The sequence below is a fragment of the Oncorhynchus gorbuscha genome, linkage group LG25, assembly GCF_021184085.1.
Source record: "Oncorhynchus gorbuscha isolate QuinsamMale2020 ecotype Even-year linkage group LG25, OgorEven_v1.0, whole genome shotgun sequence".
In the NCBI taxonomy this organism is placed as follows: Eukaryota; Metazoa; Chordata; class Actinopteri; order Salmoniformes; family Salmonidae; genus Oncorhynchus; species Oncorhynchus gorbuscha.
In genome coordinates, this window is record NC_060197.1 from 35,803,675 (window position 1) to 35,927,281 (window position 123,607).

A 123,607-nucleotide genomic window follows, 5' to 3' on the forward strand; every position below is an offset into this window, starting at 1 on the left:
TATTTCACTCACCTCTCTCTCTCTGTCTTTCACTCACCTCTCTCTCTCTGTCTTTCACTCTCTCTCTCTCCCTCTCTCTCTTCACTCACCTCTCTCACTCACTCTTTCACTCACCTCTCTCTCTCTGTCTTTCACTCACCTCTCTCTCTCTGAAGTAAAAATACTTAAGTACTACTTAAGTCGTTTTTGGGGGTGTCTGTACTTTACTTTTTACTCACCTCTCTCTCTTGAGTAAAAATACTTAAGTACTACTTAAGTCGTTATTTTGGGTAGCTGTACTTTACTTTTTACTCCATACATTTTCCCTGACACCCAAAAGTACTCGTTACATTTTGACAGGAAAATGGTCCAATTCATGCGCTTATCAAGAGAACATCCCTGGTCATCCCTATTGCCTCTGATCTGGTGAACTTACGAAACAAAAATGCTTTGTTTGTAAATTATGTCCGAGTGTTGGAGTGTACCGTTGGCTATCTATACATTTAAAAACATCTCAAATAAATGTGCCCTCCATCTGGCTTGCTTGATCGGACCCTTTTTTTCAATTTTCGCATAAAATGACATACCCAAATCTAACTTCCTGTAGCTCAGGACCTGAAGCAAGGATATGCATATTCTTGATTACATTTGAAAGGAAACACTTTGAAGTCTGTGGAAATGTGAAGTGAATGTCGGAGAATATAACACATTAGCTCTGGTAAAATATAATACAAAGAAAAAAACATTTGTTGTTTGGTATTTTTGAAATGCAAGAGAAAGGCCATAATGTATTATTCCAGACCAAGCACTGTTTATATTTTGGCCACTAGATGGCAGCAGTGTATCCGCACAGTTTAAGACTGAACCAATGAACCATTGTATTTCTGTTCAACATTTTGTATCAAGACTGCCCAAAAGTGCCTAATTGGTTTACTAATAACTTTTCAAGTTCATGACTGTGCACTCTCCTCAAACAATAGCATGGTATTAATTCACTGCAACAGCTACAGTAAATTGGACAGTGCAGTTAGATTAACAAGAATTTAAGCTTTCTGCCAATATCATGCTAATCGCATTAGCCTACGTTAGCTCAACCGTCCCGAGGGGGACCCACCAATCCTGTAGTGGTTTTACAGTTTTTCTCAATTGCTAAAACACTAAAACCCATTGGCTGAACAAAGTTCTCAGTTGCCTGGGCCCATTTAGCTAATTATGTAGTCTGTTGTCAATACCTTAAACCATTTCACATGGTAAAACACAATTTGCAGATCTCACTTAGACTTTTCAGCAAAACTCTAAACACATTCTCATTCTCAAAACACATTCTGCACTCTAATGCACATGTCATCCATACTGGTAAAACACAAGTGGCTACAATCAAATACAAATAGAGAAGACATGTCATTGATTGAACACAGCCACTCATAATTGATTTAACCTGTTTCAAATGATGCGACACAACCAATATAAGCCAGTTCAGAGAGCAAACAGGTTGTTGAAGGTGGGAAGGAGAAAGTCTGAGAATGGATACTGTAGTACAGTGCATAGTAGGCTGTATACTGTACAACGGACAAATTGTATGGTCCTGAACATTGTGCTTTCCATTTATTAACAGTACTGACTGCTCAATAGATTTTGACTGGTTGCAGGTTCATATCAACAAAGAACAATAATTACAGTATCACAAGGACAAGTTTGTGAGATGCAGGGTACAGTACTGTAAAAAGGGGTACAAGGAGGAGGAATAACAAAAAGCAAAATTGCAAAGAGCAAAGCAGAGTAGTAATTTCTGATCAATTTTGAGCTACTATGATAGAACCTGTTTTCGTTCATCAAAAGACAATGAAGGAAAAATATGCTTTTTTTTGTTGATTAAAAATGACCTTCTCCCTGAGAATTGTATGTCTTGAACAATGTGTTTTCTATTTATTTGGTGTATTGTTTACTGATTGCTTGAGAGTGTATATCATTTTGATCACTTTGTTTATGATTTGAGAGCAGTGTTTGATTTTGAACACAGGTAACCGTAAAACTGTTTTGAGGCGAATGTTTCATTTTGCAAGAGGAGTCAGAGGTTATGTAAAAACTGCTTGAAGATGAGGTTTTGTGTTTAATGTTTTCAGGAAATGGAGCAAGGTTTCAGAAATTGTGGTTTAGCAATTGAGAAAAACTGTAATATAATGAATTTGAAATTATTTATACTTTTACTTTTGATACTTAAGTATACTTAAAAACAAATGATTTTTTACTCAAGTAGTATTTTACTGGGTGAAACACTTTTAAAGGAGTTACTTTTTCCACCATTGCCCCTTTGCTGATATAACAGCCTCCAATCTTCTGGGAAGGCCTTCCACTAGATGTTGGAACATTGCTGTGGGGACTTGCTTCCATTCAGCCACAAGAGCATTAGTGAGGTTGGGCACTGATGTTGGGCGATTAGGCCTGGCTCTCAGTCGGCGTTCCAATTCATCCCAAAGGTGTTCGATGGGGTTGAGGTCAGGGCTCTGTGCAGGCCACTCAAGTTCTTCACACCGATCTCGACAAACCACTTCTGTATGGACATTGCTTTGTGCACGGGGGGCATTGTCATGCTGAAACAGGAAAGGGCATTCCACAAACTGTTGCCACAAAGTTGGACATAGAAACGTCTAGAATGTCATTTTATGCTGTAATGTTAAGATTTCCCTTCACTGGAACTAAGGGGCCTTGCCCGAACCATGAAAAACAGACCCAGACCATTATTTCTCATCCACCAAACTTTACAGTTGGCACTATGAATTGGGCCAGGAAGCATTCTCCTGGCATCCACCAAACCCAGATTCGTCCGTCGGACTGCCAGATGGTGAAGCGTGATTCATCATCTCCAGAGAACGCGTTTCCACTGCTCCAGAGTCCAATAGCGGCGAGCTTTACACCACTCAACACTTGGCACTGCGCATGGTGATCTTAGGGTTTTGTGCGGCTCCTCGGCCATGGAAACCCATATCATGAAGCTCCTGACGAGCAGTTATTGTGCTGACGTTGCTTCCAGAGGCAGTTTTATGCGTTACGCGCTTCAGCACTCGGTGGTCCTGTTCTATGACCTTGTGTGGCCTATCACTTCGCGCCTGAGCCATTGTTGCTACTAGAAGTTTCCACTTCACAGTAACAGCACTTACAGTTGACCGGGGCAGATCTAGCGGGGCAGAAATTCGCTTTGACTTGTTGGATAGGTGGCATCCTATGACAGTGTGTCGTAGCCCGTAACAAAGAGGGAGACAATGCAGAAATAAAGAAATAATAAACATATTTATTTAATAAAGTAAACTATATTCAAGTAACAATGGTGTGTGTGTAGTCAGTAGTGTAAGTAAGTGGATGCATGCATAGATGGTGATAATGAGGGGTGGTGAGAGGTGCCAAAACAAATTAACACAAAGAACCCCCAAAACACCGCAACCAAAAACAACAGTATGTCTGCATTGAGAGAGTCTCCTCAGACTATGGGGGGGAAAGGTGTATTTATCCCCGGGACACACCTAAATCCAGGTGTGTCCCATTCCGCTGATGACCCTCCCGGCTTCTCTCACTGACATCCTATTAAGGAAAACAAGTGCAAAGAGAAAGAATTCGGCAGACCGAGTGGGAGGGTTGTCACACAGTGCCATGTTGAAAGTCACTGAGCTCTTCAGGAAGGACATTCTATTGACAATGTTTGTCTATGGAGATTGCATGGCTGTGTGCTCGATTTGATATAGCTGTCAGCAACAGGTGTGGCTGAAATATCCAAATCCTCTAATTTGAATGGGTGTCCACATACTTTTGCATATATAGTGTATATTCATCCCCTTTATCCCCCCCCAGGCAGACCCTGCACAGGTAGCTACTGGAAACTGCATATTGGAACCACAGTTATTGAATTTGACTGTTCAACAAAAAAAAACAAGTTCAACTATGTCTCAGCCTCCAGTATTTATGCTGCAGTAGTTTATGTGTCGGGGGGCTAGGGTCAGTTTGTTATATCTGGAGTACTTCTCCTGTCCTATTCGGTGTCCTGTGTGAATCTAAGTGTGCGTTCTCTAATTCTCTCCTTCTCTCTTTCTTTCTCTCTCTCGGAGGACCTGAGCCCTAGGACCATGCCCCAGGACTACCTGACATGATGACTCCTTGCTGTCCCCAGTCCACCTGGCCGTGCTGCTGCTCCAGTTTCAACTGTTCTGCCTTATTATTATTGGACCATGCTGGTCATTTATGAACATTTGAACATCTTGGCCATGTTCTGTTATAATCTACACCCGGCACAGCCAGAAGAGGACTGGCCACCCCACATAGCCTGGTTCCTCTCTAGGTTTCTTCCTAGGTTTTGGCCTTTCTAGGGAGTTTTTCCTAGCCACCGTGTTTCTACACCTGCATTGCTTTCTGTTTGGGGTTTTAGGCTGGGGTTTCTGTACAGCACTTTGAGATATCAGCTGATGTACGAAGGGCTATATAAATAAATTTAATTTGATTTGAACTAGGTTATTGATGCCTGTGGTTCTGCTAGTTAACGGGGGCCAGTAGGTTATTGATACCTGTGGTTCTGCTGGTTAATGGGGGCCAGTAGGTTATTGATGCCTGTAGTTCTGCTAGTTAGGAGGGGAGAAGTAGGTTATTGATACCTGTGGTTCTGCTAGTTAACAGGGCCAGTAGGTTATTGATGCCTGTGGTTCTGCTAGTTAACGGGGGCCAGTAGGTTATTGATGCCTGTAGTTCTGCTAGTTAACGGGAGCCAGTAGGATATTGATGCCTGTAGTTCTGCTAGTTAACAGGGACCAGTAGGTTATTGATGCCTGTGGTTCTGCTAGTTAACGGGAGCCAGTAGGATATTGATGCCTGTAGTTCTGCTAGTTAACAGGGACCAGTAGGTTATTGATGCCTGTGGTTCTGCTAGTTTACAGGGCCAGTAGGTTATTGATGCCTGTGGTTCTGCTAGTTAACGGGGGCCAGTAGGTTATTGATGCCTGTAGTTATGCTAGTTAATGGAGGCCAGTAGGTTATTGGTGCCAGTAGTTCTGCTGGTTAATGGAGGCCAGTAAGTTATTGATGCCTGTTGTTCTGCTAGGTAACAGGGACCAGTAGGTTATTGATACCTTTTATATCCATTGTATTTCCATTTTCATGTAGCAATGTGTGTGTGTGTGTGTGTGTGTGTGTGTGTGTGTGTGTGTGTGTGTGTGTGTGTGTGTGTGTGTGTGTGTGTGTGTGTGTGTGTGTGTGTGTGTGTGTGTGTGTGTGTGTGTGTGTGTGTGTGCGTGTGAGTACAGTATGGTGTGTTTGTGTCATTATAGCCTGTGTTTGTACATGCTGTGTTTTGTTTCCCCATATACAGTTTTTATGGGCAGATTAATTTCTTTTTACACCATTGGCTCGTAGACTGAACACCCCCTGACCCTCTGACCCCCATATCTCTCAGTAACTTTGAGGCTAAATCACGACACCACCATCTCCACTGTGGCTGCTGCAGCGTGCTGAAACCAGGGTGCTGCAAACACAAGATTTTTCAAGCCAGAAACATAAACACACTAGGCTAGTACCTACAGTATTCATGTATTCAAGTCTCAGTCTTGTCACTACAATGCTAACTAGTAGTATCTTTAGGCACTGAAGTGCTACAAGTGAAGGAAGAATCAGATGGTTGATTATTGTGTTGGAGAAAACAGGTGGCCATTACCTCTAAAAGGAGAGAAAATGTCACCCCCCCCTCTCACTGTCCTCTACCCCCCCCCCCCACGATAAGCCATGCAGATGTTTGGGTTGCTAGGCAACAGGGCAAGGTCCAGGCAAACTGGGAGCGATAAGTGCGTTATGCTAATTTAGGCGTAGCAGTGGCAGAGCCGAAGGTTCAGAGAAAGATCCCTTTTCTCCTTCTTCTACCCCTGAAGGAAGGAAATTAGAAAGGCAGGAAGGAACGGAGGAAGGAAGGAAGAAAGGTGAAGAGAAGGAGCAGAGGAGTGCTTTTAACCTCTTTGCTCTGGCACGAACATTCCTGCCTTCATATTATGAATTTGGCACCCTGGCACACTTCCATTGGTGCATTTAAGAGGATTCCCACAAAATATAATTAACTGAAAATAGCTCTTTCACAGAGCACTAGACTTAAGTCCACAGCCTCTAATGCCAACATTCTGGGATGAAACCAGAGTTTTTTTTATTTGGCATTTTTTATGATTCTACAGATAACAGACAGAATAGGTAGAGGGCAGAACACACACTGATTCCCTACCAAATCAAATCAAATCAAACCCATCCCAACCCCCCCCCCATGCTCTAACAGAACAGGCATGATATACAGTGAGTAATATAATCAAATAGTTAACATTTTTACAAAGATACTATAAAACAAAATGTTAAAGGAGTAAAAATAATGATCCACATTCTAATTTGGGTTGGTTTATGGAGTTAGCTGGGTCCATGTCTTCTACAAAGGATAGGAAAGGTTCCCAGGTATTATAAAATTGCAGATCCCCTAATGGAGTAGCGTATTTTCTCTAGCTTGAGATGTTGCATAACTTCCTTTATCCAATGGTTAAACGTAGGAGGAAACTGATCCTTCCACTTGAATAGTATAAGACGTCTAGCTAGAAGAATAGTAAATACCGGCATGTTGCCCATGGATCTGTTTAGACGGGCCTCCTGTGGTGCCCCTCTGGATAATGCAATAAAGCCAGAAGGTTCTGTAGGTCTCTCCAGTATCTTAGAAGACGTCTCAAATTGATATCCAGATATCTGTCCATTTCGGGCATGTCCAAAACATGTAATAAAGTATCAGAAGCCTGCTTACATTGGTTAAAAGTGGGATCTATTTATGGTCTAATCTGGGATTATTTTGCCTTTGACCAATGCAGCTAATGAACTACTTTAAATTGAATTACAGCATGTCTTAGACATATAGATGAAGAATGTATTCTCTGAAGCATATTCTGCCACGCTTCGTGATAGAGCCTGGATTCAAACCAGGGACTGTAAGTGACACCTCTTGCTCTGAGATGCAGTACCACTGCGCCACTTAGGAGCCCATTTTTAAAGGGTTCACTTTAAAGATATAATCTAGAAGGGAGGTAGGTGGGCGTGATGGGAAGTGGCTAGAGTATGAAGATACAAAACTACACAATTACAGGTGTCTAAAGAAATGGGATCTAGGAATATTGAACTTTTGTACTAACTGTTCAAAAGATGCAAAATCCATATCAATGCACAAGTCGTTGAGTGAGAAGATCCCTTTTCCACACCAGATATGAAACGCCTGATCTAATAATGATGGAGAGAATGTATGGTTCTTTAATAATGGGGCAGAAGTTGAAAATTCACTGAGACCAAACAATCACCTGAACTGTTTCCAGGTTTTTGGAGAATGTTTTTTGTGCATTTGGAAACAGGCTCAGCTAATGCAAGTTTTGAGCAGAGTAAGGCAGCTAATGAGGTGGGGCCGCAGGATGATATCTCCAAGGTCAACAATTTCGGACCTATAACATCAGGGATTTCTGTCATCCAATATAGAATGGTTCATATATTAGCTGCCCAGTAATAATATTGAAAGTTCAGAAGTGATAGACCACCCTGGGTATGAGATCTCTGCAATATGCTCTTACGTATCCAAGGGTTTTTCTTGTTCCAGACAAAATCAGATATCAGTTTATGGCTTCTGTGGAGATTAAAAAAAAATTGTCAGAAAGATTGGAATGCATTGAAATAAGTATCAAACATTACGTAATACATTCATTTTAACAGTGTTAATTCTTCTGCCCAAGGAAATAGAAAGTAAATCCCAGCATTTAATATCCTGTTTCAGACAAGGGAGGGAAATTGGCTTTATAGAGATCTTTGAAATTGTGTGACCCAAATTCCCAAATATTTCAATTTCTGTGGAGTCATTCTGAAGGGAATATGACAAAAATAAATTGTGTTGATAAGCATCAATTACCTTTTTTTGTAGATTAACCTTATACTGTCATGCAGGTGAAGGAGGACCCAAACGCGACTTAACAGAAACAGAGTTTATTAATGTTCAAAACCGAATAACTGAAATCCTCTAGATTAGTAGAGGGGAAAACAACTGGAGAAGCGGCCACAGACTGCAGGTCGCTTCGGGTAGGCGCAGGCCGTAGTCAACTGAGACACCTGCTCACACGCAGCGTCTGAAGAAGGCACAAAACACGACAGGACAGGGTGATACACAATCACGGCAAAAAACACGACAGGACAGGGCGAAACGCAATCACAGCATCGTGAATACAATGCAAGGAACCGACGGAACAGGAACGGATTACAAAGGAATAAATAGGGAATCTAATCAGGGGAAAGGATCGGGAACAGGTGTGGGAAGACTAAATGATGATTAGGGGAATAGGAACAGCTGGGAGCAGGAACGGAACGACAGAGAGAAGAGAGAGCGAGAGAGTGAGAGAGGGAGGGGAGAGAGAGGGATAGGAGGGAAAGAACCAAATAAGACCAGCAGAGGGAAACGAATAGCATGGGGAGCACAGGGACAAGACATGATAATAAATGACAAACATGACAGTACCCCCACTCACCGAGCGCCTCCTGGCGCTCTCGAGGAGGAACACTGGCAGCAACGGAGGAAATCATAGATCAAACGGTCCAGCACGTCCCGAGAAAGAACCCAACTCCTCTCCTCAGGACCGTAACGAAAAACGATAAAAAGGGAAACTAGGGTACTACTCTAAAAAAAAAATGAGAACTAGGGACAGACTGAGACACAGCAAGGGCAGGGACAAGAACAGGAGAGATGCGATGGCAGGGAACAGACTGAGACCCAGCAAGACCAGGAGCAGAAGCAGAAAAAAAATTACCAGACTTCTTCTGCGCGCAGTCTGAACACGCAGCCACGAAACGGCGCGTGTCACGCTCCTGAGTCGGCCACCAAAAGCGCTGGCGAATAGACGCAAGAGTGCCTCGAACACCGGGATGACCAGCTAACTTGGCAGAGTGAGCCCACTGAAGAACAGCCAGACGAGTGGAAACAGGAACGAAAAGGAGGTTACTAGGACAAGCGCGGCGACGCAGTGTGCGTGAGTGCTTGCTTAACCTGTCTTTCAATTCCCCAGACTGTCAACCCGACAACACGCCCCTAAGGAAGAATCCCCTCGAGATCAGTAGAAGCCACAGAAGAACTAAACAGACGGGATAAGGCATCAGGCTTGGTGTTCTTGCTACCCGGACGGTAAGAAATCACAAACTCGAAACGAGCGAAAAACAACGCCCAACGAGCTTGACGGGCATTAAGTCGTTTGGCAGAACGGATGTACTCAAGGTTCTTATGGTCTGTCCAAACGACAAAAGGAACGGTCGCCCCCTCCAACCACTGTCGCCATTCGCCTAGGGCTAAGCGGATGGCGAGCAGTTCACGGTTACCCACATCATAGTTGCGCTCAGATGGCGACAGGCGATGAGAAAAATAAGCGCAAGGATGAACCTTATCGTCAGACTGGAAGCGCTGGGATAGAATGGCTCCCACGCCTACCTCTGAAGCGTCAACCTCGACAATGAATTGTCTAGTGACGTCAGGAGTAACGAGGATAGGAGCGGACGTAAAACGTTCTTTTAGAAGATCAAAAGCTCCCTGGGCGGAACCGGACCACTTAAAACACGTCTTGACAGAAGTAAGAGCTGTGAGAGGGGCAGCAACTTGACCGAAATTACGAATGAAACGCCGATAGAAATTAGCGAAACCTAAAAGCGCTGCAACTCGACACGTGACCTTGGAACGGGCCAATCACTGACAGCTTGGACCTTAGCGGAATCCATCTGAATGCCTTCAGCGGAAATAACGGAACCGAGAAAAGTAACGGAGGAGACATGAAAAGAGCACTTCTCAGCCTTTACGTAGAGACAATTCTCTAAAAGGCGCTGTAGAACACGTCGAACGTGCTGAACATGAATCTCGAGTGACGGAGAAAAAATCAGGATATCGTCAAGATAGACAAAAACAAAAATGTTCAGCATGTCTCTCAGAACATCATTAACTAATGCCTGAAAAACAGCTGGCGCATTGGCGAGACCGAACGGCAGAACCCGGTACTCAAAATGCCCTAACGGAGTGTTAAACGCCGTTTTCCACTCGTCCCCCTCTCTGATGCGCACGAGATGGTAAGCGTTACGAAGGTCCAACTTAGTAAAGCACCTGGCTCCCTGCAGAATCTCGAAGGCTGATGACATAAGGGGAAGCGGATAACGATTCTTAACCGTTATGTCATTCAGCCCTCGATAATCACGCAGGGGCGCAGAGTACCGTCCTTCTTCTTAACAAAAAAGAACCCCGCCCCGGCCGGAGAAGAAGAAGGCACTATGGTACCGGCGTCAAGAGACACAGACAAATAATCCTCGAGAGCCTTACGTTCGGGAGCCGACAGAGAGTATAGTCTACCTCGAGGAGGCGTGGTCCCTGGAAGGAGATCAATACTACAATCATACGACCGGTGAGGAGGAAGGGAGTTGGCTCGGGACCGACTGAAGACCGTGCGCAGATCATGATATTCCTCCGGCACTCCTGTCAAATCGCCAGGTTCCTCCTGAGAAGTAGGGAGAGAAGAAACGGGAGGGATGGCAGACATTAAACACTTCACATGACAAGAAACGTTCCAGGATAGGATAGAATTACTAGACCAATTAATAGAAGGATTATGACATACTAGCCAGGGATGACCCAAAACAACAGGTGTAAACGGTGAACGGAAAATCAAAAGAAATAGTCTCACTGTGGTTACCAGATACTGTGAGAGTTAAAGGTAGTGTCTCAAATTTGATACTGGGAAGATGACTACCATCTAAGGCAAACATGGGCGTAGGCTTGTCTAATGGTCTGAAAGGAATGTTATGTTTCCGAACCCATGCTTCGTCCATGAAACAACCCTCAGCCCCAGAGTCAATCAAGGCACTGCATGTAGCACCCGAACCGGTCCAGCGTAGATGGACCGACATAGTAGTACAAGATCTAGATGAAGGGACCTGAGTAGTAGCGCTCACCAGTAGCCCTCCGCTTACTGATGGGCTCTGGCCTCTTACTGGACATGAAATAACAAAATGTCCAGCAACTCCGCAATAGAGGCACAGGCGGTTGGTGATCCTCTGTTCCCTCTCCTTATTCGAGATGCGAATCCCTCCCAGCTGCATGGGCTCAGTCTCAAAGCCAGAGGAGGGAGATGGTTGCGATGCGGAGCAGGGAAACACCGTTGATGCGAGCTCTCTTCCACGAGCCCGGTGACGAAGATCTACCCGTCGTTCTATGCGGATGGCGAGAGCAATCAAAGAGTCCACATCTGAAGGAACCTCCCGGGAAAGAATCTCATCCTTAACCGCTGCGTGGAGTCCCTCCAGAAAACGAGCGAGCAGCGCCGGCTCGTTCCACTCACTAGAGGCAGCAAGAGTGCGAAACTCAATGGAATAATCCGTTATGGACCGTTCACCTTGGCATAAGGAAGCCAGGGCCCTAGAAGCCTCCTCACCAAAAACTGAACGGTCAAAAACCCGAATCATCTCCTCTTTAAAGTTCTGGAATCTGTTAGAGCAATCAGCCCTTGCCTCCCAGATAGCTGTGCCCCATTCTCGAGCCCGGCCAGTAAGGAGTGAAATGACGTAAGCAACCCGAGCTCTCTCTCTAGAGTATGTGTGGGGTTGGAGAGAGAACACAATCTCACACTGCGTGAGAAAGGAGCGGCACTCAGTGGGCTGCCCGGAGTAGCAAGGTGGGTTATTAACCCTGGGTTCTGGAGGCTCGGCAGGCCAGGGAGTAACAGGTGGCACGAGACGTAGACTCTGGAACTGTCCAGAGAGGTCGGAAACCTGAGCGGCCAGGTTCTCCACGGCATGGCGAGCAGCAGACAATTCCTGCTCGTGTCTGCCGAGCATGGCTCCTTGGATCTTGACGGCAGTGTAAACAGCGTCTGAAGTCGCTGGGTCCATTCTTTGGTCGGTTCCTTCTGTCATGCAGGTGAAGGAGGACCCAAACGCGACTTAACAGAAACAGAGTTTATTAATGTTCAAAACCGAATAACTGAAATCCTCTAGATTAGTAGAGGGGAAAACAACTGGAGAAGCGGCCACAGACTGCAGGTCGCTTCGGGTAGGCGCAGGCCGTAGTCAACTGAGACACCTGCTCACACGCAGCGTCTGAAGAAGGCACAAAACACGACAGGACAGGGTGATACACAATCACGGCAAAAAACACGACAGGACAGGGCGAAACGCAATCACAGCATCGTGAATACAATGCAAGGAACCGACGGAACAGGAACGGATTACAAAGGAATAAATAGGGAATCTAATCAGGGGGAAAGGATCGGGAACAGGTGTGGGAAGACTAAATGATGATTAGGGGAATAGGAACAGCTGGGAGCAGGAACGGAACGACAGAGAGAAGAGAGAGCGAGAGAGTGAGAGAGGGAGGGGGAGAGAGAGGGATAGGAGGGAAAGAACCAAATAAGACCAGCAGAGGGAAACGAATAGCATGGGGAGCACAGGGACAAGACATGATAATAAATGACAAACATGACATATACCTGGATATTTACCAACTGTCTTTAGTTGAACCTGGATCTCTGGAATTTAAAGGGTCAGACATATATAATAGCATGTGATCCACATAGAGTGAAACGTTCTGCTCTAAGCCCCCTCTTCGAATACCTTTTGATAGTGGTGTAATTACGTATTGAATGGCCAAAGGCTCAATTGCGATGGCCAACAGCTTAGGGGATAGAGGACAACCCTGTCTTGTCCCACGTTGAAGCTGGAAATAGGATGAAAGGTTATTTGTGCGCACTGCAACCGTAGGGGAGGAGTAAAGGACTTTGATCCAGTACATAAAATTGGGACCGAATCCAAATTGTTTGAGAGTATAAATTGGATAATCCCATTCCACCTGATCAAATGCCTTCACAGCATCAAGTAATAACAATATATCTGGATTGTCAGATAAAGAGGGATTATAAAGTATATTATAATATTATAAAGACGTCTGATGTTGAAAAAATAATGATGATATTTTTATTTTATGGCTGCAGGGGCAGTATTGAGTAGCTTGGATGAAAAGGTGCCCATTGTAAACGGCCAGCTCCTCAGTCTCAGTTGCTAATATATGCATATTATTATTAGTACTGGATAGAAAACACTCTAAAGTTTTCAAAACTGTCAAAATATTGTCTGTGAGTATAACAGAACTGATATTGCAGGCGAAACCCTGAGGAAAATCAAAACAGGAAGTGGCTTCTATTTTGAAAACTCCATGTTCCATAGCCTCCCTTTGCTCCATTTAAAGGGATATGAGACATTTGCGGTTGATATATTATCAATTATATATTTTAAAAACAACCTGAGGATTGATTATAAAAAACGTTTGACATGTTTCTGTGGACATTATGGAAACTATTTGGAATTTGTCTGCGTTGTCGTGACCGCTCTTTCCTGTGGATTTCTGAACATAACGCGACAAACATAATCTTAAAAATAATCTAAATGGAACAAAAGGAACATTTGTTGTGTAACTGGGAGTCTTGTGAGTGAAAACATCCGAAGATCATCAAAGGTACAGTGCCGTGTGAAAGTATTCGGCCCCCTTGAACTTTGCAACCTTTTGCCACATTTCAGGCTTCAAACATAAATTCAAACATAAAACTGTATTTTTTGTGAAGAATCAACAACAAGTGGGACACAATCATGAAGTGGAACGACATTTATTGGATATTTCAAACTTTTTTAACAAATCAAAAACTGAAAAATTGGGCGTGCAAAATTATTCAGCCCCCTTAAGTTAATACTTTGTAGCGCCACCTTTTGCTGCGATTACAGCTGTAAGTCGCTTGGGGTATGTCTCTATCAGTTTTGCACATCGAGAGACTGAAATTTTTTCCCATTCCTCCTTGCAAAACAGCTCGAGCTCAGTGAGGTTGGATGGAGAGCATTTGTGAACAGCAGTTTTCAGTTCTTTCCACAGATTCTCGATTGGATTCAGGTCTGGACTTTGACTTGGCCATTCTAACACCTGGATATGTTTATTTTTAAACCATTCCATTGTAGATTTTGCTTTATGTTTTGGATCATTGTCTTGTTGGAAGACAAATCTCCATCCCAGTCTCAGGTCTTTTGCAGACTCCATCAGGTATTCTTCCAGAATGGTCCTGTATTTGGCTCCATCCATCTTCCCATCAATTTTAACCATCTTCCCTGTCCCTGCTGAAGAAAAGCAGGCCCAAACCATGATGCTGCCACCACCATGTTTGACAGTGGGGATGGTGTGTTCAGGGTGATGAGCTGTGTTGCTTTTACGCCAAACATAACGTTTTGCATTGTTGCCAAAAAGTTCAATTTTGGTTTCATCTGACCAGAGCACCTTCTTCCACATGTTTGGTGTGTCTCCCAGGTGGCTTGTGGCAAACTTTAAATGACACTTTTTATGGATATCTTTAAGAAATGGCTTTCTTCTTGCCACTCTTCCATAAAGGCCAGATTTGTGCAATATACGACTGATTGTTGTCCTATGGACAGAGTCTCCCACCTCAGCTGTAGATCTCTGCAGTTCATCCAGAGTGATCATGGGCCTCTTGGCTGCATCTCTGATCAGTCTTCTCCTTGTATGAGCTGAAAGTTTAGACGGACGGCCAGGTCTTGGTAGATTTGCAGTGGTCTGATACTCCTTCCATTTCAATATTATCGCTTGCACAGTGCTCCTTAGGATGTTTAAAGCTTGGGAAATCTTTTTGTATCCAAATCCGGCTTTAAACTTCTTCACAACAGTATCTCGGACCTGCCTGGTGTGTTCCTTGTTCTTCATGATGCTCTCTGCGCTTTTAACGGACCTCTGAGACTATCACAGTGCAGGTGCATTTATACGGAGACTTGATTACACACAGGTGGATTGTATTTATCATCATTAGTCATTTAGGTCAACGTTGGATCATTCAGAGATCCCCACTGAACTTCTGCAGAGAGTTTGCTGCACTGAAAGTAAAGGGCCTGAATAATTTTGAACGCCCGATTTTTCAGTTTTTGATTTGTTAAAAAAGTTTGAAATATCCAATAAATGTCGTTCCACTTCATGATTGTGTCCCACTTGTTGTTGATTCTTCACAAAAAAATACAGTTTTATATTTTTCTTGTTTGAAGCCTGAAATGTGGCAAACGGTCGCAAAGTTCAAGGGGGCCGAATACTTTTGCAAGGCACTGTAAATTATTAATTTGATTGCTTTTCTGATTTTCGTGACCGAGCTACCTGATGCTAAGTGTACTTAATGTTTTATTTTGCGATCGATAAACTTACACAAACGCTTGGATTGCTTTCGCTGTAAAGCATAATTTCAAAATCTGACACGACAGGTGGATTAACTGTCATGCAGGTGAAAGAGGACCCAAAAGCGACTTGGCGAAAACAGAGTCTTTAATCCAGTAAAGTAAATACAATCAAAAAACACAACTATCACTCGAAATGACGAGGACAAACTGGAGACTCGATCTTGAACAGCAGGTGAACAGCAGGTTGCCTCGGGAAGGCACTTGAACCAGACAGACTCAGACACCTGCTCACCACGCAGCATCTGAGGAAAACACGACACGACAGGGCGATACACAAACACAGCACGGTGCATTCTAGACAAGGAACCGACAGGGCAGAAACGAATAACAAGGAGAGAAATAGGGACTCTAATCAGGGAAAAGGATCGGGAACAGGTGTGGGAAGGCTAAATGATGATTAGGGGAATAGGAACAGCTGGGAGCAGGAACGGAACGATAGAGAGAAGAGAGAGCGAGAGAGTGAGAGAGGGAGGGGGAGAGAGAGGGATAGAAAGAGGGAAAGAACCTAATAAGACCAGCAGAGGGAAACGAATAGAATGGGGAGCACAGGGACAAGACATGATAATAAATGACAAAACATGACAGTACCCCCACTCACCGAGCGCCTCCTGGCGCACTCGAGGAGGAATCCTGGCGGCAACGGAGGAAATCATCAATGAGTGAACGGTCCAGCACGTCCCGAGACGGAACCCAACTCCTCTCCTCAGGACCGTAACCCTCCCAATCCACTAAGTATTGGTGACCCCGTCCCCGAGAACGCATGTCCATGATCTTATGTACCTTGTAAATAGGTGCGCTCTCGACAAGGACGGGAGGGGGGGAGGGAAGACGAATGGGAGTGCGAAGAAAGGGCTTGACACAGGAGACATGGAAGACAGGATGGACGCGACGAAGATGTCGCGGAAGAAGCAGTCGCACAGCGACAGGATTGACGACCTGGGATACACGGAACGGACCAATGAACGCGGAGTCAACTTACGAGAAGCTGTCGTAAGAGGAAGGTTGCGAGTGGAAAGCCACACTCTCTGGCCGCAACAATACCTTGGACTCTTAATCCTGCGTTTATTGGCGGCTCTCACAGTCTGTGCCCTGTAACGGCAAAGTGCGGACCTCACCCTCCTCCAGGTGCGCTCACAACGTTGGACAAACGCTTGAGCGGAGGGAACGCTGGACTCGGCAAGCTGGGATGAGAACAGAGGAGGCTGGTAACCCAGACTACTCTGAAACGGAGATAACCCGGTAGCAGACGAAGGAAGCGAATTGTGAGCGTATTCTGCCCAGGGGAGCTGTTCTGCCCAAGACGCAGGGTTTCTGAAAGAAAGGCTGCGTAGTATGCGACCAATCGTCTGATTGGCCCTCTCTGCTTGACCGTTAGACTGGGGATGAAACCCGGAAGAGAGACTGACGGACGCACCAATCAAACGACAGAACTCCCTCCAAAACTGTGACGTGAATTGCGGGCCTCTGTCTGAAACGGCGTCTAACGGAAGGCCATGAATTCTGAATACATTCTCGATAATGATTTGTGCCGTCTCCTTAGCGGAAGGAAGTTTAGCGAGGGGAATGAAATGTGCCGCCTTAGAGAACCTATCGACAACCGTAAGAATCACAGTCTTCCCCGCAGACAAAGGCAGACCGGTAATGAAGTCTAGGGCGATGTGAGACCATGGTCGAGAAGGAATGGGGAGCGGTCTGAGACGACCGGCAGGAGGAGAGTTACCCGACTTAGTCTGCGCGCAGTCCGAACAAGCAGCCACGAAACGGCGCGTGTCACGCTCCTGAGTCGGCCACCAAAAGCGCTGGCGAATAGACGCAAGAGTGCCTCGAACACCGGGATGACCAGCTAACTTGGCAGAGTGAGCCCACTGAAGAACAGCCAGACGAGTGGAAACAGGAACGAAAAGGAGGTTACTAGGACAAGCGCGCGGCGACGCAGTGTGCGTGAGTGCTTGCTTAACCTGTCTTTCAATTCCCAGACTGTTAACCCGACAACACGCCCATAAGGAAGAATCCCCTCGGGATCAGTAGAAGCCACAGAAGAACTAAACAGACGGGATAAGGCATCAGGCTTGGTGTTCTTGCTACCCGGACGGTAAGAAATCACAAACTCGAAACGAGCGAAAAACAACGCCCAACGAGCTTGACGGGCATTAAGTCGTTTGGCAGAACGGATGTACTCAAGGTTCTTATGGTCTGTCCAAACGACAAAAGGAACGGTCGCCCCCTCCAACCACTGTCGCCATTCGCCTAGGGCTAAGCGGATGGCGAGCAGTTCACGGTTACCCACATCATAGTTGCGCTCAGATGGCGACAGGCGATGAGAAAATAAGCGCAAGGATGAACCTTATCGTCAGACTGGAAGCGCTGGGATAGAATGGCTCCCACGCCTACCTCTGAAGCGTCAACCTCGACAATGAATTGTCTAGTGACGTCAGGAGTAACGAGGATAGGAGCGGACGTAAAACGTTCTTTTAGAAGATCAAAAGCTCCCTGGGCGGAACCGGACCACTTAAAACACGTCTTGACAGAAGTAAGAGCTGTGAGAGGAGCAGCAACTTGACCGAAATTACGAATGAAACGCCGATAGAAATTAGCGAAACCTAAAAAGCGCTGCAACTCGACACGTGACCTTGGAACGGGCCAATCACTGACAGCTTGGACCTTAGCGGAATCCATCTGAATGCCTTCAGCGGAAATAACGGAACCGAGAAAAGTAACGGAGGAGACATGAAAAGAGCACTTCTCAGCCTTTACGTAGAGACAATTCTCTAAAAGGCGCTGTAGAACACGTCGAACGTGCTGAACATGAATCTCGAGTGACGGAGAAAAAATCAGGATATCGTCAAGATAGACAAAAACAAAGATGTTCAGCATGTCTCTCAGAACATCATTAACTAATGCCTGAAAAACAGCTGGCGCATTGGCGAGACCGAACGGCAGAACCCGGTACTCAAAATGCCCTAACGGAGTGTTAAACGCCGTTTTCCACTCGTCCCCCTCTCTGATGCGCACGAGATGGTAAGCGTTACGAAGGTCCAACTTAGTAAAGCACCTGGCTCCCTGCAGAATCTCGAAGGCTGATGACATAAGGGGAAGCGGATAACGATTCTTAACCGTTATGTCATTCAGCCCTCGATAATCCACGCAGGGGCGCAGAGTACCGTCCTTCTTCTTAACAAAAAGAACCCCGCCCCGGCCGGAGAGGAAGAAGGCACTATGGTACCGGCGTCAAGAGACACAGACAAATAATCCTCGAGAGCCTTACGTTCGGGAGCCGACAGAGAGTATAGTCTACCCCGAGGAGGAGTGGTCCCCGGAAGGAGATCAATACTACAATCATACGACCGGTGAGGAGGAAGGGAGTTGGCTCGGGACCGACTGAAGACCGTGCGCAGATCATGATATTCCTCCGGCACTCCTGTCAAATCGCCAGGTTCCTCCTGAGAAGTAGGGACAGAAGAAACGGGAGGGATGGCAGACATTAAACACTTCACATGACAAGAAACGTTCCAGGATAGGATAGAATTACTAGACCAATTAATAGAAGGATTATGACATACTAGCCAGGGATGACCCAAAACAACAGGTGTAAACGGTGAACGGAAAATCAAAAAAGAAATAGTCTCACTGTGGTTACCAGATACTGTGAGGGTTAAAGGTAGTGTCTCAAATCTGATACTGGGAAGATGACTACCATCTAAGGCGAACATGGGCGTAAGCTTCTCTAACTCTCTGAAAGGAATGTCATGTTTCCGAACCCATGCTTCGTCCATGAAACAACCCTCAGCCCCAGAGTCTATCAAGGCACTACATGTAGCACCCGAACCGGTCCAGCGTAGATGGACCGACAAAGTAGTACAGGATTTTGATGGAGAGACTTGAGTAGTTGCGCTCACCTGTAGCCCTCCGCTTACAGATGAGCTCTGGCTTTTACTGGACATGAATTAACAAAATGTCCAGCAACTCCGCAATAGAACTCCGTTCCCTCTCCTTAGTCGAGATGCGAATCCCTCCCAGCTGCATGGGCTCAGTCTCTGAGCCAGAGGAGGGAGATGGTTGCGATGCGGAGCAGGGAAACACCGTTGATGCGAGCTCTCTTCCACGAGCCCGGTGACGAAGATCTACCCGTCGTTCTATGCGGATGGCGAGAGCAATCAAAGAGTCCACATCTGAAGGAACCTCCCGGGAGAGAATCTCATCCTTAACCACTGCGTGGAGTCCCTCCAGAAAACGAGCGAGCAGCGCCGGCTCGTTCCACTCACTAGAGGCAGCAAGAGTGCGAAACTCAATAGAATAATCCGTTATGGACCGTTCACCTTGGCATAAGGAAGCCAGGGCCCTAGAAGCCTCCCTACCAAAAACTGAACGGTCAAAAACCCGAATCATCTCCTCTTTAAAGTTCTGGAACTTGTTAGAGCAATCAGCCCTTGCCTCCCAGATAGCTGTGCCCCATTCTCGAGCCCGGCCAGTAAGGAGTGAAATGACGTAAGCAACCCGAGCTCTCTCTCTAGAGTATGTGTTGGGTTGGAGAGAGAACACAATCTCACACTGCGTGAGAAAGGAGCGGCACTCAGTGGGCTGCCCGGAGTAGCAAGGTGGGTTATTAACCCTAGGTTCTGGAGGCTCGGCAGGCCAGGAAGTAACAGGTGGCACGAGACGTAGACTCTGGAACTGTCCAGAGAGGTCGGAAACCTGAGCGGCCAGGTTCTCCACGGCATGGCGAGCAGCAGACAATTCCTGCTCGTGTCTGCCGAGCATGGCTCCTTGGATCTCGACGGCAGTGTAACGAGCGTCTGAAGTCGCTGGGTCCATTCCTTGGTCGGTTCCTTCTGTCATGCAGGTGAAAGAGGACCCAAAAGCGACTTGGCGAAAACAGAGTCTTTAATCCAGTAAAGTAAATACAATCAAAAAACACAACTATCACTCGAAATGACGAGGACAAACTGGAGACTCGATCTTGAACAGCAGGTGAACAGCAGGTTGCCTCGGGAAGGCACTTGAACCAGACAGACTCAGACACCTGCTCACCACGCAGCATCTGAGGAAAACACGACACGACAGGGCGATACACAAACACAGCACGGTGCATTCTAGACAAGGAACCGACAGGGCAGAAACGAATAACAAGGAGAGAAATAGGGACTCTAATCAGGGAAAAGGATCGGGAACAGGTGTGGGAAGGCTAAATGATGATTAGGGGAATAGGAACAGCTGGGAGCAGGAACGGAACGATAGAGAGAAGAGAGAGCGAGAGAGTGAGAGAGGGAGGGGGAGAGAGAGGGATAGAAAGAGGGAAAGAACCTAATAAGACCAGCAGAGGGAAACGAATAGAATGGGGAGCACAGGGACAAGACATGATAATAAATGACAAAACATGACATTAACAAAAGGCAAAGCTGTGTTTTCCTATATTGCACTTGTGATTTCATGAATATAAATATTTATAGTAATATTTATTGTATGTCTATGCTATTCAGCGGTTGTTGATGACACTTATCCCGATATCGGGATTGCAGCCATAACAAGTTAAACAAGTTTGATCTGTAGAGATAATGGAGGGAAGGACTGACTCAAAATGGCAGGCAATCATTTTATAAGTATCATTTACATCGCAATTCAGTAAAGAAATTGGCCTATATGAACCACACTCAATAGTTTTTTTTTCCTTTTTCAGAATAAGTGAAATAGACGCTTGTCTCAATGTTGAGGGTAAAGAGTTTGAGGAGAATGATTCTTCAAATAGAGGGGGGAGAGTTGATCTAAGAATTGTTTTAAGAATTCGCTCTGAAATCTGTTGGGTCCAGGGGATTTACCACACTGCCTAGATTTAATTGCCAACGCAATCTCTTCTACAGAGGATTGTTCTTCTAATTCTGCAGCTTTCTCAGGTTCAACTGTAGGAATATATAAGTTCTTAAAGAAGGCGTCGAGTAAGGTATCATTACCAGCAGATTCGAAATTGTATAATTGTGAGTAAAAGTTATGAAAGAATGAATTGACCTCTAAATGATCAATACATTTGTTACCCAGCTCTTCAGTTATCTCAGGTATGGTCAATTATGAACATGATTTCTCTCCATGTTTATCCTTTTTGTATCAAGATTTACTAATTAGATTTTTAGCTTATCAAGTTGAAAGAAGATCAAACTCTGTTTGAAGTGTCAAACATTGTTTTAGTAAATCTGAGGATGAAGAGTGTGAATATACCATTTCCAAATCCAAGATTTTAGTTGTAAATTCCCCTAGACGTTGAATATTGCACTTCCTTAATCTTGCGTTTGTACAAAATAATTTGCCGACATTCCAGGGGTTTGATTAACCTCAAGAAACAGCTCAATTGGAGATTATGTAAAAACAACAAAGGTTTCTTCTGATGGCAGTCGTGAGTTAAGCCGCCAAGGGCGATAATTAGGATGTGTATTTGGCCTAAGTAGTTTCAAGAGGGGGACAATCAGAAATGACTATAGCTTGGTAATCACACTCCGTGATAAGCGGCAGAAAGCTATTGTCAAGGAAAAAGTAGTCTATACGTGAGGTCTTATGAACTGGTGAGAAAAAAAATACTCCCTAGCTGTGGAATTACGGAAACGCCACGCATCAGATATGCCATATGTCTTAAGACATAGTTTATATTCTGGATACTGTCTTTGATGAAGATGATACTTTAGGAGAGCTACGATCCAGATTGGGTGACAGTACACAATTCATATCACCACCTAATATTAGGTATTAGGCAAATATTAAATATTAGGCAAAAGTGACTGAGCAACCAGCTGTCTAACTCATGATATTGGGTCTAGCCAGGTAAAGTCAGGTGGGAAAAGGATAGAGGCCGTATTACAATAACTGAGCCATTACATAAAAAATATAAAAAATAGCAAATAAATCCCAAAAATTAAGTCTAGTATGAAAAAGAAAACCCATCCTGGTCACCTAATAGAACAAGCTAACAGCTAATCCCCATGCAAAGAAATCCACACATAATGTGCTTGTAGTGGGGAACACTAGACCTATCGAGTAGAGAGCCAGAATGAAATAGGATTTAAAACAAGTGCATAATAAATAAATAAGAAATATTTAGGAGAATTGACTCACCAGAACTAAGGCACTAACATTACTTAATAATAACAATATCAACTGATGACACTGGCAAAGCTATACCGTATTTACAAAAGAGAGACTGAGTCTGCAGTGGTAGACACATTCGCCCATTACCGTAATCGCCAAATAGGTGAACATTTAGCCATTTGCTTCGTCCAACCTCAGTAGAATGTTCGCCTTTACGAAGGTTGCCTTATGGGGGTCTTGGAACTTTTCTTGGAACTTTTCTCGGTGCCATTGTATATTATATGGACGCCGTGCAGGAAAAGCTACACCATACCGAACGTCGGTTCTTCCACAGAGCAGGCTCTTGACATCATTGAAAGCAGCACAGTCACGAGCAACGCTGCGGACATCGTCTGGGAAATAGAGATGGATGCTCCATTGCATCAAAGTGGGCCAAATTCTCTGGCACCACGAAAAACATCAATACAATCTTGATAGCAGTGTAGTTTAGCCACAATGACGCAAGATTTTCTGCCTGGCTTTCTTGCTTGAGAGCCCCGATGTGAGCAGTCTACAAGGAGGTCTTTATTCCAAATTGAGGGCTTCCTTCATTAACTTTGAGACTGATGAAGTGGAACTTGAGCCCGGGTCCTCAGCTACCCCCATGATCCTGATATTGGATCTTCGCATAGGACCTTGAAAATGTATGCATTGTTCCTTAAGGCTAGCCACATCAGTTTCAAGCTTCTTAACCGTGGTATGTAGCGTAGTCGTGTCGTCCGAGCATGCTGACAAGCCTTGTTCCATGTCGGAGACAGTTTTCTTAACCGTATCCAGTTCAGTACGAACTATTGCTGTATGCTGTATTGCAAGTTCATTCTTGACTGCTTGTAACTCCGACTTAATAAAATTAAAGTACTCACTGAGTGCCTCCTTGAGTTCCGACTTGAGCATAGATTAAATGTCCGCTCTGAGGGCAGCAAGAATCTCGGCCTTCAAATCCTCGGTGTTCATCTTTTCACCAAGCCCCGAGGGGAGGAGCCGCTGCTCCCACTTGTTGAAGAACTCGAGCTCTTCGCCTTGGGCCGAGTGCTTCCTCTTTTGTCAGTGACTCCGCTGAATTTAAACTTTTGCAGGTTGTGTGCCATTTAAGCATTAAAACAAAAATAAAAGGTGAACAAAGTAAAGCACGTCATTTAAAGGCTGTGTTTCCTAGTTCTTTTTGGGGTCAAAGTGCAAAGAAAGTTTTAGATAAATGCAATTTCAGCAGGAGCTCGGAAAAATGTGATCTACTCCATGGCTTCCTCACTAGCGCGGATGAAACCAATTTAACAAAAATTCTCCCGAACCAGGGGCCAACAGAGTTAGGTGGAGACATGACATAAAAACATGTATAGTAGTGATGAAAGTGAAGAATGGTAGGCACACTGAGAGTAATGCAGAATACTATCAATCCAATCCATCCCATTTGTGCTAAGTGGTAAGGGCTATTCTTCATCACACCATGGTGTCCATAAGACCATGGTAATTGTCCAAATCATGAACGGTTCAAAAGAAGGAGCCCTGCGATCCATGGGGAGTGGTCAGAGGTTACAGAGGTTAATGGGGGGCACAGGGAGGGGTGAGGGTTACACGTACGTCCCGCAGGACTCAAGGAGTTAATCCTGCACTGTCTCAGTTCAGAGGTTAGAACAGCTGTTGGGGGTAGGAGGGGCTATATGATTTTAGGAGAGAACCACTGAGCAATCCCATTCCAGAGGTTCCACAGTTTCTGTCTGGCCACATTTGACCCTAGGGACTGCTGTTTGGCAGCCCTGCACGTTACTGTATGGCTGTATGTTGGACATGTGTGCATTACCTCATTTGTCCTATTTTATATATAGAGTACCAGTCAATAGTTTGGACACACCTACTCATTCCAGGATTGTTCTACGTTGTACAATAATAGTGAAGACATCAAAACTATGAAATAACACATATGGAATCATGTGGTAACCAAAAAAGTGTTAAACATTTTTAGATTTGAGATTCTTCAATGTAGCCACCCTTTGCCTTGAGGACAGCTTTGCACACTATTGGCATTCTTTCAATCGGTGTCATGAGATAGTCACCTGGAATGCATTTAATTTAACAGGTGTGCCTTGTTAAAATTTAATTTGTGGAATTGATTTCCTTCTTAATGCATTTGAGCCAATCAGTTGTGTTGTGACAAGGTAGGGGGTATACAGAAGATAGCCCTATTTGGTAAAAGACCAAGTCTATATTATGGCCAATTGTGAATAAGGCCTTCATGGTCAAATTGCTGCAAAGAAACCACTACTAAATGACATCAATAAGAAGAAGAGACTTGCTTGGGCCAAGAAACATTATCAATGGAAATTAAACCGGTGGAAATCAGTCATATGGTCTGATGAGTCCAGATTTGAGATTTTTGGTTCCAACCATCGTGTCTTTGTGAGTAGGTGAATCGATGATGTCCGCATGTGTAGTTCCCACCATGAAGCATGGAGGAGGAGGTGTGATGGTGTGGGGGTGCTTTGCTGGGGACACTGTCAGTGACTTATTTATAATTCAAGGCACTTAACCAGCAATTGATATCCCAGCATTCTGCAGTGATACACCATCCCATCTGGGCTATTTGACCAAGAAGGAGAGTGATGGAGTGCTACATCAGAGGACCTGGCCTCAATAATCACCCAACCTCATCACAATTGAGATGGTTTGGGATGAGTTGGACCGCAGAGTGAAGAAAAAGCAGCCAACAAGTGCTTAGCAAATGTGGGAACTTCAAGACTGTTGGAAAAGCATTCCTCACAAAGCTGGTTGAGAGAATGCCAAGAATCTTCAAAGCTGCCATCAAGGCAAAGGGTGGCTACTTTGAAGAATATAAAATATAAAATATATGTTGTGTCCAAACATTGACTGGTACTGTATATATTATTGAAGGATATGAAACAAAAGCAGTTATACAAGTTCAAGTTGTAAATCCTGTTTGTGTTCAATGACAAACGGCTTCATTTTCCTTTAGTTTCCTTTCCATATTCTCTTGTCTTGGCATGGGAGGATGATACCTCCACTAGAACTGACACTAATTTGGCTTGGGTTGTCTGTTCTACCCCCAAGGCCCTACACGTCTGTCAGGATTTGTGGGAGGGAGAGAGAGAGAGCTTAGTTAGGAGTCTTGGAATGGCAAGAGCCTCCAGGGAAAGAGGCTATAGTACAACTCTCTCTCTGTCTGTCTGTCTGTCTGTCTGTCTGTCTGTCTGTCTGTCTGTCTGTCTGTCTGTCTGTCTGTCTGTCTGTCTGTCTGTCTGTCTGTCTGTCTGTCTGTCTGTCTGTCTGTCTGTCTGTCTGTCTGTCTGTCTGTCTGTCTGTCTGTCTGTCTGTCTGTCTGTCTGTCTGTCTGTCTGTCTGTCTGTCTGTCTGTCTGCCTGCCTGTCTGTCTGTCTGTCTGTCTGTCTGTCTGTCTGTCTGTCTGTCTGTCTGTCTGTCTGTCTGTCTGTCTGTCTGTCTGTCTGTCTGTCTGTCTGTCTGTCTGTCTGTCTGTCTGTGAGAGGTTTGAAGGAAGGAATGAGAGAGAGAGTGGGAGAGAGAAACAGAGAGAGAGGGAGGGGGCAGGGTGAGAGAGACAAAAAGTGAGTGAGTGAGATAGAAAGGAAGGAAGGATTAAGAAGCTCCTTGAGAGAGAAAGAAAACAGAAAGAGGAAAACAGAAAGAGAGTAACTCAGAAAGGAAAGAACAGGGAGCTCCTTGAGAGCTCCTTGAGAGAGAGAGAGAGAGAGAGAGAGAGAGAGAGAGAGAGAGAGAGAGAGAGAGAGAGAGAGAGGGCGGGGTTACACCAGTGCTGGAACACAACTTTCGAAGTTCAAAGCCTGGCGATTCCTTCGCCACTTCCTTTCCCTGTGCGGGGGCGGCGTGCCAGATGGATCGGTGTGACAGTGTGCAGCTTAGTGCGGCCTGTAATGATGTGCGAAGACCTCGGCAAGAAAGTAGAAATGTTACCCCCATTTACTCCCTCTCTCCCCCATACAATAAAAAAGTATTTCAGGTTGGCATGCCCTCCTGTCTGTCTGTCTGTCTGTCTGTCTGTCTGTCTGTCTGTCTGTCTGTCTGTCTGTCTGTCTGTCTGTCTGTCTGTCTGTCTGTCTGTCTGTCTGTCTGTCTGTCTGTCTGTCTGTCTGTCTGTCTGTCTGTCTGTCTGTCTGTCTGTCTGTCTGTCTGTCTCACTCACGTTCTCTCTCTTTCTCTCTTTTGCTTTCTCTCTCTCTCTCTCTCTCTCTCTCTCTCTCTCTCTCTCTCTCTCTCTCTCTCTCTCTCTCTCTCTCCCTCTCTCTCTCTCTGTGTCTCTCTCTCTGTCTGCCCCCCCTCTCCCTCTGCAGGTCACATCCCTCCTTCCTATTCTGTTGTTTAAGCTGGGGAAGGAGTGAGACGCTGTTGTTCCACGCTGTGCTCTACTCGCTGCCAAACCTTGGGACCCACAAGGTACTTCGTCGTATCCCCAGACACAGGGGGAAATCCTCAACGCAGTGGGAAATTACATACTTTTATCTGATATAACTAGTACGTCAAAAGACAGCCCTCAGTTTTATAGAAGACCTCCAGCTAAAGAAATGATTTGGTTTTGAATGTCTCATTCTGGAAATGACATGTTATTACTGTGGTCAATTGACATATATTCTGATCAAACACTCAATTTGGCTCCATTATCAGTTTAGCACAAGTGCTAAAGTGTTAAAATATAATGCGAGGTAAAGAAAAATGTGAGTGTGTGTGAAAGAGAGACTGAGTTTGAGTGTGTAAACATGCTGAGGAATAGATTACTCAGGTTTGCATCATTGTCTTTCATTGAATAAGATGCAAAGCCTGCCAAGAGAGCCTGCTTTCATGTATACTAATTCATGCATGAGTGTCTTTGAAAAGTGTCATGGTTGTCGTGTGTGTGTGTGTTTGTTTGTGTGTGTGTGTGTGAGTGTGTTTGTGTGTGTGGTATTCTCCTCTGACGTGTGTGTGTCTGTGTCAGTTGTGTGTTCCCTCCACTGTCCCCTCTGTGTTCTCCCTAAACCCTCCACTCTCTCCTCAGTGTTCTCCCTAAACCCTCCACTGTACCTTCAGTGTTCTCCCTAAACCCTCCACTGTCTCCTCAGTGTTCTCCCTAAACCCTCCACTGTACCCTCAGTGTTCTCCCTAAACCCTCCACTGTACCCTCAGTGTTCTCCCTAAACCCTCCACTGTACCCTCAGTGTTCTCCCTAAACACCTCCACTGTACCCTCAGTGTTCTCCCTAAACCCTCCACTGTACCCTCAGTGTTCTCCCTAAACCCTCCACTGTACCCTCAGTGTTCTCCCTAAACCCTCCACTGTACCTTCAGTGTTCTCCCTAAACCCTCCACTGTCTCCTCAGTGTTCTCCCTAAACCCTCCACTGTACCTTCAGTGTTCTCCCTAAACCCTCCACTGTCTCATCAGTGTTCACCCTAAACCCTCCACTGTACCCTCAGAGTTCTCCCTAAACCCTCCACTGTACCCTCAGTGTTCTCCCTAAACCCTCCACTGTCTCTTCAGTGTTCACCCTAAACCCTCCACTGTCTCTTCAGTGTTCTCCCTAAACCCTCCACTGTCTCTTCAGTGTTCTCCCTAAACCCTCCACTGTACCCTCAGTGTTCTCCCTAAACCCTCCACTGTACCCTCAGTGTTCTCCCTAAACCCTCCACTGTCTCCTCAGTGTTCTCCCTAAACCCTCCACTGTACCCTCAGTGTTCTCCCTAAACCCTCCACTGTCTCCTCAGTGTTCTCCCTAAACCCTCCACTGTCTCCTCAGAGTATGAGGTACAGTACCACTCTAAATGGTCAAAATGGTTTCTTATGAATGTAGTGCATTTGAAATAGATTTAAGCAACACCCGAACCTCAGACCAAGACTTTTTCATGCACATTAATCATTTGATATTAAACGGATTATTGTAGTATGCAGATTATGCATTAGTCTACTTATCTTAATCGGGGTAAAGTGAAAATTGAAGTAAGCATACACCGATTAAAACACCTGGCTTTCTGAGCAGTCTTTTGAATTTTTAGGACATGTAAACACCTTAATCAGTGTTCCAGCGGTGTATTTGATCTGGGCATATGCTAGCACCAGCCGAGAGCCTCCCTCTTAATAAAACGGGAAGTGAGTTCGGAACAACTGAGTGTAGCGTAGTAAAGGTAGGCCTCACATACAGACTTTATATGTCCCAAAATCAGAATCAAATATGCTTCCCAAAAATAGTATGTTCGCTGTGGTGGAACGTTTATTTGGATTGGCAATTTTTTGGCATTTATCAGAGTGCCATCAGGTAATCTAAAAAGGGTTATTAGGGGAATCGTTCTTCTTGCAAAGCATGTAAACCTTTTAATCGAACTGACTATGCACAGTAATCGCATTATTGTGTGCATGTAACCATACTCATTGGTTTGTCACCCTACAGAAACTCAAAGACAGGTGGTTAGCTTTCTCCGGGGCTTTGCTCTCAACAAGGTTGGTGAAACCAGAGAAATCAGCATACATTTTTCATACACAGTTTTTTCACTACACTCATGTTACAGACACACAACATTGACACATTTATGTGTGTTCCAGGACTCTAAGGTAGCCAGTTGTGGCTACAAGTCTTCAGAGTTCCCAGAGGCAGCACACACACTCCTTCACCTCCCCAAGCAAGTGAGACAACACATTCAACCATCCAGCAACGTTATAGTGTTGACGTTCTGCTTCCTTCCAAGTCTCGATAGATAGGAATTTAGCCAAAAGAACATGTCAAATATTTTGCCCATCGAGTCTTGCTATGCTGTTTTGTCTTCATATTTTTAGCCAATCATGTGTTTGGTATGCTGCTTTGTCTACCTGATAGGCCAGGCCGGTCAGAAAGCTTCCTGAAAGTGAGGTGGCGGAACAGGGGAAAGAGAAGGAGAAAGAAGGCTCCTTGGCCTAACATCCCTCTGAGTCCTACCAGGTAGAAGTATCTGGTAGTACCTGTACCTGTCCAATATATCCCACATCTCTTACTACCTTGATTCTTTCTCCTTTCAAGTTTAAAAACAAGTCAATAAGCAGATAAAGTCATATAATGAAAAAGGAAAGATGAAAAAAAAACTAAAAATGATTATCACATATACCTGGTAGGTGCCGTGAAATGTGTTGTTTTACTGGGTCAGCCAAAGTATTACAGCACCCCTGGAGAAAATTAGGGTTAAGTGCCTTGCTCAATGGCACATTAGCAGATGTTTTATCTTGTCGGCTCGGATATTTGAACTGGTGACCTTTCAGTTACTGGCCCAACGCACTAACTGCTAGGCAACCTGGCGCGGTATAGCTGAAGTAAGATAGCTGATGTCAGTCCTGTAATACATGCTACAGCGGCAGTATCGAGCACCGTGCCAACTTTCGGGGTTTCGGGAACTCGATTCAATACGGTGTTTAAAGTATTCTGTGTGAAACTATTCAGCAATACTCACCAAGGACGGTCTCTGTGCTGAAACGCAACACCACAGAGCAGTTGACTCAAATAAATCAGAAATTCGTCCCGATCCTTCGAGACAGCCGCTTTTGCCAAATTCTACCCCTCTCCAGTTGCCTGCTCCAATGTAATTGAATGAAGCGTGTCATTTATATTAAACGATAAGGAATTCTGAACAGTAAACCAACACTTAATGTCCTTTTGCCGACTTGCTTTGTCCACATATGCCCCCGGCCACTCTTTCCCATCTCTTCCCTTCTCTGCCTCATTAAAATAAAGTGTGTTTGTTTACACCATAGTCTCCCATTGTGTGTGAAACTGTGAACACTCTTCCCTGGTCTTACACTGGCTGGGGACATCCATTATGACATCCATTATATAGGCCTGAGTTTAAATAGTATTTGATTGAGGCTTCCAGCTCGCGCACTTGAGCTCATCCTGACATACCTAGGCGAATGGGCCAGGTGCTCCACAGGGTGTACCGCTCTGCCCTGACAGGGGGCAGCCTCCGGTCAGACCAGGGGAAACCCGTAGCGGGGATCCCAGGCTTCATGCTGAAAACCTATGAAAAAACAAACAGCCTGGTCTCAAGCCTGGCAGGTAGGAAGGAACACACGTACACCCGCAAAGAGAGAGGTTGGATAAGATCTCAATGAAGTCACCTGAATTGAAATATAAGGATACATTTATAAAAATTGTGAATCATCCAGTCAGTTAAATGTATGCAAAATAAACTATTATTGACTGCATGATTTACTATGCATTTAGTATACTGTTCATGAAAATAAAGGTAACATTTCTCAAATGAATATTGAACATTTACTTGACTAGGACCAGGTTCGCTAGGTTTTCTGCAAATTAAGGTTTATGTGATTAATGTTTGTATGTTCCTTCTCTCCTATGACCTGCCTGTCCAGACCGACAACCAATCAACTGCTTCCACCTCAGCAGAGGGAGGAGCTACGAGCAGATGGTTTTCAAAAAAAAAAAACATTCATTTTTTTTTAAAAGTTATTTTTGTTGTTTTTTCACCCGTTTTCGTGGTATCCAATTGTTTTTAGTAGCTTCTGTCTTGTCGCTACAACTCCCGTACGGGCTCAGGAGAGACAGAAGGTTGAAAGTCATGCATCCTCTGATACACAACCCAACCAAGCCGCACTGCTTCTTAACACAACGTGCATCCAACCCGGCCAGCCGCAACAATGTGTCGGAGGAAACACCGTACACCGGGCAACCTTGGTTAGCATGCACTGAGCCCGGCCCGCCACAGGAGTCGCTGGTACACGATGAGACAAGGATATCCCTACTGGACAACCCCTCCCTAACCCGGATGACGCTAGACCAATTGTGCGTCACCCGTCAGACCTCCCAGTCGCGGCCGGTTACGACAGAGCATGGGCGCGAACCCAGAGTCTCTGGTGGCACAGCTGGCGCTGCAGTACAGCACCCTTAACCACTGTGCCACCCAGGAGGCCCCCATGTTTAGTTTTTTTGCCCTAGCGCTACACATCTGATTCAAATAACCATCTGAGTATTTTAATCACCTGTGTAGTGCTAGGGCAAAAAATGTGCATGCCTTGGGGTCCCCAGGACCGAGTTTGGGGAACGCTGTGTTAGCCACTATCTTTCACGATGTGAGCTCTCCTCTGTCTCTCTCTCTCTCTCTCTCTCTCTCTCTCTCTCTCTCTCTCTCTCTCTCTCTCTCTGTCTACTCACATTCAATCTTTCTTCTTTTTCTGCTGCCCTTACTTTTTCAGTTTGTATTTGTCTCCTGTCTCTCTTTCTTTCCATCCCTCTGCAATCATCAGTGGCTGTCTGTCATGTCCATGCCTGAGATATTTGGTTCTCTTGAGGAAAATAACCTGACCATTTCTTCATTTATTCAGATGTATTATCTTAATTTGAGCCAGTTTCCTACAGCAGGAAAATAATCTTGCAGCAACAGGAATATACTTATTCCGTGGATTGTAATTAAGGGACATGTTTGTAGGGGTTGATACATTTTTTGTAAGGGGACATCAAGCCTTTTTAAATCTCAAGCACACCACAGGTTTTAAATGTCCTGCATTGCAGGAAAGTTATCCTGCAACAGGGTGTTCAAATGTAGATCCTACATCTGTACACACTTCCAGAGGTTTCATCTGGTGACCACCTGTGATGCACCTAACAGCCATGTTTCAAATTGACAGTTGGTTGTACGCTACAGTAACAGTCTAAGGCATCCTCAACATGCTCCACACAAACAGTTTATTTTAGCAGTCCATTCATCCCAAGTGTTTTCTATATGAGAGTTTATTTTCTAAATGAGTTTGTGTACATACAGGCTTCCACTAGCCAGGCAAAACACCTTCCATGAAAACTCTACACCAAAGAGTGTTTTTTGTGTGGGATGATCTTCGATCTTTGGAACATGTTCAGTTATGTTTATATTAACATGTTAAAAGATGGACGACCTACGTCCACATGTTTCTGTTCATTTGTACACATACTGTGCTGAAACACATGTAGATGTATGCACATAGACTGTCCGTCTTTCTCTTCTTCTCTCCGTGGTCAGGTGACCATTCAGCCTTCAGAGTGGCATCGTGCCCATCTCCTATCACCGGCCTGGCGAGGGGTCAGGAGGCGAGCTAATCACGGCATCCTACAGATGTGTGTGTGTGTCGTATGAATGCTGCATGTCTTTCTGTTTATCTGAGTTTGCTGTTCAGTTTATGGTCATGGTTGCAGTATGAGTACGGTTGATTTGCGATCATGTTGCTGTCATACAGATCCTATTCAATTACTAGAGGGGCTAAGTCATCAACCCTAAACGTTCCAGGATGGGGTGAAAATGGTAGCCATATTGGTCAGGGAGAAATCCATACCAGTCTAATTGGAATGAATGGCAGTAGAGGCATAATCCTGATTTTACTTATGTAGGGAAATAAAAGTAAAGCATGTGATATATATATCAGAAATTGTGTAATATAATTATTGTCAATCTAAAATATTGTCATATAGCAGTTTATACATGTTTTATATCCATTTTTTGTATAAATAGTTTCTATAATACATGTAAACTGACTATAAATGTCTAAATGTTTGTTTTCGTGGAAAGCTGAAAGTGCTATCATGTGATACAATATCAGTACTTGTTGCATTTACAACTTGTCTAAAACCCATCATCAACTGATTTCAGCCAGTGTACTGCTGTGGCTTGACTGCATTGTTTGAATGGAATGTTGGCATAAGTGGAGGCTGGTGAAAGGAGGAGGGCTCATAATAAGTGGCTGGAACGGAGCGAATGGAATAGTATCAGACACACGGAAACCCCGTGTTTGGTGTACTATTCCGCTCCAGCCATTACCACGAGCCCGTCCTCCCCAATTAAGGTGCCACCAACCTCCTGTGGTTGACATACTGTATGGCATATCACATGCATACATCTAAAGTGTACATGTGGAGCACGTGAGGATGTGTGATACTTACTCCCCAGCCCGAAGTGTCCCCTCTTGAGCCAGTGAATAGCTAGATGTTCTTTTCACATGGCACCACCTGGTGAGATGCCTCAGAGGAGGAGTCACGTGCTCGCAGGGTATCGGCCGATTGTGGTACTTGCTAAGCAAACAGCATGACATCTTTTACACATGCGAATAGAATTATTTACATTTTAGTCATTTAGCAGACGCTCTTATCCAGGGTGACTTACAGGAGCAATTAGGGTTGAGTGCCTTGCTCAAGGGCACATCGGCATATTTTTCACCTAGTTAGCTCGAGGATACTGGCCCTATGCTCTTAACCGCTAGTCTACCTACCACCCATTCCTCTAAAACTGCATGGCTAGCTAACTACAAAATATAGAATATATAATGCAGATAAATTCTTCAAATTCATTATTTTACACAATATTTTATCACAACATTGGCAAACCATGGTTGACCAACCCCCTGACCCAAATGGCTGGCCTTTATCCCATCATAAGAAGGTTCATGTCCATTCTTGCATTCTAATTCCTAATTCTACGTTTGCTGTGTGGTTATGCTTGTTGTGTATACGTGGTTGCTGTGTGGTCATAGTTGCTGTGACCGTGTTCATTAGGGTAGTCGGGCGGAGCTGGAGATGCAGCAGAACGGGAGTCCAGAGCTGCAGTACCCACAACACTGTGCCTGGCTCTGGTACACACACACGCACGCGCACACGCACACACACACACACACACACACACACACACACACACACACACACACACACACACACACACACACACACACACGCACACACACACACGCACACATCCATCCATCCAGGGAAAGATTAGGAGCAAGTGACCATAATACCTACAGTATTCCCCATTGAGCTGTAATATAATGAGATAACTAAAGAAGAACAGCACACATGAAACCACACACACCTGTCTTTAAACATGCCATTATATTCCACTATAATGTAGCCCATCTTCCAACAGAGCACATTTCATTGGTCCCTGCAGCAGACTGTGACCTATTTAAAACTACAGAAGAACAGGGGCTGACTTGACCTTTGTGGAGATGGTCATTTTCTGAATCACTTCCACTGTGGCCTCCACCATAAAGCCTTGTCATTTCATCCCTCTCCCTATAATCAAAAACATCTCAGCTCTTAACATAGATTACTCTGCCCTTTACTGCTGGGGAAAACACAAATACCTGGTCAAAATATATTTACTTTTTTCTGTCACTGAATTACACTACAAGATTGACAATAGTTTGTATAGTTGTTGCATACAGTTTCACCCAGAGCAACTTACATTAATGCTTGCATACATTTTCCGTATGGGTGGGACTTGAACCCACGATCCTGACATTGCAAGCACCACGCGCTACCAACTGAGTCACCCAACACCACTTTTTTACTATTTATGGCTGGCACTGTGATATGAGGAAAATGTGCACCGCAGATTCTTCCAGAAAGATAACTGATAACTTATATAGTGCACTATTTCTGACCAGGGCACATGGGACACACACACTGTACTAACCCTGGCCTGCACTCCTCACCCCATGGTGTAGAGCCCCACCCTTTAACTCAAGCCCAGATGGTCCACTGTCTAAGCTCTCTAGACTGGTGATTGAATGACTGGCTGGCCAAGACACAGCGCATGGTAGAGACAGGCAGGCTCTGTGCATCATGTGCCAAGCAACACATCCATCTACTGTGTGCATGTGAATGTGTGTGGGCACACACACACACACACACACACATACACACACACACGCTCATTTACTATACGATATGTGTACATATACACTGTATATGCACACACACACACACATTCCAGCAGGAACATCGGGGTTAGTGGATGCTCTCACTGGGGCAGACATCCGCCATTTCACCCAGCCATGTGAGTGATGTTCTGTGTTCTGATGAAAAGAGACAGTGTGTGTGTGTGTGTGTGTGTGTGCGTGTGTGTGTGTGTGTGTGTGTGTGTGTGTGTGTGTGTGTGTGTGTGTGTGTGTGTGTGTGTGTGTGTGTGTGTGTGTGTGTGTGTGTGTGTGTGTGTGTGTGTGTGTGTGTGTGTGTGTGTGTGTGTGATCATAAATCAGGCATGAGGAGATGAAATGTCCCCCCACCCCCCCCCCCTCGTCCAGCAATAGACACTAAATTATCCTCCTCTATTCTCCTTGTCTTCTGCCCCCTTTTTTCTCCCTCTATACCCTCCCTCTATACCCTCTCTCTCCGTCTATCCCCTCCCTCTCTCTCCTTCTCTCCCTTTATCTCCCTATATCCCCTTCCTCTCACTCCCTCTCTCCCTCTATTATCTACTCCCTTTATTCCCTCTATCCCCTCCCTCTCTCTTCCTTTATTACTTCCATCTATCCCCTCCCTCTCTCTCTCCCTCTATCCCCTTGATCTCTCTCTCCCTCTACACAGCTGACCGATGTTGTCAAATCTGTGGCAAAGTGAGTCTGTCCCCCGTTTGTCTCCTTGGCACTGCCATTGTGTAATTGACATTGCCATTGAATTTCAAACTGTGTTCCAGATGTTTGCATTCACAATGTAACTTTTTGCAATGATATTAACGTTACAATTATGCTTGGTGATTTCACCAGTTGTTTGTCTATTGTTTATACATTTGGTCTCAACCAAACAGTGGGACTATTCTAGACTGGGTGAATGCCATCCTTCAAACCCTTGATTAGTTGAACCAGGTGGGTTAATACAACACAATGATGGAAGAGCACTAGCCCATAGCCAAGCTGCATGGCTGACGAGGGCGATCAGTCCTGCTACGGTTGTCATGGTCATCCGGTGCTACACCTGTGTCTTCGTGGCAACAGGGGCAGTCCGATGGTGCAGGGAATCTCTCTATCTTGGCTCTGAGTGGTCTGGTTGCGGTGCTGGACAAGTACAAGAGCAACCAGCCCACTGACACAGAGGGAGGGCTTGGGGAAGAACATACTCCACACGTTATGGGAGCATTGTATTTGACAGCACCGGTACTTACCTGTTATTTACTAGGAAATTATGTGGTGTCAAGGGGTAAATTATGTGGTGTCAAGGGGTAAATAATGTGGTGTCAAGGGGTAAATGATGTGGTGTCAAGGGGTAGATGATGTGGTGTCAAGGGGTAAATGATGTGGTGTCAAGGGGTAAATGATGTGGTGTCAAGGGGTAAATGATGTGGTGTCAAGGGGTAAATGATGTGGTGTCAAGGGGTAAATTATGTGGTGTCAAGGGGTAAATAATGTGGTGTCAAGGGGTAAATGATGTGGTGTCAAGGCATACTAGTTCCGAATAGTGCCCAGTGGTGCTTGTATAATGAATTTGAAGAAAAAACAACCAAGTAATTCAGGCTCAAGGTCAGGTTAGGCAGAATGGTCAGGCAGGCAGTACAGAGTCCAGAAAACAAGCAATGGTCAAAACCGGGAGGACTAGTTAAAAAGAATAGAAAAAGGCAGGATCATGGGAAAAACACGCCGGTTGACTTGGAACATGCAAGACGAACTGGCACAGAGAGACTGGAAACACAGGGATATATACACCAGGGATAACAAGCGACACCTGGAGGGGGTGGAGACAATAACACAAGGACATGTGAAACTGATCAGGGTGTGACACAAACCAGAAGGAATCTATTGTTTTACCTCATCATTCCATGTATGAACTGAAGCAGGACTGCTTTTCTCACTGGGTGTTGCTGTAACTCTCTCCCTCCTGTGTTGCGTGCTGTAGGTGTGTCCTGAGATCCTGGCCCCATCCACCTGGCTGGCCTTGGTCCAGGACACTCTCCGCAGTATCGTCATCAGGGGTTAAAAGCCCAGAGGACAAGTCTTCCCCTGGTTCCTGCACGTCAGCACTGTACAACAACAACCTAGCTCTCCTATAAGCCTTATTGAGACGTCACTCAATCACATAAACCTTGCTATATTATTCACTATAGGAATAAAACGAAATACTATTGACATCTAGAGGCTATAGAAAAACTATTTTATGCTCTATAGTTTTAATGCATATAATAATAATTTTGTCTGGCTGGAGAGGCTTTAAATGTATTGTTAGTTTAAACATTTTTTTTTTTTAAATAGAAGACGAATTACCGAAGTATAACATTCTCCCATCCCTCCCATCTCAGCAGTCTTCTCAGAGAACACAGGCAGTGCCATCGCCCACTCCTGTCCCTGGTGGTGCCCGTGCTGGTGGCCTGGCACAAAGACAGTGTGCCCCAGGTCCTAGCCACCCTGAGGGCAGGGCTTCCCGGCTCGCACAGCACAGACGACTCCTAGGCCGTCCTGTTCCATTCTGGCCCTGGGATGCTGCTGTCATGCCTGCACCAGGAGAGAATCAGGTAGGGGGGTCTGCCGTGGGACGGAGGGTGTGGAGAGGGGGTGGTTTGTTGTGTGTGTCAGAAATGACTCTTGAGATGTGATGTGTCTGTTTTGTTTTTGTTATGTTATGATGATTGTTGGTATTGTGACCATCAGTGGCTTTCGGTGTTATTTTATACTTTCGGTGTTATATTTATTCAACAGTACAAGTGAATTTTTGTTTGAGGGAAGCCTTCAACAATGTATTCCCTAACATGTTCCCTTCTCCTCCTCCTCTGCTCCTCTTCTCCCTCAGTGCGGGCTGTGAGGTGGGCCTGGTGCTGGGGGCCCTGAGTGGTAGTGGACAGACAGAACACAGGGCCCATGTGGCCCTCACCCTGGACAAGCTGCTGGAGGCCCTAGGGGGACAGCAGCAGCCAGGCTCGCATACTGTAGAAGGTATGTCCCAAATCTTCATAGTAGTCATACAAATAGTATTTATTACCAATAACGTTGTCAATCACTGCTGTTTTACTGGCATTTTTGTTTTGCCCTTTAATAAATCATTTATAAGGTTAATAGATCATATTTTTTAATAGTCTGCTCACCTTTTATAAATCATTATTTCTGCATTAGTAAATGTCAGGATGCCGGGAGCGGCTTTACTAGGCTCACCGCACTCTAGCGACTCCTTGTGGTGGGAAGGGCGCCTGCAGGCTGACTTCAATCATCAGTTGAACGGTGTTTGCTCCGACACATTGATGCGGCTGGCTTCTGGGTTTAGCATGCGGGTGTTAAGAAACGCGGCATGGCAGGTTGTTTGGGAGGACACATGACTTGACCTTCACCTCTCCCGAGCCTGTTGGGGAGTTGCAGCGATGAGACAAGATCGTAATTAGATATCACAAAATTGACTCTGGAGCAGGTGGTTCATGGCCTGTCATCCTGCGCACACGGTAAGGCTGAAGACATCAAACCCTGCCTTCTGGCTGCCTGGATCAAGATCCTACTGTCTGAGCTTCTGGCTGCTGTCAACAGCCTGGTGCCTCTGGTGGGATCAGAGACTGGCCTCCATTAGGTAAATATTTTGTATTGTACAAATACAAAAGGTAATCCTCCGAAATGAACAGTTTTTAAACATCCCCCCAGATGGAGCCAAACGTCTACTTATGACAGTGTGTTCTGAGTGTGTTCTGAGGGACAGTGTGTGGCTGTTCTCTCACTTCCAGCTGAGTAATGAAACTGAGCAGTTCTCTCAGAAGCAGGACAGACTGAACAAGGTCCTTCGGGGGCATCACAGAAGAAATTGTTCCAAAAGCTCAACAGAAACAAACAACAGGCAAACCCTGCTCCTGTCTTTCCCCTGTAGATCATGGCGTTCTCTGGGGCCATAGGGCTGCATTGTGACAGTGCATTTCTGGTAGGACACCTCTACCTGGCTCACTTCTGCAGCAGCCACAGCTGCAGAGTAGGTGAGGACCACACAACAACATGCCACAGAAGTATCATACCTACAGAAAAGTGGCTTGATAGAGATCCTCCAAATCAGTGATTATATATGTACTTCTTGCATTAAACCCCCCTGGGAACAAAATGCAGAGTGTGAGACCTCTATGAATTCTACCTACACTGTCCCCTCTTCCCAGATGCATACTCGAGGCAACTTGTACGAGGGCCTCTCCGTGTGGATGAAACACGGGTCTGAGGACAAGCTCCAGATGTATGGGGAGACCCTGGGTCAGCAGGACGTCTACCCCCAAGTGCCTGGCCCTCTGTTTGTCCCTCCTCCGGGCCCTGGTCTAGGCCGTTGCCCCCACCCCCCAACACCGTTTGGGCTGTCCTGTGTTCTACTACAGGGAAGATCTTCAACCTCCTCCCGAACCACATACAGGCAGGGAATTCTTTATTATTTAGGCTAGTGCACCGGCCAGTTATTTTTCTGACTGAATCACATGACAAGGAATGTCTGGTGTGTAAGACCAGTGATCACTAAACACTTTGAATTTTGACCATCCACTGAGATGTCTGTCCGTGGTTTATTGTATGACCAAGGAGTGGACCTGTACGTGGACCTGTACTATTTAACAGTCACATTTATTTACATGGGCACCCTGCCTCCTCTCCTCCCCCCATCTGATCATTAGCAGAGTGGCAGCAGGCTGTCTACACTCATTGAGAGCGGGCTCCTGAATCCTACTGTGGTTGGCGGTTGCAGTGAAAAAATAGAAATATATACTACATATATAATATATACAGTATATATTTTCTTAACAATTATTTTATAAATCCATTTTTTGTAAAAAGACATTTTTTAAATGTTGCTGCCTCTTGGGCCCCCCACAAGCCTGGGCCCAGGGGCTTCAGCCCCGGTAAGCCCCTGCATTAATCCGACCCTGCCCTTAACAGCAAACCTTTTTGTTCTAGTCACAAACTACTCGACTAATCATCAATTACCTTTATTAGTTGAATCCGGTGTGCTTGTGCAGGTTTAGAATCACAACATGTCATATTGAGGGGTACTTGAGGACTAGAGTTGGTAAACACTGGTTTATAACAAGTATACTTTGTTGGTGTGTCCAAACGACTGCAGTGACTATTGGAGTTGAGGGGACTCATAATAACTGTTCCTTACGGCATGACCACTGTCAAATGTTGGGACTCCAGGCAGGTGAGTACAATATTCTAACCCGCGCTATTCGCAGAAACATGTACACACCTGTGGAGGCTGCGGTGTGGAGGTCGGCTCACAACAATGGCTGGAACGGATAAAATGGAATGGTATCAAACACATGGAACCATGTTGGAACCATAGAACCATGATACCATTCCACTGATTCCATTCCTGACATTACAATGAGCCCGTTCTCCCTAATTAAGGTGCCACCAACCTCCTGTGATGCACACATGCTGTGTTATTTCTGTGTATGTACAGTATCAGTCAAGACTTTGGACACACCTACTCATTCCAGGGTTTTCTTTATTTTTACTATTTTCTTACAACCTCATGCTAATGACATTAGCCTACTTTAGCTCAACCGTCCCGAGGACGGGACACCGATCCTATATAATTTCCTTCCTTCTTAATACGTTTGAGCCTATCAGTTGTCTTGTGACAAGGTAGGGTTGGTATACAGAAGATAGCCCTATTGTCAGAATTTGGCCAGGGTTGTTCCGGTTTTTGGTCACTAGATGCCCCCATTGTGCCTTTTGACCTTTTGTTTTCCCTTGATCCCCATTATTATTTGCACCTGTGCCTCGTTTCCCCTGATTGTATTTAAACCCTTTGTTTTCCTCTGTTCTTTGCTCTGTGTTTGTATGTTAGCACCCAGCCCTAGTACTCTGAGAACTCGTGTTGATCCCGGTGGACTCTCTTGTGGAATTCTGTTTTTTGTTCTTGTTTATTTGTTTTTTGAGTATCTTTTGAGGCTTTTTGTGCTTTACCTTCCACCTTGTGGATTTACCTTTTTTTATTGGAGGATTACCTTTGTTCTTGTGGAATTCCTTTTGAGGTTGTGGAGTTACATGTTTTCCTGAAGAACTTAACTTTTTACTTCATTAAATACCGTCTCAAGTACTGCTGTGTCTGCCTCATCTTCTGGATTCTGCCGACTATTCGTGCTCAGTTGGTTAAGTGACTGTTTCTCACTCCGGAGACCTGGGTTCGTAACCGGGTCCTGACACCTATTTGGTAAAACACCAAGTCCATATTAAGGCAAGAGCAGCTCAAATAAGCAAAGAGAAACGACAGTCCATCATTACTTTAAGACATGAAGGTCAGTCAATCCGGAAAATGTCAATAACTTTGAAAGTTTCTTTAAGTGCAGTCGCAAAAACCATCAAGCTCTATGATGAACCTGGCTCTTATGAGGACCACCACAGGAAAGGATGAGTTCTGAGGGTTAACAGACACATCTCGACATCAACTGTTCATGGGAGACTGCGTGAATCAGGCCTTCATGGTAGAATTGTGTAAGAGCGTTGGGCCAGTAACCGAAAGGTTTCTGGATCGAATCATTGAGCTGACAAGGTAGAAATCAGTAATTCTGCCCATGAGCAAGACAGTTAACCCACTGTTCCCCGGGCATGATCGATGTGGATGTCGATTATGGCTGCCCCCCGCACCTCTCTGATTCAGAGGGGTTGGGGTTAAATGCGGAAAACACATTTCAGTTGAATGCATTCAGTTGTGCAACTGACTAGCTATCCCCCTTTCCCTAAAGGACACCAATAATAAGAAGAGACTTGCTTGGGCCAAGAAACATGAGCAGTGCAAATCTTTCCTTTGGTCTGATGAGTCCAAATTTCAGATTTTTGGTTCCAACCGGCGTGTCTTTGTGAGACTCAGAGTAGGTGAAAGGATGATCTCCGATTGTGTGGCTCCTACCGTGAAGCATGGAGGAGGTGTGATGGTGTGGGGGTGCTTTGCTAGTGACACTGTGATATATTTCGAATTCAAGGCTCCCTTAACCAGCATGGCTACCACAGCATTCTGCAGCGATACGCCATCCCATCTGGTTTGCCCTTAGTTGGACTATAATTTGTTTTTCAAAAGGACAATGACCCAACACACCTTCAGGCTGTGTAAGGGCTATTTGAGTGCTGGATCAGATGACCTTGCCTCCACAATTCACCCGACCTCAACCCAATTGAGATGGTTTGGGATGAGTTGGATGGCAGAGTGAAGGAAAAGCAGCCAACAATGCTCATCAAAACTATGAAATAACACATATGGAATAATTTAGTCACCAAAAAAAGTGTCAATCAAAACAACATATATTTTATATCTGTGATTCTTTAAAGTAGCCACCCTTTGCCCCGATGACAGCTTTGCACACTTTTGGCATTGTCTCAACCAGTTTCACCTGGAATGCTTTTCCAACATTCTTGAAGCAGTTCCCACATAGGCTGTCTTCAAATATATATGTTTAAATAACACCGTTATTCTACAATGTAGAAAATAGTACAAAATAAAGGAAAAACCCTTGAATGAGTATATGTGTCAAACCTTTGACTGGTACTGTCTGTGTGTGTGTGTGTGACAATTGACACACCATCACATGGGATAGCTGGTATGTTAAAGTTCACATGCAGGTGAGATATTGGTATGTGCTGCAGGTCTGTAGTGGATGGGTTCTGGCTGAATGGCCATCCTTCAGGAATTACTTTTGTAATGTCACCCCTCAGGAAGTTGAGTATGTGAAATTTGTAGCTGTGGAATTCAAGGAATAGGGTGATTTCTGACTTGCAAAACATGGATTTGTTAGCATTGGTATGCATTTATAGTCTGTTAATTGCCAAGTGCACTCAAATGTTGGGACTCCGGGCAGGTGAGTACAATATTCTAACCTGCGCTATTCGCAGAAACATGTACACACCTGTGGAGGCTGCTGTGTGGAGGTCGACTCACAATAATGGCTGGAACGAATCGAATGGAATGGTATCAAACACATGGAACCATGTTGGAACCATAAAACCATGATACCATTCCACTGATTCCATTCCTGACATTACAATGAGCCCGTTAATCAGGAAGTCTATTGTCTGTCACATATACTTGGGCTAAATAACCTGGACTCCATTTCCCATCATCCTGTGCAGGCAACAGACTTCCTGCTCCAGGTATTGGCTGCAGCGGTTGTCTCCTGGGCGCAACCACACCATACCCCTCCTCCTGGGCATCAGGGCCCAGTGGTTTCCATGGCAACGGGGGTCGAAGCCGCCTCAGTCTACTTTACGCCATGTGCGTTAACGCCGCGTTGGTCGAGCAGTCGGTCTCACTATACCCGTGAGACAAAGCACCACACAGAGGGTCCTGAAACTGGACTATCAGAGACCTCCATCAACACAGCCAAAGGTGAGACAAAGCACCACACAGAGGGTCCTGAAACTGGACTATCAGAGATCTCCATCAACACAGCCAAAGGTGAGACAAAGCACCACACAGAGGGTCCTGAAACTGGACTATCAGAGACCTCCATCAACACAGCCAAAGGTGAGACAAAGCACCACACAGAGGGTCCTGAAACTGGACTATCAGAGATCTCCATCAACACAGCCAAAGGTGAGACAAAGCACCACACAGAGGGTCCTGAAACTGGACTATCAGAGACCTCCATCAACACAGCCAAAGGTGAGACAAAGCACCACACAAAATAAAAAGTATTGTGACAAAAGGTATCCCACACACTTTTCCCCCAAAAATGAACATTTTATTTTAGTTTACATTGTCCGCATACATGCAAATGTTTTGAACATTGACCATTCTTCTACTTGATTCGTAACATTTAGTTCCAACCCATCCCTACAGCTGCCTTGCTGGCTCTGAATATGTGCATTGCGGGTGGTATACCAGGGCAGCAGCTGCATATGGGTGGAGCCTCAGGGGTGACCTGGGGGTTAGGGATGGAATTAGAGTGGGAGGAGAAGATGAACTCCCCCACTCTGAGCTGTCCTGCTTAAGACAATCTTATCTACAAATAATACAATTACTCCTAAAGTGATATATCATAAAAGAAGAAATCCATGTCATGTCCTTCTCATCTTCTTATTCCAGTTATCAAGCTGAAGTTCTCTCCCTCAGTGAATGCCACACTGTTCCATAAGCACCTAGAAAGACAAAAGGTTGACTCACAGTTCTTCCAGTGCTTGAAAGATTATTTTCAAACTATTTTCAATACGCAAAATAGACAAAGTGGAAGGTAAAATACAAGTAATTTACAGTATGTACCTTCTGTGATGACTGAGACCATGCAGAGGGGGATAGACAGGGTGTATCGAGCCCACAGCGTGGCAAAGGAATCAAATCAAACTTTATTTGTCACATGCGCCTAATACAACAAGTGTAGGTAGACCTTACCGTGAAATGCTTACTTACGAGCCCTAAACCAACAATGCAGTTCAAAAATAGTGAAGAAAATATTTACCAAATAAATACCAAATAAACTAAAGTAAAAAATAATAAAAAGTAACACAATAAAATAACAATAACGAGACTATATACAGGGGGTACCGGTACCAAATCAGTGTGCAGGGGTACAGGTTAGTTGAGGTAATCTGTACATGTAGGTAGGGGTGAAGTGACTATGCATAGATAATAAACAGTGAGTAGCAGCAGTGTACAAACCAAATGGAGGGGGGCGTGTCAATGTAAATAGTCCGGTGGCCATTTGAATGCATGCCTATCTAACACAGGAGTGCATGGGGGGGGCATCTGCAAATGTCAGACACAACCAAACTTAACCTTTTAAGCACCCCCTAGGGTGGTAGACATTTTTGTTTCAGCCCAGCACTTACACACCTTATTTTACTAATCTAGAGCTAGGAGAATAGTTGAATCAGGTGTTAATGCTGGGCTAGGACAGAAATGTGCAACCCTTACTTTTATACAATATGTCTTAGTTCCGATTACATAACTTATCTAGAACGTTCCACAGGTAAAACTGGTTTCCTCTGGAACTCCTCGTGACTGATTATCACCATGAACAGTAGGATGTTTCTCTCCATAACCTGGACAAGGAAACTACTGAGACTACTTTTGAGTTCTTTGATTTTGGCATGAACTATTACCACAGGAGTCAGTGGGGACATACTGAGCTTTCCGATCTGACAAAGAGCATCACTTATCTCCATTTGTTGCTCGCACAATCACATACAGTCACATACAGACCAATCAGACATGAATTGCTCTATCCTAACCTGTCCAATTTTATCAGATTGGTGAACTGAACATCTTCAATTATTGGATGAAGGTTACACTTTGTAGTATTTGAACAGAGCCCAAAATGCAAAGAGACAGAACACAATATTAGGCTTGGGAGAGGCACACACTTGAACAAACCGTGGCAGAAGGCGTCCCTTCTCGATCTCATCAGCGATATGAAAGAGCGCCAGCATGGACAGCATCTGGCATAGACTCATCACAACCTCTACAGCATTGAACGTGTCAGCTCAACCTGGTCTCAGAGCATTTTGTGTTATTCTGTATGTAAAACCGAGAAACTCCATTTAAATCAAATCAAATGTATTTATATAGCCCTTCGTACATCAGCTGATATCTCAAAGTGCTGTACAGAAACTCAGCCTAAAACCCCAAACAGCAAGCAATGCAGGTGTAGAAGCACGGTGGCTAGGAAAAACTCCCTAGAAAGGCCAAAACCTAGGAAGAAACCTAGAGAGGAACCAGGCTATGTGGGGTGGCCAGTCCTCTTCTGGCTGTGCCGGGTGGAGATTATAACAGAACATGGCCAAGATGTTCAAATGTTCATAAATGACCAGCATGGTCAAATAATAATAAGGCAGAACAGTTGAAACTGGAGCAGAAGCAGTCAGGTGGACTGGGGACAGCAAGGAGTCATCATATCAGGTAGTCCTGGGGCACGGTCCTAGGGCTCAGGTCCTCCGAGAGAGAGAAAAAAGAGAGAATTAGAGAGAGCATATGTGGGGTGGCCAGTCCTCTTCTGGCTGTGCCGGGTGGAGATTATAACAGAACATGGCCAAGATGTTCAAATGTTCATAAATGACCAGCATGGTCGAATAATAGTAAGGCAGAACAGTTTAAACTGGAGCAGCAGCATGGCCAGGTGGCCTGGGGACAGCAAGGAGTCATCATGTCAGGTAGTCCTGGGACATGGTCCTAGGGCTCAGGTCAGTTGAAACTGGAGCAGCAGCATGGCCAGGTGGACTGGGGACAGCAAGGAGTCATCATGTCAGGTAGTCCTGGGGCACGGTCCTAGGGCTCAGGTCCTCCGAGAGAGAGAAAGAAAGAGATAAGGAGAGAATTAGAGAACGCACACTTTGATTCACACAGGACACCGAATAGGACAGGAGAAGTACTGCAGATATAACAAACTGACCCTAGCCCCCCGACACATAAACTACTGCAGCATAAATACTGGAGGCTGAGACAGGAGGGGTCAGGAGACACTGTGGCCCCATCCGAGGACACCCCCGGACAGGGCCAAACAGGAAGGATATAACCCCACCCACTTTGCCAGAGCACAGCCCCCACACCACTAGAGGGATATCTTCAACCACCAACTTTTAGTATGATATGTTATGTTTCATATGGTATGTATTAATCTGTGGATGTCCATCACCCATTTTGTTTGATACGTTACCAATTACAATTCACGCACCGTACTTTAAAAAAGTCTCCATCAAAATCCATCAGTTTAAGATAGAGATATCTGTCTTTTTGCATTGGATGCGTCTCAATCCACTGTATCCGCTGTGTCACACTTTTGATTGGGCTACAAATGAATGGAGAAGGGGAGACTCTCACAAATATGATGGTGTTCTCTGTTTTGCTCTACGACCCCCACAAGTGTCACGAGACTCGCCTGAAGGTAACTGGTTTAAGATGAATGGAGGTAGTTTAGTGCCTACCCCAAAAAAGGGGTTAAATATGTGTAAAATATATATATATATATCTTCCCATCAATTTTAACCATCTTCCCTGTCCCTGCTGAAGAAAAGCAGGCCCAAACCATGATGCTGCCACCACCATGTTTGACAGTGGGGATGGTGTGTTCAGGGTGATGAGCTGTGTTGCTTTTACGCCAAACATAACGTTTTGCATTGTTGCCAAAAAGTTCAATTTTGGTTTCATCTGACCAGAGCACCTTCTTCCACATGTTTGGTGTGTCTCCCAGGTGGCTTGTGGCAAAATTTAAACAACACTTTTTATGGATATCTTTAAGAAATGGCTTTCTTCTTGCCACTCTTCCATAAAGGCCAGATTTGTGCAATATACGACTGATTGTTGTCCTATGGACAGAGTCTCCCACCTCAGCTGTAGATCTCTGCAGTTCATCCAGCGTGATCTTGGCTGCATCTCTGATCAGTCTTCTCCTTGTATGAGCTGAAAGTTTAGAGGGACGGCCAGGTCTTGGTAGATTTTCAGTGGTCTGATACTCCTTCCATTTCAATATTATCGCTTGCACAGTGCTCCTTGGGATGTTTAAAGCTTGGGAAATCTTTTTATATCCAAATCCGGCTTGAAACTTCTTCACAACAGTATCTCGGACCTGCCTGGTGTGTTCCTTGTTCTTCATGATGCTCTCTGCGCTTTTAACGGACCTCTGAGACTATCACAGTGCAGGTGCATTTATACGGAGACTTGATTACACACAGGTGGATTGTATTTATCATCATTAGTCATTTAGGTCAACATTGGATCATTCAGAGATCCTCACTGAACTTCTGGAGAGAGTTTGCTGCACTGAAAGTAAAGGGGCTGAATAATTTTGCACGCCCAATTTTTCAGTTTTTGATTTGTTAAAAAAGTTTGAAATATCCAATAAATGTCGTTCCACTTCATGATTGTGTCCCACTTGTTGTTGATTCTTCACAAAAAAAATACAGTTTTATATCTTTATGTTTGAAGCCTGAAATGTGGCAAAAGGTTGCAAAGTTCAAGGGGGCCGAATACTTTTTTTTTTGTACCAGTCAAAAGCTTGTACACACCTGCTCATTCAAGGATTTTTTGTTGTTGTACTATTTTCTACATTGTAGAGCTACGAAATCAAACTACAAAATAACACATATGCAATCATGTAGTAACCAAAAAGGTTATATTTTAGATTCTTCAAAGTAGCCAACCTTTGCCTTGATGACAGCTTCGCACACTCTTGGCATTCTCTCAACCAGCTTCATGAGGTAGTCACCTGGAATGCATTTCAGTTAACAGGTGTTCCTTGTTAAAGGTTAATTTGTGGAATTTCTTTCCTTCTTAATGCATTTGATCCAATCAGTTGTCTTGTGACAAGGTATGGGTGGTATACAGAAGATAGCCCTATTTGGTAAAAGACCAAGTCCATATTATGGGAAGAATAGCTCATATATGCAAAGTGAAACAACAATCCATCATTACTTTACTCTAAAGAATGAATACAAACTATACAAAATGTAACATACTGTACTAAGTGGAGCGTCTCCGATTTACATACAGAATAATACGAAATTATCTGAGACCAGGTTGCAACTCTGTATGGATAAACATAGGTCAATGTGTCAATTCAGTGTGTTCAGTCAGTGGTGTTATTGCATGCAGAGACCAGTTGGCTACATTGATGTTAGAAGTTTGTAAGTCGCTCTGGATAAGAGCGTCTGCTAAATGACTTAAATGTAAATGTAAATGTAAGTGAGAAGACACCATATGGCCATTGGATTCTCCGATTTACATATAGAATAATACGAAATTCTCTGAGACCAGGTTGCAACTCTGTATGGATAAACATAGGTCAATGTGTCAATTCAGTGTGTTCAGTCAGTGGTGTTATTGCATGCAATGGAAGAGTGAGCAGACCCATGAATGGGCTAGATAGAAATGGGTGTGTCGATGTATGGGGATGCAATAGCTTATGGAACTTTGCACTCCAGTTATGCATATTTTTGCTGGTGTCGGCCAGGGGTTTCAGTAGCAGATTTCTGACTGTCTGTCAGATGTGGAGTTAATGCCCTCTAGTGGTTGATTTTGTACATGAGGTATTCAAATACAGGTCTTGGGGTTTTAAACCTTTTAAACCTTACCCTACAATCTGGTTTTCAATCTTATCCTGGAATGAATCCATGTGAATAACATGTTGTGCCTCCCCCGCCGTGGGTGTAACAGAAGCCATGCAGCGTGACATGCCAAGGGGTCTGGCCTATAGCTGCAGCCTGCCACTCTGGTACCTCAGGATCGGGGTGAGAACAGCACCCACAGAGTCCAATCAGTGGTGGGGTAGGGGTGGTATTGGTGGGGGTTAAGCGTGTGTTAGAACAGAAACACTGGAGGGAGCGACCCTGGATGCCTTGCATGGCGTAGAGTATTGATGACAGCTCACTATATCTTGCGTTGCATTTTTGAAAGATACATGCACTTTATTACTGCATAAAAGGGGCATCGGGCAATTTGTATTCTTCGGATCACACTGTCTCATCGACGAGGCTTTAGATTCCCATCATACAAGAAGGTCAAAGTGACACCGGAGAAGTACTCAAGTCCATTCCAAGTTTGCAGTTTTTAGATGCCGGTGTCTCTGTCTGTCCTTGCTCTACCACAGTGCGGTATGAAGAAATGGCTTGTTGAAGTGGGACGTTAGGACGCTCTCCACACGATTCCAAACAAAACGACTTCATGTCAATATGACTGCCTAACATGTGATTGATTACTGGTTATGCTATACTTTATCTTACACTTGACTATTTATTTACCTGATGTTCAATTTGAAAATGTAGTAAGATAGATATTACATTATAAGTATGTAGTCATTACTATTTGATTTGTTTGTGATTCATTAAAATAAGAACTATTTAGCACCATTTGATAGCAGGTATATGTTAAAAACTGTCTTGAAGTCCTCAGACTAAATCAAATCAAATCAAATGTTATTTGTCACACGAATCCAGCAGGTGAAATGCTTACTTACGAGCCCTTAACCAACAGTGCAGTTTAAAGAAAATACACCCCAAAAAAGTAAGAGACAATAATAACAAATAATTAAAGAGCAGCAGTAAATAACAATAGAAGGGCTATATACAGGGCTACCGGTACAGAGTTAATGTCAATGTACGTGGGCACCGGTGTCGAGGTAATTGAGGTAATATGTACATGTAAATACAGTTATTAAAGTGACTATGCATAGATAATAACAGAGAGTAGCAGCAGCATTCTGGGGGGGGGTGTTCAGGAGTCTTATGGCTTGACAGTAGAAGCTATTTAGGAGCCTCTTGGACCTAGACTTGGAGCTCCGGTACCGCTTGCCATGCGGTAGTAGGGAGAACAGTCTATGACTAGGGTGGCTGGATTTATTGACATTTTTTAGGGCCTTCCTCTGACACCGCCTGGTATAGAGGTCCTGGATGGCATGAAGCTTGGCCCTGGTGATGTACTGGGCCACACGCACTACCCTCTGTAGTGCCCTCTGTAGTGACAGTATAATGGTATTTTAGTAACTGTCAGTTTAGTTCATGATCTTAGAGACAGTATAAGGTCACCCAATCATCATATTCTTAGTAGAAAATAACCCTCCTCAAAACGGATTGATAGATGGACCAGGGTCTCATTACGACCACAGGCTCCAGCCCTTAATATAGTTCTCTGTAGACAACCACAGGAGCCTGTTTGCTAACGGACAGCTCTTCAGAGAGCAACAGACCTGGTGCCCCAAGGAGGCCTGGAGAAATACAAGCCAATGAGGTCAGTGTTGTCAGGGCAGGCGACTAAAGAGAGGCACAGTGTCCACTCAGATCTCCCAGCCAACCAAACCACTACCAATGTTTTCCATTGCCTCCCAACTTAACCCTAGACTTAGAGGTATGTGTACTTTGTGAGATGGGATCGATCCATGGTAATTCAGGAAATTCATTGAAATTCCAATTCAAGAATGGAGAAATCCCATGTCAAAAATGCTGATTGAAGTAACTATCAATCACCATTCAAGTCCAAAGGTTATTCTTATCACCCACACAACATAGGGTCCAGTAGCAGGTTCCATACCCCCATGCCAGGGGCCATATCAGATAACCTTTACACCTAGTATCTACCCTTTCTTTGGGAATCCCCTGTCCAGCTCCAGCCCTAACCCCATTGGCTGACTGGCTGATAAATACATAGTGACAGATGGTGAAACGGTCAGACTCCCACTGCCCCATTCACCAGGCCTCCTATGGAGCCTTGCAGGCTGCCTTTATTAGCTACTAAGAAGATCTCTTGCCTTCAGATAGCTGCTAGATTTTACTGGGCATTTCACAAGACATCTTAGCTCTTGTACTGACCAATAGCAGAGCATAACCAGAGTACAGGTCCTAAAAAGGGTCGAAGACTCCAGCCACCCTAGTCATAGACTGTTCTCTCTGCTACTGCACGGCAAGCGGTACCAGAGCACCAAGTCTAGGTCCAAAGAGGCTTCTAACCCCAAGCCATAAGACTCCTGAATATCTAGTCAAATGGCTACCCAGACTATTGGCATTGCCCCCCCCCCTTTTACATCGCTGCCACTCTCTGTTGTTATCATCTATGCATAGTCACTTTAATAACTCTACCCACATGTACATATTACCTCAAATAACCGGTGCCCCCGCACACTGACTCTGTACCGGTACCCCCCTGTATATAGTCTCGCTACTGTTATTTTACTGCTGCTCTTTAATTACTTTACTTTAATTTCTTATTCTTATCCGTATATTTAAAAAAAAAACCTTTTTCATTTTTTTTGTTTATTTCTATATAAAAAAATATATTTTTAAAGTATTTTATGTAACTGCATTGCTGGTTAGGGGCTCGTAAGTAAGCATTTCACTGTATAAGGTTGTATTCGGGGCATGTGACTAAGAAAATTTGAATTGATGTGCTTTAACTAAATCCATTGGGGTGAATACAGTACTGTGCTGAATACCTTGAGGAAGTAATTGCTATAATAATCACCTTGGAAATGTCTATAGTGACGTTGTACACAGTGAATACGCATTGTACAGTGAATATACAGTGTTTGCATGTGGTGGACATATACATTATGGGTTTTGTGTAAAAGAAAAGTTGCAAAGTAATAGATCGTACCAAATCACTGATCCAGTGGTCTGCAGTGTGTATATTGGTGAGGGATTGGGCATGTGCAGCCAGGTCACCCGTGATACAAGTCAATATTAGAAGGCCATCCATGTCTGAGTATGTTTGGAGATGACGTGGAAATCGGCCACTAGGACAGCAGTGAGCTCTATTACCTTCAAGTAGGTTTTGGTAAGCATCTGACTCTGATTCCAAAGGTTGCAAGTTCAAATGTAGCGATTAAAAGTTGTTTTTTAGATTTTTGTTTTAAGCCTATCCCAAACCTTAACCCTTACCTTAGTCATTCGGAGTAAATGCCTAACCTTAAGATTTCTGAGTTAATGCCTAAACTTAACCCTAACCTTAAAAATTCTGAGTTCCTGCCTTAACTTAACCTTAAACACTTTGAAATTTGACATTTGCAACAGCTTTGAAATTTGACATTTGAGAAACATGGACAAATGTCTAATTCTGACGTGAGACTGTGAGAGCTAGTTGGTGTGTGAGTGTGTGTATTCTTGTCATCCACCCGCAGAGGACTTGGAACCATTTATGATTAATGGCCGACATGATTTTACACCTGCTGTTTTGATACGGGCTCCAAAAGTAACTGTATCTACTCCTCAAGACTTGCACAGACCAGACCAATCTAAAATAGCCCTCTAAATTTACCCTGTTTCAGTGGGAGAAGGAAGGTTTAGCCTTGGTCACAGCATGGAATGGTGTTTTTAAATGCAAGGGGTCATCATAGATAGACAGTGAGGTCTTGGTACTAGACAAACAGACAAACAAGTAACAGTTATACAGAAAGACAGATAGGCAGACAGACAGAAATATACAGATGGATGAAACCATTTGGATGATGCAACGGGGGCCCGGAGTTATTCGGATGCAAGTGGCCCTGACATAACTGAGGCTCAGCCCACTTTTTTTTTATCTTTCCTGGGGGTCAGGTACCTCTCTGGTTACCTAGGCTGTGCTTAGACAGGCAGCCCAATTCTGATGATTTTCCATTAATTGGTCTTTTGACCAATCACAACAATTTTTTTTCACAACTGATCTGATTGGTCAAAAGACCAATTAGTGATAAAAATATCAGAATTGGGCTGCCTGTGTCCACACAACCATAGATAACCTTTCTACATGACACTGTTGGCAGGCATTGCCCTGCGCAGCCATGTGGATTTTACAACATGGGCCTCCTTGTTGGACGCCTATCCTGACTCCTCAATGGAAACTTTGCTCTGATTGCTCATTGGCCTATTCAATTGATAGATTATTTTCCTTTCCTTCTTCCCTTAAGGTTATCACTGATCAAACAGAATTGGAAAAATAAGTGCATGTTTGCATTATATCTATTATCCGGTTATGGGATGTAACAAAAGATGGCTTGTAACAGAACGTGAGTCATGGTGAGTCAGATCAGTGAGATTTGTGTCATGCTGAGTACAGGATCTTAATTGGAGCCAGTTTGCTACAGCAGAAACGTAATCCTGCAGCAACAATAAATGTGAATTATTATGTGGATTATAGTGGACATTTTTTGTAGGGGTTGATACATTTTATGTAAGGACAAATCAAGTCTGAAATTTGAAAGTGGGAAATTACAAATTTAGAAGCCTTTTTAAACCTTTGACACACTACAAATGTGCATTTCCTGTTGTGGAAGGAAATTCTCATCAACAAAATAGTGATCAAATGAATATCCTACATCTGCAGGGCGGCGGGCTGGTCGTGATATGTCCAGTGCTGTAAGTCTTGGCAGGGGTGTGTCTCTCCAGTATGAGTCTGCAGATGTTGAATCTCAGAATGGAATGTTGATCATTTCTGGTCGTCAACACTGTCTGTCACAGGGTGAACACGCACACACACACACACAGATGCATACACACACGCAAACACACAGATGCATACACACACACAGATGGATATATACACACACACAGCGCACTATTAAATCTAAACCAGTCTCCGGGTCCAAAAAGTGAAAAATTGTGCTCTTCCACATCAGGATACAGTACACAATACAGTATATCACTATCTACCATGTGGTAACATGTGATCAAACTATTTATGGAGCAGAACTACACACTACACACAGTGCTCCAGGGTGAAGTTTCCCCTAGGTAGAGATCTAGGATCACCTTCCCCTCCTCCAATCCTAACCTTAACCACAAGGGGGAAATGCAAAACTGATCCAAGATCAGCTTCTAGTGGCGACATCACCCTACTCCCCATCATGCACTTTTATGAGACACTGATAACAGATTATCAGATTGATATGAACAAGAAAAACACATCAGTGTTTAGCGAGGCCAGGTGATACCATGGCCTGTGTGTACAATCAGGGGCACTGTGCCTATTTGCCCTGTGTGTAGCTGCTCACTAACAGCCCATAGATCATACCTAGAGCCCCACAGAGCCATTACCAAACACATTAATCAACTAGAGAAATTGCATATAGCAATATTGGTGTATAATCGATAACTCTTGACTTAATTCTAAAGGGCACTGTTATAATACTGTCAAGTCATAAACTCAGGGAGACTTACATATATGTCTGTCACACATACATAACTGCTTGTATCATGACTTACGTATATTTCCGTGTATGTGCAGCAGCTCTCATGACTGTTGATGTCCACACGTCATTATTATGAGTATTAAGATAAAGTCTTTATCATCAATACATTTGCTATTATCTTTAATTTCACAAGCTGAAAGAAAATTTATTCTTGGCACTTTTTAAACGTTTTATTTATGACTTGGTCAACAAGACAAAGTTTCGAGCAGGAAATATGTTTGTACCAAACAAGTGGCAATCAAATGTAGTCTAATTCTGAAATAGAATGTAACCCTATAATTAAAAAATTCAGCATGTGATGCATAGCGAATTATCTTCGATTCCGAGTGAGATACCGTATGCATAACGGTTAATATTGCGAGCTTATTTGCATGTGATTTGACGGAGGCGGTCCTAAGAACTACTACCATGGTTGTGCTAAAACAATTCTGAAAAGGTGGCTTTGAAGTAGAACACAGCAAAAATAGTTGTGTTATTATGACAATCAGTACCTGTATGCACATATGACTGTAAGTCGCTTTGGATAAAAGCGTCTGCTAAATGGCATATATTATTATTATTATTATATATTATTAATATATTAGAATTATATCTAACCCTAATTTGATACATTATGAGTCATATTACATATCAAGAGACATTTGTGTCTATGTATAACTTTACGAAATACGTTTATAAATGTGCTTTTATTGAAAATAAGATTTTAAGTGTTACATTTCATGATTTAATACATTGCCTGTTATGACAGTCATTAGCCTCACGCAGTGCGATTATTTATCAACACAAATCACTAGGCCTGTTCATTGACTCTGGAAGTAGAGAATAAAAAAATAGAGTAGGTTATTGAGATGCAACCGTGTGTAATCACCATCCCCTGTGTGTATTGCAAAACATTACTGTCTTATTGTGGCATGTGCCTACAAGCAACGCTCACAACATGACTATCCTATTCCCAGTGACACGCATCTCAATTATCATGTGGCTTAAACCACTGTGCGTGAAAGTGTGATAATACCCAGACACTTTTACAAGCATTTATATTAAGCTCAAAATAACTCCCATCACTTGTGGACGAGGCAGCTGATGATTTGTTTGCTGGGTGGAATGTATGTGGAGAGTCTCCCTTGTCTGCCGTGTGAAGCAAATCACGCCGCACATAACAACCGACGTTTAAAATAGCCGTTTTATAATTTCGTCACCATTTCTATGTTTGTGTTCTAGCATGTATTTTAAGAAGGGCAGAAACGGGTCCCTCTCCACACAGAATGCCACCTCTGTTCAACTCCCGTTCAGGCTTGGAGTTGGAGCAAATACATCCATTATAGTAGGCCTAGCTTAATGCGTTAATTTTGTTCACGCCTGTAAAAGCGCACACCGGTTCGTAAATAGCTCGTCATTTTTAGATGCTTTGCTTACAATGGCTATGAGTTAGAATATCTGGAGTACCGGCGTGTCCAATGGCCTCCGAAGTGACAGTCCCGAGCGCAGCTGTCGGCCAGAGGCTAGCGCACAGCAATACCTCCACTAGGAGCCTGTGGTTGGTTCTCTGGACATCAGGGGGTGAAATAGGAAATCCTGGGGACTTCTACCTCTATTGTTTATTTTCTATCCCATGCCAAATGTAAAATTGCCAGCATACAAGGTGTGCGTAACGCAATGGAAACAATGGACGCGTCCGAGAAGAATCGAACTCACCCAAAGGACACCGATGTGTTAAAAAAAAAGCGTATACCCATTAGCAAGGATACCACTGGGACTCAAGATGAATCGAAGTACGTTGAATTGAACGATTTACTTGATTTGGATACAGACCGCACGAAAACTGTCAACGTTTCTGTCACCAGTGAAGGAAGCCAAATGGCGATTGACGCGGGCAACTGGGAGTCGAGCGCAGAAGAAGAAACTGCTGGATACGGAGACATGGCGAGTAAGATGACTGATCATATCAACAGTGACACATTTAAGGAGGATATTGTCGCAAAGAAGTGTGCCATGGGCTATCTATCCGGGTTTCTTGGAACTGCCTGCTGCTCCAAGGTTACTATTCTGAATGAAAACATTATGGCCAGCACCGAATCACAACGAGACGTTGGTAATGGAGCGCACACCCGAGATTTTACCCCAAAAGAGGACGCAGAAAATACACCTGTTGATGAACAAAATGACATTGAAGATTTACAATACACTGACACGTTAAGCGAGCAAAGTGAATCGGGTGATGACGTAAGCTTGCTGTCCGGTGATTGTGATGATTGCGCGCCTTGCAGTAGGAAGGATGAGTCTCATTACATAACCTCGCACGAGATCCAGCTCTCCGAGCTTTCAGATCACGATGTCGACTGTGATATCGAGCAGGGTTGGGATGATAACCAGGTCTACTCTTTTGTCGATTATGCTGCTTTTGACGGTGATGGAACGACGGCAGGGAGAGAGGAGAGGGTGAAAAGCAATCAGGGTCTGGCTAATAGAGGACCAGCAGTCAGCACTAAGATGGAAAGTGATCTCGGTGACGGTGACAAGTGCAACATCTCAGAGAAAGGTCTGTCAAAGAACCAAAAGAATGTTGCAGGGCAGATCCTGTCAACCAAAACGACGTCCCGAGTTATAAATAAGCCTAGCAACGTCCAAGAAAATCAAAATAATCTTCATTGTGCCAAGCACGCCGCAGACATGAGTCGCTATGTTTTTAGAGTAACTGGGGATGCAAATACGGAGAAATTCTGTGATAGTGCTAAGTGTTGTATTGCCTCCCCCGGACGCTTGCACTTTGGTGGCAAATTAAAAGGGAAAGATGTTAACGACTATTCGAGCGGAGCATCCAGCGCCTTCAGTGATCTTGACGACGCCGATAAGGAAGTGCGCAACTTGACTGCCAGAGCGTTCCAGAGTTTAGCATACCCTTATTTCGATGCCATCAATTTCAGCACCTCCAGCGAGTCCTCCACCTCCGAGCTGGGGGTGAACAGGTGGTCAACTTTTGTTGACCTTAAATATGACAACATGAACATGTATCAGAGACAGGGACCGAATAAAAGGTTTAATAAACGTTCTACGTCATCCTCTGAAATTGCTAAGGTTAAAGACAATAAAGGTTATAAGGGTTTGGTATTGGCTAATACTAAACCGCACACGAACAAGCTCTTTGCATTGAATGGTGCCCTTTCTGGTCACTATAACCCATCTTCCGCAGGAAAGAAATGTGAGTTTACTGGGGAATTTGGGCAGGGGCACAGTGGGATTATTACGATCACAGAAACATTAAATGTTTGTTGTAATGTCACATCCGGGATGTCTGGGAGTGAAAGGCGCTCAAAATGTGCAAAAAACGCAACAGGATCACGTTCCACAGATGAAGTTACCAACGCATTGCCAAGCGGCCAGGGGAATGAGAACAGGAAGCAGCCATGTAATGCAGGGGAAACCATGGAAGACACACACAAGAAAGCAACATTAGCCTCGAGCCTTCTTAAAAATGTAATTTCTAAGAAAATGCAGTTTGAGCAGGAGCGTAAAATGGAGAGGGGGGAGATAAGCGAGCCCTATCACGCGCCATCTCCCTTTCTCAAACAAGAGCCCGAAATTACGCACAGGGAGAGGGATAGGACTACACCAAAGGAGCCTAAGGATTTTCAAAGGCAGAACTCGATATACTCAGAGGCGAGTTCTGACCTAACTATTGTTTGTGTGGATGAATTAGGGGATTTAGTGGACACCAGCTCATGCGATGCCAAAGACGACTGTCGGAGACAAGACAGTTTAATTATTGCATCAGAAACTAATTTAGAGTCGACAAATGAAGTAGGAATCGATACTAATATAGGAGCATTCGAAGCGTCCAAAAGCACGCTGCTTCGAAGTCAAAATAGCGCATTCAGATCCTGGAGGGACGGTGAGCTAGAGTTTCAAAAGGAACATAAAAACGATAAAACTCCAGAGGAGAAACCGTCTTCGTCCACCGACAACCAGGGGGAAACGGACTTGTACACCGATCCAGGCAACAGTAAACTTACCAAAATGACACATTTGCTTGTGCCAAATATCCAACTACTACTATCCAATGAGATAGAAGTTTCAAAACCCCTGCCGACTATGAATAATTTAACCCGCGCGCCCACGGATCAAGGAGAGGAAGGTGTGAAGTTGCGCACCAACAACGTCGCGGATCCTAGAAGTATTGTAACATCTACATCCCCGGAAATTAAAATCAGTTTACGGAGTGTAAAAGAAAACAAAGGCGACCCTTTCAACGTTGAAAAGCTGGTTGCTCCCAATATAGACTGTAACTCAGTCAAACTGATAAAACCAGGAGACGAGTCCAGGTGCCAAGCGCTCGCTACGGCATTGAAGGGTGAGTCTTCCGAAAAAATGCCATACTTCATGGTCAGAGACATACGAGACCACAGGGCTAAGCTGCAAACACCTATACACAAAGTTAGAGATGTGCGTAAATTGGTTAAAAGTTCTTATCACTTTGTGTCTTTGGATAATAACGTTACCGCCGGCGACTTTCACTCAGATCAGAAAGTTTCCAAAAAGGGATCTTATAGAAACCCTTCGTCGCTTCCCCCCATCAAAATAAAGTATCAGTCTGTGAATACCAATAGCAATGTGAATGGGAAGCAATCTGTAAATCAAACAGAGAATTCTACATTTAAACTCAAGGAGGATTCATTTGAAGTGTTCAGGTCATCACCCCAGCAAGAGGCGGCCAAAAGCGGCATCCGACGATCGTCAGGGAGTGTGCCATTAGGCAAAACAAAACAACTGAAAGGTGATTCGTCCGAATGCCCCATTGGACTTCTAATTGAAACCAGCACAGCTTCTATAAGACATGAGAAAACACTGGACATCGGTGACAAGACAAAACCTGAGTCTAAATTGTCCAACCTGGCTGCATTCGAGAAATTACAGGATGCAGTCAAAACCATGGAGCAGTTGTATGTTTTTGATAGAAATGAGTGGAAGAGGAAATCCAAGCCACCCTCTATATTATCAGCCAGTCATGCGCTCTCTCTCATATCCAGCAAGGAGGATGGGACAGAGAAGGAGGGAGTGAATGTGGTCAATGAGGGGGCAAGGGAGAGTTTGAGAGAGAGGGAAAGGGCCAACAGTATGGAGGCAGACAGGCCCGTCCAGTTCAGCAGAGCCTCTGCCGAGCCCGAAAACTGCCTCACTACCCCCGTCAAGTCTCACGACACCAGCGCCAAGCAAGCCGGTGGCTATGAGAATACAGCCATTTATACCGTCGCCACCACGGGCGTCAAGCCCCAGACCCAGACGGCCAGCCCACCTGGTCATGGTGGCGCCCGGAAGCAGGAAGAGACCCGACAGTCTCCACAGAGACACTCCACCATCGTCATGGATACGAGAGCCCAGGACACGTTAACCGCCATGATCTACCACATGCCCATGGCTCAAAGCATGGCGTCTGCCCAACTTCAGATGCACTGCTTCTCCCCGGCCATGGCCCCACATGCCGTGCCCCACACTCAGAGAAGGATGCTCTTTGACCCCAGCACAGGGAACTACTACCTGGTGGACACCCCTGTCCAGCCGGCCACCTGCCGTCTCTTCGACCCCGAGACGGGACAGTACGTAGAAGTGCCCATCTCCCAGCAGCCCATGTCACCCATGCCCATGCCCCAAATGCCGCCTGTGCCCATTTTAATGCCCGTCTCGCCCTTAGCCCTGAGTCCCAGATCCTACGGCCCCACCTACACGATCTACCCAGGTTTCATGCCCGCCATTCCCCCCCTGATCCCCACAAGGATGTGCCTTAGACCGCTGCACCACTCAGGAGGCCCGCTATAATTTTTCTATTGAAAATGAATGAGCCATTGTCTTGAATACAAATTGTGCAATATCTGGTTTGGTTTGCTATACAGTACTTATACTGAAATGAGTATGTTGTTGCCTGTTTATTCTGAGTATGTTTATTACTGAAATGTCATTAAGTGTTGAGAATTTTGCCCTGTCACATTTAAGTGCTCTTAATATACAGTAGGTAAGAGGTGAATGTTTAGACATTTCATAAGAACACAAGGTATACAGTGACAAAAGTATTATCCATTTTTATTGTTTTTATAGTAACAGGGACAGAGCAATCTCACATTTATGAACTGAAGTGTGTTTTGGAAATATTTTCTATCAAGACCCCTATACAGTATATGCAAACATATTACTGTTCTATATTGATGTGTATAGCAAACCACATGCTTTTGGAACTGCTGGCCAGTCCATCTGTCTCCCTTTATGAGTATGTTTTGGGATTGCTATTTGATATTTCTTATGCAGGATAACCCACTGACACAATTTAGGGCTCTATTCAATCCGTATCGCGGAAGTTCAGCGTTACAGCGTGATTTAAATTGAAAGACAATGTTCCCACATTAGAGAGAGACTGCATTCAATGTCGGCTCAATCAGAAATTACCTTTACGTTTCTATCGCGCAATCTGTAACGCTTCAGAAATCCAGATTGAATAGAGCTCTTACTTTTATAATTTTACTTGTCTTCGTAAATTAAACATTGCTCTGTGAAAAAAAAAATACAATTGATTTGCAGCAGTGGAATGTTTCAGGGTTGTCTAGGGCTGGATGTTTTGTAACCCAGTACATCTTTATAGGTTTTGTTGGATAAAAAAAGGTGTCACAATCTTTTGGAGGTGCCATTGTGAAGGGAAGTGTGTGTGCTAACAATTGGACAAAAGGACTAGAGAATGTTGAGGGTATGCACAAAGTCTAAAAAATAATAGTTGAAAGAAAGAAGAAAAAAATAACATTTGTGTCTTTTAAATATGGAGATCTCCTTCCACCTGACCTTATGGACGTAGAACATGAGGGAAAAATAAAAGATTCAGATTATTTTTTTGTGAAGTAGCAAAGGAATATAATTGGCCTCTACTGGCCACAGGAAATGTAGATAACCAGTGTCAGTTAAAGAAAGCAAACACAGCACAGAATACTTTATGGCGTAAAATATGTTGCTACTGCGAATGAATGTGTTTTTGCAAGCAAATATACATTTTGAGAGTTGTTCAATAAATTTGAAATAGTTTTCCAGAACTTGTTCTATTTTTCTTATTTCTTTATGTTATATACAGAACAGAACACATATGTTGTAGTGAGTTTGACTTTAAAGGGGGGATGGACATTTTTGTCTTTCTAGCGGGCATGACTGAAGCCAAAAGAGAGTTGTCTTGGGTGTGGTTTGATGTGGATGTTTCTTGGTCGTGTAGTTGCCATTCAATCACATCAAACAAGGGCAGTAGTGAGTAGTGACAGCGAGGTAAACTAAGCTAGCTTTGCTATGGAGAGAAGTTTTGAAATTGAGGACTTCTCCTCTCCTCTAAGTGTAAAAGATTACACTTATAGAGTGCAGTATAACTGCAGTATGCTGCAAACACTGTGTCCAAATCAGCACAATTTTGCAGTGTTACTGCAGTTAGAGCATGTGCTGAAAACGCAGAAATCGTCCATTTTTTTTTAGATTATCAAGATAATATCAGTCAAGAAATATCTGGAATCAATATAGCTTCCTATATTGAATGTGCTGAAAAAACAGATATGCTATGTACAGAATACAGTTAGTATTTGTCAACATGAAGAGAGAAAATAGGATGTCGCATACTGTTGTATCTCAGGATATTGGATGAGGCCATAGGAAATGTCCATGTGTGAAATTGTATATGCAGTATGTCTAAAATACACATCTGGACTCTAAATATGTCAGGATGGTGTATTTCCACAAAACTCCAACTATGCCTTGGAAATGGTCTGTATTCCATAGAACAGGTATTCCCGAACCGGGCTACGTACACGCAATGCTGTCGGGGCGACGTCAAATAAAAATGTGATTCACATTTGAAAAATAAAAATAATAATAATGAAATCTTCGCATTTTCAAACAGTTCATTTATATTTTCCAACGGGGCTATACATTTGGGTGAGGTTTTTCTCTCGCCCGAGTAGCCTCGTTTCACCGCCAAAAATACAATTAAACCATCTAAGTTAGTGTTCAGCGAAATAACAAGACAATGTCAAATACAGGTAGCCCTATCAAATAATTAACATCCAATCACATGAACCATTACTTAACACTCCACATGTAGCCAAACGTAGCTGCTGCTCATTCCGTTTGCTCGAAAATCGATAAATGGTTTTTAAAAAGTAAGGCCGCGTCCATAGAGACACATACCAGCTCTACTGGTAGTACTGCTACTACCAGCAGTACTACACCTGCACTTGTCGATGACAAAAGTTGTTCTGCTTCCACGAGCACATCCAATGCTAGCATCGGTAAGTATACATGTTGTTGTTAGCCCAGCTATCACGGACACTAACAGTTGTGAATCTGATGCAGCCGAAGAGCTACTGCCCGCTTACCCGGGAAAGCACCGAACAACAAACAGGGACTTTGGACAATCGAAGAGGCGCAAATATGATTTGACATTGACTTGGGGTTCACTTATATTGGGAGTAGTGCCTTTCCTCAGCCACTGTGTGTTAAATGTGCAAAAGTACTATCTCACAACTCAATGAAACCTTCACTCTTGCGCAGACATTTAGAAACAAAACATGCCAATATGAAAAATAAGCCAACAGGAGTATTTTGAGCGATAATTAAGACGACCTTTGAGTAGTGAGACATGTATAAAAGCAACAGATACCATTCATAATAAAGGGCTAGAAGCGTCTTATATGTTGAGCTACCGAGTGGCTAGGACAGGCAATCCCCATACTATTGTGGAGGACTTAATTCTTCCTGCTGCCGCGGATATGGCTGGGACAATGCTGGGGGAAAAGGCCCAAAAAAACGATACAGACAATGACTTCCTCAAACAACACTGTTTCACAACAAATCAGTGATATGCCAGGAGATGTTTTGAAACAATTACTGCTTCGCATACAAGCCAGTGAATTATATGCGTTATAGCTGGATGACTTAACAGACGTGGCGTGGCGTGCCTGGCACAGCTCCAGGTATATGTCAGTTACGTTTATGGAGGGTCAATTAAGGAAGACCTCTTCTGGAAACCAGGACAACAGGATGAGATTTTTTAAGCACTGGACAGCTTTGTGACATCAAATGGAATTTTGTGGTCAAGATGTGTCGGTATCTGTACTGATAGGGAGACATAGTGGAGTGGTAACGTGCGTGCAAGTAGTTGACAAGTACAATATGCTAAAAAAAACAGAAAGAGAGAGAGAGAGATTTCTTCTAATATTGTGATTGCATTATCTGGTTTAGTTTTAACTTGTCTGTCCCGTGCAGTAAAACTCCATCCACATGGAGCGCTGTGTTATGTTAATAGGCTCGCCACACGCTGATACAAAGAGAAGAAGAAAATGCGGAAGTAAAAGTCATAGTTACGATTCAACTCTCTTTGACGAAGGTACACTGGCTGAATTCCAAACTCGCAGTCGACTAAAACATGTCTAAACTACAGTCGTTTAGTGTGTTTTTAGATGATCGTTTATCGGCGGCCGCTCTTGAGATTTTCGGGGCAGTTGAGAAAACAGTAGTGGAGTACAAGGAAGAGAATGATCGTTTAAGAAGAATGCTGCTGATCACACCGGAGATAAAACTATGTATAGGTTCGTATGTAGGTCTACTAGCTAGTTATATTTCTAATAAATTAATACACTGTTTAGGCTAACGGTGATCATTATTCCATACATTTTTTTTAAACAGTTATCTACGGTTACTTTTACCGTGAATGGAGAAAAAAAATTGTCACGAAAATCTGATTGAAATAGCATAACGTTACATATATCTGCTCTCAGTTATGACTAAAGGCTGAATTAGATCTAGCTGAGTACCTCACCTCCCCCCATAACATTTACCTATATAAATATAAAAAATATATACAAAAACAAGACTCAGAAATATCAAAAAGAAGTAACAAAGACCGATAGAAACACATTTTAGTATATAAATACAAATATAAAAGAGAATCGAATTATTACCCTATTACTAACAAAAAACACACAAAGAAAACTAAATTGCACAAATCCTATCACACAAATGCACAAAAAGAATAACACACTTATAAAGAAGAGAACCTGATTATTACACTATTGCACTTCAAACAAGAAACACACAAAATAAACTGCACAACTGCCATCTAAACCCAGACATTTCTTGCCTTCCTTGATGCAAAGTAATCAATTACATCATCATAAGAAATCTGCCCAGCAATTGCATGGTTAATACTGATGACAGCAAGGCCACTAAGGTGTTCCTGTGACATGGTGGACCTCAGGTAGGATTTGTTGAGCTTTGAAAAACTCCTCTCAGCTTCAGGTTCGGTCACTGGAAGAGTAAGACAAATTCTGAGACTGGTTTTATATTACTCTTAATGATTTCGCACAAACCAGAAAAAAATGCGTGTGACAGATTCTACTAATTGCATTAGTACTGTACAAAGTTAGAGGTGCGCTATTCGATAGATTCCCCCGTACCCCTACCTCTGGCTTCCAGTGGGGAAACCTGAGCTCAACCTACTAACGCCCCCTTCTCAATCTCATACCTCTGAGTGGGAGACCTTCCCATGCAGTAGACTGCCTAGCTCACAAACTAGAATCAGGGCGCCCACTCCGACAAGGTTAATTGACCCACAGTCTCACACGATGACATAATATCTTTGACGTGACGTGCAAATGTCACCATTACAATTTTTTGTGTGGCTGCCCATGTCGCCTACACCTAAATCCGCTACTGCTTAAACCCTTACCATGTAGCAATGTTTGTACTCTGTTGCATGCTTTTGTTTGAGTTCTGAAATCCATAAATTGTAATAAAAAGTTAATCAAATAGACCCACCGACTGTTTCCTCGTTGAGATTGTATTGGCACATGTGCATTCGCACTGAGTTGGCATTTTAGAGCAACTGTTGGGGGTTGTATTTTAGGAAACAATCGTGGTTGTATTTAATTAACGTTTTATTAAAACGTATAGATTTCAGCAAACAAAGGAAGGAGCGCAACAGAGGACAAACATAGGTACACGGTAAGGGTTTAAGATACATTCTTGAAGTGTCAATGCATAGCGAGTCAGAGGTTAATTTAAAAAAAACTCTAGTCTGCTCTCAACTCCTCAGGTACTCTGCAATATTAGATCATAGCTTCAGATTTGCAATGGTCGATATGCAATAATGTAATCTGATACTTTAATGATTAATTGGAAGGCACTGCAGTGTCTTATTAATGATGGGATTAGATTAAGCTATGGCCCTTCATGACTAGGCGAAGCCGGTGAGGGAGGCGCACCCTGCTCAAATCAAACAGTAGCCTAATCTGTGCTGCTCGCTCATATTGTCAACAATGCAGCATAATGAATTGTTTAGAAACATCTTTCTATACAATACATGTCAAACTAGTTTTCATTGGGAAGGCAGGTAAAGCGTTTTTATCAAAATAAAACTTTAGCATGTGAAAACACAGAATCCTACTCATTAAGCACCTATCAGAGTCCAAAGGATGTTCGTGTACAGCAGTGTTCTAGAATATGGATCTGTTTGCTCGAATTCTCAACGCACCTCACACAATTTCCAACCGTCACCACATTAATAAAATGAATAGGAGCCGCATAAGCGGAGTCGTGTTGGTTGGGACACAGTGGTGACAGAGCGGGACAGATATGTCACAATGGAGTACAATCGTGGCTTTGGACTCTGAATTGTGCATTACTCCACATGCTCCTACGTCACTTTTCTTTTGAGGCAACTTCGCCTTAGGCCAGAGTGGGGCACCTGGTTCACGGCTGGGATGCAGCCCGGTTCCAAAAGGAATGCGATCACTTTATATAGATAACCTCTGCTCCTCTCCTACCCTCCAGACTCCTTGCAGCCCTCTCTCACCATCTCTGAAGAGGAGATTTCCCCTGAGCAGCAGCACTGTGATCAGGACTGGAGCCCCAGTCTGGGGCAGGAGGACCCAGAGCCCACACAGATTAAAGAGGAACAGGAGGAACTCGGGACCAGTCAGGAGGAAGAGCAGCTTCGGCTCTATGATACCAACGACTCCATATTCACACCTTCCTGTGTGAAAAGTGAATGTGATCAGGAGGACCCATGTCAAGAAGCCATACTAGCTGAATACCCAACTCTTAGTGTACTGAAAATGTCTAAACTAAAGTTATTTAGTGTGTTTTTAAATGAGCGTTTAACGGCGTCTGCTGCTGTGGAGATTTTTGGCGCAGTTGAGAAAACGGTAGCGGAGTACCAGGAGGAGAATGATAGCCTACGGAGGCTGCTGCGGCTCACCCCAGAGATAAAATTATGTAGAATAGGTTTGTATGTAGATCTACCAATGTCTAGCTACAGTTCTTTCTAGTCAATTAATAAACGGTTTAGGCTTTCAGTGATCACAATTTAAAAAAAAGTTAAAGTAGTTTTTACTTTTGCCGTGAATGGATAAAAGTAGCACTGAAGTGCCAATGCTTTCCCTCGCTTGGACAGCAGCATCACACATTTTTCCATTGACGAATGTTGAAAACAATTACATTTGAATTTACTTCCTGAAAGTCCTTTTGTTACCCTTCTGATTCCAATGCTACATTGGAGTTATTCAAGGTCCCTCGGGGATTTTTCTGCCATTGCAAACCTTGGGGGTGCCTCCTAAGTGTCTTTTTTATGTTCTATTAAATCCAAACAGTGTCTTATTGGATGGAAAATGCTAGGGAACTAGCTTTAAAACTGCAAAGAATATGTGGAATTGCAGAAAACTTGCTTAGAGATGCACACATTTCTCTAAAAAAGGGCCTCTAAAATGTAGTCAGGCCAACCGGGCTCGTTGCCACGCCCACCACCTAAGCCCCTTTTTTATCCAGAAACAACCCTGCCTTTTGATTAGCTGAGGATGATGATTTGATCAAGTGTGAAACGCTTTATCTAGAAAAAATTGATAATTGACTGCGATACGGTTTTGGAAACCTTGAACACTCAATTTAATAATAATCCAACATAACTTTACCACAGATTGGCTGTTTCTTGTGGAACACAGCTTTGAGGTGATATACAGTTGAAGTCGTAAGTTTACATACACTTAGGTTAGAGTCATTAAAACTCATTTTTCAACCACTCCACAAATTTCTTGTGAACAAACTATAGTTTTGGCAAGTCGGTTAGGACATCTACTTTGTGCATGACACAAGTCATTTTTCCAACAATTGTTTACAGACAGATTATTTAACTTATAATTCACTGTATCACAAGTCCAGTGGGTCAGAAGTTTACATGCACTAAGTTGACTGCCTTTAAACAGCTTGGAAAATTCCAGAAAACTGATGTCATGGCTTTAGAAGCTTCTGATAGGCTAATTGACATCATTTGTGTCAATTGGAGGTGTACCTGTGGATGTATTTCAAGGCCTACCTTCAAACTCAGTGCCTCTTTGCTTGACATCATGGGAAAATCAAAAGAAATGAACCAGACCTCCACAAGTTTGGTTCATCCTTGGGAGCAATTTCCAAACGTCTGAAGGTACCACATTCATCTGTACAAACAATAGTACGCAAGTATAAACACCATGGGACCACGCAGCTGTCATATTGCTCAGAAAGGAGATACGTTCTGTCTCCTAAAGATGAATGTACTTTGGTGCAAAAAGTGCAAATCAATCCCAGAACAACAGCAAAGGACCTTGTGAAGATGCTGGAGGAAATAGGTACAAAAGTATCTATATCCACAGTAAAATGAGCCCTATATCGACATAACTTGAAAGGCCGCTCAGCAAGGAAGGAGCCACTGCTCCAAAACCGCCATAAAAAAGCGAGACTATGGTTTGCAACTGCACATGGGGACAAAGATTGTACTTTTTGGAGAAATGTCCTCTGGTCTGATGAAACAAAAATATAACTGTTTGGTCATAATGACCATCGTTATGTTTGGAAGAAAAAGGGGGAGACTCGCAAGCCGAAGAACACCATCCCAACCGTGAAGCATGGGGGTGGCAGCATCATGTCGTGGGGGTGCTTTGCTGCAGAAAGGACTGGTGCACTTCACAAAATAGATGGCATCATGAGGTAGAAAAATTCTGTGGATATATTGAAGCAACATCTCAAGACGTTAGTCAGGAAGTTAAAGCTTGGTCGCAATGGGTCTTCCAAATGGACATTGACCCCAAGCATACTTCCAAAGTTGTGGCAAAATGGCTTAAGGACAACAAAGTCAAGGTATTGGAGTGGCCATCAAAAAGCCCTGACCTCAATCCTATAGAAAATCTGTGGGCAGAACTGAAATAGCACGTGCGAGCAAGGAGGCCTACAAACCTGACTCTACAAACCTGACTCTCAGGTCTGTCAGGAGGAATGGACCAAAATTCACCCAACTTGTTGTGGGAAGGCTACCTGAAGCTTGTGGAAGGCTACCTGAAACATTTGACCCAAGTTAAACAATTTAAAGGCAATGCTACCAAATACTAATTGAGTGTATGTAAACTCCTGACCCACTGGGAATGTGATGAAAGAAATAAAAGCTGATATAAATCATTCTCTACTATTATTCTGACATTCCACGTACTTAAAATAAAGTGGTGATCCTAACTGACCTAAACAGGGAATTCTTACTAGGATTAAATGTCAGGAATTGTGAACAACTGAGTTTAAATGTATTTGGCTAAGGTGTATGTAAACTTCAGACTTCAACTGTATATATATATTTTTTTAATTAAAAAAATTGCCTCCCTTGTTTCCATTAGCTAAGGAAGCATCATAGTTCAGGTATATGTGCAATGGAAAACACCATCTTTTGTATTTGTTAAAATAATTTTTAGGTGATATGAAAGTAAAGTTTCAAAGGTTTCCAAAACCGTATTGACAGTGAGGACTATTAATGGTCAGAGAGTGTTAGGACTTTCGTTGCTTCGTTGTGTTTCATAGTAGGCAATAGGAGTGAGAATCCAAGCCCTATGTGGCTTGTGTGAATGAAAGCAAATAGCTAGATATCTTCACTCAGACGTGTCTAAAGGCTGTATACAGTGCCTAGTAATGGTCTCCACACCCCATTCACAGTCTTCACCCTCCTCTATACAGTCGCTAGTGAAAGTCTTCACATTTTGCTGTCCTAAAATTAAATCTAAAAATGGATTACATTAGATTTTTCCCCTACTGATCTACACAACCTATTCCAATGAAATTAAAGTATAGGCAATTGTCAAAATTGTTGGAGGGTTTAACTTTTAACCAGGGCTTTCCTCATTTTAAATGTATTTTGATCCTGACAAAGTCCCCAGACCCTGCCAGTGACACGCATACCCATAACATGATGCTGCCACCGCAATAGTTGAAAATACAGAGGATCAACAACATTGCATTCACTCCACATTACTGGCCTGTATGACAAAATTAATGTAAGAAAGCCTGTGTTAAAATCCACTCCAAATCATCCATTCTTTTTGCAACAAGGCCGTTAAGTAATACTGTATAAAAAAAAAACATAGTAAAGAAATTAACTTTTTGGCCCAAATTAATAAGTACAGATTTGGTCAAATCACAGAGTGAAACACTCTATTTTCAAGTATTGTGGTGGGTTATGCTTGTTATGGGAATGCATGTCATCGGCACAGACTGGGTAGTTTGTCAGAATCAAAACAAACATGAAAGGAGCAAAGCACAGTTAAAAAGTTAGAGAAAGACCCGCTGTAGTCTTCCTGAAAACCTAACCTAGAATAGAGATTTAAATTCTTCAGTGGGACAATTACACAAATTTGAATGCCAAAGACAACAGAATGGCTTTCCAAGAGGTGTTGAGCGTTCCTGAAAGGTCCCGTCACAGTTCTGACTTAAATCTGCTTGAAAATCAGAGACACGGTTTGAATATTGCTGTCCATCAATGATTCCCAAACAAAATTGACTGAGCTTGAGCACTTTTTGACAGACACAATAGATATATATGTTGCCCTAAGAGTTGTGCAAAGTTGGTAGAATCGGATTCAAAATGATTCACAGCTGTAATGGCTGCCAAATGTGCTTCCACCAGGTATTAACTCTTCAATGTGAAAACATACACATCTTAATGTTTTATTCATTTGTCAAATAATCTTCTTTCATTTTGAAAAGGTGGAGTAGGTTGTGTATATCGGTAGTAAAAAACAAAAATTGAAACTCATCCCTTTTTGGATCTAATTTCAAGGCATCAACATTTGAAAACTGTGCAAGGGGTGTGTAGACTTTCACTAGCGTCTGTATATCATAGGAATATACAGTACCAGTCAAAAGTATGGACACACCTTCTCATTCCAGGATTTTTCTTTATTTTTTACATTGTAGAATAATAGTGAAGACATCAAAACTATAAAATAAAACATGGGATCAAGTAGAAACTAATGTGTTAAGCAAATCAAAATATATTTTATATTTGAGATTCTTCAAAGTAGCCACCCTTTGCCTTGATGACACCTTGGTACACTCTTGGCATTCTCTCAACCAGCTGCATGCGGTCATCACCTTGAATGTATTTCAATTAACAGGTGTGCCTTGTGCAATTTCATTCCTTAATCTGTGTTTGAGCCAATCTGTTGTGTTGTGACATGGTAGGGGGGAATACAGAAGATAGCCCTATTTGGTGAAAGACCAAGTCCATATTATGGCAAGAGCAGCTCAAATAAGCAAAGAGAAATGACAGTCCATCACTACTTTAAGACATGAGGGCCCCCGAGTGGCGCAGAGGTCCGAGTGCTAGAGGTGTCACTACAGACATCCTGATTCAGAGTCCCATAGGGCGGCACACAATTGGCCTGAGTTTGGCCGGTATAGGCCGTCATTGTAAATAAGAATTTGTTCTTATTTGACTTGCCTAGTTAAATAAAGGATACATTTAAAACATTGCTTTAAAGTGAAGGTCAGTCAATCTGGAACATTTCAAGAACTTTGAGTTTCTTCAAGTGCAGTCACAAAATCCATCAACCACTATGATGAAACTGGCTCTCATGAGGACCGCCACAGGAAAGGAAGACCCAGACTCACCTCTGCTGCAGACGATAAGTTGAGATAGGCAGGTAACTTTAATGAACATCAACTGTTCAGAGGAGACTGAATCAGGCCTTCATGGTTGAATTGCTGCAAAGAAACCACTACTAAAGGACACCAATAAGAAGAAGATACATGCTTGGGCCAAGAAACACGAGCAATGGACATTAGACCGGTGTAAATCTGTCTTTTGGTCTGATTAGTCCAAATTTGAGATTTTTGGTTCCAACTGTGGTGTCTTTGTGTGACGCAGAGTAGGTGAACGGATGATCTCCGCATGTGTGGTTCCCACCGTGAAGCATGGAGGAGGAGGTGTGATGGTGTGGATTGCTTTGCTGGTGACAATGTCTATGATTTATTTAGAATTCAAGGCACATTTAACCAGCATGGCTACCACAGCATTCTGCAGTGATACGCCATCCCATCTGGTTTACACAACGTGGGACTATCATTTGTTTTTCAACAGGACGATGACCCAACACACCTCCAGGCTGTGTAAGAGCTATTTGAACAAGGAGAGTGATGGAGTGTTGCATCAGATGACCAGAATATGTCGGAACTCCTTCAAGACTGTTGGAAAAGCATTTCAGGTGAAGCTGGTTGAGAGAATGCCAAGAGTGTGCAAAGCTGTTTACAAGGCAAAGGGTGGCTACTTTGAAGAATCTAAAATGTATTTGTTTAACACTTCTTTGGTTACTACATGATTCCATATGTGTTATTTCATAGTTTTGTTGTCTTCTATTATTCTACAAACCCTTCAATGAGTAGGTGTGTCCAAACTTTTGACTGGTACTGTATATACTTCTAGTGCTCGATTTAATCCTGTGGTATATAGACAACGTCTGCTCCTCCTCTCCTTCCCTCCAGACTCCCTCCAGTCCTCTCTCGCTGTCTCCGAAGAGGAGATTCCCTCTGAGCAGCAGCACTGTAAGCAGGAGTGGAGCCTCTGTCTGGGGCAGGAAGAACCAGAGCTCACACAGATTAAAGAGGAACAGGAGGAACTCAGGACCAGTCAAGAGGAAGAGCAGCTTCAATGGCTCTTTGATGCCGAAGACTCCATATTCACTCCTCCCTGTGTGAAAACTGAATGTGATCAGGAGGACCCACAGTGGTTCTTGACTCCTCCCCAAACCCAGACTGTGGAGAACAGAGAGAGTGACTCTAAACCAGTGAATCTCAGACCTTTTGGCACTGTGACTTACCTAAAGGGTCTAGACACTTCCTGTGACACTCCAGATAATCAAAACAATGCCACCAGCCACAACTCCGCCATCAGCAGCGACCGAGTCGGACTGAACAGCAGCCCACTATTGGATCCCAGCTCACCATTGAATCCAAACCCATCAGTGGGGGAACACTGTTTGAAGCTCAACACCACGTCTAGAAAAATTCACTGCTGCCGTGACTGTGGTGAAGCGTTTGCTCTGAAAGCTGACCTGCAGAGGCATGTGACTCTAGCCAAGAAAAGACTCAGTGAATGCCACTTCTGTAATAAATGTTATAACTCCATCTGTAAACTGAAGGCCCATGTCAGACTCTGTCACAGTGGGAAAACCTGCACCTGTCCTGTTTGTGGCAAGACCTTCAAATACAAAAAAGATCTGTCCAGGCACATGAGGATTCACACAGGAGAGAAATCATTCCACTGTGGTGACTGTGGGAAAAGCTTCAGCCAGAAGGGAGACCTAAATAAGCATATACGGACTCACACAGGAGAGAAACCATTTAGCTGTCGTGACTGTGGGAAAAGCTTCAGTCTCAAGGAGAACCTAACCAAGCATACACTGACTCACACAGGAGAGAAATATTTTAGCTGTGGTGACTGTGGGAAAAGCTTCAGTCAGAAGGGGGACCTAAGTAGGCACATACTGACTCACACAGAAGAGAAGCCATTCATCTGTGGTGACTGTGGGAAAAGCTTCCGTCGTAAGGATAACCTAACAGATCATGTTCGGAGTCACACAGGAGAGAAACCATTTAGCTGTGTTGACTGTGGGAAAAGCTTCAGTGCCAAGGGGAACCTAAACGTTCATAAATTGACTCATACAGGAGAGAAACAACATGGCTGCTCAGTCTGTGGTAAAAGATTCACTAAGAAGGCTTCTCTGCTGACACATGTGAAAAACATCCACAAAGCAAGAAGACAAGACAAAAAATGAACGAAGAAAGAAAATGAGGACATAGACACCGAGAGTAGATTTGTACAATAAATGCATTATGTGGGTGGAATGCTGTATCAACACAGAATAAAACAATAAAAGCCCTGTGATTGTAGTGACTGCCCATTACTGCTTATCAATTATCAACCATTTATAGACATTACATATTTGTTTTTCAGAAATGAATTGCAAGAAGCGGGCAGTAAATCTTTATATACACACACCTCACCAAATGCACTACCATGTATTACAGTGATGTCAATCATTAGTTTACTTGTCTTAACTTTTGTGTTGTCCTGTCAAGCCATTGGGGCAAGATAAAGTTGTCAATTGGCCAGTGTAACTTGTTTGGCGGCTATGGGTGCATACTCTTGCCTATGATAAGCCAACTTTATGGAGGAGTTGTCAGATTATGCGTCTGTATGTCGGGCAGTGATGAAGTCCAATGTCCTATTAATTTTATGTTGAAAAGCAGTGAAGTATTCTTTAAAGAATTTACTAATAGTAGTACTATTATAACTAGCAAGACTGAACTATACCTAGGTCATCAGCAGGCAGTCCTTAACTGCGCTCTCCCTCTTGCACCAATCAAAGAGCTGCATGTCCACAAAGATTTAAATCCCAATCAGGAGCAGCATCTTGGGAAGAGACGGAGACAAATGTCATCTTAAAAAGCAAGCATTTACGTCAGATAGCATATCACATAGTATTAAGTCATGCATGCTACATACTGTTCTGGGACAAGAGACCGAATACAGTATAAAGTTCTCATCAGAACTGAAAATCCGATCTGGCCTGACCCAAGTCCGGTGAGCTGAACAGCGGAGCAATGGCCCGACATCACATAAATTAAGTGAGCCCGAAAAAAGCCTGATTTCTAGAAAACAGTAGGCTACATTGATGTGAGCTGGTGTTGAGAACAACAAGGCGGAGGTTGGCATGTGAAGATATGAGGAAACAGTCATTGGGCCTAGAAAAAGCGCAGCGAGAGGAAAACTCACGTTAGTTATCAACTGAATGATGAAAATATTGGAATAAAGTAGGCTTATGAATTTGAAGGCATGTATATCAAATTCTTACATATACTGAAACTCCCAGTCATATATAACCGTTATACTAATTTAAAGAAATAGTTGTTTGTGGTCAGCACCATTTTGATTGGGACAGTGCCATCACTCTGCTTTGAGACAACCGTGGGGGACATAAATCAATCAATGTCAGATCTTTGTTTCCACTGAATCTCCGTTTGGATATTTAGTAACAAATAGGTTGGGAAAATGTTAGCTAAATTGAGCTAAGTGCTAATGATCTTCTGATCAGTACATTTTATACAAGTGAATTTTGCTCTTCACTCACATATTAGCCTGTCCTACTCCCAACAAAAAGCCTGTGATTTGTCTTGATAACCAATGTGATTTGGCTTCAATGAATCTCTGTCTGTATATTCTTGCGGCGAGCCATCCCGGATCCGGGATCGTGAATACAGCCTCAAGCTCATTACCATAACGCAACGTTAACTATTCATGAAAATCGCAAATGAAATGAAATCAATATGCTAGCTCTCAAGCTTAGCCTTTTGTTAACAACACTGTCATCTCAGATTTTCAAAAATATGCTTCTCAACCATAGCAAAACTCGCATTTAGCGTTAGCAGTTAGCATTTAGCATTAGCAGGCAACATTTTCACAAAAACCAGAAAAACATTCAAATGAATCATTTACCTTTGAAGAACTTTGGACGTTTTCAATGAGGAGACTCTCAGTTAGATAGCAAATGTTCAGTTTTCCTGAAAGATTATTTGTGCAGGAGAAATCGGTCCGTTTTCTGCGTCATGTTTGGCTACCAAAAAAAAAATGAAAATTCAGTTATAAAAACGCCGAACTTTTTCCAAAATAACTCCATAATATCGACTGAAACGTTGTGGCAAACGTTGTTTAGAATCAATCCTCAAGGTGTTTTTCTACATATCTCTTCAATGATGTATCGTTCCTGGAAGTGTGCTTCTCCCTCTGAATCGCATGGTAAAATGATTGCAGCTGAGAATTACGCACCAACTTAGACAAAGGACACCGGGCGGACCCCTGGCAAATGTAGTCTCTTATGGCCAATCTTCCAATGATATGCCTACAAATACGTCACAATGCTGCAGACAGACATCTTGGACGAACGGCAGAGAGCATAAACTCGTTCACGGCACATTCACAGCCATATAAGGAGACGATAGTAAAACAGAGCCTCAAAAATTCTGCTCATTTCCTGTTTCATCTGGGTTCTGTGGCACTCACAGAAAATATCTTTGCAGTTTTGAAAACGTCAGAGTGTTTTCTTTCCAAAACTGCCAATTATATGCATAGTCGAGCATCTTTTCGTGACAAAATATTGCGCTTAAAACGGGAACGTTTTTTAAAATCCAATAATGAAATAGCGCCCCCATAGCTTCAACTGATCTCTGGCCGGACAAGTGGAGGTGGTATAGCTCATTTATTCGTTTTCTCATCTATCACTGATCAGAAACATTTGCCACGCAATAATGTAGCCTGAATCGTGTGTATTATTTATCTATTGACTCGCGTAGTCGCCTTGTAACCATATACCAAGCATTTTATTTTGAAAGCCTTTTAATTCAGCTCTTTGGCATCAACTCAACTCGCCGTGTTTGGAGGAGGAATGCTGCCTATGACCCCAAGAACACCATCCCCACCATCAAACATGGAGGTGGAAACATTATGCTTTGGGGGTGTTTTTCTAAGGGGACAGGACAACTTCACCGCATCAAAGGGACGATGGACGGGGCCATGTACCGTCAAATCTTGGGTGAGAACCTCCTTCCCTCAGCCAGGGCATTGAAAATGGGTCGTGAATGGGTATTCCAGCATGACAATGACCCAAAACACACAGCCAAGGCAACAAAGGAGAGACTCAAGAAGAAGCACATTAAGGTCCTGGAGTGGCCTAGCCAGTCTCCAGACCTTAATCCCATAGAAAATCTGTGGAGGGAGCTGAACGTTCGAGTTGCCAAACGTCAGCCTCAACCTTAATGACTTGGAGAAGATGTGCAAAGAGGAGTGGGACAAAATCCCTCCTGAGATGTGTGCAAACCTGGTGGCCAACTACAAGAAACGTCTGACCTCTGTGATTGCCAACAAGAGTTTTGCCACCAAGTACTAAATCGTATTTCCCTCATTAAAATGCAAATCAATTTATAACATTTTTGACATGCGTTTTTCTGGATTTTTTTGTTGTTATTCTGTCTCTCACTGTTCAAATAAACCTACCATTAAAATTATAGACTGATCATTTCTTTGTCAGTGGGCAAACGTACAAGATCAGCAGGGGATCAATTACTTTTTTCACTCACTGTATACTGTGTGTATGCTGTGTAGACTCGCTATGTGTAATTTAGGAAATGGCCGTCGGCATCAACGATACACATGTAGAGCCAGCCAACACAAGGCATTGAAGAAACATAGAAAATCAATGATCAAATAGATTACATAACTGTCCATGTAAACCTAGCCTTCCTGCTCAAATAGGCAAATTTGTCCAAATAATATTCACTTACTGTAAGAAATTAGCTAGCTCACGTGCAAATGGGTGCTAATTAACTCTATGCTAACATCGGTGCAGTAGTTGGTTATATAAAAATATACCACTGCACTGGTATGACATGTATATTAAAGTACATTATGCCTTATTTTATTTTTTTAAATGTAGTTTATTGCAAAAATAATAATATTACACATCAATACAGGGACAATCCTGTGAATACAATGAAAAAAATGAAATAATAGAACACCAGGCAAACCCCCACCGAAGAAAGAATAATTCAGGACATCATTAATATGTAACAAGGCAATGAGACATTAATAGACATGGCTTTGAATCATTTATCCTACTTTTTAAGTTTCACAAGTTTGAGGGTTTATAAAATTGTAAAAAAAAAAAATTTCACCTTTACTTAACAAGGTAGGCTAGTTGAGAATAAGTTCTCATTTACAACTGCGACCTGGCCAAGATAAAGCAAAGCAGTGCGACACAGAGTGTCGTAACAGAGTTACACATGGAATAAACAAACAAACACAATAGAAAAATAGTTAAAAGAAAAAAAAAATGTTTCCACCCCATTTACATTTGTGAATATAATATTTGGCCAAGAGAATAATAATGTTAATAAAATAGTTATGATCGGAATAACAAGGATAAGCATAATGCCATTTCACATCAAAGGTAAACAGTTGAAGTCGGAAGTTTACATACACTGTTGGAGTCATTAAAACTCATTTTTCAACCACTCCACAAATTTCTTGTTAACAAACTATATTTTGCAAGTTGATTAGGACAGCTTGGAAAATTCCAGAAAAGAATGTCATGGCTTTAGAAGCTTCTGATAGGCTAATTGACATCATTTGAGTTAATTGGATGACTGTGTATGTATTTCAAGGCCGACCTTCAAACTCAGTGCCTCTTGTCGTAGCAGAATCAGAATTAGTTAGGTAACATTGATAATTAAGATGTGTTATCTACTTTCATAAATATGCTTATGTGGTAAAAGTCATTTGGGGCCCAGAGAGGGGAGAGGTCAGGATTGTCTTCATATGTGAGGGTATCTGTTAAACCATGTGAAGGGCTCCACAATGTCTGTACACCAGTCACTCCCTACTTTTCCCATTGGGGGGAGGAGTATGGCAGTGTCTGGAACCATTATGTCCCCTCTGATGTCAAAACTTGTCTTTCATAGTATATGACCTAGAGGCTCACTCCTCTCAGGGAGCTTGTCCAGGGGTGGGTTGTATTTGAGATGGGAGTATCTAGAATTGACAATTGATATACGTCATTGGATGAGGTAATGTTTTGGTAATATGAAGTACCAAGAACGAGAAGTAGAACCTTGTCTTAGAGAGCAAACTGAACGATAATTTATAGCTAATGCCATCTGGTGTGGTGTCTTTACTATCATTACATTGAAGACTTAGTTTTTATCAAAGATTCCTGTAATTAGTATTACGCGATTAAACTGAATAATCATGTAACTGTAATTAACTAGGAAGTCGGGGCACCAAGGAAAGTATTCAGATTAAAGTTATAATTTCCCAATATAACCTTTCAGATATTTTCATATCTGATCAATAGTCTTCTGATTAATATTTTATTTAAACTCACGTTAGTCTCATTCCAAACGTCGTAAATTGTTGGTTATCTGCACGAACCCAGTCTTCACTATGAGTCATCCATACATCAATTGTCTTAAATTATTTATTTATTACTAACTAAGTAATTCACAGAAATGCATAAACAAACAAACATGGTAAATGTGGTTACATGAAATGATAGGAAAATGTGCCCTAGTGGGCTGAACCGGCATGGCGCGCTGTTAGACAAAGGAGAAGTGGGGTTCGACTAAGAAGTCACTACAGAGTTAATAAGTATAACAATTGAAATGCTAATCCTTTACACATGAACACTCACTCATTCGGGAACAATTGCAATGAATCAATATATTTACGCTCAGTGTGTCGTCTTGATCGCTGGTGAAAAGTATTTATTTTGTAGAATTGTCAATCTCTCTCCCTCTGTCTTGGTTAGAGGGGATAGTTCAAAGCGACATTCGTTATAGATGGATGTTTCGGCGGTTGTCGTTCTTCGCGTTCAATGATACCGAATTCCTAACTGAAGACTAGTAATTAATATCAAAGACTTGTTCTCATTCTGTCGGTATCGATAGTCTAAGAGTTTAACCACGTGGTATGGTTAAAATATTCAGCAATGGTCTGCAACCTTTAGCCATCTCATAATTGAGGTAAGCTCGGTCTGGGGATAATTTCTCAAAGTTGGGTTTTATTCGGAATGGCAAAAAAGGGCTGTCCCAGGATGTCTGACCCTAACTAGGCTCAGGAGCGGTCCTCTGATTTAGTTCAAATCCAATTCCCTTTTAGAGTTTACCTTCATTAAACAGTCCAAAAATCACATTTTAAAATTGTGTAAACAGTATCATACTCACTCATTCATCTTATACAACAATTCGATGTAAACCTTATATCTGGGGCTATTATATAAACAGCGTTATGGTAATGTGGCCACACCGTCTCCCATGAGCTTCCCAAGTTGTGACAAACGGACCAGTTCTTAGCTGGATTCTTCACCGATCTTTTATACTTTCTCCGGAACATGAAATTTGTTCGTACCTCAATTTCTGTGAGGTGGAAGGATTTCCTTTATCTCCATGAAAAACTACTCTCTATAACTGTGTGTCTATGAGGTCTTCTCAGGAATTTAGGACCTCTGACCACAGCAGCCTAGTTATAGGAGGCAAGGGGGAGGCAGGGAGAGGGGGATGGGCTTGCTATACCCAAAAAGGCCAACGTCATGACACTGGCTATGGGATACTCCTCTCTCAAGTAAAAGTCTTCCGTTGTGCAGTTTTCCTAAGACCTGTGGTTTGTCATTATGAGTTGAGAGGGGTGGATCTTTGCTATAAAAGATCTCAGTTGCCATTATGTTGACACTCTCAGAATTCATTTATAGACACTGAATTGATCTGAGAGTCAAAGGGCTATGGTGAAGCTCATATTATTAAAAGATTAAGTTTAAAGTATAACTCTGACTTGTGTGTGGTTTGTAAACTCTCCTTTCACTTAGTAATACAGGAAATTACCACGACACTCTTTGCTTGACATTATGATAAAATCAAAAGAAATCAGCCTCAGAAAAAGACCTCAGAATTTTTTTTGCAGACCTCCACAAGTCTGGTTCATCCTTGGGAGCAATTTCCAAATGCCTGAAGGTACCATATTCATCTGTACAAACAATAGTACAACAGTATAAACACCATGGGATCACTCAGCCGTCATGCCGCTCAGGAAGCTTACCAGAAACATTTCACCCACTGAGCAGCAAAAGGGGGACAAGGAGGTGGAGACTTTCTTGTTTCGTCTTTCTTTTATCGTCTTTGTACTGTCTTGTTAAAAATAATGCCGTCTTGTTACTGCTGTGAAAGAAAATCATTTGTCCTCACAGTTAATCAACACTAATCCATTGAACAAGTTTACAGGTTAAAGAAACCAAAAGGATATTTTATCATTTGAGTGAACTATCAGTCATTCAAGCAGTGACTCAATGATTATGTCAACAGAGTAGGAAAGGCTCACCTATGAAAATTATCACAAAAATCAGGCATACCAGTCCAGGCAAGGTCAGGTGAATCCAAGTCCAACAGCCTGATAAGATTCATCACAGGTTAAATATGATATAATATTACATTCACACAGAGGATCTACTCCTAACATTTGAACAGAAATGTCCTCTAAAAACCTGCTCTGTTTAAGTCATCTGTAGGTGTCTTCTAACTAGGCTGTTGTTCTGACCATCTTTTGCTTTTACTTATTTTGCATCACTTTGTGACTGGTGCTGATATGTATAGGGCTTTATACATTGGGATTGATTGATTGATCTCACCTGGGCCGATAATGCTCTTGTGGATGTACAGACCTTGCAGGGAGACGTGTGACACTCTACAGGAATATATTGCGCACCCCGAGTCCTGAGGGGAGGGCCGCAGCCGGACGAAGGCTGCCACAGAGTGAGTATCGTCATGATGTTGGAGGTGACTAGAGCGCAAGATGTTGCCCAGCTTCTCAGGCCGTTGACCAATGCTAGTCTCCTTGAAAAGGTCAATCTCCACATCCAGGGGGTAAAAGCCATTAGCCTCACATACTACCCTGGGGATCTGCTCCTCCTTTATGGTCAAGGAAACATCAGGAGGCTCTGAGGGAGGAGAAGAGTAAAACACAAAGATGGGCATCTAGTGACTGCCATGCACCTGTGTGATTATTTAAAGTTGCACTTCCTCAAGTCATTAAGACATTTTCAATGATTTCAATTCACTTCCTGATTTGACTGAATTGAAAACTAAATTGACCCCAACACAGTGAGCTGCCTCTCTCATACCCCCAGAGGTCTCACCTATGATGTGCAGCGCGATGTCCACACTCCCGTTGAGTGGGGGTACGCGGACGGAACACACGTACGTCCCCTCACTGCTCACCTTGGTGATGGGCACAGTCAGGGAGGCATCCCCCCCGGCAATGCCCTTCACTGCCACCCCACTGCCCTCTGTCTGATCTGAGCGGCTGGAGTAGCTGAACAGCTTGGTCCGGCGCCCTCCGCGCCGCTGAAAATGCCACTCGACTGTAAGGTGAGGAACCTTGTGGTCCACGGCAAACTGACAATGCAGGGTCGTCTCTTTCTGCAGGCCCACCCGCACGGATGGAGAGCGGGTCATAAGCACCATCACAGCTACATAAAGACAGGCCACAGGGAGAGTGTGAGGAAGGTAAGGGCAATAGAGGAGAGGTACACAGGCAGATCTTAGGTTGGACCACTGCCATACATACCTGTATTAAATCATAGACACAAGAGTATATGTTAAAGTGTATGCTGTATTTGTATGCATGTCCACAATACAAAAGAAATCCATTGGTCTGCACCATACCGGAGGCGCTTATTTTTTCTTTAACTCCGATGGTGAGCCAGCTGAAGAAGTCTTGCTGGTGGGTCGACAAGGTCGTGGCCGGGGTGACTCTGAGGAAGGAGGTGATGTTGAAGAGGCCTGCGGTGTGCCGCAGTGTGCAGGTGAACCAGATGTCGTGCCCTGTTCCTCCCAGGCTTGGCCAGCGCACACGGCTCATCCCTTTGCTGTACCTGTGGATGTCACACTGCAGTCGATCCACCGGACCCTCCACAAACTTCCTCATATCCACCTTAGATGCTGGGGAAGTTACATCTGGGTTAGAATTCCAACAAACACAAGTAGCAGAAAAACAGTGGCTTTGTATCTAAGTTAGTTTCTCTTACTCAGGGTTGTTGTGGTAGAAAATGTGTGGATAATCCCAGAGCCCTACACTCTTTGAAAAAGGGTTCCAAAAGGGTTATTTGGCTGTCCCCATAGGACCGTGGTGGCCAACAGGGCGACAATAAAGGCTTTCACTCCTTTTTCCCCCCGCTGTTGGCATTAGGTGCAATTGATTCAGACGACCTGCGCACCGGGTAAGCAACATGTTCCCATTTTTAACCATTTCATGTCACACCGGGTATGCGTGTTTAAATCGAGTGTGCCTACTGCGCTGGCCAATTCTTTGACAGTGTCTCTGTGGTCATGGTTTTAAATGTTTAATTCAGCACTGTCACTGTTTTGTAATAGTGTTGATTAAAAACAAACTATTCTCTGTACTTCCACTCACGCTACAATGTATGAGTAGCCAAGTGTATCGATAGCCCTGAGTTTTTACTATTATTAGCAGCTCACGTGTTTATTTTGATATCGAGGAATATTTCACATTCTCTTGTCAAAGGAACGACAGAAGTTTGTGCATGAGGCAGATGTGGTGCTACTCCAGATTCGCCATTGTTTGGGAGACGGTGTCCCCCCGCTCTGTTCAGTCTCACCGGAGGCCTCTCCTTAGACTAATGGCGTGTTCATAAAAACTGGGAACTCAGAAATGTCAGATTTCAGTGTGTTCAAGACAACGGTGAAGTCGGGGAAAAAAAGTGATCCTACTGGGAAAAAGTAGTTTTGAAAGGTCATCTAACTAGGAATTCAAGTTGGAACCTCGGGCATCTTTCATGAGCTCCGACTTTCCGACCTTGAAGACCACTTACGTCTAGATTTGACCCCCCCCTCATCAGTCCAGTAAAATAAAAAGCTAATTATTTACATTTATGCCATGCAAGTGCTACAACAACTGATCTATTTTGTTATCAAGGCTTGAGTTTTGAAATATAATATGGTCTAAGAATAACAATATTGGCAGGCCAGGCATAGAGCTAATATGCTGTGATCACGTATATTAGTCCTACAGACCAAACATAATGCATACAGAACAGTTTATAGGTTAATGTTATTTTGTTTAAAATTTAAAATAAAATAAAAATCAGAGCAGTGATCTTGACTCCTCATAAAAGGTTTGTGAACACTGCCATAGGACTAGGAGAACCCTTTTTGGTTCCAGATACAACTCTTTTGGCTTCTGTGTAGAATCCTCTGGGGAAAGGGTTCTAACTGGAACCAAAAAGGGTTCTCCTATAGGGAAAGACATAGAAAAAAGGTGCTAAGAGTGAATAAACCATGCCAATCGCTCTGGATAAACCCTAATGCAAAACACACAGCGTAATAGGTGGGTAATGACAAAATAAACATAGTATTTGAGTTTAGGCTCCACGGATCTGACTCACCTGCAACAAGGAATGTGATTGAGTCAGACAACAAAGCGCTGTTCCCCGAGTTGTCAAACTGCAACACGGCATCTCTGTAGCTGTTATTACTTTCAATGTGTCCCTCAGCATTTGTCCATACATACTCATCTGTCAGTCGACAGCGCAGCCATTGCACCTGTAGGAATCCTAGCACACCTGGGAAGAATATAGAATGGTGCTGAGCGATTAAACGACATTTCATTTCGGTTGTTTTTTGTATGGTTAGTGTTATGTTCTGTTAATTACTGATGTCCCCTTTAAGGATGGAGCACCCTTGGTCATGCGCAGTGTTGTTCTATGTTATTCTGGTACTAATTCGTTTGAGTAAATGTGAAGCTCCAGTTCAATTGCTTGTATTCCGAGTCTTTCTTATTACATAAATAAGTACTAAGTGTTAATAAGACACTACAGTTAGTAAAAGTAGGCCTAATTTACTAATTTACCGACGTTGGATTAATTACTTGAAATCCATTTAGATTTTTTTGTTCAGCGCAGAAACGTAGTAATTAACCATAAAAAACATAATTCATTGCGGCAGTTTTTTCCTGCTCAAACGGATCAGAGAGAAAAGAGGCGAAGCGAGAGGTTTCACTCTCGGCAAAATCTGTCCAAAATAAACCCAATGGGTTTCCTATGGGTTTCTACCTAGCTTGTCGCATGCCTTCCCGTCTTTGGGACAACGCCTCCCATTGTTAGGGCGGAGACATGAGCGTCTCGTCATTATATAATGATATATAATTATGTCACTATATAATGATCTTTGGACGTAAGGTTAGCTATACACACAGACCGTCTGAAATAGGAATGTACACAACACAAGGATGAGAAGGACAGAGACAGTTCGTGAAAGTATGATTTATCTACTTTGAAGAACTAGTCAAATTATTTATTTAGACAACTCTGCAGCATAATTAGGCAGGCTAGCTAAATAGGATAACTACGGTATGGGGAGGACATCATGTTAGATGGCCTGGCTGGGTGACTGTTACTGTCTGAGCAGAGTTGATTACTTTAAGGAATGACAAATAATAAAGTCACCAAAGAAAAACTAAGTAATGTACACAAAATAAATATTGTATTATTTCATAGTCATTTCCTATTTTGCTATTGATGTCTACCCAATGTTTTGGCAATTGAATGTTCATTATTTTAATTTAAATGCTCTATTTTATAATGCATTTGATGTTTTTAAAATCGAAAACCGTGATATATTTTTAAAAAATCAACAAACCGACCTAACAAAAAAACAGTAATCGCTCAACACTAATAGGGAGGTTGTGAACCGCCCCAACAGGGATGAAAGATAGCATAAACTGGGTAAACAGAAAATAATAATATTAATAACATAATATATGTTCTAATTTACCTGCATATGGAATTAAACAAAGGAGAACAGTGAAGACTTTCATGTTGTTCAATATCTCCTCTCTCGTTGCAACTGAAACAAGTTAAACTAGTTTTAGAAGTTTTACTTTCATTTCTACCACCATAGTGTGCATAGATAGATTGAACCGAGATCTTTGGCTAGCCGCAGAGCGTCATAAATTGTGCGACTTTGCGGAAGACGGTGAGGAAACACTGTGGAGCAACGGAGAAAGGTATATGTGGAATGGACAGACTGACAGGGAACATTTAGCCAATGTATTATGTTTTTATAGGGTAGTTAAAAAAATAAAACCATTAGTTAGCAAATGTGTGTGTGAATTATTATATGCATGTGGTTGGTAAGCTTTACTTTCCCAGTAGTACGTGCATTTGAACACTAGCTAGCTAGTAGTAGCGACAACCAGGCTGTTTGCAACATAAGTAAAAACACACGACCAATGTCCAGCGAATATTTAACACCGTCAAATGAGAAGAATGATGTTGCCAGTGCCACTGAGAATAAGGATGGACAGAGCAGTGCTAATAATGGAGAAACCGAGACTCTTTCAAAAAAGCAGAGGAAGAAGCTTATGAGGCACCAGAAATGGGAGGAGGAGAGGAACCTTCGTAAGTAAGTAGCTAACTAGGTATACGTTACTGTTTTAAGTAATGTTTTCAATAAAAGCTTCCCCTGATGCATTCACTTAGGCTACTTCTTTGTGATTATGTACATAGTGACCAATTATTGACTTAACAGTAAGACATCATCATACTGCTTACAAAAATGAACAACAACAGAATTCAACTCTACATAGATTGCTCTATTGACTTATGGCAAGTTGTGCCTTGAAGCATGCCCACATGATACATTTTTAATGTTGATTTTCGTAAGCAGGAAGTGCCTTGTTGTGTGTGATCATGTCGTATTGAAATTATCACAGAAATTTGCTTCCTGTAGCACAAACTCCAAAATGTTCTGGGACACTAAAAGTCCATGGAGAATAAGAGCTCCTCTTCCCAGCTGCCTACTGTATTGAGGCTAGGAAACACTGTAACCACTGATAAATCCACGATAATTGAGAAATTCAATAAGCATTTTTCTACAGCAGGCCATGCTTTCCACCTGGCTACAACTACCCCGGTCAACAGATCTGCACCACCCACAGCAACTTGCCCAAGCCTCCCCCATTTCTCCTTCACCCAAATCCAGATAGCTGATGTTTTAAAAGAGCAGCAAAATCTTTACCCGTACAAATCAGCTGGGCTAGACAAGATGAACCCTTTCTTTCTAAGATTATCCGCCGCAATTGTTGCAACCCCCTGTTCAACCTCTTGTATCATCTGAGATTCCCAAAGATTGGAAAGCTGCTGTGGTCATCCCCTCTTCAAAGGGGGAGACACTCTAGAACAAAGGTGTTACAGACCTTTATCTATCCTACCCTGTTCTTCTAAGGTTTTTGTTAACTTGGCTTTCAAACAGATCACCAACCATTTCGAATCCCACGGTAACTTCTCCGCTATGCAATCTGGTTTCCGAGCTGGTCATGGGTGCACCTCAGACATGCTCAAGGTCCTAAACGATATCATAACCACAATCGATAATAGACAATACTGTGCAGCTGTATTCATCAACCTGGCCAAGGCTTTCGGCTGTCAATCACCATATTCTTATTGGCAGACTCAACAGCCTTGGTTTCTCAAATGATTGCCTCCCCTGGTTCACCAACTACTTCGCAGAGTTCAGTGTGTCAAATCAGAGGGCCTGTTGTCCGGACCTCTGGCAGTCTCTATGGGGGTGCCACAGGATTCAATTCTCGGGCTGACTCTTCTCTCTGTATACATCAATGATGTCGCTCTTGCTGCTGGTGATTATCTGATCCACCTCTACGCAGACTACACCATTCTGTATACTTCTGGCCTTTCTTTAAACACTGTGTTAACTAACCTCCAGATGAGCTTCAATGCCATACAACTCTCCTTCCGTGGCCTCCAACTGCTCTTAAATGCAAGTAAAATTAAATGCATGCTCTTCAACCGATCCCTGCCCGCCTGTCCAGCATCACGACTCTGGACGGTTCGGACTTAGAATATGTGGACAATTACAAATACCTAGGTGTCTGGTTAGACTGTAAACTCTCCTTCCAGACTCCCATTAAGCATCTCCAATCCAAAATTTAAAAATAGGTTTCCTATTTCGCAACAAAGCATCCTTCACTCATGCTGCCATACATACCCTCTTAAAACTGACCATCCTACCGATCCATGACTTTGGCGATGTCATTTACAAAATGGCCTCCAACACTGCTCAGCAAATTGGATGCAGTCTATCAGTGCCATCTGTTTTTTCACCAAAGCCTCATTCTATCCACCACTGCGACTTGTATGCTCTCTTTGGCTGGCCCTTGCTTCATATTCATTGCCAAACCCACTGGCTCCAGGTCATCTATAAGTCTATGCTAGGTAAAGCCCCACCTTATCTCAGCTCACTGGTCACCATAGCATCCCCCACCCGTAGCATGCGCTCCAGCAGCTTTATATTTCACTGGTCACCCCAAAGCCAGTTCCTCCTTTGGCCTGCCTTTCCTTCCAGTTCTCTGCTGCCAATGACTGGAATGAATTGTAAAAATCACTGAAGCTGGAGAATCATATCTCCCTCACTAACTTTAAGCACCATCTGTCAGAGCAGCTCACAGATCATTGCACCTGTACATAGCCCAACTGTAAATAGACCATCCATCTACCTCATCCCCACATTGTCCCCCCCCTCTTGGCACCCCATCTTGGCATCTCTACTTGCACATTCATCTTCTGCACATCTATCACTCCAGTGCATAATTTCTAAATTGTAAGTAGTTCGCCACTACGGCCTATTTATTGCCTTACCTCCCTAATCTCACTTCATTTGCACACATTGTATATATATATTTTTCTATTGTGTTATTGACTGTACTTTTTGTTTATTCCATGTGTAACTCTGTTTGTGTCGCACTGCTTTGCTTTATCTTGGCCAGGTCGCAGTTGTAAATGAGAATTTGTTCTCAACTGGCCTGCCTGGGTAAATAAAGGTGAAATAAAAATATTGTCTGATCTTTTATAGTGTCATGAAATCCTTCCATTTGAATAACTTTTTGTTTTTGGTGTGCTACCCAGGCAGAAGCGAAAGGAGAAGAGGCAGAAGAGGAGCCTTGAGAGGAAGAATCAGGGGGAGGAGGGAGGGGAGTTTGTGGGCCGGAAGCGTTTGAGGAAAGAGGTGACACCCAGTAGCCCCCTGAGACTGGTGATAGACTGCAGCTTCGACAACCTCATGATGTTTAAGGTGGGCTGTCAGGGCCCCTGTGGTCAGTAGGGCACAATTTTGTGGAATGTCCTGATAGAAAAATATTATGTAGAACAGATATTAAACTCAGACATGTAGAGTAAAGAATCATGACATTTCTGTTTGCCTGCAACGTTCCATGTAAATACAAGAAAGGCACAGTATTGAATCCTGTGTTTATGTATTCTCTCCCCTGTGTAGGATGTTAGGAAACTCCATAAACAAATCCAGAGATGTTATTCAGTTAACAGACGAGCGGCGCACCCTGTTCAGGTCAGTCTACCTACCCCACAGGACATTGCCATCATCGTCATCCCCTGCAGCATCAACCTCCACTGAAGTCAAGTGATTCAAGACTCAAGTGGTGTATTTTCTCTCTTCTCCTAGTTTTATTTAACCAGCCTTGGTGGACAGCTGAAGCAAAACATGGATAAGACTGATGAAGGATGGGTTAACTGGAAGGTGAGTGTACAAAGTCAGTTAGTTTGAATACGCACACAGGCAATGCATGTTGAAATGACCAAGGGAAATGCAGAGCGGTGTGTTTTTCACAGGTACGCTGCGCGTGATGCACTGCGTTTGCGTATATACCGATAGGGAGTAATGTAAATCCTCAATGTCTAGTGAGAGTTTCCATTTTTAAACTTCTGGTGAAAGGTAGGCAAGAATCTTGTCTCGTGGGACAACATATCTAGTCTGTGTTTTGAGCTGAGTGCTGGGTGCAACTGAATGCATTCACAAGTCAACGCCTCTCCCAAACACATTCCATCAGATGCCAACCCATTATATTTGGGGGTGATTTAACCCATTTGAATATCCCACTACTGAGGGATGTAATCTGGGTGGTTAAAGAGAGCTTTATAACTGGAGGAAGAGTAAGGTGTCATTAGGCCGTAGGCCATCTATAGGTGAAGATGGAAAGGCTGCAAAGTACATCAACACCTGGTACCTTCTGTGTGTGTCCGGGGCAGGATATAACGGTCAAAACAGAGGCGTACCATGAGGTGGTGGTCAAGGAGGAGCTGGTGTACTTGACCTCTGACTCTCCCAATGTGCTGACAGAGCTGGATGAAACCAAGGCCTATGTCATCGGAGGCCTGGTGGACCACAACCACCACAAGGTCTGTACCACAATTACCTAGAATATTTAGAAGATATGTTCGATTGCCACAGGACACCAAAAATATAAATATTTTTATCTAACAGATTGGGTGTGTTGACCAGGAAGTCAAGATGTCCAGTTCCATATCGCCCCTCTACCCCTAGACACTTCGCGTAGATCTGAGACCATTAAATGGAGCCCTCTTCAGGTCCCATGTTTCTCAGTTATTGGTCTGACCTTTAACCTTGTCCTATAGGGCATCACCTTTAAACGGGCTCAGGAGCTGGGGATTGACCACGCACAGCTCCCACTGAACAGCTTTGTCAAGATGAATAGCCGCAAAGTGCTGGCGGTCAACCACGGTGAGGAACTATCCTAATGACACCAACTCCATTTACTGTGGCCGAGTCATGTGGTATTGACCCTTATGAAATTATTTTTACAAAGCATTAGTGGTCCATTACATGACCAAAGGTATGTGGACACCTGCTCATCAAACATCTCATTCCAAAATCATGGACAATAATAAGTTGGTCCCCCCCTTTTGTGATAACAGCCCCCACACGTCTGGGAAGGCTTTCCAACAGATGTTGAAACATTGCTGCAGAGGCTTTCTTCCATTCAGCCACAATAGCATTTGTGAGGTCAAGCACTGATGTTGGGCGATACGCTCGGGCTAGTAGTCTACTTTCCAATTCATCCCAAAGGTGTTCGATGGGGTTGAGGTCAGGGCTCTGCGCAGGCCAGTCAAATTCTTCCACACCGTTATAAAACCATTTCTGTAAGGACCTCACTTTCTACATGGGGGTATTGTCATGCTGAAACAGGAAAGGGCCTTCCCCAAACTGTTGCCACCAAGTTGGAAGTACAGAATCATCTGGAATATCATTGTATTCTGTAGCTTTAAGATTTCCCTTCACTTGGAATGAAGGGGCCTAGCCCAAACCATGACAGACAGCCCCAGAGCATTATTCCTCCTACACCAAACTTTACAGTTGGCAAAATGCATTCAGGCAGGTGGCATTCTCCTGGCATCTGCCAAACCATGATTGGTCTGTGGGACTGCCAGATGGTGAAGTGTGATTCATCACTCCAGAGAACGTGTTTCCAGTGCTCCAGAGTTCAACGGAGGCGAGCCTTTACACCACTCCAGCCGACTCTTGGCATTGCGCATGGTGAAATTAGGCTTGTGTGTGGCTGTACGGCCATGGAAACCCATTTCATAAAGCTCCCAACAAACCGTTCTTGTGCCGACGTTGCTTCCAGGGGAAGTTTGGAACTCTGTAGTGAGTTGCAACTGAGGACAGAGGATTTTTACGCGCTACGCGCTTCAGCACTCAGTGGTCCCATTCTTTGAGCTTGTGTGGCCTACCATTTCGCGGCTGAGCCGTTGTTGCTCTTTTGAGTTTCCACTATACAATAACAGCGCGTACAGTTGACCGGGTCGTCTCTAGCAGGGCAAAACATTTTATGAAACTGACTTGTTGGAAAGGTGGCATCCTATGACGGTGCCATGTTGAAAGTCACAGCTTTTCAATAAGGCCATTCTACTGCCAATGTTTGTCTATGGTGATTGTATAGCTGTGTGCTCGATTTTATACACGTCAATAACAGGTGTGGCTGAAATGGCCAAATCCACTTATTTGAAGGGGTGTCCACATACTTCTGTATATGAAGTTTATGTGATAGAATTCATGTGCTCAGGATTTATTTGTATTTATGAATTTATAAGTGTTTGTGTTCCCTGGCACAGTGTTTGAGATCATACTGGTGTACCTGGAGAAAGGGAACTGGCAGGAAGCCTTCTTCACTGTCTTGCCTCTAAGGAAAGGGGCCATTCCCCTGGGCCAGGAGGGCATAGCCACGGAGGATGAGGAGGAATCTGACAGAGACGCAGAGACGGTCACACCGAACACAACGGGCAATGAACAGGACCAACAGTAGAACGTACAGGGATGAAAGGACACACTGCAGTCGGAAGATGCCCCTAAATAAGAGTGCAGCATAGCTGCGTCCTAATACGAATTATCGATTGCAAAATGGTTGATTTAGTGAGTTTTGTATTTATTTTGCCGAATTATTAAAAAAAATTGTCAATGTTTTAATAACATAAAATTTCTGTTTTCAACTTTATTTAATGGAAGATATTTTACTTGGAGTGCTTATATTAAGTGAACAAGTCGTACATATCTGCAGTTCTATGTGTTCTATGTTCTACCTTCAGACCTATTCTTGATGCTCTGCAGCAAGCCTTGTTTCATTAAAATGTAAAAAAATATATACTTACAAAGCATACTGGTATTACTGGAATAAAATTATTCTCCATATGTAAAAATGACTATTGTTACACAGGTCAGTCCCTGGATGGGAGACCAGATGCTGCTGGAAGTGGTGTTGGAGGGCCAGTAGGAGGCACTCTTTCCTCTGGTCTAAAAAAAAATAATGTAATGTAAAATAATGGTTAAAATAAATGGGCAAAAAAAAAATCCCAATGTAAAAAAGAGTTAAAATAAAATATTTGGTCATTCTACAGGAGAATCACTGCTCTAGTAGTATACAGTAGTGCCTACTACCCTCTTGTGGCCAAGGAAAGATAATGCACCTAAAATAATTTGGTTGAAACCGGAAGTTTCCGACGCCATGGAAACACATGACGCTGACCTGTGCTGCTAAATTAATAGCTAGCTAGCATCAAACGAATAGCGTCACCATCAAACGGTTGAAATTAATGTCTCGGAAAGCAATGAAAGTGGTAGTTGACTTACAGTTTAGAGCGGTAAGATATTTTTGTTAATGCAACCAGCTAGCGACCTGCTTCCCAGGTAGTAGTTTACTTGTGGAGCGTCGTGTACAGTGGTGCATATAAATTGGCTGTCTTGAGACTTAACTCAACTGTCTCTTTGTTCAAACACATGCTTAACTAGCTAACTTTCGTTTGTAAGCTTTCATGCAAGATCTATACATAACAGTAATGACATTCGGTGATATATTTGTGGGATTCACCCACTGTTTGATTTTGCCAGGCTACATAATTTTGATTTGCAGTTATTATGTAGCCTTGAGTGTATTGATACTACTGCCTATGCTATGGGGCCAGAGCTTTTATGGCACCACAGATGGTCATCATCGGAGAATTGTTGGTTCAAGCCCCAATTTGGATCTTGCTATTCAATCGCTACATTAAACATGGTGAACGTGTATCTGCAAAGCCGGTGTTCATGACACCATAACCATTTATTCATTACATTTCAGGTATCATGCCCTGGTGTGCATTTGTCAGCCAAGGATGACATCTACCTCAGTGTGTGCTTCATGAGCCAATACCGCAAGTCTGTGTGTCTCCCCCCTGTCTTCCCTCTCCTGTTTCGAGAGAAGATGCGATTTGAGAAAGTGGGTTAATGTGACGCGTCTCTTCCTGGTGATTCCAAACCAAGTATGGCCTAACCCCTCTCCTGACGAGCTATCAGGAGTGCAGATTTTTGTTCTACCCCAGCACAGTATAAACTAATCAGCTTTTCATCTGGGGGCATGATTTGTTGACTTAGAGCAGGGCTGGAACAAAAGCCTAAATTCCCTGTAGCTCTCTTGGATGCCAGGAGGTTGACACCATGCAGCGGTTCTATAAACTAGTAACAGATCAATTCAAAATGGGCATGAACAAGATTTTCTAAATGAGATTTGTTCAGTTTCTGTTCACATCCAGGTGTTCCACTATGCTGTTGACCCAGGAGATGTTGCAGAGATGCTGGAATGTATGTTATATTTGATATACCTGTTGGCCAGTGGAGGCTGGTGGGGGGAGCTATAGGAAGATGGGCTGATTGTAATGGCTGGAATGGAATAAATGGAACAGTATCAAACAGAAACCACGTTTGACTCTTCCATTAATTTCATTCCAGCCATTACGATGAGCCCGCCCTCCTATAGCTCCTTCCACCAGCCTCCACTGCTTTTGGCCTATTTGATTAATTTGCTACTACAATGTTGTATGCTCATATTCAACGACTGTGTGTTTGCTTATTTTTCCCCCCAGATGAAACGGTCAAAGTTGAATTGGTACAGTTGATCCCCCCAGGTGCAGTAATCTTCAAAATGTTTAGAAATTACTTTGATCAAAATTTGTAAGCTAAGTGTTTAACTTTAACATGATACAGACGCAGTCTAATACAGTGGTGTACCCCCAACAGTACACATGTTTATGGAGGCCCCAGAAGAAGAAGAAACGGTTAATTTGTCAACTAATCATCAGGCCCTCAATGAGTTAATTCAGGTGTTTTTTGTCTGGGGCTACAACAAAAATGTGTGCGGTTCGGGGTACTACAGGACCGGAGTTGGGAAGCACTGGCCTAATACACCATAAGCAAGTAGATCATATCATAATATGCCATGTAGCAGCTGCTTTTTATCCAAAACAACTTGCAGTACATTGGGCGCATACATTTTAGTATACGTGACCCCTGCAAGAAATTACCCCATGATCTTTGCGGTGTGTTCTTACTAACTAACTGAGCCACACAGGACTGCGGTGATTGACCTCTGTGTGCTTTGCTGCAGTGGGGGAGGCCCTGGCCTGCTTTGAGGAAGATGCCAGACGCTTCCTATTTCCAGAGCCAAAATTGGTTCCATCCTTCTCTGGAGTGGACAGAGAGGTTCTCATGACACGCTCCATTAGCTTCCCTGTAAGTAGGAGAGAGCTTACACCATCACTATGGAGAACCAGGCTGTAGTCCTGTTTCAGTGAGATGTATGAGACGGCGATGGTTCACTAGACACTGATTGATAGGTCCGATTAGGACAATACAGAGGCAGCGTACCTGCACAGAGAGGATACAATTTACGTTGATGCATTAAACTGCTCTTCAAACTAGTGAATTGGGCCAGTATCCATTCAAATGATCCATTCGCTCTCATCTTTCCCAGGGCATTGCTCCAAGGTTAGAGTTCTTCACCAGAACAACCATCAGTGAGTGCTCTGCGAACGCAGAGGTCAACAGCACCCATCTCAGGTCTCCAATGGTAATGCTTTCAGGTTACGTCATTAGCACTCTCCATAGACTTCCACTTAATGTTAACATTTCTCTATTAGCCTGTTCCCAGATCTTTTTGTGCTTTCGTAACTCCTATGGTCACCATGATATGGGACCAGGCTAACCCATTGTAGGCCAATGTGCAGGACTTATTTTCAACCACTTATTCCCATTGGACCAAGGGCCAAGATTGAGAAACACTGAGCATATGGAATAATACTTTGCTCATTCGATCACAGAGGACAGTGGTGCCAAAGAAACGCACTAAAAGGTCCCGAAAGGTACACCGGAGAGGAGATTGGGACGGTGCCTGGCGGGCACCAGTGATGCCCAGATCACGCTCCCTCTCTCCGTGCAAAGCCAGCCATTTACATTTACATACATTTAAGTCATTTAGCAGACGCTCTTATCCAGAGCGACTTACAAATTGGTGCAATCACCTTATGACATCCAGTGGGACAGTCACTTAACAATAGTGCATCTAAAACTTAGGGGGGGTGGGGTGAGAGGGATTACTTAACCTATCCTAGGTATTCCTTAAAGAGGTGGGGTTTCAGGTGTCTCCGGAAGGTGGTGATTGACTCCGCTGTCCTGGCGTCGTGAGGGAGTTTGTTCCACCATTGGCGGGCCAGGGCAGCGAACAGTTTTGACTGGGCTGAGCGGGAGCTGTACTTCCTCAGTGGTAGGGAGGCGAGCAGGCCAGAGGTGGATGAACGCAGTGCCCTTGTTTGGGTGTAGGGCCTGATCAGAGCCTGGAGGTACTGAGGTGCCGTTCCCCTCACAGCTCCGTAGGCAAGCACCATGGTCTTGTAGCGGATGCGAGCTTCAACTGGAAGCCAGTGGAGAGAACGGAGGAGCGGGGTGACGTGAGAGAACTTGGGAAGGTTGAACACCAGACGGGCTGCGGCGTTCTGGATGAGTTGAAGGGGTTTAATGGCACAGGCAGGGAGCCCAGCCAACAGCGAGTTGCAGTAATCCAGACGGGAGATGACAAGTGCCTGGATTAGGACCTGCGCCGCTTCCTGTGTGAGGCAGGGTCGTACTCTGCGGATGTTGTAGAGCATGAACCTACAGGAACGGGCCACCGCCTTGATGTTAGTTGAGAACGACAGGGTGTTGTCCAGGATCACGCCAAGGTTCTTGGCGCTCTGGGAGGAGGACACAATGGAGTTGTCAACCGTGATGGCGAGATCATGGAACGGGCAGTCCTTCCCCGGGAGGAAGAGCAGCTCCGTCTTGCCGAGGTTCAGCTTGAGGTGGTGATCCGTCATCCACACTGATATGTCTGCCAGACATGCAGAGATGCGATTCGCCACCTGGTCATCAGAAGGGGGAAAGGAGAAGATTAATTGTGTGTCGTCTGCATAGCAATGATAAGAGAGACCATGTGAGGTTATGACAGAGCCAAGTGACTTGGTGTATAGCGAGAATAGGAGAGGGCCAAGAACAGAGCCCTGGGGGACACCAGTGGTGAGAGCGCGTGGTGAGGAGACAGATTCTCGCCACGCCACCTGGTAGGAGCGACCTGTCAGGTAGGACGCAATCCAAGCGTGGGCCGCGCCGGAGATGCCCAACTCGGAGAGGGTGGAGAGGAGGATCTGATGGTTCACAGTATCGAAGGCAGCCGATAGATCTAGAAGGATGAGAGCAGAGGAGAGAGAGTTAGCTTTAGCAGTGCGGAGCGCCTCCGTGATACAGAGGAGAGCAGTCTCAGTTGAATGACTAGTCTTGAAACCTGACTGATTTGGATCAAGAAGGTCATTCAGAGAGAGATAGCGGGAGAGCTGGCCAAGGACGGCACGTTCAAGAGTTTTGGAGAGAAAAGAAAGAAGGGATACTGGTCTGTAATTGTTGACATCGGAGGGATCGAGTGTAGGTTTTTTCAGAAGGGGTGCAACTCTCGCTCTCTTGAAGACGGAAGGGACGTAGCCAGATGGACAGTTGTCATGGAAACATGGGGCGGCTGGCACAGCTCAGTTTGGGTTCCAGCTGGGATATAGATGAGGAGTTTTTACCCCGTCATGTAAGTATATTTTACATCTAGTGGTGTGAGCTGTCATGGTGACAAATGACAGTATGACATCTGCTATGTCATGACAGCGAGTTAGCAACAAGTTCATACATAGTTGTGTGTGTGTGTGTGTGTGTGTGTGTGTGTGTGTGTGTGTGTGTGTGTGTGTGTGTGTGTGTGTGTGTGTGTGTGTGTGTGTGTGTGTGTGTGTGTGTGTGTGTGTGTGTGTGTGTGTGTGTGTGTGTGTGTGTGTGTGTGTGTGTGTGTGTGTGTGTGTGTGTCAAATCAAATTGTATTAGTCACATGCCCCGAATATAACAGATGTAGACCTTTAAGTGAAATGCTTACTTTCTAGCTCCTAACCAACAGTGCAGTTTAAAAAAAATAGGGATAAGAATAAGAAATCAAAGTGACAAGTAATTAAAGAGCAGCAGTAAAATAACAGTAGCGAGACTATATACAGGGGGGGTACCGGTACAGAGTCAATGTGCGGGTCCACCGGTTAGTTGAGGTAATATGTACATATAGGTAGAGTTATTAAAGTTACTATGCATAGATGACAACATAGAGTGGCAGCGGTGTAAAAGAGGGGGGCAAAGTAAATAGTCTGGGTAGCCATTTGACTAGATGTTCAGGAGACTTATGGCTTGGGGGTAGAAGCTGTTTAGAAGCCTGTTGGACCTCGACTTGGCTCTCCGGTACCACTTTCCGTGCAGTAGCAGAGAGAACAGTCTATGAATAGAATGGCTGCAGTCTTTGACACTTTTTAGGGCTTTTCTCTGACACCGCCTGGTACAGAGGTCCTGGATGGCAGGAAGCTTGGCCCCGGTGATGTATTGGGCCGTACACACTACTCTCTGTAGTGCCTTGGAGGCTGAGTAGTTGCCATACCAGGCAGTGATGCAACCAGTCAGGATGCTCGCGATGGTGCAGCTGTAGAACCTTTTGAGGATCCATGCCAAATCTTTTCAGGAATAGGTTTTGTCGTGCCCGATTCACGACTCAACCTGTTCCACTACAGCCTGTCAATGAGAATGGGTGCATGCTCGGTCCACAATCATCTCCTTTGTCTTGATCGCGTTGAGGGAGAGGTTGTTGTCCTGGCACCACACGGCCAGGTCTCTGACCTCCTCCATATAGGCTGTCTTGTCATTGATCAGGCCTACCACTATTGTGTCATCGGCAAACTTAATGATGGCGTTGGAGTCGTGAGTGAACAGGGAGTACAGGAGGGGACTAAGCACGCACCCCTGAGTTGAGTTATTATTTTTTTTACCTTTATTTAATTAGGCAAGTCAGTTAAGAACAAGGAACAGTGGATTAACTGCCTGTTCAGGGGCAGAACCTTGTCAGCTCGGGGATTTGAACTTGCAACCTTCCGGTTACTAGTCCAACGCTCTAACCACTAGGCTACCCTGCCGCCCCAGGATCAGCGTGGCGGATGTGTTGTTACCTTACCACCTGGGGGTGGCCCGTCAGGAAGTCCAGCTGCAGTGTGTGAATGCCCATGAGTGTATGTGTGTGTGTGTATTAATGTATGGCATTATAGACAGCAGTTGGCAGAGAACAGCACTCTGTTATTTGAACTGAATAATATTCCCAGGTGTGGTTTTATCCTCGACCCTACCCAGTCATGTGGTAATGATTCCCTGTACTGGGCATAACATCATTGAGATGATGACATTCACATTCAGTGGTGCAACTTTGTTGATGAAGGAAATAGGACATTGAACTCATCTCATCAATCCATCCACCTTTGGACACTTGCTCTAAATAAAATCAACCATTCATTCCGTTTGGAAAATGATAGGATAATTTCAGGCTTTGGACTCCCAACTGAATCAAATAGTTTTTATTGTATTTTACTGCTGTTTTTATACCCCCTGCTTTGCTCTACTCTTCTCCTGTCCTTAGAAAAGCGACCCCTGGCTTGGGACTGGACACTCCCCTACACCCCACCTCTCCCCTGTCATGGCCAGACCCACCCTGACAAACGACTCCTCTCCTCGTCTCCCACAGTCCCTGTCCTCTGACACAGACAATCTCCTGGACTACCCACCAGGTCCAAGCCAACGGTGTTCCCTGGTTAACATAGGGAGATCCTCCACCGCTACACCCAGCCATTCCATGCTTTGGCACTCCTACAGGGAAAGCTCGAGACAAAATGGGTATGTCGAGCTTACATGAATGATTTTGATGTAAGATCTTGGCTCCTATAAGGAGCGTAATGCCATTGACAAATGTCCTCCATCTCAGTTGGTTCAGGCCTGAACCTGTCCTGATCCTTGTCTCTTATCTCTATGGACAGGTCACGCCCCAGCTCCCAGGGCATGTGGGAGGAGGTCCAACACCGCGTCCGAGGACTCCTTACCACCCCTAGAGCGGTGCACAGACTCGCCCATGTGAGTAAGACACATGTCGCGTTCATCTGCAGTGGGTGCGTTGGAAATCATAACAGCAATCACAACAGCGATTTAACCTTGACACGATTGAACAGTAACTTAAATTGACCAGTTACTGCCGTTTCCTGTCAGCTTCATTGAGCTTTCCTGGCACAATGGAAGCAATAGAAATAGTTGTAAAATGGCCAACCCCGCCCAGCTGCCACTCCAGACAGACTAGAACAAAAGCTAAAAGTAGAGCCTAGTATTTGAACCCAGGGCTGCAGTCATGCCTGATCCCTACACTTTGTTTGGAAGCTAATGTTTTGACTTGCCTCATCCTCGGCTCACATCACCCTCATTCCAAAATAATTTTAGTATTAGCAATTCCCTAAAAGTTTTGTGACGTGTCTGGCTGCCGTAGATGGGAGAATAGACCAGATAGAAATGCAGAATCGGTCCATAGGGAACTGGAGCTCCAGCAGAATGACAGAAAGTCATATGCAGACTACATTGCTCCCTCTCCCCCTGACCCTCCTCTCTCTCTCTCTCTCTCTCCTTTCTCTTTGGCTATAGTGTGATGTAGTAAGACAGGTCTGTTTTTTAATGTCAATGACAAGTTACTGTATCATAAACCAACTGGGATTAAGCTAGTGATGTGTATGTGTGAGAACTCAGTGCTAATGTATTGGTTGGTCCTCAGGGGGCCACAGACTCCGAGATAGACGAGGTCCTAGCCCGGAGGTCCATCTCCCCTAACCGATGCCCACCCTAGGGAGTCAGTGGGGAACGGCCTGGGAAGGTAAGAGGGAATAGTCAGATAGCCTAGCTGCACTGGCGTGTCACACTGTATTCAAACAAATCTCTTCTTCTTCCGAACATGAATTACCATGATAGTAGTGTATCACAATTATGATAACACAGTAGGATCCCCGGTCTTGATCTGCATTGGTATTGATCAATATTTGAATACCTTTACATTTCTGTACTGAATGACAGTAGAAGGCCCGTCTAGAAATATTTCAATCAAAGTTGACGTTCCGGGGATTTTGATTGGATTTACCTGCCTTATTTCCAGGGGTGCCGTTCACTCAACAACTTGAAGCTTTATCTTCTATACAACCAGTGAAGAAGCCAAAGTGTCCGGTTCATTTTGGCATTGATTTCATATGATAATGATGTCATAATTCACTCTGTGTGTGTGTTACGGTTAGCTGAAATTAAGTATTAAGGCATACATACGGTGGCTATTGAAGAGAAGTGATTGACCAGAATTCAAAGCATCTCATTATATTAACGCTAATGTTATTAGTCATTTTGTATGTTTATTTATGGTATTGAATTGAGGCAGAAACCATAGAAATGTATGTCATTATTGTCGTGTTCTGTGGACATGGTCATTTTGTGTGAATAAATAGTTTTGTGTTATCTAACAAAAATAATGAATTTCTCACCCTATATTGAATGTACAGTATTTGAAAATATAAGCTACGGTACAGTAACATCATATTGTTACTCTTGGGTGTGTTCAGGAGTGAAACCTGCAGATAGAACTGTAACGTGTAGAGCGTACTGGGTTGCCTATTCTCCATGACAAAGAAGAATATCTGCTCGACACAATGTATATCTATCTGAACGTTGTCATGTCGCACCTTCCTGAATGAGCCTCTGGCCTCTAGCCAGCAAACGGGCTGACTTTGGAGTCCTCGGGTGCGTCGGTGGAAAGACATTAAAGGGGAATTATGGGTAGGTCGATAGTACTCTAACATCACTCAGGGGAAATAGCTGGTTAGGTGATTATATATTACTGCACTGACTGCCTGCTTCAGGAACATTCTGTTCCATCACTGTGCCTTTCTAAGCTATGAACGTTCTATAGCTAGTCTAGAGGATCCAAAGCCGCAACCTGTGGTATAATATAGTGACTGCAGTATTTCAAATGGTTTGCTAAGTCGTTCTTGTAGATAAAAACAAGGTTGTACAGTAACCAAAGGATGCACATCCAATGGTCAGATGCTGGACAGGAAGAAACAAGTAAATGAAAGCAGTAATGTCCACAACTCTAATTCCGCATTCTCAACCATTTCCAAAACCACTCAAAAAGAGAAACGCCCAAGTTAGATTTTTCTTTATTAGCTTACATCTAGTACATGTTGATTCATATACTGAAGTCATGTGAACTGTACACACTTTAGCCATTGATTGTTGATCTCATCATAACGTGCTTTTGAAATGTACAGAAGAACCGGATTCACAAGCTTTATTTTGAGCCACATCTGATCAATAAAATGTTAGTTACGTCGCCCTTGACTTGCTTTCCTATACTCAATAACTCACCAACTTGAGAGATGTTCTATAAGAACGTTGTCTACTACCTCAAATTAGGCCCGTATGCCTCTGTTATAGAACAAAAACAAGTCGTAGAGGTCAGATTGCAATGCGCTGTAAAATGAAGAGGCAGTTTCAATAATCCCATGCCTCAAGGGATGAATTTTTTTATTTATTAAGGCTCATCTCTCTCAAGTTTAGCCTTTATTTAACAAGGCAAGTCAGTTAAGAACAAATTCTTATTTACAATGACGGCCTACTGGGGAACAGTGGGTTAACTGCCTTGTCTAGGGGCAGAATGACAGATTTTTTACCTGGTCAGCTCGGGGATTCAATTCAGCAAACTTTCGGTTACTGGCCCAATGCTCTTAACCACTAGGCTACCTGCTGGCCCAAAGTAAGGCTACACAAAGTTATTACATAATGAGCTGTTTGGAAGGCTTTGTATCTAACTAAGGTTTCATGGTTGATGTTGGAAGATGTACTAACTGCATTCAATTGAATTCCTGGATTCTACTGCTGGGTCTTCCAAAACATTGCCTCAGAGGCCCCACAATTCTTTGTTTCTCTGACAAACAAACATGAAGCGTTTAAAGTTAGCATTTGTTATCAGAAAGCCTTTATTGTCAAGACCATCCTCTTTAGTAATTCATTAAGAAAATATTTCACAGTATTCAATTAAATTCATAACTCAAACCTCGTTAGTGTGCCCATCAACTCTACTTTCTTAAAGGCTATTGGTCACTTGAAAAAGAAGTTCAGCAGGTCTATGTTCATCACAAGTTTCCCACTGTATTTGTAATATTGCTTCATGCAATAAAATTACATGGATGAATGATATAAAGTTAATGAATAAGATGTTTGGCACATATTGTAAAGATTAAGAACATTAACTTTCACCAACAAATATACTTGACTATGTAAAGAACAATCTCAGCTAAAGCGCCACATATACAAACCAATTCTATATATTTATTTTATTAACTTTTTTTCCGCTTTCAGGCCCACGGGAAGGGGTGGTACGGGGGTCTCTGGATGTTGTTGGGGGATGGGGGGCGACTGATGGGAGGTATGCTTTTTTCGGGAGGAGGGCTAGATGGGATGGGAGGCATGCTTTCTTCGGGAGGAGGGCTAGATGGGGTGGGAGGCATGCTTTCTTCGGGAGGAGGGCTAGATGGGGTGGGAGGCATGCTTTCTTCAGGAGGAGGGCTAGATGGGGTGGGAGGCATGCTTTCTTTAGGAGGAGGGCTAGATGGGGTGGGAGGCATGGTTTCTTCAGGAGGAGGGCTAGATGGGATGGGAGGCATGGTTTCTTCAGGAGGAGGGCTAGATGGGGTGGGAGGCATGCTTTCTTCGGGAGGAGGGCTAGATGGGATGGGAGGCATGCTTTCTTCGGGAGGAGGGCTAGATGGGATGGGAGGCATGCTTTCTTCGGGAGGAGGGCTAGATGGGGTGGGAGGCATGCTTTCTTCAGGAGGAGGGCTAGATGGGGTGGGAGGCATGCTTTCTTTAGGAGGAGGGCTAGATGGGGTGGGAGGCATGGTTTCTTCAGGAGGAGGGCTAGATGGGGTGGGAGGCATGCTTTCTTCAGGAGGAGGGCTAGATGGGATGGGAGGCATGCTTTCTTCGGGAGGAGGGCTAGATGGGGTGGGAGGCATGCTTTCTTCGGGAGGAGGGCTAGATGGGATGGGAGGCATGCTTTCTTCGGGAGGAGGGCTAGATGGGGTGGGAGGCATGCTTTCTTCGGGAGGAGGGCTAGATGGGGTGGGAGGTATGCTTTCTTCGGGAGGAGGGCTAGATGGGGTGGGAGGTATGCTTTCTTCGGGAGGAGGGCTAGATGGGGTGGGAGGCATGCTTTCTTCAGGAGGAGGGCTAGATGGGGTGGGAGGCATGCTTTCTTCAGGAGGAGGGCTAGATGGGGTGGGAGGTATGCTTTCTTCAGGAGGAGGGCTAGATGGGATGGGAGGCATGCTTTCTTCGGGAGGAGGGCTAGATGGGGTGGGAGGCATGCTTTCTTCAGGAGGAGGGCTAGATGGGGTGGGAGGCATGCTTTCTTTAGGAGGAGGGCTAGATGGGGTGGGAGGCATGGTTTCTTCAGGAGGAGGGCTAGATGGGGTGGGAGGCATGCTTTCTTCAGGAGGAGGGCTAGATGGGGTGGGAGGCATGCTTTCTTCAGGAGGAGGGCTAGATGGGGTGGGAGGCATGCTTTATTCAGGAGGAGGGCTAGATGGGGTGGGAGGCATGCTTTCTTCAGGAGGAGGGCTAGATGGGATGGGAGGCATGCTTTCTTCAGGAGGAGGGCTAGATGGGGTGGGAGGCATGCTTTCTTCAGGAGGAGGGCTAGATGGGGTGGGAGGCATGCTTTCTTCAGGAGGAGGGCTAGATGGGGTAGGAGGCAAGGTTTCTGAGTGGGAAGGGAGAATGCGGGCAGGTGGGTGGAGACTAAGGGGGGGAATGGGTTGGGGTTGTCTTTGTATGGATTTATTTTATTGTATCTAACCCCCCCAGAACAAAAATGGACAAAAAGAAAAAAGTCACACAAATAATTTGCTTCTGAAGAGCAAACAAAGTCTGTTTGAATCTTTGCAATATACAGTGTATTGAACATCAAGAATATGGTTCTTCTTCCATGCTCTTTTTCACAATACATATACACAGCTCAGTCCGGCGATATATTATTTCAGTTACCCACACGCGCTGTAGGTATGCATTTCAAAAGCTCTGGCTCTTGTAGTCTCCTTTGCTCCCTCTATGTAAAAACAATAGCAAAAGTATTGATTCATTCAAAAGTGAATGTGTACATTGTCGGCACTATGTCAACATAACAAAGGAAGCTCTTTTGGTAAAAGAGAGCATGGGTTCATCCCAAAGGACACCTCATTCTCTACATAGGCCCTGGTCTAAAGTTGTGCACTAGTTAAGCAATAGGGTGTCATTTCAGATACAGCCCAGCTCATTTTAAGGGCTGCTGAGGATCTCCACTTGTGGTTAAAAAACATACTGATCATCAGGGACAGTGCTGGAAAGAGAATCAAGATGGTGGTGGCTGATATTGCTACAGATGTAGGATCTTAATTTTAGCCAGTGTGCTGCAGCAGGAAAATAATCCTCCAGCAGTAATCCTGCATCAACAGGATTAATTAATGTTGATCACAGATCTAGAACCAGGCTACAAACAGAACCAGGCTAAACATCTAGCAGCATTGGCACTTCTTTGCCCACTCCACTAAAACTGGGAGGTCTCGGTGAAGGAGATGGCGTCGGTTTTGTCGACGGTGAAGCCGCCGTTGACGTAGGACTTCTTCTCACACTCCTCGTTGTCCAGCGTGGTCCCCAGGGCGAAGGGGTTAGTCACGTCCGAGGTGCCGTCCATCCTCTCCAGCTCCCGCCTGGACAGCTTCTGAACGATGCCGGCTCCGTAAGCATCTCCCAGCACGTTGATCATGGTGCGGAAGCGGTCTCTGAAATGGCGAGTGAACATTGTCTGTTGATAATCAGTTAAAGATACTGTAGACTTTGCAATACGACGTCATCCTACACTGCAGGTAAACTTCCAGTTTACAGTCATCAACAACAACAAAACGTAACCTGCCAAGACCGTCCCTCCTGGGCATTGTTTAAGGGATGGCACAAATTGGTAAGAGAAAGTAGTGGTAGTCTTGGCAGATTTATGTTTTTGTTGTCTTCACTGTGTATGGTGATGTTATATTGCTGAGTCTACCTTTAAAACGTCACACCATTGGATTAATCACTAAAACAAAATTGTCTCGTGGTCCTGTGTAGCTCAGTTGGTAGAGCATGGCGCTTGTAACGCCAGGGTAGTGGGTTCGATCCCCGGGACCACCCATACGTAGAATGTATGCACGCATGACTGTAAGTCGCTTTGGATAAAAGCGTCTGCTAAATGGCATATATTATTATTATTATTACAATATTTCACTCAACAAGGTATTACTCACAGCAGCCAATCCACAGCAATAATTAAAGTGACATCATTTGCTGGTAGTCCAACGGCAGTCAGCACAATCACCATGGTAACAAAACCAGCGTTAGGTACACCGGCGGCTCCGATGCTGGCTACTGTTGCTGTTACACTAAAATCAGAGGAAACAGTCAATTACCCTCATTACAATTTTAATTATTTTATATTATTAGGTCAGTAACGTGATACATGATACTAACATACATACTGCCGTGACATATTTCAACTGATTATGATTGAGCTTCCCGTGTGAAGTCTTGTCAACACAAATACATTTTTCCTTACATCACTCAGTGCCGTACCCATTCTGAAGTCTGAGGCTGCCAAAGACTTTCCGTCTGGTTAGAAATGTGCCATGACACTTTCACCTGCCCAAAATGAGTACATCGAAATACACAATCCCCTGTGGTGTTGTGGACTTGCCTGATAGTGACAATCTGACCCACGTCAAGATCATAGTCGTTGAGCTGGGCAATGAAGATGGCAGCGACAGCCTCGTAGAGAGCTGTACCGTCCATGTTGATGGTGGCGCCCACGGGCAACACGAAGCGGGTGATCCTCTTGTCGATCCGGAGGTTCTCTTCGGCACAGCGGAAGGTGACAGGCAGGGTGGCAGAGCTAGAGGGAGGTAGCATTTAGGTTAAAGAAGGATGGATGGATAATTGGACAGATGGATGGAAGAACGGACAGATGGATGGATTGTATAAATAGATGTATTAAATTAATGGATAAATAAATATGTCAACGTTTACTGCTATTCTTTGCTATATACAACATATTGTATGATCCCCAATAGTGACCGAGACTTACCTGGAAGAGATCATGAGAGCAGTGACCAGTGCCTGAGCCATCCCCAAGGCAAAGGTATACGGGTTCTTCCTCACAATGACAAAGTAGATCAGCGGCAGAAAAACAATAGAATGGATAGCTAGGCTGAGGAGAAAAGTAAAACATTACAAAAAAGTGTTTGATTTTGGCTCACTGTAAGAAATAGCTGACTAATCCCTGGGGGTTAATTAGGGCTCTTTTCCTGGTTATAATAAAAGAATAAACAGGGCTGGGTATCAAAAGGCACCCCGTTCCCTTTATAGTCCACTACTCTTTGACCGCGGCACATAGGCCTCTGGTCAACAGTAGTGCACTATATAGGGAACAGAGTGCTATTTAGGACACACAAGGACAGCGTTCCCCCCCACTAGACTCTGGAGAATCATTTTCCTGTTCACGCAGAAGCATAATTCTGTCCGGAAAATTAACGGTTGGACAGGTGTTTGCTAAAGGCCTCATTATCACATCTGCAGGTTAAGCAGTTTTAAATGTCCTTGGTTCTTATCTGTTTCAGGACAGAGATGACATTTTACAGTATATTTACAAGAATACTGGACCCTAATGCCAGCTATAAATCTACTGTTAGGAGTTGTATGAATAAATTACTAAACAATATCCCCATTTCAAATAGAACTGCAACTAAGTAAACTTATACTCTGTTTTATTATATCTGATTAACAATATGAATTCATAAGTGAGGGATTGTGGAGCCTGAAACAGGGGGTAATAAAATAAATACCATTCCAGCCAGGTTGGAGAAGATTGGTGTTTTTTTTTAAGTAAGCAGAAAGGGTCATTAACCTATGGTTGAACCGACTCAACTTAGCACTGGAATGTTCAGATAAAGACATTGTGTGTGTTCTTAGGTTTTGCATTAGCTGGAACTGTCAGCTAAGTGGTGATGGATAATGGTGAGTGATCAAGAGTTAATTCAGTTATATTGTGTGTCATGCGTCTGCGCTAGTAGGTCGGAATGAACTTTCAAACCTGCTTTGTCTTGGTCGAGAGGAGGAGATTCATTCTAGAACCAATGACGTCATATTTTGTATATAAACTGTTGTTCGTGGTTACATGGCAGCGCGCTCCGAGAATAAATACTATTATCTCATTTTGATAAGACTGGTCTCTGTCTATTTTATACAAATAAGAATCTTACAAATTCTCATAAAATAGACTAAGTGAATTCAATTAATGAAAACATATTGGAATAATGAAATTATACCAACATCTACCAATGTTGTGGAGAGAGAGAATGCTGGTTTAGGCTCACCCACTCAAAACTGTCACCATGTACATGCCCAACTTCCTGAAGATCTCCCAGTCTTCTACCTCGATGATCTTGGCAGCAATGAGGAAGAGTATCCCCACTGGCATATAGCTGTAATAATAACAATGGTTATGTTAATGATATCCACATTTCCACCATCACCTCCTCCACTGGATTAGCATTGAATATTAAAGTACATTCATATAATAACATAGAAAATAGATCATGTGAACTACAAGATTCTAAACATTTGTAGTGTAGCTAAGTGAGATGGAGGGTGAATTTTAAGATAAAAAAAAATGTGTATTAGTAAAGATAGCCTGTAGACTACACTGTACTTATGCCGCGTTCACATGCTAGTCGAAACTAGAAAACACTGGTTGTGTTTCAACCAGTTCGCAAATCGGAAATGTCCATGTTCCGACTAGCACGTGAACTCCGCAATACATACCATATGATAATCTGTGGTGGCCTCATGGTTACATTTATTTATTTCAATTTATTTAACTAGGCAAGTCAGTTAAGAACAAATTCTTATTTTCAAATGACGGCCTAGGAACAGTGGGTTAACTGCCTGTTCAGGGGCAGAACGACAGATTTCGGTTACTAGTCCAACGCTCTAACCACTAGGCTACCCTGCCGCCCCACATACCACATGATAATCTGAACTAGCCTCATGGTGGCCTGTAGTTACGTACCACATGATAATCTGAACTAGCCTCATGGTGGCCTGTAGTTACGTACCACATGATAATCTGAACTAGCCTCATGGTGGCCTGTAGTTACGTACCACATGATAATCTGAACTAGCCTCATGGTGGCCTGTAGTTACGTACCACATGATAATCTGAACTAGCCTCATGGTGGCCTCATTTATAGCATCAAAGAACTCCAGCAGGATGCGTCCTCTTTCACCCATCTTGCCGATGACGAGGCCAAACGCCACACAGAACACGATGAGGCCCAGCACGTTGAGCCCATCAGAATATGACCCAACTATTATATAGTCCTTGGTGATGTTCTACAGAGAGGAGAAATAAGGAAGCAAGTATAAAAATAGAAATAGATTTTGGTCAAAAAATCCACAGGTGAAGTACTGTGTTTCAGTGGGCCGACAGCCATTTTCTTGTGCTTTTTCCTCAGATCACAACATATTGACCCCTGTCCCCACAGTGGCATTATAATGTTCTGCAAGTTGATCTGTGGTCATAGCCATCACACTTGATGTGGGTAGCCATGTGAAAACGCACCAAGGCTCATCTGAAAAAAAAAGACTGACATGGACACATTTTCAAACCACAATAGATTGTGATTGGACAGATAGCCATCGGATGAACTCTAAACAAGTAAGAAAAGAAGACCGGGCTTGCCAGCTTCGATCCTATCAAGTCACAGCTCTTGACACACAGGCGGATAAACAGTAACACCTACCTCTGGGGGGAAAATGGTTGCCATGACAGTGGTAGAGAGAGGAGGGAACATTGTGGTTGTAGTGTTCTCCTTCACTTTAGAGGGTTCCAACTCTTTGCGCGTTGTCTTGTACTGGTTGAATTAAAATAGTAACATTTGACATGGTTACATTTGAATGTAGATCATGTTTTGTCCTCGAAGAGCAGTGCTTGTATAGCCTGCCCCAAGATTTGTTTGCGCTGTCTTGACAATTCTCATCAGAGTTGACAAGGCAGCACAAACAGATCTGGGACCAGGCTAGTGACCGTAAGCTTGAATGTACAAATCAGACAAAGACTCGTACCTGTTGGAAACAAGCCTGCACTATGTTTTCAGGAAACATGTTTCTGTGGATCGAATAGGACAAATGTTGAGATGACAACAATGTGAGCCAAATGTTATTCACTGCATCTCTGACTGATGTAGAATGGGCATTTTATAGAAATTCTATCAAATTAAATATCATATTCATTTATTTGACTGCTAAATTGGTTCGGTTCGGCCACCCCTCCCGCAAACTAACTTTGCCACCGCTGCTGAATATAATTATAGGGGAAACACTGGAAGCTGTCACCTGACAAGATCCAGTAGTGTGTCGACAGTGTTGACGTTTTGTGTGATCTCTGTCCTGTCGATGTCTTCTGCCTTCTGAGAGACACCAGGTTTGATGGTTATCACCAATGCAATACCTGAAAAACATGTTCCCCATCATTCAATAGTCAAATGTCATTCAAAGGGAGTGAGACCAGGCGCTTTTAACTCACCCAAAATGACTGCAATGATGGTGGTGGTTAAGTAATAAACCACAGCCCTCAAACCTATCTTTCCGGAAACATCCGAATCCAGGGCGGCCACTCCTGTGAACACAAACAAGACCTGTTCACCCAAAGGAAGCATGTCTGTCAACAAGTCCTCTCAATGACTAGGACTATTTTAGTTGTCTTTGACTAAGATATCTGTACGCATTCTCTGATGGCCCCCTTCATTAAACATAGTGCAGAGTGACTGAAATAGAGCTGTTGAGATACAATTCATCCCAAGTTACCTGTTATCATGCTGGAGATGATGAGGGGCAGGATGACCAGCTTGAGCATCCGCATCAGGATATCTCCCGGGAATCCAAAATACTGCTTATCGAGGTGGGAAAGGGAGGCATACTCCCTAACCAACACACCAAGGCCTATCCCTGAGAGAAAGAGACAGAGAGAGTTGAACAAGGTTAGTTTACGAAGGTTAGTTCAGTACAAGGTTTGTTCAATACATCACAAGTTTAGTTCCCAGTTCCCACACTACCCATTCACTGAATATGAAGGATTTTCACTGTGGAAATGTAGTGGGAGAGAGGGAGATATAATGCCGACAAAATAAACAACATTGGTTTTTGACCTGCATGCCATGTCAAATTAAAACGTAAGCATCGCTATTATTTAAGAGCTGCCAAGTAGGCTACCACCGTATTATGACTACGTGACTTTCTCGTTTTTAGTTTATGGGCAAGGTGTTACATAACTTTTGCTTTACACAGGGTTTCATGACATGGGTTTAAGGTTGTGACATTGAGAAATACACTGTATGTAACATTTATGGGGTGTAGGGGGGGGGGTTCGCCCATAGATCCACTTCCATCCTCCCCACCCTGTGTGTTATCAAGCCACCATAAAACAACCCTGTGAAAGGTTGGAAAAAGTGGTGACACAGCGAATTGTAACTCAATAGGTTACATCATTCCTAATTCAAAATAAACCCTCTCATGATATACTGTACTGTATAGAAGTTGTTCCACACCGGGTGGCGGCTGTGGTAGTAAAAAAACTAAAATGTTATTTATTTTACCAGGTAAGTTGATAATGGTGGCAAGGTTGTAAGGACTCCATAAGAACAGCCCTTAGCGGTGGTATATTGGCCATATACCACACCTCAGGCCTTATTGCTAAAGTAATTACCATTTTGTGATGCAATTTCTATCTGGTAATTTATGTAAAATAACGTGATTCCTTCAAAATGGTGAATCACAATCTCCACGCCGTTTTCATGGTTTCATTAAAAAGATGAGTCAGCACATTTATTGAGATCTGGGTCTGTATTCACAGAGTATGTGTGCTAGGATCAGTTTTGTATTTTAGATAATAAATAAGAGCATATGGATATGGAGGGGACCTGATCCTAGATCAGCACTCCTATTCAGACTATTTATGAATACAGGGCCAATGGAGAGTAAAATCTTGCAGCATGCCACAATAGGACAGTTATTGGCATATTGGCAAAGCTAAATTACTTGTGTTATGAATTAAACATACAAGACGACATCCAACAATCCCACCTATGTAATAACTTAAGTACAGACCTGGCATGGAAGGGTCTGCCTTGCTACTAGAGAGTAAGCATGGCCAGCAACAGAGGCCACAAGGTGTAGTAGTGAACTTATGTGCACTGTAAAGCAGTTACCGTGATTTTGACAGTAGCTTACAGGCAGCTCTGTGGCAAGTAAAATGATGTATTTCATATTACAGTACACCTACTGTAATACAAATATGGTTTTGAAGCAAGTACTGTGTAAATGCTACTGTAATCGGAATGAATGGATTAATTAATTAAATTCATTGATAAGAGCCGTTTGTATTTCACAGTATTTTACTGTAATTATATGGGATTAGTGCAAGCAGGTTGGCTGCTCAGCAACCTGGTCTCAGAGCATTTTGTATCATTCTGTACATAAATCCGGGACACACCATTTAGTATGACATGTTAAGTTTTGTATGGTATACATTCATTTGTGGAAGTCCATCACCCATTTCGTATTATATATATGTTACGAACTACAATTCAAATTTAGTTAAAGATTTGTAAAATGTACAATGTGTTACGAATTTGCAAATGTATGATATGTTATGAATTAGGTTAGGGAAAGGGTTAGCTAACATGCTAAGTATACTGAACAAAAATAAACACAACCAGCAACAATTTCACTGAGTTACACTTCATATAAGGAAATCAGTCAATTGAAATAGATTCATTATGCCGTAATCTATGGATTTCACATGACTTGGCAGGGGCGAAGCCATGGGTTGGCCTGGGAGGGCATATGCCCTCCCACTGGGGAGCCAGGCCCAGCCAAACAGAATTAGTTTTTCCCCACAAAATGGCTTTATTACAGACAGAAATACTCCTCAGTTTCATTAGCTGTCCATGCTGATCTCAGACAATCTCGCAGGTTAAGAAGCCAGATGTGGCTGTACTGGGCTAGCGTGGTTGCATGTGGTCTGCGGTTGTGAAGCCGGTTGGACGTACTGCTAAATTCTCTAAGACAACGGTGGAGGCGGCTTTTGATAGAAAAATGAACATTACATTCTCTGGCAACAGTTCTGGTGGACATTCCTGCAGTCAGCATGCCAATTGTACTCTCCCTCCAAACTTGGCCTTTTATTGTCCCCAGCACAAGGTGCACCTGTGTAATGATCATGCTGTTTAATCAGCTTCCTGATATGCCACACCTGTCAGGTGGATGGATTATCTTGGCAAAGGAGAAATGCTCACGAACAGGAACGTAAACAAATTTGTGCGCACAATTTTTAGATAAATAAGCTTTTTGTGCATGTGGAACATTTCTGGGATCTTTTATTTCAGCTCATGAAACATGGGACCAACACTTTACATGTTGCGTTTATATTTGTGTTCAGTATAGTTGCAAAGTAGCTAAAAAGTATGAAATAGTTGAAAAGTTGCTAATTAGCTAAAATTATAAAGTTGTCCGTGATGAGATTTGAAAATAGCTCAAACATATACCGCAAAAGTCTAGCAACCTGAAGGTTGCGAGTTCGTATCTCATCATGGACAACTTTATAATTATCATGCTTGAAGTTTGCATTATACACCCATCCTTCCACCCCAACCAACCACCCTCCTTTCATTTTTGCCTTTTCATAGCCATCTGTGTTATATAACTATATAAAAACGTAACATATGGAGTGTCTCGAATTTACGCACAAAATATATGTACAGAATAATAAGAAATGCTCTGAGACCAGGTTGGGCTGCTAGGTAAAGTGCTTCCAATCATTGAAGCATATTAATAAATGTTTGCACTTCTAGAGGCGTTACAAAGGCTTCCAGACAAGCAGCAGCTACATGGCAAAACAGACCAAAAGGAAATGAGAAAATGCTCATTTAAAATACCATGCACCGACTAGGGGTCAAGAGGTTTTTGGCACTCCAACAATAGGGTACGGTACTGTTTTCTGTGGAGTGGAATTACAGTGCCATTCGAAATACAGCAATTATTTTACTGTTAATAATACAAATAATTAACATTAGTTTTCCATTACAGTGTGACATCTGATGGCAGAACTGTGTGTCTGTTTAAGGCATTACATGGTAAACCAACCAAATTACAGACTGACAGAGTGCCCATCTCAGTATGTAATCCAAATGAGGTGTTGACTCTCTGTGGTCACTCAAGATTCCATGACACTTTCTAAAGAATAGAGTTGTTAATGTAAGTAATATTCTGCAATTTTGAGGATGAAATTCATTAACAATAAAGGTTCAATCAAAACATTCAATCTTAGGCGAAGGAGGTGCAAATGAACATTGTTCAGTCTCTTCCAAATGTAATGGTATTGTGAGCTTCCATAGTTTCCCGATGTAGAGCTCTGAAAAAGGTCGTTGGTGGCACTACGTCGTGACAACTTTACTGTCACCAAACACACAAAGGTGGGTAGTACTGGTTTCGTATAGTTAGTACACGTTTTTTTTTGGGGGGGGGGGGTGACAATACCTAAAAAGAGGTGTTGTTCATACGGCACATTCAAAAGAGACCTGGTGTTTGGGAAAGACTGAAACCTCCTACTCTGACTGATGGGGATGAGGAACAAGGTGCACTGCCTATGGACTGTGCAGTCCCTGAACCCGCAGCCCTGGAAATGGCAAACCATGAGCACGTAAGAGAAATTGAGGAGCTTTGAGCCAAGCTGGAGAAACTGATCACCCAACGCGGCTTTGGTCTACAGCGATTTGCTGGTTCTGACGAGGATATACTGTACGTTTTTACACAAGGTATAGTAATGATGTATTATTATCCAGCATTACTATTGCGTATTATTTACTATTCATTATATTATCCCAAAGTCCATCTTAACTTTAAGTACATGTTCATTTTTATTTAAAATTAGGCTAGCATATATTAGCCTAAGTAGACACATTGGATGTATATTATCTTTACATTAGTTTTCAGTTAACCCCCAAAAATGCTCCCAGGTCGTTGCTTCAAATAAGATTTGGTTTTTAGTCCACTTTCCAGATTAAATAACGGAACATTTAAAACAAATTCGCTGCTGTGAATTACAGTACGAATTGCAGTAACAAGAAAACAGGCTACAATAGCAGCTAGGTCATGTCTAGTGCTAGGGCTTAGAGAAGATAGGTAATAACAGTAATGAGCTTTTTTCGTATTCAAATACTCTGGGTCCATCTTTAGATTTGCAAGCTACACCCAGCCGATAGCCTTCTGGCACTTGATTGAGCGGGCAGCAAGATACCAAGTTTATAAGAATCACAAGCACCAATCCATCTGAAACAATTGTTACTCGAAGAAAACCGGGAAGGGACAACTTCATTAAATACTTAAAGAGTACATTATGTGATCTTACTCTAATTGTTAAACATTATTTACTTTTTGTTATGAACCGAATATAAGGACTATTGTACTAAAATGGGTTTCATTACGTTCAGACTGCCATCAATCCACGAGTTCTTCTTGTTTATGAATCATCTGTCTCTGGGTCTGAAGCAGAAGGATTTAGCCCATCGGTTCAGCATTCACCAATCGACAGTGAGCCGGATTATCATCTCTTGGGCCAACTTCCTCCACTGTCTGCTTGGATCCCCAAGGAAACCATCAAAGCCCACCTGCCACCGGAGTTCAAGGACTATCCAGACACCCAGGTAGTGATCGACTGCACTGAACTCCACTGGCAGACACCATCTTCACTACTATTGCAGAGTGAGGTGTTTTCTTCCTACAAGTCACACTGTACCTTTAAGGGCATGTTGGGAATGTCACCACATGGAGCTGTCACTTTTGTGTCACCGTTGTATGCTGGATCTGTGAGTGACAAGGATATCTTCAAGTAGTCTGGAATTATTTCCTGACATGGCCACTATGGTGGATAAGGGCTTTCTCGTAGATGACATTGTTCCGTGCAAGGTCTACCGGCCAGCCTTTCTGTCAAGACGCACACAGATGCCAGCGCATGAGGTTAGAGACCCAATCCATTACCAGGCTGAGAGTGCATGTTGAAAGAATGATCCGCAGAGTAAAGGAGCACAAGCTGTTTGACACAAACCATCTCAGGCAGCATCAACCAATTACTTGCAGTGGCGTGCCTGTTCGTCAACTATCAAAACGGACCTTTAGTCAGAGGATGGGCCAAACCAGTGCAAATGAACATGTGTTTATTTGCTAGCAGCAAAATAATTATTTGTTAATCTACGACATGTATCAATCATTTGTGTTGTAGTGAATATCAGTTTGTGTGGAGCTTGTATTGGCTTTAATTAGGCAATGAGTAACAGGGGTAATAATAATATATGCCATTTAGCAGACGCTTTTATCCAAAGTGGAGGAAAGAAATCAAGTAAACACAGTACAGCCAGAATGCAAGATTGAATACAATGTTAGAGATGTGTAATTGTTTAACTGAATCGTTGAACATTTGCAGAAATATATATTTTTTAAACAAATCTATTCTACTGTAGATTTCTTCACAAGAACATCAATAACTTATTTTTCATAAAACCACTCAACTTGGCACCCATGCAGGGGATCCATTCAGGTGCGAGATAAGACACTTCTGCAAGTAGTGGTAAAAAATAGAAGTGGTCAAACTTCTCTCTTATAGTTTTTGAAACCTGTAGATCTTTAGAAATCCTTTCAACTAGGATGTCCTCCTGTGCACAGATGACAAAGTCACACCAGCTACAACCTGTGAGAAGGAATTGACCTTGCACCTGCCAGTAGTAAGCATGAGATCTCTTCAACTTCAGCTCTCCATTCTGTATCTTCAGGTAAAGGCAGTCAACATAACTTGGTACATTTGGGCACTTGACCTCTAAGAGTCCAAAGTGTAGTCTCACACTGGGATAAAATATGATTCCATCTGGAGAGGATCCTAACCACGGAGCATCTGGGTGCACTACGAAGCCACACGGAAGGAAGTTAACATTCTTCAGTGTGCAGTACTCCTGTACAGCCACTGGCTCCATGGCTAGCCCCCTCTTCATCTCCATGGTCTGCATACCAGATCCCTGTACAGCCACTGGCTCCATGGCTAGCCCCCTCTTCATCTCCATGGTCTGCATACCAGATCCCTGTACAGCCACTGGCTCCATGGCTAGCCCCCTCTTCATCTCCATGGTCTGCATACCAGATCCCTGTACAGCCACTGGCTTCATGGCTAGCCCCCTCTTCATATCCACGGTCTGCATACCAGATCCCTGTACAGCCACTGGCTCCTTGGCTAGCCCCCTCTTCATATCCACGGTCTGCATACCAGATCCCTGTACAGCCACTGGCTCCATGGCTAGCCCCCTCTTCATATCCACGGTCTGCATACCAGATCCCTGTACAGCCACTGGCTCCATGGCTAGCCCCCTCTTCATCTCCATGGTCTGCATACCAGATCCCTGTACAGCCACTGGCTCCATGGCTAGCCCCCTCTTCATCTCCATGGTCTGCATACCAGATCCCTGTACAGCCACTGGCTCCATGGCTAGCCCCCTCTTCATCTCCATGGTCTGCATACCAGATCCCTGTACAGCCACTGGCTCCATGGCTAGCCCCCTCTTCATATCCATGGTCTGCATACCAGATCCCTGTACAGCCACTGGCTCCATGGCTAGCCCCCTCTTCATCTCCATGGTCTGCATACCAGATCCCTTGAACATCTGCTCAGCTAGGTGGTCAGCTGAGGTCTCTCCCCGGACATGGCAAACCTTTCGGAAACGAGAGGATTTTATTCTCATTTTCCTGAGCTGATGCCATTCCGGGCTACTGCTCTGCTCCCTTGTAGCAACCTCGACTTTGTGTGACATCTCATAGGTTGTCTCTAATGCCTTGAGGTGGAACTGCTCCTGATGGCTAAGGACGTAAGCACACTGGGAAGACAGAAACCTGTAGCCATCTAATGGAAGTTTTGGTGGAGAAGGGGCATCGGCAATCATCACAATTTCACGGGTCTTTGGCTGTGGAAGCTGATAGGACAGAACACTGCCGGCTTGCACTGAACCAAAGGCGGACTCAACCAGGGGCACGTCAGCTGACATTTCCATTGTTGTCACAAGAGTGGCAGTAAGTGGAGAAAAGTTGCCATACGTTTCTGAGACGCGGAGAAGGTCAATGTCAGGCATGTATCCATTGAGCGCTTTGTAGAGAGAACTTCTGCAAAACATTTTAAAACCTTAACATCAGGTTGGAGAGACTCCTATGACAAAGACTCATGTAACTTTTCCATAAACAGCACAAGCCCAAAAGTTCAAATAAAATGAATTAAAATATACAGATTTATAGATTTCCCCCCAGTCTTTGTCCCAAACATTTGTCATTACATCGTAGACGCCCTGTTTAGGCTTATCATCTGGATATAAAAACAATCACAAGAAAATGTTTTCTAAAATGTTTCCATTCTAGGAACCTCCAACTTAACTTATTCCATCAGCACACGAGTTAGTAGGTTTACGGAACTCTATCCCATCAAACCGGACCTGGCTTCACACCCTAATTAACAAGGATTTACTGTTACATAGGCTGAATACTTTTCGGGTGCATTTTTTTATGGATATTGATAGACTCACAAGTGTTATTGGCTTGTGCCAACACTGTACTGTGTCTGTGCTGCTTTGAACTGGTGGTGCAGCAAGAATGTTTAGTTGAGAGCAGTGCGCTGTCTGGTAAAGAAGGGCCAGCAGATGATTGCACATAGTGGCTTTGGACCACCATCACTGGTACGGAGTGCTTTATCACCATCTGTGAAGATGAGTGTGATGAAAGACTGAAGTGAGAAACAAGAATGATGCAGCCTATAAATAACAATAACTAAGTAGGGGCTCATTTTAACTAGGGGCACATTTGAACTATACAGGAATAGATTGTGTCTCAGTAAACACAACACCAAACAATGCATCAACAGATCTTTACCAAATAACCTGTTAAATGGGCAATTCTACATTGGGATTGGAACCCATCATTAATATCTATCTACCGATACGATTAAACGTTGACACTGTCTCCAACACATTTTGACCATGATGACAGTGTCTCACAGGAGATGTTTAACATGGTCCCTAGTAGCTATCTATAACCTTTCCCTGCTCTCATGCTGTGCAGCTTTTCACTCTTCCTCATGGACCTGTGACAGGCAGCCCTCACGGTGATCTGCCCTGTCAATGTATCTTTGTTAGATACTGTGTAGAAGACATGAATAAAAAGTATTTTTTAACTAGCAAGCATAACTTAAGCAAGCATAACTTAACCAAGCTAACGAAAATACACACATTCTCAGGTAGATTCTGTCAACGTTACATCATTTTACGAAGTAACTAGCTAGCTACAGTTAATAGTTAAATTAGCTAGCTAATGATTGTAGCTAGCTGACGTTACATCTGTCACTGACTTGGTACTCACCTTCATAGTTGTATATAGGAAGCTACATAGACATCTGGAACCCCTTTTCATTCTTGCTAGCTGGAGTCTCGGAGGCTGATTTAACATTTCGATGTACATCATTAATATTAATTTGAGTCCTGAAGACACCTAGTAAAAAAAACGGCGACAGTGGTAGTAACGTTATATCGTCGATAACATCTAGACTGACCGGATATCGCCACACCGGAAGGAAAGTGTGTTCGATCATGGCATATGCATAAGGCCTATTGGCTCTACTAACTCTCCTCTCCATGGCAACTGTTACAATGTTATTGTAAATGAATGTTTTTTCCAAGAAAGTAAAATAAAAATTGGAATAGGTTATCTATTTGGTCAGGTTTATGGGTTTACATTCTGAAAATACCCACTGTGCACACCCTGGTTGAATCAACGTTGTTCCCACGTAATTTCAATTAAATTACATTGAACCAACGTGGAATAGACGTTGAATTGACATATGTCCCCAGTGGCTAACTGCATAAGCAGAAATTGCATTATTCTTGTGGAGGGCCCTTCAAAAGCAGCATTCATCATGTAATGGTTTGACAGCCTTTAAAACACAATACTGCCACTGAGCCAAAGTCCATTTAGTCCATAAAATCATAAATGTCCAACCAAGCAAACACAACAAAATGGTTACAGGGCAGGACAATTCAGTGACAGACCCTAAAAATCAGTGGGCTGTTTTTTCCAAAACAACGGGTCGCAGGCTGCGTCAGAAGGCAGTGTGAAATTGTGCGGTACGGTGGGCAGGACCAAGTTTGGGAAACCCTGCTATATGCAATCCTTGGTACGTCCCTAACTTAAACCCTAAACTTAACACCTATCCTTATCATAACCTTAACCATTTTTTGAATCCTTCGGGGACGTCCCAAGGATTCAAAATTGCAAGGACTGATGCAGAATAACTGACTGACTGAAGGAGCCAGTGCAGTGGGTCAGTTCACTCTAGTTCTGTTTGACTGGGGCAGTGAGACATGCTCTGGGAGGCAGCACAGCATACAACAGTGCAGGGAACCCTGTCTCTGTAGGAGAGTGGGCATCAGCGTAGCAGTGGCAGAGACTGCTGTGCACATCCATATAATGAACAGTCACACAGAAACAAACATTATGACCAGCCACAGTCACACACACATTGTTCGCATCCATCTTTGAACATCCTCACAGCTGCATGCACACACACGCAGCATGCACAAGGCAACATTATGCACACACAACAAATACACCCATGCATGCACATTACTACTCCCATAGGGCGGTGCATAGCGTCGTTTGGCCGGGCTAGGCCATCATTGTAAATAAGAATTTGTTCTTAACCGACTTGCCTAGTTAAATAAAAGGTTAAATCTTTTTTCTTTTTTTACAATTCTCATCAGCCAGTCCCCCAGCCCTACACATCCTTATAGGACCAAGACAGGCTTCTGGATGACTCAAAGCCTGGACTGCAGCAGTGGAAAACATCAGGAGAGATTAAAATTGTGTCAAAATAGACAAAAAGGAGAGAGGGAGTGGGAAAAGGGGGAGGGTGCACTGACAGAGCAAGGAGAGAGAGCGGAGACAGACAGGCAGCTACGCGGGAGTGTGTGACATCAAGCAGGGCTTCTTCACACTAAGCCGAGCGCAGACAATAGGGTTAGGGGGGCTTCACTTTCACTTACCTAACAGCACCGACACAATGGTCGCAATCAGCAACCAGTTCCTCTTCAGTAAGCCTTTGAGGTCCCAGCCCCTGTGTTCTTTCATCTTGTCCACTGGCGGCGGCTTCCTTTAGCCCCCACAATAGATGGCACAATGGAAGTCGGACACAAAAGGATCCACGTATTGGGCGGCCAGCTGACAGATGTAAGCAGGCAGTAGAGGCTAGTAGCTGTATACACTCCAGCTATAACTACCTAAACAGAAGATGCAGCTCTCTCGCGTGGCCGTCAGTTGTTTCTGATGGAGAGGGAGAAAAATGCCTCCTGCGTGTGTCGCTCTGTGTGTGTGAGGCAGAAAGTATGTGACAGAGAATGAGATCGATCAGCAGGTTTTTACCCGTAAGGGTTACCTCCAACCCACCACCATTCCACACACACACCCCGTCCCTCCCTCACAGACACACGAAGGGCTCCATTCCCAGAATACACTGCCACCTACTGTGTCTTTAGACACCTAATCATTACTCTAACACCGAAAGGCATTCTACAAGAATATATAACTTGTAAAAACACAATAAAACGACAAATTAACAGTTATTTACAATTACCAAGTTCATTATTTTACAATAAAAATAAACATTCTGTATTTCACAGGTATACTGTATACTGAAGAATGTTATGAAATGATAAGGACAGAAGAATGTTTAGAAATTGGTTATGTTCTAAATGTTTAATTAGAACAGCATTAACTAATCCAAATTACAGTTTTTTTATACAGAATTCTTAGATGTTCAATACATTACATTTAATAATTCCAAAATGAATTTTTAGAACTATAATATTTATAAAATCTATCAACAAAACTGATTTTAAAAAACTTAGAATGCATGAATTAAAATCCTATCACCCCATATAAACCTGGGTGCTAGTCTGTCCACTGTGGGGCTGTTGTGGACTATGCTCTATTCGACTGAGTATGCTCCCCACCTCACTACGGGAGAATCTGCTGCCTCCGATGCCTTCAGAGGAGTGACTTTCTGAGGAGGCGTTAGGCTGCCTGTGATCTTCACTTCAGTGGGGTTACTCATGGTCAGCGGAGGGCTGGACTATCGGTGGGGGTCTGGACAGTAGATGGTCTTCCATGGGACTGGACTGTGGAGCGGCTGTTTGTGGGGATCTTCTCCCCCGCTGCGGTGTCCGTCAGGGACATTTGTCCAAATCTGCAGAACAAGCAACCGTATCACACATAAAAGCAATCAATATGAATCCACAATAACAAATATGAAAAGCTGACAGTCAGCGGAGCAACCAGGTGCATTATTGCGCATGAAAGAATAGTGAAGACATGAGACATTCAGCTCCCCTGTTTTTCTCTTAGGGACAATACAATTATCCTACCTAGAATAGCCTATAACACCACAATGCAATGAATAATTGCATTATTGTTTTCAAGCGAGTTTCAACATAGCCCAAATATTTATAATTTATATTTTAAAATGTATGATATTTTGTGTCAGAAACACAACCAGTCACAATATATTCCTCTGATTATGCTACTTCAAAAGTATCCTGTAGGCATGCGCACGTTCGTCCAAAATATACTTCCAGCGACCATAAAATGGCTTGACGTTAAAAAGGTTGGATGGAAACCTGGTTATGTGAGTAACTTTGCAAGTAATTTTGGATTAAAAAAATGTCACGACAACATGGGAAATCATGCAATTTCGCCTGAAGTTGAGTATATTGTGATAAACTGCAGGCCACACTACTGTCGAACTGCTTTGCTTTATCTTGGCCAGGTCGCAATTGTAAATGAGAACTTGTTCTCAACTTGCCTACCTGGTTAAATAAAGGCGAAATAAATAAATAAATAAAAATTGCCTAGAGAGTTTTCAGCTATACTTTTCGTGGCTGTTTATTTACCACCACAGACAGATGCTGGAACTAAGACCACACTCAGTCAGCTGTATAAGGAAATAGGCAAACAGGAAATCACTCACCCAGAGGCGGCGCTCCTAGTGGCCCGAGACTTTAATGCAGGGAAACTTAAATCAGTTCTACCAAATCTCTATCAACATGTTAAATGTGCAACCAGAGGGAAAAAAATTCTCGATCACCTGTACTCCACACACAGAGACGCGTACAAAGCTCTCCCTCGCCCTCCATTTGGTAAATCCAACCACAACTCTATCCTCCTGATTCCTGCTTACAAGCTAAAATTAAAGCAGGAAGCACCAGTGACTCAGTCTATAAAAAAATGGTCAGATGAAGCAGATGCTAAACTGCAGGACTGCTTTGCTATCACAGACTGGAACATGTTCCGGGATTCTTCCGATGACATTGAGGAATACACCACATCCGTCACTGGTTTTATCAATAAATGCATTGAGGACGTCGTCCCCACAGTGCCTGTACGTATATACACCAAACAGAAGCCATGGATTACAGGCAACATTCGCACTGAGATAAAGGGTAGAGCTTCCGCTTTCAAGGTGCGGGACTCTAACCCGGAAGCTCCAGTATGATTCAATCTTAGCCCTGTATTGACACTTTGCCTGTTTGATGGTTCGTCGCAGGGCATAGCGGGATTTCTTGTAAGCTTCCGGGTGTGGCAGGGCTTGCAAACTATTACAGACTACAAAGGGAAGCACAGCCACGAGCTGCCCAGTGACACGAGCCTACCAGACGAGCTAAATCTCTTCTATGCTCGCTTTGAGGCAAGCAACACTGAGGCATGCATGAGAGCATCAGCTGTTCCGGACGACTGTGTGATCATGCTCTCTGTAGCCGACGTGGTCAACATACACAAGGCTGCGGGGCCAGACGGATTACCAGGACATGTGCTCCGGGCATGTGCTGACCAACTGGCAGGTGTCTTTACTGACAATTTCAACATGTCCCTGATTGAGTCTGTAATACCAATATGCTTCAAGCAGACCACCATAGTCCCTGTGCCCAAGAACTCAAAGGCAACCTGCCTAAATGACTACAGACCCGTAGCACTCAAGTCCGTAGCCATGAAGTGCTTTGAAAGGCTGGTAATGGCTCACATCAACACTATTATCCCAGAAACCCTAGACCCACTCCAATTTGCATACCGCCCAAACAGATCCAAAGATGATGCAAT

The 123,607-nt window shown here is 43.5% G+C and overlaps 6 protein-coding genes and 1 long non-coding RNA gene across 10 annotated transcripts; 4 read left to right on the plus strand and 3 right to left on the minus strand.

The window, feature by feature from the left end:
- The first annotated feature begins 56,031 nt into the window (after positions 1–56,031).
- LOC124013659 (uncharacterized protein C4orf54 homolog) lies at positions 56,032–61,776 on the plus strand. Its single transcript, XM_046328034.1, has one exon. It carries the CDS (start codon positions 56,372–56,374, stop codon positions 60,524–60,526), a length of 4,155 nt encoding a protein of 1,384 aa, XP_046183990.1. The 5' UTR covers positions 56,032–56,371; the 3' UTR covers positions 60,527–61,776.
- A 2,311-nt stretch (positions 61,777–64,087) lies between these two features.
- On the plus strand, positions 64,088–74,213 carry LOC124014498 (zinc finger protein 250-like). 2 transcript variants are annotated; one of them, XM_046329574.1, is made up of 3 exons: positions 64,088–64,319; positions 66,554–67,006; positions 72,551–74,213. In XM_046329574.1, exons 1-3 carry the CDS (start codon positions 64,304–64,306, stop codon positions 73,840–73,842), a joined length of 1,761 nt encoding a protein of 586 aa, XP_046185530.1. In that variant the 5' UTR covers positions 64,088–64,303; the 3' UTR covers positions 73,843–74,213. The 2 variants fall into 2 exon arrangements, with proteins under 2 accessions (XP_046185530.1, XP_046185529.1); XM_046329573.1 differs by having other exon boundaries at positions 64,088–64,311; positions 72,551–74,209.
- A 6,339-nt stretch (positions 74,214–80,552) lies between these two features.
- LOC124014096 (tapasin-related protein-like) lies at positions 80,553–85,616 on the minus strand. Of its 2 annotated transcripts, none has more exons than XM_046328806.1 (7): positions 85,457–85,616; positions 84,070–84,246; positions 82,331–82,606; positions 81,802–82,134; positions 81,295–81,603; positions 80,988–81,056; positions 80,553–80,824 (listed from the first exon to the last, which is right to left on the minus strand). In XM_046328806.1, the coding sequence occupies exons 1-7, from the start codon at positions 85,497–85,499 to the stop codon at positions 80,802–80,804; spliced, it is 1,230 nt and encodes a 409-aa protein (XP_046184762.1). In that variant the 5' UTR covers positions 85,500–85,616; the 3' UTR covers positions 80,553–80,801. The 2 variants fall into 2 exon arrangements, with proteins under 2 accessions (XP_046184762.1, XP_046184761.1); XM_046328805.1 differs by having other exon boundaries at positions 80,553–80,827; positions 85,457–85,615.
- LOC124014098 (tRNA methyltransferase 10 homolog A-like) lies at positions 85,482–92,006 on the plus strand. The gene is made up of 7 exons (XM_046328808.1): positions 85,482–86,086; positions 88,606–88,771; positions 88,973–89,044; positions 89,159–89,233; positions 89,743–89,892; positions 90,130–90,235; positions 91,627–92,006. The coding sequence occupies exons 1-7, from the start codon at positions 85,914–85,916 to the stop codon at positions 91,815–91,817; spliced, it is 933 nt and encodes a 310-aa protein (XP_046184764.1). The 5' UTR covers positions 85,482–85,913; the 3' UTR covers positions 91,818–92,006.
- Positions 92,007–92,144: 138 nt separating this feature from the next.
- Positions 92,145–101,763, plus strand: spata6l (spermatogenesis associated 6-like). The gene is made up of 12 exons (XM_046328807.1): positions 92,145–92,649; positions 93,126–93,263; positions 93,577–93,625; positions 93,907–93,948; positions 94,428–94,552; positions 94,794–94,889; positions 95,140–95,262; positions 96,828–96,923; positions 98,826–99,079; positions 99,220–99,313; positions 99,996–100,094; positions 100,371–101,763. The coding sequence occupies exons 1-11, from the start codon at positions 92,602–92,604 to the stop codon at positions 100,065–100,067; spliced, it is 1,137 nt and encodes a 378-aa protein (XP_046184763.1). The 5' UTR covers positions 92,145–92,601; the 3' UTR covers positions 100,068–100,094; positions 100,371–101,763.
- A 459-nt stretch (positions 101,764–102,222) lies between these two features.
- On the minus strand, positions 102,223–120,879 carry LOC124014095 (excitatory amino acid transporter 3-like). Of its 2 annotated transcripts, XM_046328803.1 has the most exons (12): positions 120,502–120,875; positions 110,192–110,332; positions 109,911–110,003; positions 109,721–109,835; positions 109,451–109,493; positions 109,129–109,239; positions 108,534–108,718; positions 107,701–107,808; positions 106,413–106,535; positions 106,026–106,220; positions 105,580–105,714; positions 102,223–105,081 (listed from the first exon to the last, which is right to left on the minus strand). In XM_046328803.1, the coding sequence occupies exons 1-12, from the start codon at positions 120,584–120,586 to the stop codon at positions 104,847–104,849; spliced, it is 1,569 nt and encodes a 522-aa protein (XP_046184759.1). In that variant the 5' UTR covers positions 120,587–120,875; the 3' UTR covers positions 102,223–104,846. The 2 variants fall into 2 exon arrangements, with proteins under 2 accessions (XP_046184759.1, XP_046184760.1); XM_046328804.1 differs by lacking the exon at positions 106,413–106,535 and having other exon boundaries at positions 120,502–120,879.
- Positions 117,401–120,299, minus strand: LOC124014099. The gene is made up of 3 exons (XR_006834963.1): positions 118,823–120,299; positions 117,994–118,165; positions 117,401–117,916 (listed from the first exon to the last, which is right to left on the minus strand). It is a non-coding gene; the product is annotated as an uncharacterized LOC124014099 (long non-coding RNA).
- Positions 120,880–123,607: the final 2,728 nt, after the last annotated feature.

Bases quoted from the DNA above. Each gene is read 5' to 3' on its own strand.
- LOC124013659 (XM_046328034.1), top strand. From the start codon at position 56,372: ATGGAAACAATGGACGCGTCCGAGAAGAATCGAACTCACCCAAAGGAC.
- LOC124014498 (XM_046329573.1), top strand. From the start codon at position 64,149: ATGTCTAAACTACAGTCGTTTAGTGTGTTTTTAGATGATCGTTTATCG. The intron at 64,312-66,553 runs GTTCGTATGTAG...CCTACCCTCCAG, and splicing joins GGAGATAAAACTATGTATAG to ACTCCTTGCAGCCCTCTCTC. The intron at 67,007-72,550 runs GTTTGTATGTAG...CCTTCCCTCCAG, and splicing joins GATAAAATTATGTAGAATAG to ACTCCCTCCAGTCCTCTCTC.
- LOC124014096 (XM_046328805.1), bottom strand. From the start codon at position 85,499: ATGAAAGTCTTCACTGTTCTCCTTTGTTTAATTCCATATGCAG. The intron at 84,247-85,456 runs GTAAATTAGAAC...TATTCTTCCCAG, and splicing joins TTGTTTAATTCCATATGCAG to GTGTGCTAGGATTCCTACAG. The intron at 82,135-82,330 runs GTATGGTGCAGA...GTCTTTATGTAG, and splicing joins AGAAAAAATAAGCGCCTCCG to CTGTGATGGTGCTTATGACC.
- LOC124014098 (XM_046328808.1), top strand. From the start codon at position 85,914: ATGTCCAGCGAATATTTAACACCGTCAAATGAGAAGAATGATGTTGCC. The intron at 89,045-89,158 runs GTCAGTCTACCT...CTCTTCTCCTAG, and splicing joins GAGCGGCGCACCCTGTTCAG to TTTTATTTAACCAGCCTTGG. The intron at 90,236-91,626 runs GTGAGGAACTAT...TCCCTGGCACAG, and splicing joins AGTGCTGGCGGTCAACCACG to TGTTTGAGATCATACTGGTG.
- spata6l (XM_046328807.1), top strand. From the start codon at position 92,602: ATGTCTCGGAAAGCAATGAAAGTGGTAGTTGACTTACAGTTTAGAGCG. The intron at 92,650-93,125 runs GTAAGATATTTT...ATTACATTTCAG, and splicing joins TTGACTTACAGTTTAGAGCG to GTATCATGCCCTGGTGTGCA. The intron at 93,626-93,906 runs GTATGTTATATT...TTTTCCCCCCAG, and splicing joins TGTTGCAGAGATGCTGGAAT to ATGAAACGGTCAAAGTTGAA.
- LOC124014095 (XM_046328803.1), bottom strand. From the start codon at position 120,586: ATGAAAGAACACAGGGGCTGGGACCTCAAAGGCTTACTGAAGAGGAAC. The intron at 109,240-109,450 runs GTACGAGTCTTT...TAATTCAACCAG, and splicing joins TGCAGGCTTGTTTCCAACAG to TACAAGACAACGCGCAAAGA. The intron at 105,082-105,579 runs GTGAGTAATACC...TCGCCATTTCAG, and splicing joins ATTGCTGTGGATTGGCTGCT to AGACCGCTTCCGCACCATGA.